Source organism: Phascolarctos cinereus, unplaced genomic scaffold, assembly GCF_003287225.1.
Source record: "Phascolarctos cinereus isolate Bilbo 61053 unplaced genomic scaffold, phaCin_HiC Scaffold_4;HRSCAF=312, whole genome shotgun sequence".
NCBI lineage: Eukaryota > Metazoa > Chordata > Mammalia > Diprotodontia > Phascolarctidae > Phascolarctos > Phascolarctos cinereus.
The window spans coordinates 343508678-343652856 of record NW_027555847.1 but is presented as its reverse complement, the minus strand read 5'-3'; positions in this window follow the sequence as shown (position 1 = coordinate 343652856).

Sequence of the window (144179 nt, the reverse complement as noted above, 5' to 3'; positions counted from 1 at the left end):
AGAAAAGAGGAAGCCATTGGAGTTTATTGAGTAGGTGAGTGTTGTGGCCAAACTTACTTTCAAAAAATCACTTCAGGAACTGTGTGAAGGATAAATGAGAAGAGGGAGATAAGGGAGTGATGGAGATCAATCAAGAGAGTTGTGATTTGTAATGAGTGGAGTAAGCTATAGTGGTAGCTATGTGAGAGGAGAAGATGGGACATATAGGAAAGATGGTATAGATCTAGAGACAGAAGATTTTGCAACTGACTGGATATATGCTCTGAGTGATGGTGAGGTTGAAGAAGACTGCATCTGATGACTGAAAGGATAGTGGCACCCTCAATGGTAATGCAGAAGTCCACAAAAGAAAAACTGGGGGGGGTTATATTTTAGATATATTGAGTTTGAGACACCTACAAGACATCTTTCATAAGGTTGATAATAATTGCAGTTCTTTTGAGAAATATTTGCTCATACTCGTTAGAAAACTGATCTTAGTCTTATATATTTGTTTTAATTCCCAATACATTTCAGGCATTTGATGCTTTATTTGATGTAAAATTCAGGGGGAATTGTTCCACAGTATTTGCAATTCTACTATGTTATTAAATATTGTGAAAGTGATAACAATTATTTGGCCCTCTCCTGGGGACACCTAAGCTGATGAGTCATTGGGAAGATGAAATGATGATGTGAGCCAAAGTTCAAAAGAAAGGAGTGGTAGGGCTTTGCTTAGGAAGCAGGTCACACAATTGATCAATTCTATGTGTCACATTATTTCAAAATCATCAATGTTTCTCAGTTTGACACTAGGTGTTTACAGTTTTTTCTGTGAGAAGGTAATCTTCTTTGCCTTTCTAATAATTCTTCATAATGACATTTAGTAACAGAGGTCGTATTGGATAATGGGATGAATGACTGGTTGAAATCAGAATTAATTGTGTTTAAGAACAGCCTGCAACCCATGGGCAAGTCACTTAATAGCTTAATGCTCTTGTTAACTATCGAAGACAAGTTGCCAATCTTTGTTGGTGGAGAATTTCTCTGCTTAGAGTTCCTTATACTAATGAAAGCCTAGGTCTGGACCAATCTCAGATCCTGCCACCTTTAGACTGCTATCATCATTAGAACGATAAGCTGTATCTTTATAGTGCCTTAAGATTTATAAAATGTGAAGATGATGGGTTGTAAGCTATGACTATCTCAGAGGAAGAACATTTTAGAGTTAAAAATAGATATTTCCATGATGTTATCAGCCCAACAGACTGCTTTGGTCAAAAAGGGTTAACAACATTCTGAACATTTGTAGAAAGAGTATTAGAAACAAAACAGAATATTATATTTAAACCTTGAAGAAAACCATACTGCATCCAAATTTGGACTATTTACTATTAGATGCAATTCGAGGTCAACATAAAATAAGTAGAAAACATTTAGAGGACAGTGAAAACTTTGAACTTACAGAAATAGGATTTCCTCTATAGGTTTATGACAATCCAATTTCCAACAGATTCTTATTACAGAAAGGCAGAGATGTTATTCTATTTTCATCACAAACGCACAAATTCTTATTGCTACTAAATAGACATTCAAGTTTCTAAAAGAACAAGAAGGTAAAAATGTGGTCAATTGAGAGACTTCACCTAAATACCATTTAGAGAGTTGATCTCAGTCCAAGAGAGAAACACTAAAAAAAAAATGCAGTGCCAATCTATTTAAATTTCCATTCATGTTAACCTATTTTAAGGAATGGTAATAGATATTTAATACACCAAATTTTATTTTATCTTTATTTTGTATTTTTAAGGTCATCTGTTTCATTTGGCTAGAGCTTTATTAAGACATAGTATCACTTCAGGAGCTAAGAATTCCATGTTCAGTGAAGGATTTTGTTTTCACTAATACTCTCTCCTGAAGGGTTTGTTTCTTCACATGTGCCTTATCTGAGCAAGGTTACAAATTAGTGTTGGGCAGATTATGTAGTAAACAAAAATAGATTTCATGAAAATAAATGGGAGGTGTTACAGTTTTTACATAGTCAGACTTAGTACTATTAATAGTGATGCTTTTTGTGAAATAATGAATTAATGGATTAGCATGCAGTGTAAAAGAATAATTGGCAATTCAGCATCACTTTATATGACCATAAGAATATAAAAATATTCTTACCAGACCAGACTAGCATAGATCTGACAGAGTATACTCTGCCAGTTGTACGTGGATCTGTTTTGTTTTTGGTTTGTTGGTTATTTTGTATATCTATATGTGTTTAAATATTGGTTTTATTGCTGAATCACGTGAAATTTGTGCTCCTTATAACTTTCTAATAAATTAAAAGCATATCAGATCCAGATCCATCTCAAGTGACATCTGGCTCTTTAAGTTACTCCCCTACTTTTTTTTTTTTTGGCTAGGCAATGGGGTTAAGTGACTAGCCCAGGGTCACACACCTAGTAAGTGTTATGTGTCTGAGGCTGGATTTGAACTCACGTACTCCTGAATTCAGGGCCGGTGCTCTATCCACTGCACCACCTAACTGCCCTCCCCCACTTTTTAAATTTTTGACAAATACCAAATAAAACGGACACTTCCATGTACGTAGTTGAATAGAAAGATGGTTGTATATGAAACTACAAATCTTTATCTTATAGAGCTTGCCTTTCATTTAAAATAGATAATTAGTTGAACCTATAGTTTTCAAAGCTATCCTGCTTATCTAGGCTTCTTTTTGGCTTTCCTTTTGTTCTCTTCTCTGCTTTTGAAAAAAAAAAGGTACTTCCATGATCCTATCTCACCTTGCCTTGCCTTGCCTTTTCTTCCATTCCCTTCTCATTCCCCACTCACTGGAAGGAGGAAAAATAAAGAAAAAAGAAAAATAAAACCCTTTTAACAAATATTCGTGGTGAAGTAAAACTAATACTCAAGAATATTTTGTGGGAATGCTTTCAGTGATACTGAATTAAAAAAAATCTAATGCTTGACCCCTCAAACCTCTCTACTACCATCTCAAACCAAGAGAAGATAGTATTCCATCTGTGACTATGGAAGAGAGTTTGGTGCTATTCTGACTACAGCTAAAAGGCAGAAATTGGGGGGACTTTATTACAGAATGACAGAACAACCACTTTGCACCTAAAAGATGAAAAAATCCACAAAATTTTGAATGTTGGAAAGACTGGAAGTTAAAGAGCTGATATTTTAAGTCTTGCTCTGCCATGGAGATTATTGACTGATTCACTAACACAGCTAATATTTATTGGGCATCTACTATGTGCAAATGCTATGCTAATCACATAAACATGACAATGACTTTATCTTCAAGATGACTTCAAATTAGTACAGAAGAGAAGACAAGTATACAATTAGTTATAATTCAATGTCATATGTCAAAGAAGAGATTTGAACAGAGTGTTATGGAAATTCAGAGGAAGGAGAGATATCTTCTGACTCTAAAGATAAAGAAGGCTTCATGTAAATGTGACTTGGATATTGAAGGAAGAATATTAGTTCAAAAGGCGGAAATGGTGGAAATTCCAGGCAAAGGGAATGGAATATGCAATGGCACAGAGGTTAGAGAATGGTTTAAATTACCTTTCTGCAGATTAATTTCAGTATTTATGAAACTGAGATATTTATCATTGAAATATTTCCCTGTAGCATTAAATAGTAGGTTTCTTTACTTGACTTGTGATTTGAGCTAATCAGTATTGGGGATTTCCAATGAGGAAATACCTATCAGTGTAATTCAGCAGTTGCTCTGCAAATTAGAGTCTTCAAATTGCTTCAGAGCACTGAGAGGTTAGTTAATTGTGCAGGGTCACATAGCCAGGTGTGTGTCAGAGATGAGGCTTAAAAAGTAGCTTACTCAATGTCGTGAACAGTTCTTTATCAACTAAACTGCTTCCACTCACTGCCAATTGTAAATAAAGTATATAATACATAAAAACTCTGTAAAATCAAATAGATTATGTTTCTTTTGATTCTAATGCAAGTGGATAGAAATCCAAAACCATAGAAACATACAATATGATAACAATAATAATTATAGCTTATTGTTATATTGAGCTTTAAGGTTTATATGAGAATTTGGTATACATTCATTTTGGGGGGTTTTCCCAAATGTACTTGCTGTAAAGTGAATGAAATCTTATGAAAAGATATACTGATAGTGTTCAGTTCCATAGTAGCTAGACATACCTTCATGTTCATAATAGTTATCATATGTTCACTTCAATAATAATGTAATTGTCCATTTCAATTCAGTGGAGAACTCACAGGCAATAAAAAACAGCTTTGATTACTCTGTTAATAGTTGCTTAGTGATTTTGAGATTTTAGGAAAGAAACGAGCATGGTAATATAAAAATGGAACAAATTCCCCTTTTAACTTTAAGTGTGCATCAGAGATGAGTGAACCTCCCACTGTTCGGTACATATCTGTGAACAGTGGGAGAAAAATGAATACTCTAAAGATTCTCTTCTAGATGAATTCTTTCGAGTTCTCCTGTATTACTCTATGTACAAAGCAATCAGAGGGTAAAGAAAGTACCCTTTTCTTTTTCAAAGAAATACAATAGATTTCATATTTTTGGAGACCTCCTTCTAAAGTTCTTTATTTTAAATGTCTAGAGATTTTCCTTAGATATTTGGGACCCTCAACTGACCTTTTGCAGTTACTTAGAGATTTTTCTTGCTTCTGAGAATAGAAACTGGTGATAATTATGTTATTCTCATAGCTGTCTGCCTGGTTATCAGTTACAGAATTCTGCTGCTACTGGTAAGTAATTGCTCAATTAGTATGACTGTCACAGGGGGAAAAAAAACCCAACAGCCAAAAAGTACCCACTGGCAAAAAAAAATGTTTTATCGATTATTGCGTAGATGTTACATGCAAAGTATAAGTAGTCTAATATACAAACCACATAAATGAATAATGTACCTGTTGACTGATCTACTATCAAAGGGAATAATTTTGTTAAGGCCTTATGATTAGAAGAGTCAAGGTACAAATATTGACTAAGTCTGGATCCCCTATATAAATTACAAGACATGTGGATATGTAAATTCATTTTTTTCCTTTTCATATCTCCAGTTATCACATGGGGCATTAATCATAAAATTATATCATTTTGGAACTGGCAAGTATCTTTAAAATCATATAGTCTAACCCTTTTAATTTTATTGATGACAACAGTGGCAATCCTTTACTAAAGGCTTATTCTTCTAATGCATCATCATGGCATAAAGACAATCTTGGATTCACAAAAGGTTGGCTGCCAGAGCTAAAGCTTTCATCATTATTAGCAAGCTAGAAAGGTTTAAAGTAAGGATCTGGTGACATTGCATGTAGTTCACCTGAGGTAGCAAGATTTCATTAATTACCTACCCTTTTTCTTACTAAAATTGAAGGCTGTGTGATGGACTTTCAAGAGTCCAACTTTCTGGTTTCTTATTTTTACAATTCACCTGGGAATCAGCTGAACTAAATTCATAGAGGTTCATCATCACATTGGACAGATTCAATTTTCAAATACTCAATGAGATCTAATAGTTTGGAAAGATTCTTCTGGTCATGCAGATTGCAATTCTTCCACTCCTGTGTGACTCTTGTCTATGTCCTCCCCAAATTTAACCTATTTACTAAAAGCCACAAAAATTTCTAAACACCAATTACTAAGTTGCAGAGGAACTGTCCTCTGTTTGGGTGGGGAAACTAATCTCACCAGTGAAATCACAGGTCCTTGATGTATTGAAGTAATTAAGGCGGAACTTCATCCTTAAATAAAATTATCATTGATAAGTGAAGCATGAATAGAAAGGCAGTGAGTTTGCTAAATCATTTTCCCTGTTATGAATATTAGCCAGGTTTTGCTTTTTAATTGCTAAAAAATATGTATGTATATATATATATATATATACTAAATAGACAAATATCTATGTATTTTTCTTCCTGTATTATATTCATGCACACATAAATTATACACACCCATATGTACATGTATGCATTTGCAGTTATGTACACATATACATACGCAGATGTGTACTTATATACACATTTAAACAAGACCCATGGTTTCATTATCATAGCAGCTCTGGGTAAGGAAATTTCTTTAACCAATTTAAATCACCACTTGCTCTTCAACTTACCACTTTGGAATTTTAGATATTCTTTACAACGCCAATGATTCTTTAAGTAACTTTTGGAATGATTGTAAAGGTTTGAAGTAAAAATTCACTGACAGTTTGTATCTATAGTTTACCAACCGTAATTTGACTGCCAAAATAATTTCAGATAATTTGAGACCAGGATTTTACTTTTTTGAATCTGATCCTCAATTCTGTAAACTATATGCTTCTCTATTTGATCCTTTCTTTAGAAAAAATATATATAAATACCATAGTTAGCATAAGCCTGTTTTTTTATATATCATTTGTTATCTTGCCAAGTATAAGGTATTACTACCCAAAATCGAAAATTAGAGGTGTATAGAAGTGAAGTGTAAGAAATTATACATATATTACAGCTTTCCTTTTTAAAACAAAAAAAGTATCATTTTATGGAAATAGTTTGATTTCTTTTTCTTTACAACTAGAATTGTAGAAGACCAGTGGAAAGTTTTGAAAAGGAAAAAAAAAAGCAAGAGGGAAAATTTAGGTATAGAAATTTGATACGGAATAAAATAAGCTACAAATCCACCTTCTATAGCTATCTCCTTCCTACCCCTCTTGGATTAAATGTAGGTGAATAGGGAGGAAACTTTAGTGAGCATTTGCTATTGACTCTGAAGAGTAAAGAAAGCAAGAATTGAAACAAAATTTTTGGATCAGCTATTCAGGAACTTGAAACCACAGGATACTGTAGTCCCATGGGACTTTAAGTATTCAGGCATCTGTTAAGTAGCGAATATGGCTAAGTACAGACCATCAAAGGAATTCCTAGATTATGGAGAGGACAACTTTATAATCCATAAAGTAGAAAATCAGCCACTGGGGAAGTTATCCTGGAACAATGTTACTATTTGAAATTAACATAGTAAGTAACATGGCCACAGAAAACAGTAATGCCAGGAATTTTTTTTTTAAGGGTAAGTAGTAGGGGATCAAAAAATTTTGTGGTGAGAATAAAGAAAGCTAGGGTTTCTTTGGGGAATAAAAACACTAGTGTGCATTGTTGTGAGTAAAAATGTGACCATTCTGCAATGTGCCCTAATTTCAGTTACATACAATAGTGAAATTATGACTATATTTTGTAAATACCTATGATGACTATATCTTTAGCAATTTCCAAAGCTGGTTTCTTCCTCAACTTTGCTCTGACTCCCATATGGCAGAGCAGCAAACTGAAACAGGTACAAACCAAATGTTGACTAATCTCACAAAGTCAGGCTTTAAATAAACAGAAAAGAGAATTTGGATCCACTTGAGTCCTAATCTATGATCACATTTGGTCCCTGTCTCACAAGGACCTCAAGCCCTCAATGTATCATTAGTTAAGTCAGTATTACAAATCACAGATAAGAGTAGGGGATTGAGCCTATGAAGACCAGATCCATTGGAGCAAAACACTCTGGGAGAGGTGTGCTGGGAAGACCTCTTCCCAGTCCCACCTCCCAAAAGGGGCATGTCTGCATAGATTCAAGGGTGTGGCACTGCATGGGCCAGGTCCTGCCTTAGCAAAATTCCTTTTTAGGATCCAAAGGTGTTTTTCACCCTGCCATTGTTGTTCTTATCACCTGGCAATCAAATAAACTGTTTACTGGTGATAACAACAAATGCTCAGGGGAATAGATTATAAGTTTTTTGTAATAAAAAAAGGCTGTGTGTGTGTGTGTGTGTGTGTGTAAAAATGACCATGCTGTTCAGAATATTGGTTATTAGGTAGCAGAGTCACTGACTAGAGTCCTAGAACTACTTTGAAGACAACGAAAAGAGAATCTCCTTACCCTGTTCCAGCCACAGTGACAGGGTATTTCTTTGTGGGAGTTAAGGGTGTTAATGCTGGAGATGGAAAAAGGTAGGCTTACAGTAGGGACCTTTGCAAAATATTTCTTTACAATTTAAACTGATACCTCTATGTGGCATTTTCCCAACAGTATATATAAGACCAGTAGCAGCAGTTTCTACTGAATCCCTATGGACAATATTGTCATGAATACTCTGTTAACTCATTGGAATTTCTAGATTGTAATATTTGCTTTACATGTATTATCTCATTTAATCCTTGCTTCAACCCTAAAAGATAGGCGCTATTATTTTTATCTATTTTACAGATTTAAAAGTAAAAACTGTGACTGAGAGAGATTATCTGATTTGTCCAGGGTCATAAAGCTAGTGAGTGAATCTTGAGCACATCAAAGAAGTGATTTGCCAAAAAGCCCTAATTGCCATCCCTTATACAGTTGACACAAAGTAGGTCCTTTCATTTTATTTTCAATTGAATTAAAAAGCATTTATTAAGTGCCCGCAGTACCTTAAAGTACTATATAAATGATAGTTTTTATGATCATCACCATCATCATCATTACTTTATCATTTTTAGTGCTAAGCCATTTAAAAGTTCTGTCAGTCCCACTGTGTTCCCCATCATTATTTGATCACAGAGATTTGAATTTTTCAGGCTTTTTGGTTTTATTTTTTTGAAATGGTTACTGGACCTTCAGATCGTTTCACTGATAATAGCACTTTTTAAAGAGGATATTCAACTAGTCAATTTCACTTTGAAGCTGTTTTGGGGATCTGTGCGTGGGGCAGACATTGAAAGCACTAACTGATATAGTCTTGGAAGGGCTCTGTGAGCTCAGTCTTCCCCATGACTATGGATAAAAGAGAGGAACCTGGACTTGGGGCTCTGTAACAAGCTGAAGCAAGGGGAAAGTCATTAAAGTTTCTGCCCTCTTATGCAACCTTCCCTGGGACCTTTTAATGGTTTAGGCAGAGTCTCACTGTATAACTCAAATGGAGATTTTATATTTATTTTTACAGCTCACCTCTTCGAGGGAGAACATTAAAAATGGAAAACAGCAGTGAGAGTTAGAGAACTTCGAAAGGAAACAGTTAGTGTGGTAGTAAAATTTGGCAAAGTAGAATTTTTTCTATCATTAGGTCTCAATCATTTTTAGTAATATGACTTATCCAAAGCAGACTAGTGTTGAACCAGAGCTCTCAGTTTTTCAAAGATTGGAACATGTTTATCTAAGCCCCATTTGAAGTGGACTAACATGGGCCCCTGTAGTCTTGGCTCTGGACCTCAATGATTCTTTTATAAACATTTTCAAAATAAAAGTTGCAGTAGAAAAATGCTTGAATTGTGTAGTCAGCCAGTTCCTCTAAAGATTTATTGATCTCAAATTTTTAAAAATCTCTTTTATAGCACCTTAGGTGCAAAAGCATGAGCCATTATGTTTATTTTAATAAGCACAATCACTAGATAATAATAAGAAGAATAATTTTCTTCTAAAATACAGTGATATGCTATGATGATTGTGCAGCTGCTTTCCTGAATTTCGGTGAGTTTCATTCAAAGCTGTAGAAACTTCATGCTGGATGGTCAGACAGATGTGGGTTGATCCAATTTGTCATTTTAAAAATAATCAGGGAAAATCCTTTCCCTTGTTCTTTATGACTTTATGATCTTTATTTTCTAGCTTTTATCTTAAATATTAGTGGAGTATGAAATGATTTTTTTTTCTTTTCAAATGTCAGCTGTTCCTTTCTCTGTTCCTGGTTCAAAGCCAGCATTGTCAGAAGGGAGACAAGTTGGCAATTTGCCTAAATGCCAGTGGGAATACATTGTCTCTACTGGACTTTTTTCTTAAATACTACCTTAAAAAAATCTGTTGATAATTACTGCAACAATCTTGAAAATATTAATTAAGAAGAGAGTTAATAATTGCTATGCTTGCAATGGAAAGTGATATAATTATACATAAACTGTGAGGTTTTTTTTCCCATTTGGAATTGATTAAGACTTTCAATGAATTACTTGGCAAAGAAAGATCCCTATTTCTTTTAATACATCTTTACCAGAAAATAGCAATATAAACAAGACCACATGCTTATTTACTTTTGCATATCATTGTCTTATCCCGCCCCATTCTAATTAAATAGAGGCAGAATGGGACTAGGGCACTACATTAACTTTAGACTGAGTATTATAAAAAGCTCTGGCCAAACCTGTAGCAAATTGCTTCTCTTTCTTTTAAGTTCTCTGTGTATAGTTCGATAGTCACCTCCAACTTTAGAACATTTTGAGTGTAGTCCAAGTATTGCTTTCAGTGTGAAACTGTATTCAAAGTTCTAATTTGGACCCCCCTTTCTCTTCCTCAATCTAGCTACCTACTTGATTTCAAAATTAAATGATGTTTACTAGGGTGTCAAAGAAGGGAGCCCAAGATGAGGGTGGGAATAAACTTTCTCTGAATGATGATGATTCAAAAAACACTCAGGCAGTCCTGGAGATAGCACAAGGGTTTTGACTGCCTCACTCATGATGAATGCTTCTGTAGCCTCCAATATTCCTCTGAAATATCAGCCCCAGCTCCATCTGAAGAGAGCCTAACCACATCAGTCTTCACTGCTTGTACCTGGGAGGTCATTGGGTTTACTTCACTTTTTAGTCCTATATAACCAAGCTGAATTTCAGAGCTCTTTCATCTTTGCCTCCTCACAAATTATTGCTGTGCAGTGCAGTGATATATTTGAGGACAATTTAAGGAAATCATACAGTTGAATATTTATCTTAAAGACAAACAAACAAACCGATTGGTTTTCCTAGGTAATGGATGCATATAACCCAAACTGAGCACAGATGAACAAAGAAGATAAGTGGCTTCTCCAGAATAAACACTAAGCACTCTAGGTTAAAAGGGTAAATGACAGGACACAAAAAGGGCAAGAATGAGAAGGCAGAGCAAGTGAAGAATGAGAAGAAATTTCCTTTGGCATGAAATAGTTATTGAAAAAAGTGAAAGGAGAAGAATGACCCTAAGAAGAATGGCATTGTGAGAATCATTAATGAATAATACATTTCAACACTTTAAAAGTTGTGTGGCTGAAGTAAGATCTTGATTTGTACCCGGACCATATCCTTTTTCTCCTTTTATAAGATGGCTGCCTAAAATATTCTAGAGACTGAATTCTGGATTTGAACACATAAATGTAGTATTTAATTAACATACAATATAATATTTGGATATATATTGGTCTGTCCTCATTGACATGCCTTTGGGCATGCTTCTCTTTTTTCCATGCCTACTTCATATACCATGAGATCTTTGCTGATTTCCCCACCCAAAATCAATTCTGACTTCATCATCTTTTTAAAAGCTAATTGTCTGGATTGCTTTTGGGACTTTACTACATTGTACCTTGCGCAGAATTTATTTATGTTTTATTTTTTGAAAATCCCTCTTCCTTCTTTATAGAGGGAAAGTCTTATACATTCTCATCTTTGTATTGGTCTTTGTTTCACTTTTGTGCATAGTAGGCATGTAATAAATGCTTTTCAAAAATGGAATTATATTTAATCAAGGGAGAGAATAATTGATCAATGGGGAGTTTGAGTCTTTAATGGACCTGTGATTTCATTAGTAGTGGGGTATCTTAATCTGAGGTGATTTCTCTATGATGTAGATTTAGCATATTCTTGGGACTATAGTCTTAAAGAGTTGTCTGAAATAATGAGAGGTTAAGTAATTTCATGAAGGTCACACAGTCAAGATGTGGGGCTTAAACCCAGTTTTTCCTGACCCTGGGTTTAATTCTCTATTCATCACATCACATTGCCAATTAGCAGGGTGTTATTCAATCCACATTCTAAAATGTGAAAACTTCTAAACCATCTCAAATTCCAAAAGGAATCTTTCATCCTTAGCAATTTGCCAAATAGCAATTTTAGAAAAACATTATATCTCATAGGTTAACACTTGCTTTGGACAGATAATCATTAAAATGTCAAAAATTGATTTGGTGACATCATGTTCTTACAACATAATATGTTCTAGCCAAGATTTTCAAATTGTAAACAAGTTCAGATGTGGGGATTGAAGGTTCCAGTTCCATCATGCTCCTTGTGTTTCATTTCCCCATAAGCATTTGGGCATAGGAAAGGTAATACAAAGCTTCCTCTGGCTAACACTTCTGTGCCAAACCTCACTTACCTGATACATATTGGATTTAATTCTAGTCTGGGTGGGGCTGGTTAGGTAAAAAGGAGAGGCATTGGAGAGGTCAACAAAAGAATGTGAACTTAAATAAATGACCTCTTCATGATACTGATGCATATATTTTCACAGAAACCTGTTTTACTCTGAAAAGCAACTATTGATAATGAGCTGAACTTCCCCCCCCACTTAATAGTATTTTTTTCCCAATTACGTACAAACATAGTTTTCAACATTAACTTTTATAAGATTTTGAGTTCCAAATTTTTCTCCTTTCCTCTTCTTCCTGCCCTCTCCCCAAGACAGCAAGCAATCTGATATAGCCCATACATGTATGATCATGTTAAACATAATTCCACATTTTTAATGTTGTGAAAGAAGAATCAGAACAAAGGGGAAAAACCATGAGAAAGAAAAAACAAAGAAAAAATGAAAATAGTATGCTTTGATCTGCATTCAGACTCCATAGTTCTTTCTCTGGATGTGGATAGCATTTCCCTTCATGAGGCTTTTGGAATTGCCTTGAATCATTGCATTACTGAGAACTGCATCAATCATAGTTGATCATTGTACAATGTTGCTGCTACTTTGTACAATTTTCTCCTGATTCTACTCACTTCACTCAGCCTCGGTTCCCATAAGTCTTTCAAGGTTTTTCTGAAATCCACTTGTTCATCATTTCTTATAGCACAATAGTATTCCATTACATTCATATACCACAACTTGTTTAGCCATTCTGAACTTGATGGGCGTCCCCTCAATTTCCAATTCTTTGCCACCACAAAAAGAGCTGCTATAAATATTTTTGTATATGTGGTCCCTTTTCTCTTTTTTTTATGATCTTTTGGGGATACAGACTTAGTAGTGGTATTGCTGGATCAAAGATTATGCACAGTTTGATTGCCCTTTGGGCATAGTTCCAAATTGCTCTCCAGAATGGTTGGATCAGTTCACAACTCCACCAACAATGTATTAGTGTTCTGATTTCCCCATATCTTCTCCAACATTTATCATTTTCTTTTTCTATCATATTAGCTTATCTGGTAGGTGTGAGGTGGTCGCTCAGAGTTGTTTTAATTAGCATTTCTCTAATCAAGAATAATTTAGAGCATTTTTTTTCATATTAGTATAGATAGCTTTAATTTCTTCCTCTAAAAACTGCCTGTTCATATCCTTTGACCATTTATCAATTGGGGAATAACCTGTATTCTTATAAATTTGAATCAGTTCTCTACGGACTTGAGAAATGAGGTCTTTATCAGAAACACTGGCTGTAAAAAATGTTTCTCAGCGTTCTGCTTATCTTCTAATCTTTGTTGTGTTGGTTTTGTTTGTACAAAAACTTTTTAATTTAATGTAGTTAAAGTTATCCATTTTTCATTTCATACTGTTCTCTATCTCTTATTTGATCATAAATACTTCCTTTCTCCATAGATCTGACAGATAAACTATGCCCTACTTTTTTAATTTCCTTGTGGTATAACCCTTTATGTCTAAATCATGTATGCATTTTGACCTTATCTTGTTTTATAGTGTGAGATGTTGGTCTATACTTAGTTTCTGCCATACTATTTTCCAGTTTTCCTAGCAGTTTTGGTCAAATAGTAAGTTCTTATTCCAGAAGGTGGAGTCTTTGGGTTTATCAAACAGTAGATTACTATAGTACATGTCTTGTGTACCTAACCTATTCTATTCATCTACTACTCTATTTCTTTGCCAGTACCAAATGGTTTTGATGATTGTTGCTATATAACACAGTTTTAGATCTGGTATGGCTAGGCCACCTTCCTTTGCATTTAAAAAAATAATTATATTGATATTCTTGACCTTTTATTCTTCCACATGAATTGTGTTATTCTTTTTTCTAGCTCTATAAAATAATTTTTTTGTAGTTTGATTTGTATGAAACTGAATAAGTACATCAATTTAGGTAGAACTGTCATTTTTGTACTTGACCTATCCACGGGCAATTGATGTTTTTGCCAATTGTTTAGATCTGACTTTATTCATGTGAAAAGTTTTTTGTAATTGTGTTCATATACTTCCTGGGTTTGTCTTGTCAAGTAGATTCCCAAATATTTTATATTGTCTACAGTTATTTTAAATGGAATTTCTCTTTCTATCTCTTGTTGCTGAGCTTTCTTGGTAATATATAGAAATGCTGATTATTTATGTGGGTTTATTTTATATCTTGCAACTTTGCTAAAGTTGTTAATTATTACAAGTAATTTTTTTTTGTTTATTCTCTAGGATTCTCTAAGAATACCATCGTATCATCTGCAAAGAACGATAGTTTTGTTTCTTCCTTGCCTTTCTAATTCCTTCAATTTCTCTTTCTTTTCTTATTGCTAAAGCTACCATTTCTAGTACAGAATTGAATAATAGTTGTGATAATGGTCATCCTTGTTTCACCCTTGAGCTTATTGGGAAAGTTTCTAGCTTATCCCTATTACATATGATGCTTGATGATGGTTTTAAAAATATTTTATTTTAAAGAAGACTCCATTTATTCCTATGTTCTCTAAAGCTTTTAATAGGAATGGGTGCTGTATTTTGTCAAAAGCCTTTTTTTTTTGCATCTACTGAGATAATCATATGATATGTTAGCTTTGTTATTGATATAGTCAATTATGCTGATAATTTTCCTAATATTGAACCAGCCCTGCATTCCTGGTATAAATCCCACCTGATCATAGTGTATTATCCTGTTGATAAATTGTAATCTCTTTGCTAATTTTTTATTTAACATTTTTGCTTTTGTTAGGGAAATTGGTATATAGTTTTCTTTCTGTTTTGGCTCTTCTGGTTTAGGTATCAGCACCAGATTTGTGTAATAAAAGGAATTTGAGAGGACTCCTTCACCTATTTTTTCCAAATAGTTTATATAGGGATTAATTGTTCTTTAAATGTTTGGTAGAATTCACTTGTAAATCCATCTGGCAATGGAGATTTTTTCTTAGGGAGTTCATTGATAGCTTGTTCAATTTCTTTTTATAAAATGAGGTTGTTTAAGTATTTCTGTTAATCTGGGTATTTATATTTTTGTCAATATTCATCCATTTCACTTAGATTGTCAGATTTATTGGTATACAGTCGGGCAAAATAGCTCCTAATTATTGGTTTTTAATCCACTATTATCTGCTTCTGTTTTATGGGAAAGTTCATCACATTCACATTCACAGTTATGATTACTAACTGTGTATTTCCCTTTATCTTCCCCATCCCATTTATACTTCTCTCTCCTTTCATGTTGTCCCTCCTCAGCAGTTTTGCTTCTGATCACCACCTCCCTCAACCTGCCCTCCCTTTTCTTTCTCCTTTCTCTTTTCCCCCTCCTACTTCTCTATAGGGTAAAATGAACTTCTCTACCCAGCTGAGTGTGTTTGCTATTCCGTCTTTGAGCTAAATCCAATGAGAGTAAGGTTCAAACAATATTCACCGTGTTCTTTCTTTCCCTCTACTGTAACAGGTCTTTTGCACATCTTCACATGATATAATTTGCCTTATTCTACCTCTCTCTCTCCACTTCTCCCAGTACAATCCTTTTTTTTCACTCTAAATTTTTTATATCATCACATCAAAGTCAACTCACACCCAAACCTGTCTGTGCATACTTCCTCTAACTGCCCTAATACAGATACAGTTCCCAAGAGTTACAAATGTCATATTCCCATGTAGGGATGTAAACAGTTTAATCTTATTGAATAACATTATTTTTTCTTTCCTTTTTACCTTTTTATGCTTCTCTCAATCTTGTATTCGAAGATTGAACTTTCTGTTCAGCTATGATCTTTTTTATAAGAAAAGTTTGAAAATCACTTAATTCATTGAATATCCATTTTTTCCCTGGAAAGATTATGCTCAATTTTGCTAGGTAGCTGATTCTTGGTTGTAATCCAAGCTCCTTTGCCTTCTGGAATATCATATTTCAAGCCTTCCAAATCTTCAGTGTAGAAGCTGCTAAGTCCTGTGTAATTCTGACTGTAGCTCTTTGATATCTGAATTGTTTCTTTCTGACTGCTTGCAGCATTTTCTTCTTAACCTGATAATTCTGGAATTTGACTACAATATTCCTTGCAGTTTTCATTTTGGGATCTCTTTTAGGAAGTGATTGGTGGATCCATTCAATGACTATTTTGTCCTCTGGCTCTAGGATATCAGGGCAGTTTTCCCTGATAATTTCTTGAAAGATGCTGTCTGGGCTCTTTTTTTGATCATGACTTTTAGATAGTCCAATAACTCTTAAGTTATCTCTCCTAGATATATTTTCTATTTTTTTTCCAATGAGGTAATTTACATGTTTTTCTTTTTTTTCTTTTGATTTTGTTTTACTGATTTTTGATATCTTGTAGAGCCATTAGCTTCCACTTGCCCAATTTTAATTTTTAAGGAATTATTTTTTTTTCCATAATTTCTGTACATCTTTTTCCTCTTGGATTTTTTCCCCATTTGGCCAACTGTATTTTTTAATGAACTGTTTTCTTCAGACAATTTTTGTTCTTCCTTTTTCAAGCTGTTGACTCTCTCTTGCATAACTCTCATTTATTTCCCCAATTTTTCTTCTACTTCTCTTATTTGGTTTTTAAAAACTTTTTTGAGCTCTTCCAAGAAAACTTTTTGGGTTTTTGACTAATTCATATTTTCCTTTGAGGCTTGCATGTAGGCATTTTGACATTGTTGTCCTCTTCTGAGTTTATGTTTTGATCTTCCCTGTACTATAGTAGCTTTCTATGATCAGGGCTCTTTTCTGTTTTTGTTTTTGTTTTTTTGTTTTGTTTTGTTTTGCTCACTTTTTAGTCTCTTTTGTGACTTTTAAAGTTAAGTTTTGTTCCTGGGGTACAGGGGGCAGTGTCCTAAACTTCTTGTGCTGGGGGCCAGTGGCCTGGTCACAGGCTGTCTGCTATGTTGGGCTGGCCTGGCCTAGTTATGCCTATTGTCTTGGGTATTATGGGGCTGGCAGTTTGCCTTCTGTACTGGGACTGGAAGCCTCCCAGCTGGCCTGCTGTGCCACTGGACTGCTGAGCCAGGACTAAGGGGCCTCAGTTGCTGATCTGTGCTGTGGCTAAGAGCCTCTCACTAGCTTGCTTGGACACCATCTGAGCTGGGCTGTACTCCCCTTTTTTTCCAAGTGAGACAGACCTTTCCTGAAGTCTTTCTAAATTATCTTAAGCTAGAAAATTGCTTCACTCTATCTTTTTGTAGGTTTTGTTGCTGCAGAATCTGTGTAGTGGCTTTATATAATGTTGTTTCTGAGGGAAACTGGGTAGAATTCAGAGAGCTTCCTAGCCTTTCTCTGCCATCTTGGCTCTTTCTCTGATCTGAACTTTCTGAACATGTACTTCAATACTTCCATACAGCCATAATGTCAATGACGTGATCCGCTTAATCACTAAATATTGCAATGCATTTGACTTCTCACACCTTGCTATTATTGTCCATGTCTACTTTGCAGAATCTACTGAATACATTTAAAGAGCTTCTTCAATGTCTTCTATCATTCTCTGTGTGTAGCATGTACTTGAATCATTTGTGTTCCATTGGTCTCACTCTATGAATGGTCCTTTTCTGATCATATGCTGTGTTTAGAGCACCAAAGTGGACTCAGGCTTCTCCCATAAACAAAAACCCGTCTTTATTCATAATTACTCTACCGGTGTTATTATTTGACTATGGGGCATGAGACACAACAGTCACTGAAGAACTGAAAATGAGTCTCACACAGAGACCAATAGAGAGGTGTGTGATGGGTATAAACTTGTTGAAATTTTATACACACATACACACACACACACACATATGTATTATATACATGTATGTATATATGTTTATATATATGTATGTATATACACACATATATAAAAGGAATATTGAAGAAGTGCAGCAAGGGATGTCATCAGAGAGATATATGTTTGAAAACGAAAGTTGGCTCACTATGTGGCCTAAATGAAGTATAAAAAGTGGACAGACAGCTCAAGTACTTCACTGGAATACTTTTGCTGTCACGAGCAACAAAGAAAGATCCTTAATTTACCTGATGGACCTTTGTGGAAAACTTATTGAAGAAATAGAAAAGTTGGGTGGGGGGGGGAGTGGAGGCAAGAAGGCAGAGTAAAAGCAGTGATTTGCTTGAGCTCTCCCCCAAACCCCTCCAAATACCTGTAAAAATTGCTCTAAACAAATTCTAGAATCCACAAAAAGACAGAGGGAAACAAATCTCCAGCCCAAGACAACCTGGATGGCTGATTGCAAAGGTCTATTGCTGTAGGCTGGGAGAGGAGCACAGTTCAGCGTGGACCATGCAGTCAAAGACCAGGCATCAGTGAACCTGGAGCAGGCCTCAGGGGATTTAATCAAGGGAAGCTGTGGCAATTTCTGGACTTCTCAACTCACAAATACCAAAGATAACTTACAAGGTCAGTAGGAAAAATTTGTGACCCCAGTGAGAGACAAACTCAGTCCGGCCCCAGTCCTGGTGCAGCCCCAGGGCAGCAGATGTTTCCAGAGCTCTCAGCCCACAGACTGAGGGGGAATCAAATGGCTGATCAGAGGGAGATTGCAAGGATGTTTTTGCTGGTGCTGAGGCAGGATTTTTTTGCTTTGCCAGTGCTTAGATCTGGGTCACCATTCTGAGTGGTGGTCCTGGGGCAGGGAAAAGCACAGGTGTGGTGGAGTTTGTGGTAGTGGTGCAGAGAAAATCCTCCTCACAGATCCAAGGCAGAAAAGACTGTTTGTGGTCACTCATAAACCATAGCCCAGGCCAAGAAAGGAGTAAACACCTCACCCTTGATTGTACCACCTTAGAAGAACTGAAAATGTATACGTCCCTAGAAGTATCTCTGCAAACAGCTGCACAAACCCCCCAAAACTTGGGACAGTACATTCTCCACACAGGAAGCAGATCCCTACCTTAACAAATAGTTTAAAACTTACATAATTGTCTGGGATCATAAGCAAACAGTGCAAAAAAAAGTCAGATCATAGAATCTTACTTTGGTGACAAAGAAGATCAAAACATATAACTAGAAGAAGACAACAAAGTCAAAGCTCCTACATGCAAAGCCTCCAAGAAAAATATGAATCAGTCCCAGGCCATAGAAGAGCTCAGAAAGGAATTTGAGAAGAAAGGAAGAGAAGTAGAGGAAAAACTGGAAAGAGAAATGAGAATGATGCAAGAAAATAATGAAAAACAAGTCAACAGATTGCTACAGGAGACCAAAAAAAAATGCTGAAGAAAATAACACCTTAAAAAAATAGACTGACCCAAATGGCAAAAGAAGTCCAAAAAGCCAAAAAGGAGAAGAATGCTTTCAAAAGCAGAATTGGCCAAATGGAAAAGAAAGTCCAAATGCTCATCAAAGAAAATACTTCCTTAAAAATTAGAATGGAGCAAATAGAAGCTAACGACTTCAAGAGAAATTAAGCACAGTAGAACAAAACCAAAAGAATGAAAAAAATAGAGGATAATGTGAAATTTCTCATTGGAAAATCAACTGACCTGGAAAAAAGATCCAATTTAAAAATTATTGGACTATCTGAAAGCCATGATGAAAAAAAGAGTCTAGATACCATCTTTCAAGAAATTATCAAGGTAAACAGCCCTGATATTCTAGAAGCAGAGGTTAAATTAGAAATGGAAAGAATCCACCGATCACCTCTTGAAAGAGATCCCCAAAGGAAAACTCTTAGAAATATTGTAGCCAAATTCCAGAGTTCCCAGGTCAAGGAGAAAATATTGCAAGCAGCCGGAAAGAAACAATTCAAGTACTGTGGAAATGCAATCAGGATAACACAAGATTTAGCAGCTTCTACACTAAGGGACTGGAGGGCTTGGGTTATGATATTCCAGAGGTCAAAGGAGATAGGATTACAACCAATAATCACCTATCCAGCAAACTGAGTATAATCCTTCAGGGGGAAAAATGCTTATTCAGTGAAATAGAGGACTTTCAAGCATTCTTGAAGAAAAGACCAGAGGTGAATAGAAAATTTGACTTTCAAATACACGACTCAAGAAAAGCATGAAAAGGCAAACAGGGAAGAGAAATCATAAGGGAGTTATTAAGGTTGAACGTGGAAAGATGATATTTGTAACTCATGAAACCTTTCTCATTTTTAGGGTAGTTGGAGGGAAAAATATATGTGTGTGTCTGCCTGTAGAAGGAAAAAGGGAGAGGTTGAATGGGGTAAATTATCTCACAGAAAACACAGAAAAGAAGGTTTTTACAGTGGAGGGAAAGTGGGGGAAGGTGAGAAGGAATGAATGAATCATTCTCATTAGATTTGGCTTAAGGAGGTAGTAACATACACTGTCAATTGGGCATGGAAATAAATCTATCTTACCCTATAGGAAAATAGGGGGGAAAGGAATAAGAGAGTGAGGGGATGATAGAAGGGAGGACAGATTGGGGGAGGGGGTAATCAGAAGCAAACACTTCTGAGGAGGGACAGGGTCAAAAGAGACAATAGAATAAATGGGGGGCAGGATAAGATTAAAGGAAATACACTTAGTTTTTCACAACATGACTACTATGGAAGTGTTTTGCATGATTACACATGTATAACCTGTATCGAGTTGCTTGCCTTCTCAATGAGGCTGGGTGGGGAGGGAGGAAGGGAGAAAATTTGGAACCCAAAGTTTTAAAAACAAAGTAAAAATTGTTTTTACATGCAACTGGGAAATAAGATATACAGGGAATGGGGTATAGAAATCTATTCTGCTCTACAGGAAAATAGAAGGGGAAGGGGATAAGAGAAGGGGGGCTGATAGAAGAGAGGGCAGATTAGGGGAATGGGTATTCAGAATTTACACTGTCTTGGGGTTGTGGGGAGAAGTGAGATGGGGAGAAAATTTGGAACTCAAAATCTTGTGGAAGTGAATGTTAGAAACTAAAAGCAAATAAATTAAGAATTAGAAAAAAAAAAGAGATAGAAAATTGTCATAGGCAACTAGGTCATAAAGTAAATAGAGAGCTGAGCCTGGATTCAGAAAGACCTGTAATCATAGCCAGCCTGACACTAGCTGTGTGACCCTAAGCAAGTCCCTTAACCACCATCTGCCTTAGTTTTCTCAACTATAAAATTGTGAGAGCAATAGCACCTACATCTCCAGGTTTTGGTGAGGATCAAATGAGATATTTTTAAAAGCACTTAGCATCATGCCTAGTACAGAGTAGATACTTAGTAAATCCTTCCTCCTTCCCTCCCTCCCTCTTTCTCTTTTCTTCCTTCTTTCCTTCCTTTAATCAGATAGGATAGGCAGATATGGAGAGATTCCAATTTTCTTTGTTTGAAGGAACTACCAAATCAATATTGTCATAGATCCACTTGATTATTTGAGTAATACAGGACAATCTATTTATGATATTTATGAGGCAGTATAGTAAAGTGGAAAGAAGACTGAATTTAAGGTTGGAAAATTTGATTTCAAATCTTAACTTTATTATTTTTGTAACATTGGGCAAGTCATGTACCTTCTCTGGGCCTCAGTTTCCTCATTTATTAAATGCAGGGGTTATACTAGAGGAACTCTGAGGTCTCTTCCACCTTTAAATCTGTGACCTTTTGCTTATACATCTCTTTGTTCTTTGGGCCATTTTATATTTTGATTCTTCAGGTTGATAGAATTTCATTACTGACAGTTATTTAGCAAAGCCAAGAAAATATTAAATTATTATATTTCATTTTAAAAGATGGATTTTTAAAAATCAAAGTGTCCTTTGGGATTGTGGAATATATACAATCTCTCAAATTCTATTCAGTCTGCTTTATTCTTCTTGTTTACTTCTGTGCCTGGCTCATTGTCCATCTGCAATGACTGAGATATATACACTGATGGATTAATTTAATGGCCATCACATCTAATTACATGTCTTAGTCTCGACAACAGTCATTTTTCATTCATTTCTTTGTTTTTTCCTGTGTGGATTGTGTAGTTGATCCCTTTTGAAAAAAAAATACAAAGCTCATCAAAGAGCCCCCCACTGCATTCTGAGGCTGGTTATAATGATTACAGTATCATCCACAGACAAGAGCTCCTGGAGGATATCACCATCTATGGGGATCTTCTCTCTCTCTCTCTCTCTCTCTCTCTCTCTCTCTCTCTCTCTCTCTCTCTCTCTCTCTCTCTCTCTTTCTGGCAATTGAAGTTAAGTGACTTGCACAGGGTCACATAGCTAGTAAGTGTCAAGTAGTGTGTAGTCTAAGACCAGATTTGAACTCAGGACCTTCTGACTCCAGAGCAGATGCTTTATCCACTGTACCACCTAGCTGCTCCTGGAATCTTCTCTTTTATTTGAACTCTGTGCACAGTGACCTCAGAGGCAAAGGCAAATACCTTGGCAAACTTTCTTTCTCTTTGTTTTATTTTTCATTCAATAAGTAGAGCATCATTGAGCAAAGTGATCTTTTCTGTGACATTTTTATCAGGAACCATGGGATCTTAACACATGCATAGGAGGTTCCTTGTTGGAAGAGAACCTATAAGGCTGTGCTTTCTCTACTGAGACAAGAGCTTTTTAATGTAATGAACAGCAAAAAAAAATTATAATGTTATCTTGTTTTTCTCCATTGTATCTTAATATTTTCCAGAAACAGGCTAATTTATATTTATTTAGCTTTTAGATCAACACTGCAATTGAATGATTCTGAATATTGTTAGGTTAACGCAAAATGACATTAAGTTGACAAATTTCTGGCAAATTTGGATAATATTAGAGAACCAAACTGGGAGTTGGGGAAGGAATAAGGAGGAAATTCTGCCTTTCCATTATGTAGATATATCAAATAAAAGTGTTAAATTGGGGATGTTATTCAAGTCTGACTTACTTAGATAATTTTTTTTTTATTATGGATCTGTCATTAGAAGATTTTTTTTAATAAGCAACTTTAAAAAATCTTGTTGATTTAAAATGTTTTACATATTTATCTTTTTGAGAATACTAGTAAATCTTATTAGATATTGATTAGATCTGGATATTCTTATGATGACTAATGAATCTGAAAAAAGCAGATGAAATCTTTCTTAAACCCTATTGAACTAGAAATTAAAATGAAGGATACTTGGGCAAGTTTCCAATTTTTAGAGAATTTTGTTGATGGAAACCTTTCCTTGCATTTCAATAAAGACCACAAGATGTAAAGATTATTCTTTTGGTTACACTGACTCTGGTTGTCATTTTTTGTGACAAGTCTTAGAATATAAACATCAGAAGTGGTTCAGAACTGATTTTATAACATAATTTTAGCCAGTATTTGTAATGTTATCTGTAGGAATAATACCAAAGAATTTTTACTTGTTTTAATTAGGTATTTGTGACATTGAAAATATAAAAAATGAATTTTGTTTATCGATCTCATATCCATCTCTGAAGCTTTAAACTCCATTAACTTTTTTCCAGTATCCAGCAAATGGAAGCAGTAACTCCTCCAGGAAATGTCTGAAAGAATATTGCACATTTCTTGCCTAGCACGTGTGATGGACTACTTAGATATAAAATAACTGCAATCATGAAGTCAGGTGTCGAGTCTGAGCCAAAATGAATACTATCATATTTATGATTGTCAATATCGGATTGAGAGTAGAGTTAGACCTCAGAACCACTGGTCAAACTAGGAGAAGATGATCTAATTCTCTGCCCTTCTCCATATTTCTACCCTTCTCCCCTGGGCTCAGTGGTCCAACAGAGTGCCAGGAGGCCAGCTGCAGCCATGGTCAGTGAGGAGTCTCCTTTATCTGCGGCTACTAGCCCCTGAATCTTGGAATTGTGAAGGCAATCACTATTTTGAGCTAAGAAAATTCCATTAGTTTCCTACATTTTCTTAATAAAGGCAGTACTTGAGGGCATTGTTTGTCAGGTCTTACCTCAAGAGATGGTTGAAAATATTCTGCAAAAGTGTGTCATAGATGAGATTCTTTTTTGTCTTTATAATTAAATTGAGGAGAACTTAATTTGTAACTTAAATGGGACTTAACTTAGTAACAAATTAAACAGGAACTTACTGTCTCAAGTGAGATTTAAGTGTAACATGGAACTTAAATCTAACGTTACGTTGTTAGTCTTGGGAAGAGGTGGGGCTCTGATCCTTGAGAAGCATTTTGAGAGCAGTAAAGTTGTTGAAGGCTGTGGGCTGAGAAAGATACAGAATTAATGTCATTTTGAATCGTAAGGCATTTTTCTACTCCACTTGGCCAATAAGAGAGAAGATGACTCAGGCCATTTAGTTCTATAGGATTAGAATTAGATAAACTTCTTAGTCTGGTCAGAAAAGTCCATGCAATAGGTGGTTTGGGAAAAGCTGGATCAAGGGAAGGATTTGGGAAAATCAGATTTTTTTTTTGCCTTTGCTAAAATATTATTTTAATATTTGTTAGTGAAAACAATGTGCCTAAATATATTTATTATTTTTTAAATCTTGATTTAGCACTGTGATACAGCAATTTGATGATCTAGTTCTAAGTTCAGTTTATTTATATACTTGTCATTAGTGGATGTCATAGCTGAAAAAGATCCCTCACAAATATACATTGCTAAATTGTGAACAATCTCAAACCCATCCACAAATCATGTACAAGGATTTTGTGGAAATTTAGCTAGGAAATGTCTATCTCCTCTAAAGTCAGTCAGATGTTGTTTCAAACTAGTTGGAATGTTTTGCATTTTCATAATTTTAACAAATCAGTTCAAAGTCCACTGAAATTGTTCATTTAGAAGATTTTTAAATATGTTAGAAAAATATGTTTCTAAGTTTTTTAAGAGTAAAGAAAATAATTTTTAGGTAATGAATTATTATTATTTTTTGCTAAACAAAACCTTAGTTTTTAAACATCTTGCTAATCACAATAACTTCATGCTCCCATTTGCTCATATCTGAAGGAATGAATCCCAAAAGTGTTTGTTAAATGTTTACTATTTACCCACATTGTACTCATCTATGATCTCAAGGAACTTATATTCTAATCAGGAAAGATAACACGTTTAAGGTAGTAGTGGTTAGGGAAGGGAGTTTTGGCCTGGGAAATCTTCTCTCCAACTCTTCCTTCTCCTCCTCTCCCCTCCCCTCCTATTTTGATAATATAGACACTTTGGCTTTATCAAATCATTAAGTATAAACTATTTTAAGCAAGTAGTAAAAGTGATAAGAAAGCCACTGACTACTAATTTTTAATTAAATTAATTTTTTAAATTAAAGCATCATTTTGAACTTTCAAGATTAGAATAGTAACATATTTACATTGCACTTTATGATTTCAAAGTACTTTACACACATTGTCTTATCTTATCCAATGGTACAACCCAAAGAGGTAGGCATTTTTAAAGTGACGATTTGTGAGCATTCAAGAAGAAAAGTGGAGATCACTTAATGCTGACATGGTTTCAGAGAAATATAATTTCTTTTTGTGACAGGTTTATTCTATTGGTAAATATAGCCTTAATTACAAGAAAGCATTTGAAAGAGTTCTTCAAGCTCTTCTCATGGATAGGAAGGAAAGACATGGGTTAGAATAGATAATAGTACATTTAGGCAGATAGAGAACTGATCAAATGACTGGACCAAAAGAGCAGTTATTTGGTCAGTTTCAATTTGCAGAAAATTTTCTGGCGGAGTACCCTGGAGCCCTTGGTGCTGTGCCTTTTATATTTAAAATAATTATTTATATTAATGTATAGATTTAATGCCTATCAAATTTTAAGATGACATAAGCATAGGATGGATAATTAACATAATGGATGAGTGAGTCAAGTCCAAAAAGATATCAATAAGCACAAAAAAAGAAAAAAAAGGATGGGTCAAATCTAAAAAAAGATGAAACAATAGAAACAAATATAAGGTCATATTTCTAGGTTCAAAAAATCAATTTCATAAATAAAAATACTTAGCCTAACATTAAGAGAAGATGTGTGTGTGTGTGTGTGTGTGTGTGTGTGTGTGTGTGCGTAAGCTACAAAAAAAAAAATAGAAATCCCCAAAGTATAGTTATAAGGATATTGGGTACATTTAGTGTAGAAGGAAAGATCCCTGCTTGTGACACTATCCCTGAGAAAGTTATTGTATTTCTGGCCAGCATCTTGACTAGTTACAAAAAGTGCAATGAATCTCCAAGAAAGCATTATGTTACTCTTTGGCACTCTAAGTGCAAGAAGTAAGGAAAGAATGAAATGCATTTAAAAAAAAAAGCTATGTAGAAAATTTTTTTTTAAATGTTGCTTCAGTTATGTGAAAAATATTTTTTGTGGAATACCACTCCTTCCCACAAAAACACTAATTATATAAGATATTACTATGCTAACATATAAATGTACAATTCACTCACATGATAAATGAATGCCATATAGAATAAATATCATGAAAATAAATAAATAAAATATTAAAGCCCTGAGGATTTTAGTTTATTTATATGCTTCCTTTGACACAAGAGATATGCTTATTCAATTTGTGTAATCAGATGGGCTCTAATATTTTACAGATTTGCTGGAATGAGAGTATGTTATGATGAAGCTAACTCCCAAGATAATTGATTTGGATTTTTAAAAATTAAATTCTTATGTTTTCAAAATATTAACTGTGCATCTTCATTACCTTCAATATCAGCAATGTCCTTTGCTAGCTATTCTTTATAGTAACTGCTCATTTTTCCTATTTCAACATGATCAAAGCAAATATAATTTATCAAGATTAATAAAATAAAAAGGATATGTACAGATAATAATGATACTGCATTTCTGAAGCAACAGTTTGGAAGATATGTCTTGTGAGCAATGCTATGCTGACAGCAAGCTGGTTTGGCCCATCAAGGCATTTGAGTTAAGCAGCTATAGAAAAAAGTTTATTCTGTCACAGCTGAAATAGAAGAAGGTGTGAAGGTGTTTAGTGTACAAATGGAAGATTGTAATCTAACCATTGGCAAATGGTTGCTAAAGCATCTTAGTTTGAAGAGATGGGCATGCACAGCTCTAATTGCTATTTTCAATCTACTAGACAAGCTAAAGGAGGAAGAAACAGAGCCTGGCCAGAAGGAAATGAAGTAAGGGATTTAGGGCAATGGAAGTTATGGTCTTTGAATAGGAGATATTATGCAAAAAGAACTAAAACCATATAGGGAAGAAAGTTAGGGGGAAAATCATGCACAAAAGAGATCCATAAGTGACAGGGTCCCCCTTTTTTGCCAGTTCAACTCTTGTATTATAATCAAATTATCAATCCCTTTCCACTTTCTAGAGAAAACCATAAAGCCTCAAATAGTTATATTTTAACTTATTTTTCATATTTTCTTCAGACTCACTCATTGTAACTGATAAATTCCTGAGGATATTGTCTTTGAGAATAAGTTCTATTATATTTTTGTTTAGGCTTCAAAAAGTCACAAAACCTTTCTGGAACTGGAGAAGTAGAGTGTATTCTCCAGAGACCACTCTGTAATCTCAAAAGTAAATGATTCCCATCTTTTAGGATTTTCAGTTTTACACAAGCTAGATTTTTCTCTGCTGGAAATGTGTTCCCTTTTGCTTAAAATACACCCCCTAAGACTGTGGCAAAATGTTTCTTTTCTGTCAGTAGCAAAATCATACCCTAAATGCTTCAAGAATCTTTGATTTTGTGAGTATAGGCTCTTCTGCCAACCTGTGATCATTCTTTTAATTTTATTAGGTGCTCTTTGTGAGTTACTGTGGCCAGCCTAATGAGAAGCCTTTCCAAACATAGGTAGGCTAGTCCTAATATGAATGATATTCTATGCCCAGACCCATAATTAAAGCCTTTCCAGCTTAACAGGACCATAGTGGCATCTTGGACTGCACCTTAATGTCAGAAGAAGATATTTGAGTAGGATTTTAGTGGATCATTAAAGAGTAGACTGCTGTGGTGTGTTTGGCTAGAGCACAGTGAATGATCTGTTTATCTCATATCTTAGCCACTTTGAGGAAAACGTATGGCTCAGTGCAGAAGAACTTTTCCTTCTGATATGATGCAGCAGAACATTGTTCATCCTTTATTCATTTTCCCATCTCTTGACGGTAAAAGGGGGGATAGTTTGCTAAGTCAGTAAAGGATAAATATTTCCTAGCTCATTCTCCTCCTCCTGACTGCTGAAAAAAAGTGACTCATTCTCTTGGGCTTTTTCTGAAGGGTAGGAGAGGGTCAGTACACTTTCTCTCCCTCTTCCCCCCATCCCTAGCATCATAGAAGCAATGGGATCATTGCAGCCAAAATAAGAGCTCAAATTGTTCAGGTGATCTATATACTTGGGCTCTTGACTATCTTTTCTATTCTCTGATGCTTTCCCATAGATGATCAAACAATGACTAGGAGATAAATGTTTCCAGCCTTGGAGATAGTCTCATGAGTTTGAGATACAAATATTCCTGAGTTCCTCATTCTGAGCTATGCCAGCAGGAGGAGTTTCCACATTGTATGTGAGGAGCACCAGTAGAAGGACAACCTAACTACTTGACCTGATGATCATCCAGTTAGAAATTAGAAGAATCTGCTGATTATCTCACACACACACACACACACACACACACACACACACACACACACACACCCCTTTACATATGCATTCATTTAAGCTTCTTAACTTCACATAATTATTTCTTGGAAAATTAATCTGGTGCCTACTATAAACTGGAAGTTTTATATTTTTTCCAGTTTGTAGTAGGCACCAGATTAATTTTTTTGTCTCTTAAAATCAACATTTTGTCATTTTTAACCCTTTATCATATTGAAGCTTTTAAAAAATATCTAAAGTTTAATACATGTATTTAAATAATAAAACACAAATCAATATGATTATATTTTAATTTTTATGATGTACCAAGATACATATTTTACTGCTTTGATGACATAATGTGACTTTAATTCTGAATTGGTATCAATATACTGATAATATTCCTACTGTTTTAATTAACTTTAATATATATATATATATATTAATATTGTCTTTGCCACTATATTTAGGGAAAAAAGGAAAGATATCTAGACTTTTTTTTTCATTCCTTAAGCAGGTGATAATGTGCTATATTCATACCCCTTCTAATACTCCCTTTTCAAATGTGTACCACAGACATAATAGAGAGAGGGCAGTTTTGCAATCAGAAACCAGAACCCAGAAACTGGGTTCAGGTCCCACCTATGACATATGCTGGCTCTGTGACCATGTTTAAGTCACATAATATCTCAATGCTAATGGACAGTTCTCCACTTAGAGTTCCTTGTACTGGTAAGATCATAAATCCAGATCAGCTGTATACCTCACTTGCCCTAAAAAATACAATAACTAAAAAAGGATACCAATGGGTAAAGAATGTTAATAAAATGCAGATGGCCAGAACTTGCTCTGAAAACAGCAGCACCAAAAGGCCTGAAGTTTAGCATATTGTGTCCCTAACCCCAGGTAAGCAGAGCCTAACTTTAACATAAAATTCAACGTCAACAAATAGATTGGGAAAATAAAAAATAACAAAACGAAACCAACCCCCCCCCCCGAATTTGACCATAAACATCTACTGTAGTGGTATGGAATACCAAGACAAACACTCAGAAAAAGACAAAAATGTAGAAACAGCTACAAACAAAGCCTCAAAGAAAAAAAATACTGTTTGGACTGAAACCTCCCAAAAAATTTCTTGGAAGAGTTAAAGAAAGAGATAAAAGTGGAAGAGGAAAATTGGGGAAAGAAAGGAGAGTGATGCAAGAAAAATATGAAAAGACAATTAACTCTTTGGTTTAAAAACTTACAAAATACTGAAGAAAATAACAATGAAAAACCAGAACTGGTCTAATGGCAAAACTCCCTGAAGAAAATAAATTCATAGAAAACAGAATAGATTAAATAGAAAAGGAGGTACAAAAATTTACTGAAGAAAAGAACTCCTTAAAAAACAGAATTGGCCAAATGGGAAAAAAGAGGTTCAAAAATGCAGCAAAGAAAAATATATTCTTAAAAATTAGAATCAGGAAAGTGGAAGCTAATGACTCCATAAGACATCAAGAGAGAATAAAACAAAATCAAAAGAATGAAATATAGAAGAAAATGTGAAATATCACATCAGGAAACAAAAAACAACCAACTGACTTGGAAAATAGATTGAGTAGAGACAATTTAAGAATTATTGGATTACCTGAAAGCCGTGATCAAATAAAAACCCTAGATAATGTATTTCAAGAAATTGTCAAGGAAAACTGTCTGAATATCTTAGATCCAGAGTGTAAAATAGAAATAGAAAGAATCCACTGATCACCTCTTGAGAGAGATAACAAAATGAAAACTCCTAGGAACATTATAGCCAAAACCCAGAACTCATAGGTGAAAGAGAAAATACTTCAAGCAGTCAGAAACATTCAAAGATTGAGGAGCTACAGTCAGGATAATACAAAATTTAGCAGCTTCTATGTTAAAGGAGTAGAGAATATGATATTCCAGAAAGCAAAGGAGGTAAAATTACAATCAAGAATAACCAACTCAGCAAAACTTATTATAACTATTTTTTTGGGGGGGGGATGGATATTTAATGAAATAGAGCACTTTTAAGCATTTCTGATGAATACACGAGAGCTGAATAGAAAATTTGACATTCAAACACAAGACTTAAGAAAAATATAGAAAAGTAAAATGGAAGAGTAATCATAAGGCACTCAAAGTTAAACTGTTTAGATTCTTATATGGAAAGATAATACATGTAACTCCTAAGAACTTCATCATTAGGGCAGTTAAAAGGAATTTACATAGAGAGAGGACTTGTGTGTAAATCACTTATGTTGGGATGATCTCCAAAAATAAATGAAGTATTGAGAAAGAGGGATGTACTGGGAGAAGGGGGAAGGGAGAGGTAGAATGGAGAAAATTTTCTCACATAAAAGTGGAACACAAGGAAGAGCCTTAAATCTTATTCTCATCAGAATTGGTTCAAAGAGGGAAGGATATACATACACACACACATACATACACACACACATATATACATACACACATATGTATATGCAGACTTAGATGTGTATAGAAACTTACATAATAGACATAGGAGGGAAAGGGAATAAGAGAAAAGGGATAATTAGAGAGGTTGTCAATTAAAGGAGGAAGGGGTTAGAAGTAAAATAGACTTTTGAGGTAGGACAGGATGAAAAGAGAGAGAGAAGAAGAAACAGAGGAAAATGGAATGGATGGAATTGCACAGTTAGAAATCATAACTATGAATGTGAATGATATAAGCACAATCATAAAGCAGAAGTGAATAACAGAATGGATTAAAAACCAGAATCCAACAATATATTGTTTACAAGAGACACACTTGAAACAGAAAGAGACACAGTTAAAATAAAGGGCTGGAGCAGAATCTAATATGCTTCAGCTAAACTAAAAAAAGCAGGGTAGCAATTGTGATCTCAGAAAAAGCAAAAGGAAGAATAAATGTAATTAAAAGGGATAACCAGAGAAAACACATTTTTTTCTAAAAGGTACCATAGACAATTATGTAATATCAACAAAATTGCAGTATTTCCCTGATAAAGGCATCATTTCTCAAATATTATGAATATAGAACTGAGCTAAATTTATAAAATAAAAAAGAGCCATTCCCCAACTGATAAATGGTCAAAGAACATGAACAAGCAGTTTTTTGAAGAAGAAATCAAAGCTCTCTCTATATAGTCATATAAAATGTTCTAAATCACTATTGATTAGAAAAAGGCAAATTAAAAGAACTCTGAGATATCACTTCACACCTATCAGAAATGACAAATGCTTGGGGAAGGGATAAGGGAAAAATAGGCACACTAATGAACTGTTAGTGCAGTAGTGAACTGGTCCAACCTTTCTGGAGAACATTTTGGAGCTGTGACCAAAGGCTACAAAACTGTGCATACATTTTGACCCAGCAGTACCACTACTAGGTCTGTATCCCAAGAAGAAGAAAGACCTGCATGTACAAAAAGTATTTATAGCAGCTCTGTTTTTGTGGTGGCAAAGAATTAGAAATCAAAGAGATGCTTATCAATTGGGGCAAATGGCAGAACAAGTTGTGGCATATGACTGTGATGGAGTATTATTGCACTATAAAAAATTATAAGGGAGTGGTTTCAGAAAAAACCACCAACAACAACGTACTGACACCCACATGAACTGATGCAAAGTGAACGTGAGAAGGACTGGGAGATCATGGTGCATTGTAACAGCAATGTTGTATGATGATCAACTGTGAAAGACTTGGCTACTCTGATCAATGCAATTCCAAAGGACTCACAATGAAAAAATGCCATCCAACTTCAGAGAGTGAACTGATGAGTTAGGTTTATTTCTACAACAAAATGCGTATGTATGAACCCAACCCTTCTTTGTCCATTTCAGATGAAAATTAAATTCATCTAACGTCATCTTCCCCATCCCTTCCTCTATTTTAGTATATTCCTTTTTATCCATGTGTTCCAATTATGAGAAATGCCAAGATTCACACATCCTCCATCCTAGATGAATGCATTAATTTAACTCTCCTTTAGTCCCCCCCTTAAAACCTTTAGAATAGAACCAATCCACCCCAACTCCAGGACCTCTCTCTTTTTTATTTGGCTCAATACATTTTGAAGGTATGAAAATACAAAATGAATACCTGCTTCTTCTCTCCATATGAAGATGAAAGCCACTACATTAACATAAAACTCCTTCAAATTGCTAAAATAAATTTACCATTCTGGGTTTATCTGGACTCTAGTATTTTTATTTCAAACTTCCCACTCAATTCTGGCATTTCATATTAAATTCTTAATACTCCTCTACTTTGTTAAAGACATTTTTTTTAATCTGAAGGATTATGCTCAACTTTGCAATCAACAGAGAGAAGACACTAGAATTAAGAAGACTGAGAAAGGCTTCTCATTGAAGATGGAATTTTAGATTGGACTTGAAGGAGCTAGGGAAGCCAGGAGGCATAGATGAAGAGGTAGGGATGAAAAGCATTCTAGGCATTGGGGACAGCCAGTAAAAATGCTTAGATTTGGGAGATTGAATATCCTGTTGGAGGAACAGCAAGGAGGCTCAAGTCTTTGGATCACAGAATGTGTGGAGATTGGGCCTGAAGCAGGTTATGAAGACCTTTGAATGCCAAGTAGATGATTGTCTTAATTCTGGCATTAATATTCAGCCACTTGAGTTTATTGAGCAAGGCTGACTTGGTAAGACCTGTACTTCAGGAATATCACTTCGAGAGCTTAGTAGAAGATGGTCTAGAGTTGGGAGAAGTTCATGTCAGAAAGACCAACCAGTAAGCTATTGCAATAGTCTAGACATGAGGTGATGAATGCTGGTACCAGGTTGGGGATAATATCAGAACAGAAAAGGGGGCCATATAAAAAGTACTATGAAGATAAAATTCACAGGACTTGATTTCAGATTGGATATGAGAGGGGAGAGAGAGAGAGTAAGGAGTTGAGGGTGATACCTAGTTTGCAAGCCTAGGTGACTGAGAAGATGGTGGTACCCTAATACATTATATCTTTTATTTTTTGAGGTATTCCTGTATGCAATTATTTTATATTTATATTTGTGTTTATACTCGCATCTTCTGTGTTTGAAGATTTTGTTATTGAAATGGGGCATTGTGCAAGGACCATGCACTGCTTCATTTTTAGGTAAGGTAGTCTTGCCCTGGATTACCTGTATTTCCTCACTTATCTTCATTTTCTTGAGTTAAGACTCCTTGAAACTTTGATGTTCAAAGTTTTGGATCTTTGGGGCCCTCTGTGGTGCAGAGTTCTAAGAGATTGAGAGCAACTATGCCTAGGTTACTGAATTCTGAGTATTTTCTTTTCCAGGCTTGTTGCTGCTTCTAACTGGGACTTTCCACATCCTTGCTGTGTGATTACAACTCCCCTAGGGTCATTTTGGGGAGTTCTTTGCTTTTGCTGTCTCTGAATATGGAGCTTTGCAGGCTATACCTTTCTCTGGGCATGATGGGAGATTACCAGCTTATTTTCCTTTCCTGGCTTTGATTCCGTTCCCCCTTTCCTGTCAGCTTTAGTATTCTGGCTAATGTGTGTGTGTGTGTGTATATGTGTGTGTGTGTGTGTGTGTGTGTGTGTGTGTGTGTGTGTGTGTGTGTGTGTGTAAGTTGAAATCATTTATGATAGCTTCCTGTTAGATTTTTGATCATTTTTTAGCATGGTATGAATTTTAGGTTTTTTGCTAGAGGAGGTCTATGGGAACTGGGTGGTTTATTTCCATTCAAGCAGTCTTCCATCTTGGCTAGAAATCCTTTCCACTATTTAGTGTGGTGATCCTCCTCACCATCATCTCCCATCCTCTTCTGACAAGTTTTTTAAGTAAGCTTGTACTCAAGCCTGGTATTGCTCTTGGATGTCATGTTTCTGCTTGGCAAGGAAATGAAGTGTTTACCACTTGACAGAGTTTCTAGGCTCTTTATGCCTCTTTAGTTTGGCAAATATTTAATGGTAAAATTTCTACAGTAGTGATAGTCAAAATCAATGTTTTTCTTTTTGTTCCCTCTCCCCTCTTTTTTTTTTCCTCTCAAGTCAACAGTATGTTTAAATAAGATTGGGTGGGGGAGTTGCTATAGTCTCATACAGTGCCTTTTTTGAAACCGTGTATTTTAATTTGCTATTTATTGTGGCCTTTGTTCCAGTCAATTAATCTGACTATATAGATATATGATTCTCAAATTATTTCATCATTATTCCTTATATGTTGAGAAGTAATTTAGAATTTTTATGTGATGTTTTTCAGGGTCTGACTCATTCAGTGCCTTGAAAGCATTCATGATACACAGTTGTGAGGCTTCTGAGTAGACAAAAATTCAAAACTTTTATGGAATAGTAATAGTTGAAATGGTATTAATATTAATTATGAAGTATTTGTTACTCTGGGATTCTTAAACCTTAAGCCCCCAAGCTCCAAATCCCTGTGAACCATTAACCCTACCCTGAAAGTTATAAAAGCCAATATCCAATGACATGCTGAACCTTAATCTTTTTTAAACTCTGAGAACCAAGAGGAGTGAGATAAGGGATAGTGGCTAAGTTGAACTTCTAGTGTATGGGAAACTTCCTTGGCAATAACGGAAGGCCCATCAATGGGAAGGCAAGCATGTAAGTGTGTGCATGTGTGTATTTGTGTTGTGTGTGTGTGTGTAAACATATTATGGCTGTCCCTTAGTAATGACTAAGGAAGATACAGGGAATATTATAACTTAGGAATAAGGCTTATGATTATCAATGGGAGACTTCAATGAAGCCAATGGATCATAAGTAAGTGGGCATCAATGGTAGGGGACAGATATTGAAAAAGGGAGCATCAAAGGTTAAGTGTATGTTTGGCAACATGGAGGAAGTATTATATAAGCTTTTTGCTGTTGTTGTTCAGCTGTTTTTTAGCTGTGTCCAACTTTTCATGACCCTATTTGAAATTTTCTTGGCAAAGTTATTAAAGTAATTTGCGTTTTGCTTCTCCAGCTGATTTTGCAGATGGAGAAACTGAGGCAAACCTGGTTGTAATTTGCCCAGGGTCACACAGCTAGTAAGTGTCTTCAGGTAGATATGAATCAGGAAGATGAGTCTGCCCATAACCTTTTCTTATGGATTGGTAATACATAAATGCTTATAATTTAGGTACTCCTGGAGTATTGAAACATAACTAAATTTTCCAACTTCACTGTAATCAAGTCAATGTCACCTACAGTCTTGAAAGATCATTAATATTTACTCCCAATCTACTTTGCCACATATACTCTCTCTGAAGCCGATAGAGAGCCATGACTGCACAGAATGAACAATTTTATTTAATTATCACCATTTAGTATTTGAACACTCATATAGGGCCAGTATTAGATGCTATATGAATTTAATTTTAAAAAAAATGTGTTCCTTGTATTCTAGAAAACTACTGTTAAAACGAAACCAAAAGGTTAATCTAAACATCATGGTGGATCATCAAGAGTCTGAAATGACTGAATAATAACTTATTGAACTAGCAAGGTGTTGCCATAATGCATAGAGCTCCAGGCCTGGAGTTAAAAATATCCGAGTTCAAATCTGGCCTCAGACTCTTACTAGCTATGTGACCCTGAGCAAGTCACTTCACCCTGTTTACCTCAGTTTCCTCATTTGTAAAATGAACTGGAGAAGCAAATGACAAACCACTTTAGTATCTTTGCCAAGAAAACCCCAAATTGGGTCACATAGAGTGAGACATGACTGAAACAATTGATCAAGAAGAAGACATCATAATCAGACCAACATGATAAAAATGCTTTTACTACATGTACAAGACATTCTTTTTCAAAATGACTATTTCTGAGAAATTGTAAACTATCCCTTTTTCCTTTTTTTTCCAAAATACAAATAGAGTATTTCCTGAATCCTGGGTTTGATTTTCTAGTTCCAGAAATGCCAGTAGGTGGCCTATCTCCTTGACAGAGTAATTCAGACTCTTGTGCCTCAATTTCATCATTGGTAAAATGGAAAACTTCCCATGCCAATGACTTAAAAGTCTTTGGGACTATTAGTATGATAAGATTAAACTCTATGGGAGCAGACAAATAATAGCTATGATTGTTGATAGCACGAGACCAGACCTCTAACCAGAGCTGGATGTGTGGGAGGGAAATTAAGTGGAATGATTTCTGCTTCCCTCCCCTTTAACCTTTTTTGCAAGTGTTAAAAACAACAATGCAAGTCATAAAAATTTTGCTTTCACACCTCCTTTAACTTTGACCCTATCCCCTAGCCTTTGTGGAGAGAAGAGGATATGGCAGGAGGAGGAAGGAGAGGTGGGATGGATTTTTGAAACGTGAGTAATTAGAATTAATGACACCAAGAACTAGAAAGCCACTGCCCCTCATCCTTTCTGTCCTATGCTTCCAAGGCTGATTCTTCCACAAGACCTTGATATTTACATCTCAAGCATAGAAAGATAATTTTTAGGGTGAGGAGGAAAGATGGAAAATCCTTTATCTGATAGAAACTACAGAAATGCTTGCAAGAGAAACAAATATACTTGTTTAAATTGAAATTTGTCCACAAAGAGCTAGCATCTGACTAGATATCCTCCCCCACCCCAGCTATCACCTTTTAAATAAAGAAATGAGTAGTTTTTTTTAAAAGGTTTAAGTGAGAATCAATATCAGGATCATTATTTCATAGCTCATGTAGATGTAAACAATGTTAAAATGAATACTGAAATAATATTTTAGCTCTGCAGGAAGTATCAGATTTTTGAGAGACAGAAGATTAAGACTCAATGGAATTTGAATTTCCTTAAGTCAAGGAGCAAAAAACCATTTAGGAGCTGTTAAATGTGATCATGTAATTTAATTACATATTTTCAGAATCTAATTATGATGTTTATATAGCAAATGCTAAGTGTGGCCTTGCAATTGCCTAAGAACTATTGAGTACTTGAATTTCAGTTTATTTGTGCCCAATTTACTCTTTGGATCATTAATATTTTTTAAAGCAAGTTATCTTCACATAAAGCATTATTTGGAGGAACAGATCCAATAATTTACTTGAAAATTTATTTTAAAAATAATTTATTTAGGATGTTTATTTAATTCTAATTTATGAGTCCCCCAACCTGTTATTTTCCTTATTATATCATTAAAAGTTATATACCTATTATAACCTGAAGCTATGAAAGAAAGCCAGAATTGTAAATAGCCTTTGACAGTAATCTAGCCATTGAATAAAGCACTTGAACCACATAACTTGTCGTCGTTTGAAAGCACAGTTTTGTCAGGAATTTTTTTTTTTAGTGTTGCTGAGAAATTTTGTTAAATTCAGCTTGAATTTTATATTTTGTGTTAGAAATATAATAGCTGTCTTTTGGAGAAAAAGTTCACTATCAAGTGCCTATAATAACCGATTAATTCACTATTACCTTAAAATGAACATGATTGAACAAGTCACAGTTTGCATTTCCATTTTTAAATGAAATTTGTGGAATCTGCAGTAAATCTTAACACCAATGATTTCTATCTGATATAACCTAAAATCCTTATTGACACGTGGAAAGCTAATAGTTTGTTTCCAAGTAGAAAGCTGGCATTATACGTTCTGTTGAAAGCAGATTGTCACAGCTTTTTCCCCTTCTAGCCAGAACAAGTTTTTGAACTTGATTTACCTACCACTTGTTTTCTATCAACCAGAGCATGAAAAGATGCGTTACCCTGAATCAGACCCTTGGTCTCTTTCTAAGGCTAGCTCTCCAAATAAAACTTGGAAACACTCATTTGCTAGAGAGAAAACATCTTTGCTGATAGGCTGTCATTTTGAAACAGAAACATTGCTTTGATTGCCAACTTTCTGAAATGGAAAAGTAGCATAAGAGGAAAGAGTACAGTAAATGAAGGACATGATAATTTTATGCCAAAGTAAACTAGACAATAAGGACCAGCAGACGAGAATTAAAGGACCTATGAGAATAGTTTTCTCCACCAGTATATTCTTTAATTCCATGATTTTTTACTTATTTCAACAGATACTTTGTATAATTACTTTACCTGTGCCTTTGCCTCCTCTCCCCTCCCCCCTTTCTCCTTTCTTCCCTCCCCCTTCTCCCTCCCTCCCTCTCCCTCTCTCTCTCTCATCTTTCTCTTTCTTTCTCTTGTCAAACATTTTTATTTTTTTTTCAAGCTATACCCATGAGCTTCTGAAAGAATATTACTTTAGTCCTGGCTTTTCCTATAACTTTATTCAGTAAAGAAACTGACTTGAACAAAAGCAGTACTGTACCTGCTCCTGGCAGTCAGAAACAATGACGAGCTTCTTGATAAGATTAGATGTAATTTTAAATGCAACTGGGACACAGAATCCCTTCTACTACCTCTCCCCCTCCCCAACCCTCTACTGTAATTCCACCATGGTAAGCAGTTGAAAAATTACTGACAAGAGCCAGACTGCTTGGTAAGCACCACCTAACAGACATAGAAACATGATATGCATCATTTTTAGGCTTGGCAGACATTTTGGGCTTTTTTTTTTTAAATAGAAATCTTTCAAACCAGACACACACTCTCTCAATCTCTCTCTCTCTCTCTCTCTCTCTGTCACACACACACAACACACACACACACACACACACACACACACACACAAACTTGAGACCTTCCCCATTTTATTCTTTTAGGGAAAGTTTGAATACAAACTATTGAAAAATAAGCATGCTGACAATGTTTCTAAAATCTAATCATTTATCAAGGTTTTGTTTCTGAGTAGCCAGTGATTCCTGATCTTAAAGTTAAATTATTCTGTTCTTGATCCATGACCACAGATTAAAATATAAATCTAGACTTACTGGCATGGGACTATACACCTGAGGTTCTCCAGAAACTCAGATCTGGTGTGGTTTTTTCCACATAAAATTTTACCCACAAAATCTGGGGAAATAACTCAAGAGGGTGATTGCAGCCCCATGGGTATTTTAAAAAAAATTCTTTGTATAAGAACCTTCAACTATTAAACTTATTAGCCTTTATGATCCACAAAACATATTTGACTATGTCTAGAGACAGTCAAGTAATCAAATGAACTGTCCATCAAATATGTGGATACCTGTGTGTTTACATATTTGTGATGTTGTACAAAAATATGAATGCTTTTCCATTTAATATGCAGTAGTTTTTATCCTCTCCCAGATCTGCCCCTTCCCCTTGTAAATTCAATGTATGATCTAGAGTTGCAAGGAACTGTATAGATAGATCATCCAGCCCAACCCTCTCATTTTACAGATAAGGAAATGAAGGACTAGAAGGTTAAAAGGCTTGTTCTGTTCCACAAAGGTAGGAATCAGTAGATTTTGAATTCAAACTTTGATACACTGAATTGAAATCCAATGTTTTTTTTGCCCTTCATTGAGCTGGCTAGATGCCAAGAGAAGAATGTATCAAACAGAGGACAAACAAAATATTTTTTCTCTATTTTTAATAATACAGGTATCTCTCTTTGAATACATGTATTTTCATTGTTTTTTTTTTTTTGCAGTCCAAATAGAACCTTGAAGGAAATGAACCATTTGCCAAAGAAATAATAAGTCCACCAGTAAATATGTTTTATATCTTTTTTTATATATTGAATTTCCTTAAAGAAGGACATTTCTACATAAAAGGACATATTCTACATAAAAATGTTTCTGAGGCTAAAACTAAAAAAAATGAATGGGAAAGATATTTTCTCAATTCATGATCAGTTTTAGAAGTTGTGATTCCATTGATTTATGATTCTGTAGGTATTCCTCTATGATATAAACTGAGACCAATGTTTGAGCTTTAATTGATATTTTAAAGTATGCTTTTTAAAATTAGAATTCTGAAAATGGTGCCTAAAGATTAACTTAATAAATACACTACGTATTTATAATGGTATTGTCATCATTCTTTATTATGAAATGACAGAAGCCAGAGAAAACATGAAAAATCTTAATCTTCATTCCTTTTTACCCTAAATTATACTGTTTTTATTTTCATGGGAGGAGAGGATACTATTTTAGTAGTAATTTTCACAGCATTTCATTTAACTGAACAATACTGAGATGTCTGCTACCTTTGAAAAGAGCCAAACAAACAGGCCTGTGTGGATTTTTACCTGCAAAAGCTTTTGTTGCTGTTGTTGTTGTTTTTGTTGTTGGAATGATGATGATCCCTGGCACCCATGTCACTGACGGTCTTAGAGAACTGTCTAGGGATACTGAGAGGTGAAGTGATTTGTCTAGATCATAGAACTAGCATGTATCAGACACAGGACTCAAACCAATCTTTAAAATTGTCGCTCAACATCCAGAGCTTATATCCAGGCAAAGGAGCAGGACAGTGACTCTGAACCATATTTAAAGAATAATGTGGTTGTAAGTAGCATACATATATATCCTCATCAAAAAAAAAATAGGTCACATTTATTTTTGTATCTTTCTTCCTTGTACCCTGTTCTTAGGAGCTGAGTGACATCATACCTTGGTTCCCAAGGCCATCTGACCCCCTGGGTAGTTTTTTTTATGCTTCCAATCTTCACTCCTTTTTTTTGTACATTCCCTTGAAGACTTTGCTGTTGAGAAATGGATAAACTAATGCAAAGATGGAAATGACGATAATAACTTAACTGTGTTGCTACTTTCTAGATAACATTTTCACGTTGATAGTTGCTTTCAATACCCACATAATATACTAATCCTTTTAGATACCAACTAAGAAGACAGTAATACAAAGTATTCTGTTGCAAGGTAAGGTCCTTAATTAATTATGTCATTGCTGTCACCTGTTTGAAATCAGCCAAATTAGTTTAATGATGGCTAGAGATGGTGAGCAGTAAATTAGAAGTTGTATTAGGCAGTGTTAGCTGAAAGGAGAAACAAAAGAAGTGAATGTTGATTCTAGTAGAATCCTTGTAACTAATCATGTGATAAATATGGAGCTATGCAAATATGCATTAAATTTATGCCACATATGAGAGGTCAATTCACAATTTGTGCTTTTCATAACTTAAACTATGTTGGAACTCCATTCAATTAGAGAATCTAGGTCAACATGCAAGACAGATTATTTTTTTCAAAGGCACTTAAAATGTTTAAATTCTATATCATCACAAGATCCTAATATTTAGTTATTTTAATTCGATTTCTAGTTTTTATAAAAAGACATATATGGATGAAGAAACTATTAAGAAAATCAGAAGGAGGACTTCCTTGCAATGGGAGATCCTTTGGAAGATTTATGGAGAGACATACACAAGAAAGCCTTCTTAGGTTGTGACCTACCCTGGGAGAGGGAGAATCCAAAAGAATGAGATCAGAAATCCCTGGAAGTGTCCAAGTATATACATGTACTATAAAGTATATTAATAATCAGAAATAACAGAACTAACATTCTGGCTTTTATGAAAGATTACAATGCCAGAAATTCAATACAATATGCCTTTATTCTCTATTATCTGTCATCTATGTAGTAGTGTTTTGAAGTACTATTGTTATACTTCTCTTTTTTCATAATTGTGGCTCTATAAAATGTGTGGATATAAATATATTTGTTGTTGTTCATTCATGACTCTTCATGACCCCAGTTGGGGTTTTCTTGGCAAAGATTATAGAGTGATTTGCCATTTCCTTCTACACTTCATTTTATAGATGAGGAAATTAAGACAAACAGGGTTAAGTGACTTGCCCAGGATCACATAGCAGTAAGTGTCTGAGGCCAGAGTTGCTCTCATGAAGATGAGTCTTCTTGACTCTAGGTCTGGCACTCTTATCCACCACCTACCTGCCCAAGTATATATATGTCTGTCTGTCTATCTATCTATCTTTCTTGCTTTCTATCTATCTTTCTTGCTTTCTATCTATCTATCTATCTATCTATCTATCTATCTATCTATCTATCTGTCTGTCTATCTCTATATGAATATATCATAAGATCACAGATTTAGACCTGGAAAGGACTTTAGAATACATATTAGCATTCTTGGCTTCCTTCAAACCTCAGGTCAAATGCCACCTTCTGTCAAATGGCTTTCCTGGTCTCCTTAGCTCTTAGAATTTTGATACACTCTCATATGTTTCTTTCATGTATCTGCTTATCTGAATATTGTCTCTCCCATTAGAATGTAAGCTCCTTGAGGTAGGGACTGTTTTTGCCTTTTCATTGTATTCCTAGCACTTAGAATAGTGTAGCATATTGTAAGAGCTTAATAAATGTTTGTTGTTGGACCAAGTGCCTGATATCGATCTACAGATGAGGAAACTGAGACTCAGGTTAAGTGACTTGCCTAAACTCATGCAGTAAGCAGTCCAGCCAGGATTCAATTGTAGGTCTTCTGACTCAAAATCCAGTATTTTTTTTTCACTGTATCAAGGGCTTAAATTAATAATTCACTTTGGGACCTTGAATTTTTCTTAGCAAATATAGAATATTCCAATTTGTAAAAAATGAATTCTAATTTTTTCTCAAAGTAGAATACAAAGTTTTCTCACTTTGACCAGAAGTTGAGGCCTCTTCTGGTCATTTGTATCAATGTCATCAAACTCAAATAGAAATGAGGGTCATGAAAACATACATAAGGGTCACTGCAGGTTGCATATTGACTTAGAAAACCACACATTTTTATGTTCCTTTCTTATTAATTAATTTATTTCAAAAGATATCTCCCGATTATATTTTAATTTGGTTTGGGCCACCCTCGGAGGTATTGTGGGCTGCATGTAGCCAGTAGGATGTATTTTTATTATGAATTTATTTATTTTTAGTTTTCAACATTCACTTCCACAAAATTTTGAATTCCAAATTTTCTCCCCATCTTGCCCCACCCCCACCCCAAGACAGCGAGCATTCTGAATACCCCTTCCCTAATCTACCCTCCCTTCTATTACCTCCCTCTTCTTTTATCCCTTCCTCCTTCTATTTTCCTGTAGGGCAGGATAGATTTCTATACCCCATTGCCTGTATATCTTGAGGTTTAAAGGCTTATGGGTGCTGGGACTCCAAAATCACAACACATGGATCCTGCCCAAAAGAATTTGACCCAAGCCTTCTTTCAGCCAAAGACAAGGTTTATTAGAACATCCATCATATTGGGCAGACTCTTAAGGAATCTGAACAAGAGTGAGCTATTAGCTAGGTTTTAAGAATCTGAGCCCATGGCTAGATTATAAGAATTTGAGCCACCTCTATATCTTATTTCCCAGTTGCATGTGAAAATGATATTTGACATTTGGTTTGGAAACTTTGGGTTCCAATTTCTCTCCCTTCCTCCCTCCCCCAACCCTTATTGAGAAGGCAAGCAACTTGATATAGGTTATACATGTGTAGTCATGCAAAACACTTCCATAGTAGTCATGTTGTGAAAAACTAACTATATTTCCCTTCATCCTATCCTGCCCCCCTCTTTCTTTTGATCCTGTCCCTCCTCAGGAGTGTTTGCTTCTGATTACTCCCTCCCCAAAATTGTCCTCCCTTCCACCATCCCCTCACTCTCTTATTCCCTTCCCCCTATTTTCCTGTAGGGTAAGATAGATTTCCATACTCAAATGATTGTGTATGTTATTCCCTCCTTAAGCCAAATCAAATGAAAATAAGATTCACTCATTCCCTCTCACCTTCCCCTCCTTCCCCTCCACTGTAAAAGCTTTTCTTGTCTGTTTTATCTGAGATAATTTGCCCCATTCCACCTCTCCCTTTTCCCTTCTCCCAGTATAATCCTCTCTCACCCCTTAATTTTATTTTTTAGATATCACCCCTTCATCATCAACTCACCCTGTGCCCTCTCCCTGTTAATTAATCAATCAATCTATCCATCCATATATTTTTTCCCCCTCCAACTACCCCAGTACTCACAAAGGTCTCATGAGTTATGAATATCTTTCCACGTAGGAACATAAACAGTTTAACTTTAATAAATCCCTTGTGATCTCTGTGTCCTGTTTACCTTTTCATGCTTTTCTTGAGTCATGTATTTGAAAGTCAAATTTTCTATTCAACTCTGGTCTTTTCATCAAAAATGTCTGAAAGTCCTTTCACTGAATATCCATTTTTCTCCTGAAGGATTATACTCAGTTTTGCTGGGTAGGTGATTCTTAGTTGTAATCTTATCTCTTATGACTTCTGGAATATTATGTTCCAAGGTCTCCAGTCCCTTAGGGTAGAAGCTGCTAAATCTTGTGTTATCCTAATTGTGTCTCCACAGTACTTGAATTATTTCTTTCTGGCTGCTTGCAATATTTTCTCCTTGACTTGGGAATTCTAGAATTTGGCTACAATATTCCTAGGAGTTTTCCTTTGAGGATCTCTTTCAGGAGGAGATCTGTGGATTTTTTCCATTTCTATTTTACCCTCTGGTTCTAGAATATCAGAGCAATTTTCCTTGACAATTTCTTGAAAGATGATGTGTAGGCTCTCTTTGTGATCATGGCTTTCAGGTAGTCCAATAATTTTTAAATTGTGTCTCCTGCATCTATTATCCAGGTCAGTTGTTTTTCCAATGAAATAGTTCACTTTGTCTGCTTTTTTTTTCATTCTTTTGTTTTATTTTACAATTTCTTTCTTTCTCATAAAGTCACTAGCCTCCATTTGCTCCATTCTAAGTTATAAGGAAATATTTTCTTCAGTGAGCTTTTGGACTTCCTTTTCCATTTGGCCAGTTCTGCTTTTGAAGGCATTCTTCTCCTCATTGGCTTTTTGGACCTTTTATTTTTGACTTTTGGGTTAGACTATTGTTTAAGGTATTATTTACTTCAGTATTTTTTGGGGTCTCCTTTAGCAAGCTGTTGACTTGTTTTTCATGATTTTCTTGCATCTCTCTCATTTCTCTTCCCAGTTTTTCTTCTACTTCTCTTACTCGCTTCTCAAAATTTTTTTAAGCTCTTCCATGGCCTGGGACTGACTCATTTTTTTCTTAGAGGCTTTGGATGTAAGAGCTTTGACTTTGTTGTCTTCTTCTGGTTGTATGTTTTGATCTTCTTTGTCACCAAAGTAAGATTCTATGGTTTGAGTTTTTTTTTTCACTCTTTGCTCATGTTCCCAGACAATTACTTGAGTTTTAAACTTTTTGTTAAGGTAGGGGTCTGACTCCAGTGTGGAGAATGTACAGTCCAAAGCATTGGGGGTTTTGTGAAGCTGTTTTCAGAGATTCCTCTAGGTACGTGTAAATGTTCAGTTCTTCCAAGGTGATATGATTAAGGGTGAGGTGTTTACTCCTTTTCTGGCCTGGGCTGTGGCCTTTGAATGATGACAAGCAATCTTTTCTACCCTGGAACTATGAGGAGGATTCTCTCTTCACTGCCAGTACAAGCTCCACAATGCCAGTGCTCTTCCTCCCCCCAGGACCTCCACCCAGAACTGTGACCCAGACCTAAACACTGGCAAAGCAAAAGAATCCTGCCTCAGCACCAGCAAAGATATCCCTGCAATCCCCCTCTGATCAGCCACTTGAATCTCCTTCAGTCTGTGGTTTGGCTCCACCCCCTAAGATGCATTTTTGACACCTCTGATTCATATGAAATTGCCCCAAACCTTCTCTGACCATCAGGAAGCTCACTTGCAGCAGGATGTGTCTGCTTTGAATGTTGGACAATTTCTCCACTTCTTGCCCAACACCTCTGCTATTGGTATTCTTTAGAGATTCTGATTCACTAGCCAGTCTCTAGCATGTCCTTGCCTGTGACATTAGATGTGCAAAACCAAACATATATACTGGGTAGAGATCCTGTCTTCTCCACGTGAACTTTAGCTATCTCTGTGAGATGCTTTATTCTGAAGGTGATTATAATTCAAACATACTACTTGCAGATTTTGAGGAGTGTCTGAGAGCTTGGCAGAGTTTGGGAGGAGCTGAGTGTGGTTCTTCCAGGGAACTTTGGTGATACCCTTCCTACTCCTTCTGTAGCTTGAAAGGCATTACAGCACGAAGATCAAGACCAAGTTGTATTCTATGTCTTAAGCCCTTATACCTTACTATCTCTGTTCACCCATGTGCCTGACCTTGGGTGTTCTGTTTTAGGTGTTGGGCCTGCCTTGGTATGATTTAAAACATTTCTCATCTCATGGAATTATTGAGTTCTGTTTGGTGCATTATGTGTTTAAGATGGCTCACTACTAGTATAACCTTGTCTGCCTTCTGTTCCAAGTTATTTTCTTAACCTTGTATTTCCTCACAAGAGATACTCTGCCTCCTCATTCTGTCCATTTTCATGAGCTGTTCTCTCATAGTTCTCCCCTCCTTCTCTCTGTCTCCTGGTTTCCTTGGCTTCCTTCAAGGTGAGATAAAATTCTATCTTCAGCAAGAAGGCTTTCCTGATCCTCCTTAATGTTCTTGCCATCAGTCTATTCTTTATCTCCTATTTATCTGTATATATCTTGTTCATATGTAATTGTTTTCAGGTTGTCTCTCCAATTGGACTGCTGTCTTTTTTTTTGCCTTTCTCTGCATTTCTAGTACTTAGTGCAGTGTCTGACACATAGTAGGCCACAGTAAGTTGCTTGTTGATGATTTGCCTTCTATTTTTGTCCTCAAGAGCTATGATTTCATTTCTAATTTTATGTATTTTTTCCCTTCATTTCTTCCAGATACTTATGGAGTAGTTGTGGCTAAGGTATCCTTTTACCTGAGGCTTTACTTGTACTTGCTGTGAATTTACTCTCTTCTGGGTTTGCTTCCTGGGCTTCTCTTAATCTATCATTTTTTCATTGGGTTTAGAGTTTTATTTTGCTTATTCATGTCTGCAATCTTTTTCTGGATTTGAATTTGGTGCCAGGGCAAGGCTCTGTCCCTTCCTACTACTTTGATGGGGTGGGAAGACACTGTTTGTTCCTGTCCCCTCTGTAGTCTGGATGTGGGCCAATGTGATTTTCATATGCCTCTGTGGAAAGACTTCTGACTTCATTTGTGCTGACTAATCTGCAGCCTCAGGTGAGAAGAGGAGCAACCTTACATCTGACTATACGTCCTCCATCTTCTGCTGTGTATATGCCCTGAGAAAAGGCTGCTATGGGGTGAATGAGAGTTTTATCTGTGCCAGTGCAAATGCAAATTTGACCTCCTGAATTACTTGTCTGATTTTGTACCTCCTGTGAAGAGGAGAGTCTCTGGTTTAAAGAGAAATAATCTTTCCTCTGGCCCTGCTGTGCCTATCCCATGAGGGAAGAGGACTAGGAAACCAGGCAGGAGCAGGGTTTGCATTTCCTTCTGTGCCCTTTCCTGCCTAATCTTCAGTCTTTAGAGAGAAAAGAAGTGAAGACAGGACATTCTATTTATCCATTTGTGCCATCTCCTTTGGCATGACCCCTCTTATAATGCTTACATACTTCTTGCCATCTTCTATCAACCTGAGAGTGGATGAAGAAACGTAATGGCATTTTTCTCTGGTCTTCTTGATCACAGTTCCATTCTCATTGACCTTTCAGATCTCTATTGATGTGTTTATAGGCAATCTGGTCTCCTCCAAGACATTTTACATACTACTTTAACCAGAAGCCCAATTTTATGTTTATACAAGGCATTCATAGCTCATATCAATAAAAATCAATAAAGGTAAGACCAAATAATTTTGGGGAGTGAGAAATAAAAAGACCAGAGCCACTTATTAAATCAATAATTATTGCACAAGTCTTATGAAAGTGCTGCAATATTTATCATACCTTTACGGATTATCTTAAAGCCTTTTGCAGTTATGGCTTATTCATGTACTATAATTATGTAAAACAGATCTCAGTTCAGTGAAAATGTTATAGTACTTGCTATTCATCCCCAAAATTATTTTACATTAAAAACTCCACTGATGAAATAATATTAATAAAATTGTTTTAAAATGTCACTTTTTCAGGGAGATAGTTTAAACATATTATGGTTCTGACTTCCTTATTCTATTATCATAATTTCTAAATAAAAACATGTCTTCCAAATCAAAAAAGTTGAAACAAAACATAAGATAACAATTTGTTACACATAAATAATCATTAAGCTATATAGTTTCACTGAAGAACACAAACATCTCATTCATCTTGTGAAATCTTTCTCTAATAATTTCAAAATGTCATTTGGACGCTGCAAGAACACTTTTTTTAGAAGTTAAGGGAGGGACTTTTAGAAGGGCATGTAGATTGAGATTTAGGAGGGTGGTGGGAGAGGATAAGGGAGGGACTCTTAGAGGGATGGGTTGAATAATGAATAGCAGGGTAAGGGGAAAGTATAAGATAATAGGGATAGGATAAAAAGAGAGGCTGAGGAGGACAATAATGGGTAAAAATAAGAGGGAGGGAAATTCACAAATAATAATTTGAATGTGAATGGGATGAACTGACCCATAAAATGGAAGCAGATAAGAGAATGGATTAAAAACTGGCATCCAACAATATGTTGTTTACAAGAATCTCCTTTAAGAATGAGAGATATACACAGAGTTAAAATGGAGGGTGGAATAGAATTTATTATGTTTCAGCTGATGCAAAAAAAAAGCAAGGTAGCAATCCTGTTCTCAGACAAAGTTAAGGCTAAAATAGATTTAGTCAAAAGAGAGAAACAAGATAAATATATTTTGATAAAAGGTACAGTAAATAATGAAGTAGTATTAATACTGAACCTATATGCACCAAATATTATAGCATCTAAATTTTTAAAAGAAAAAGTAAGTGAATTACAGGTGAAGATAAATAGTAGTACTATAATTATGAGGGAATTTAATCTTCACCTCTCAGAACCAGATAAATCTAAAAAAAATAAATAAGAAAGACGTCAAGAAAGTGAATAGAATTTCAGATAAGCTGGATATACCAAATATCTGGAGAAGACTTAATAGGAATAGAAATGAATATACTTGTTTTCCCCCCAGTAGTTTATGGTATCTTTACAAAGACTAACCATATATTAGGACATGAAAATTTTGTAGTTGAAAGCAGGGATATTAAATGTATCCTTCTTAGATCACAATGCAATAAAAATTATATATAGTAAGGGGCCATGGAAACATTAAAAACTAATTGAAGATTAAACAACCTAATTTTAAAGAATGAGTGGGTTAAAAAAGAAATCATAGAAATAATCAGTTTCATTAAAGAGAATGACAATAATGAGACAACATATCAAAACCTATGGGATACAGAAAAACCAGTGATCAGACAAAAAAAATATATCTCTAAGTGCTTACATCAATAAAATAGAGTAAGAGCAGACTAATGACTTGGATATGCCAAAAAAAAAAAAAAAGAACCTAGGGAAAGAACCAACTAAAATCCTTAATTAACCCCAAATTGGAAATCCTAAAAATTAAAGGTAAGATTAGTGAAGTTGAGTGTAAAAAAACTCAATGAATTAATAAATAAAACTAGGAGTTATTTTTATGGAAAAAACTAATAAAATAGAAAAATCATTGGTTAATTTGACTTTTAATAAGAGAGAAAATGAAAAAGGTGAATATACTACAAATGAAGATGAAACCAAAGCAATTATAAGGAGCTATTTTGCCCAATTATATGACAATAAATTTAACAATTTAATGAAATGAAAGAATATTTATAAAATATGAATTGCATAGATTAGTAGAAGAGGAAATAGAATATTAAGTTAGACCTGTTTTAGAAAAAAAAATAATTGAAGAGGGTATAAATGATCTTTCTAAGAAAAAGGCACCAGGACCAGAAGGATTTACAAGTGAATTTTATAAAACATTTAAAGATCAACTAATTCCAATATTAAATAACTTATTTTGAATAACAAGCAAAGAAGGGATCCTCCCAAACTCTTTTTATAAAACTAATGTGACATCAATACCTAAACCAGGATGAGTAAAAACAGAGAATGAAAATTATAGACCAATATCATGAATGAATACGGATGCAAAAATTCTAAATAAAATAGTAGCTAAAAGTTTACAACAACATATTACAAAGATTATACATTATGATCAAGTGGAATTTACACCAGGAATGCAGGGTTTGTTTTAACATAAGGAAAACTATTAACATAATTGTTCATATCACTAAGAAAGTTAAAAATCATATGATTATATCAATAGGTGCAGAAAAAGATTGTAATAAAGTACAACACTCATTTCTATTAAAAAAACAATTGAAAGCATCTGTATAAATTGATTTTTCCTTAAATTGATAAAAAAGCATTATCTAAAATCACTAGCAAGCATTGTTTGTAATGAGGATAAGCTAGAAGTCTTCACAGTAAGATTAGGTGTGAAACAAGGATACCCATTATTACCAGCATTATTCAATACTGTATTGGAAATCTTAGTGGTAGCAGTAAGAGAAGAAAAAGAAATAGGCAGAATCTGAATAAGAAATGAGATAATAAAACTATCTCTTTTGCAGACAGTATGATGATATACTTGGAAAATCCCCAAGACTTAACTAGAGTTGAAACAATTAATAATTTTAGCAAAGTAGCAGAATATATAGTATATTCACATAAATCATCACCATTCCTATATGTCACCAAAAAACCCTGCAAGAAGAGATAGTAAGAGATACCCCATTTAAAAATAACCTGACAGTATAAAATATCTGTGAGTATACCTGCCAAAACAAACCCAAGACCTATTTGAATGACATTATTATTTTAAAAAAAACTTTGTATACAAATAAAATTGGATTTAAATAATTTGAGAAATATTGTTCATGGATAGACAGGGCCAATGTAATAAAATAACAATTTTATCCAAACTAATTTATATATTAAATTCCATACCAATTATATTACCAAAAATATTTTACTGAATTAGAAAAAAAACCCAATAACAAAGTTCATTTGGAGGAATAAAAAGTCAAGAATATCAAAGGAAATAATGAAAAATTATAAAGCAGAAGGTTTAGCAGAACTAGATCTTAAGGCTACAATTACCAAAACTGTCTGGTATTGGCTAAGAAATAGAAAGGGAGATCAGTGGAACAGAATAGACATGCAATTTACAGCCACCAAATAAATATAGTAACTTTGCATTTGATAAGTGTAAAAATGTAAGTTTTTGTGATAAGAGTTCATTATTTGGTAAAAAAAAAAAATTGTTGAGAAAATTGGAAAGCAGTCCAGCAGAAATTGGGCATAGATTCATATCTTACACCATTTAGCAAGATAAGATCAAAATGTATACATGACCTAGATATAAAGACAGATATCATTAAAATTTGAAGAACATGCAATACATTACTTATCAGAATTATGGATAGATAAACAATTTATGAATAAACAAGAGATAGAAAGAGGTGTGAGGTGTCAAATAGGTAATTTTCATTACAGTTAATTAAAAAGTTTTTGTACAAATAAAACAAATCAAATCAGAAGGACAGCAGACAATTGGGGGAAATTTTATAGACAGACTGTCTGGCAAAAGTGTCATATCTCAAATATAAAAAGAACTTTGTCAAATCTTTAAGAATATGAATCATTCCTCAAATGATAGTGGTCAAAGGACATGAACAGGAAGTTTTCTGATGAAGAAATCAAAGCAACTTACAGTCATATGTAAAAAAAAGATTTAATTCATTATTAATTGGATAAATGCAAATTAAAACAACCTTAAGATATTATTTTATATCTATCAGACTGGCTAAAATAATTCAAGGGGAAAGTTGGAAGGGATGTGGAAAAATTGGGACACTAATTCACTATTGGTGAATCTATGAACTGATCCAACTATTTTGGAGAGTAATCTAGAATTCTGCCCAAAGAGTTATTAAAATGCTTATACCCTTTGACACAGGGATACCATTATTAGATCTGTTTCCCAAAATGATTAGGGAAAAAAGGAACAGAATATATATATGTTTTAAAACATTTATAACAGCTTTTTTGTGGTGGCAAAAAAAACCTGGAAATTGTTGAGATGCCTGTTAATTAGTGAATGGTTGAACAAGTTGAGGTATATGATTGTGATGAAATATTGCTGTGCTATAATGAACTTGATCTTAGAAAAAAAGCATGGATAGACTTGAAATAAATATTGAAGAGCAAAATGAGCAGAATGAAGAGAGCACCATATACAGTAACAACAACATTGTTTTAAAAACAACTTTGAATGACTAAATCATTTGACTATTATAAATTCCCAAATTAACAACAAAGGGCATGTAAAGAAAGATACTATCTGCATCCAGAGAAAAAAGATGTATAGAATGGTTTTATACACACACACAAACACACACACACACACCACACACACACACACACACACACACATGCATACATGCATATTTGTGTCTGATGGTAGCCATCCCTAGGGTGGGCTGGGGAGGGAAGAAATAAAGGGGGAAAAAGAAAGTTACATTATAACTTTATTATAAACTTAAAAGGAATAAAAAATAAAAAGTTGTACATAACTGATTTGCAATTTCATGTACAATCATCTTTTTTTCTTCCTATTCTACTATGTCACAGAAAAGCTAGTTTTGTTTCTTAAGTTCAGAATAAAATAAATAAAACTTAAAAAGGAATACAATTTTTAATACATAACAAAGAAACATAGACACTCAATGCTTTGAGGTGAACCAGAGGTTACATCAAACAAATAGATGAAAGTAATACTTACAAATATTTGGTCCCTTCCAGGAAAGACACATTGATTATTAAGTGAATAAGGTGAAAGCTGTGGTTGAATACATAAGAGACCTGCTAACATCCTGAAATTAAAGCTCAATTGCAAGTTTAAATTTTAAGCAATTAATACCTATGAAGTACTAGTATTAATGTACATTTTTGGAATTGGAAAATGTATTAAAACAGATTTGGAAAGTATTTAATAAAAGCCTATACAATGCTAATGAAACACAGGGCCCATCATACTAAGGAGCATATAGAAAAACAGCCATTTCCTTGCCAAAAAGGAGAAAGAGGGTTTATAGATATTTTCAGAGCACATAATAAGTAAATAATCTACATAAATATTTTTGCAACAAGGATATATCATTTCACTCAGTAATAGCCAAAGCTGATAGCAAGTAGTTGCCAATGGATTTGTGGAATGTAACCAAAATTGATGTATGTCTAGTTGGAATCTATGGTACCCAAGGGTGAAATGAAAAGTCCTTCTATGAGCAACATCCATGTGAACTCAACCAGTAATGTGTCAACAAAGAAGTATTAAAGAAATGTACGAATCATGCAGATTTGTTTATGAAAATGGATAGGTTTATGATTGCAATTCAGAACCAGCTCATCATTACCAGAAATGAAAGATATATTATCTCTAACAAAATTGGACTAAGTGATCAATGAAGATTATGCCAGGAAATGATAGAAACTGTGCAACATATCACTGTAGGATATAATTCACTTATAAGTCATCAACTGAAAGTTAAAAATTATTCATTAGATGCACACTATCTTCATGGACTGACAAATGATGAATCCCCATTCTACCAAAAAAAAATCACTCAAAATATCCTAGAGAATTCAAACAATAAAATGGAAAAAAAATGTATTGTGGCCTACAAACATTGATGCAACATTGATCTGTAAAAAATTAATGAAGAAATACTTAACAGCTATCACTATACCAAATACTCATACAGGCAGCTTGGTAGCACAATGGATACAATGGTGGGCCTGGATTCAAGAAGATAGGAATTCAAATCTGACCTTAGGCACTATGTGTGTGACATTGGGCAAGTTACCTAACCTCTGTCTTCCTGAGTTTCCAAAACTGTAAATGGGGACAGTAGCACCTACTTCCTACAGTTGTTGTGAGGATTAAATGAGATAATAGCTGACAAGTGCTTTGCACCACATGCACGGCGGCATTTAATGAATGCTTATTCCCTCTTGCTACATCCCATCTTCAAGCTGCATGGCATGAAAAAGCCTTCAAATTATCGAGGCCTAGCTAAGCATGTGGAAATAAGATGCCATGCATATCATTGCTGGTCATCATGTTTGCTCCTAGATTTATGTGAAAGATTCTTTTAGTGAAACTATGGAGGATCTTATTCTATTATAAAATTATTTGTGCATAAAATATTAAATATAAAATAATAATAGTAATATGGTAACTTGTCCTAAAACTATTTGTATCTGAACCCCATCAAACAAAATGGGAATGATTAACAACAACAATAATTGAAGTATATCACTTCAAGTTTGTCATGCATTATACTATTTGATTCCTCAACAACCCTACAACAAAAGTTCTACAAGTCTTAAATTTTTTTATTGATGCTTTTGCTTTTTACACTAATTATGATGACAGGCATTGTTATACTTATTTTATAGCTGATAAATCTGCCTGAGGCTCAGAAAAGTGAGTGTTACTTACTGGGCACACAACCAGTAAGTATCAGAAAAAGGATGTAAACCCAAGTCTTTCATTATTCCGGATCTAGTACTCTTTTAATTATGCTTCATTGTCATAACAACAGTTTACATCTGTAAAGGCTTCATAAAGAAGTAAGATGGTGTAGTGGATAGAGAACCAAACTTGAAGCCAGGAAGAACAAAATCCAAGTCCTTACCTGTTGTACTGGCTTAGTAGTATGGGGCAAGTCAGTTAATCTCTCAGTGCTTCAGGCAACTCTCTATGAATCTATGCTATGGAGAAGGTATTATCCTGTCTTAGCAGTGAGGGTTTCCTTACCTAAGAATTCCTTATGCCAATGAAATCATAGGTCCAATACCTAGCCCTACCATAGTTACAAAGGACTTTTTACATCATCTTACTTAAACCCAGAACAACCACACGAGGCAAACACTATAATCTCCATTTTACAGATTAGAATACTGAAGCCCACATACATTAATCACTAACTAAAGATTAAAAAAAACCCTCCAAATTCAAATCCAGTCTTCTGGATCCATTTTCCAAGTCTTCTGCACTTTCCATTATATCATGGTGTCTTTGCTCAGTAGTGTTTATGAAATCATAGGAAGAGAGAAATAAACCCATATGCCTAAGAATATTACTAAGTAGATAGATAAGTAGATAGAATCTTTTTTCTTCTTCTGAAAAATGATATCTTAGAACAATAAGGTTTTTAAATCTATGCAAGTAAGTAGAAGAGGTTATTGAAAACAGCAAACATTATTTTGCAATAGATTTTCCTTCTTTTTGAATTTGATAAAAACATATCATTTAAAGTTTTCTAACTTCTGAAAAAGCATGGAAAAACAGTCACTTTCCCTTTCCTCATTTCTAAGGGTGCTGGTTATATGGAAAGAAAGAATGTTGCCTTAATGCAATGCAATGTGACACCTTTCAAGGGAGAGGGATTATTTTACAAGATACCTACAGCATATATTCCCACAGGTGTGTAAGTTACCCATACTGGAGAGGGTCTGACACATATACTTATTAGGTACTGAAGGGTTTCAAGGGAGAAAACACTAAAAAAAAAAAAGACTTGCATACTTTTCTCAAGCCTGCAGGCAGCAGACATTTACATGGACAGGGATGAGTTATTTAGAACTAAGGCAGCCTTGCTCTTTTGCTCAGGAGAGACAGTAAATGTGCCTAGTAGGTAGTTACGATTATACTGCATTTAGTTTTGTTCCCATTTGGATGTAAACAGATCTTCATAAATTTGAAAATGAAGAAGGGCATTTCAATCCTGACACATGGGGTAAGATTTTCACTTTGATTGTTGGTACTTCTATGTCTCAAAGCTTTAGTCAGATTCTGGCTGGTGAGGCATGTAACCAGTGCATGTGTAAATGAAATGTGTTATTCCAAATCAGTCTTTGAAGTATAACTGGCTAATTTGTGATTTTGGAAATTAACTCAGTTGAATCGTATAATATATATCAAGTACTTTCACACTGTATAAAATCTGAATGGTTCTGTTTTTCTGCACATGATATCAAGATCCCCTGTGACATTTGAAATGGACACGTAAGTTAATGATACTGAATTTTCTTTTGGGAAAGTAAATACAACTCTTGTATATTTAGATACTATATGAAATAGAAGGCAATTGGAGTGGAACGAATTGCTATAGGTTTAATTGGATCATAAGATTAAAAAATCATTTAATATTTTATTTTCCCCAATTACATGCAAAAACAATCTTTAATTTTTTTTGTTTAAATTTTGAGTTCCAAATTCTTGCCATCCCTCCCTTCTCCCCCATTGAGAAGGCAAGTGATTTACTATAGGTTATACATACACCATCAAATCATAATATTTTAAAAGCTAAAATGAAAATTTGAGATTATCTAGTCTGACTTGCACATTTAATAGATCATAGAATCATAGATCGGGAGACCAAAAGGTCTTTAGTTTAGCCCCCACATTTTACAGTTGAGGAAATTGAAGCCCAGGAAGCTTAAATGACTTGTCCAATTGTCACTGGGTAGCATGGATTTAAATATGGGTCATCTGACTCTGAATCCATCACACTTTCCATGGTATCACTTGATTTTATTTTATAGCAAAATTAAAATTACTAGGATTAGGAAATTTAGAGACAGTTCTGACTCTGCATTTCACCTATGATGAGCTAGTCTCTGTACCTGTCTGTCTAAGCTTTATCATATATATGAAATGGAAATAGTAACCTTCCCTATTCTAATCACATGTTTTCATGAGGATTAGGAGAAATCCTGAATGTTCAAGTATTTCAGAAACTATGACACACTTTATATATGTTAACTATTATTATCTGTTTTTGGCAAGGTATTATGGTATAGTTGTTTGGCTGCTCATGTTACCCAGAAATAGATATGCCACGCTATTCATTTATTGAAGGAAACTAAAATCTCTCTCTCTCTCTCCCTCTCATCTACATATACATATAAATCATCTCTATCAGCAACTGTGTTATCTATTTTTATATCACCTATATTTTGATATTCCCCCCACCCCAAACTTAAATTTCCACTTTCCCTCTTTAATGCCTACACTGTTAAATGCTGGGCTATAAGTCAGCAGTCCTGGGTTTGGAATCCAAGTCCTATGTTTGAATCCTGGCTATGCCACTTTCTTCCGCTGTGATTTTTTGCAGGTTATTTAACCTTTCTGGATTTCAGTATAATCTGTAATTCAGCACAATCTAAAACTCAGTGTAATTTTATCTTTTAAGTAATGGGGTTTGGACAGAATGACTTCCATGGCGTCTTCTAGTTCTAAAGCTATGATAGTTGGTCTATTGGAAGCTGATTTGCATTGGCACTCAATGCCTGGCTAACAAACACTGTGATAGTAATTTTCTAAATATCACTACAGAGTCTTGATTGAGTTCATGATTCAGAAGATATTTGATATCACTGGGAACTAACTCAGGCACAGGGAAACTAGAACTTTTTAATTTTCAGTTTCCTAAAAGGGTTTTTAAAAATCATCTAGACAATAGACACAGTATCAAAAGTTTGTTTTTTAAATTAAATATTTATCCAGAACTAGAGTGCATGGAATAATTACAACTTCTCCTGGAAATTATCTGTACCAATTTCTTTTATTCTCTACTGATTTATGGATAGATTAGCTATTTTTAGTTTCTGATCTTTTAAGAATTAGTGTGTTTAAGTATTTACCTCTTACACAAATGAATAAAGCTACACACTAGTCTAAAATCATTTTTAGCTGTCATTTTATAGTAGCTTGTTTTACCCACTCATTCTTTACTCACTTTGCAGGAAATTTTACTGTATTTAACTTTTAGAGGAAATTGTAAGCGTTTGACATGTTTTCCCATTGTTAGCTGTGTGAGAGAACTCAGGGTAAAAGTGCTTTCTTATTTCCAATGAAAAATTCTTTGGTACAGTAAAATATCTCACATAGTAATGATGCTGCTCAAAACTCAAATGTTTCTATAATTTTTCCAGAAGCTGTGTAAATAGGTTGGTCAACTTTTCTATTTCAAACCCACATTGAAAGTCAAGTGACCACAGCAATGAAACAAATGAAAACCACAGCTAACCACCATTTTAAGAAGCAAATCAAAAGCTGTGACTTTTTATGGAAATTAAAATAAACACTCATTATGCACTTCTAAAGAATACATAAATGTGACTTAGACTTTGAATGACAGGTATTCTTGCATATAACTTTCAACCAAATAGAAAACAGGAATTACACACTTTTAGTATTTATTTGAAACAATTCAGTTATGGAAGTTATTTCAAAAGTGTAGGTACACTCACAATGATCTAGGTAATATATCTAAAGGTTAAAAAGTTAAAGTAGACTATGATTCCAATTCCACAAAAATATTTTTCCCCTTTACTATACATTATAGCATTAATATACTTCGAGTTGTTATTGATTACATTATTAATAAGCAGAAAGCAACTAATTATTGATGCAGTATTTATTTCTGAATTAGCTGTCTGTATAAAGTTAGATCATGTAAGATCCTTAATAATAGAGGTTGTTTCATTTTCCTCTTTCTATTCCCAGGTGCACAGTGAAAAAACAAAGCTTCCAATTTCATCTATTTAAATATATTATTGATGAAATAGAAAAAAGGACAGATGAACACATTTCAATTTCAATTCAACTTTGAAAACATTAATAAGTGCCTACTATGTGACAATCACTATGCTAAGCATTGGAGGAATAAATAGTAAAAAGAAAAAAATAGTCTCAGCCATCAAAGAGCTTTCAATCTAATGGGAAAAGACAGATTCCCATGGAGTCAACACCAAGCAGAAGCTAAAAGGGATGTTAGTTGTCATAAAGTCCAACCTCCTCATTTTACAGAGGAGGAAAATGAGACACAGAGAGGTGAGGGGGCTTGCATAGACTGGGATTTGAACTCAGGTCTTCCTGGCTAAGAAAGTCTAATATAATTTGATTGGCCACAGTGAAGTGGCCAAAAGAGCCTCATAGCTGCCTTAGGTAGGAAACATTGATTTCTTTGTTAAATGAAAAGATCTTGCAGCAAAGCTGCGATACCAGTTTAAGATATAAATTTGTCAGCTAAAGATATGAGGTTTATCATTAATTAAAAGAATAAGGAGTGTTTTCATAGGAAAAAAATAAGTTTTAAGAGAGTTTCATGAGACAATGCAGATCACTGCAAATACATTATGGATGAAACTGGAAGGGGAATAATAGAAAGACTTGGAATAGAAAGGTTAAATCTGCTAAGGCTTCTATAACAAACTTCCATTTTCTCCATCAATGACAATGAAATCATCACAATTGGAATCTAATGTGTTTTCCAATATGCTACACGAGAAAGTGGAAAGGCACTAAAGTTCACAAAGATAGGAAGACCAAACATACTAGATTCAGTATACATGGAGAAAGTCTGTGCTGAGGCAACCTAATTTTGAGGGCCAGTGAGCAGAGAATAACAAAGGACTGGGGAAGGCCACAGATGTTATTGCCAAAGAAAAAGGTGATAAAAAACCAGAGATATCTACCAACTCATATACATGTATTACCTTTTCTTCAAAATGTTTAATAAAAATAATCATCAGGATCAAATGAAATGACATTTGTAAAACACTCAGCATATAATCCTTTTCTTTCCTCTTTTTTCCTCCTCTTCCTCTGCTTCCTCTTCTATTTTTCTTCTTCCTTCCTCTCTCTGTTCCTTCTCTCCTCTGTCCCTCCCTTTCTGTTTCTGTTGATGTTATCATTTTATTTACAAAATTAACTGAAATGTGCAGAGCATACAAGTTCTCTCTGTCTTTATTTTTTATTGATTGTAAAAATATATTGCATTTGACTAAACAAAAGATGGTCTTAAAGACTCTTCTCGAAAAACAATGTTCCAACCAATAGTTTAAAATCATATGAGAGTAACTCAAAATGAAAAAAAAAGGACTTTGACAATTTTCTGATTATCAGTATTGGTCAAGACACAAAATAGGGAGATGTTTCCTGACCCAAAGCATTTTCCCACTGTCATGTAGGATATGCAATGCACAGTTCAAATGAAAGAGAGATTCCTACACATGATTCCTAAAATTTTATGAAAAGAAGTTACTGTTTGCAGATGACATTGTCCTGATTTTTTCCAGCCCTAGAATACCACAGAGCTTTCCAAATAAAGTCCATAATCACCCAAAAAGATTCATTCCAATTATGAAATCAATCAAGAGTCATTTATTAAGTGTCTACTATGTACTAAGCATCTTACTAGGCACCAGAGAGCCAAAGATAAAAGTGAAAAGGTTCTTGTTCTCCATCATAGGAAACATCATCTAAATATATAAGTATACACAAAGTATACGGGATATACAAAGTAGATTAAAGGCAACATTTTTTGGGAAGGTAATAGTGGGTAGTTGGGGGATCAGGAATGGCTTCAAGTAGAATAAAGCAGGGCTCAAGCCAAACTTTGAAAGAAACTAATGAATGCAAGAGGTGGCAATACATTCTCATTCCCTTCTGTGAACCATTCTCAAAGATCCAAAACAAAGTATAGATCTAGAAAGAGAAGCAACTGATCACACACCTTGCTTCACCAATCACTATGCTAGAATACTCAAGAAGGTGGGAATTAAAAAAACACGCACATCAAAAAGGGAAAGCTGGGAAGAAATCTTTTGAGATGCTATTCCACTGAAATCTGGAGAGTTGCATTACTAGCCTGGATCCACCTATTGATGCTCACAGCATCCCACTCCTGCTATTAGATGATAGTGAAGAATATGCTAAAATAAATCTCCTTTACACATGTTAAGTCTTGTGTGAAAGTTTCCTTTCCCCCTTCCCAGGATGGATACAAGGATATCACATAACCTCCTATTTGGAGATGCATCAGCCACCAAATTAAATAATTAAAATGAGTAGGGGAAACTGATCAAGCTTCCTCATAATTGTTTTTAAATTCTTCAATATAAGGGAGTCCTCATTCCCATGATTCAGTGAAAATCTCTATTTTTGCTCTAGAGGGAAAGTGAAGCCCCTGAACTTTGCTGAATATGGGAGTGACATAGACCAAAGCTTTCAGAATACCACATTAGGAGCTGTGTGGAAGATGAGCTGAAGAGGGAGGTACTTGGCAGAGCCACGATGGCAGAGTAAAAGCAGTGACTTGCTTGAGCTCTCCCCCAAACCCCTCCAAATACCTGTAAAAAATGGCTCTAAACAAATTTTAGTTCAGCAGAAGTCACAAAAAGAGTGAAACAAATTTCCAGTCCAAGACAACCTGGAAGTTCAGTAGGAAAGGCCTCTTGTGTTAGGCTGGGGGAGGAGCACAGTTCAGTGTGGGCCACACAGTCAAAGGCCAAGCCTCAGTGATCCTGGAACAGGCCTCAGGAGATTGAATCACGGGAAGCTGTGACAGTTCCCAGACTTCTCAATCCACAGATGCTAAAGACAACTTAGAAGGTCAGTAGGAAAGTTCTGTCAGAATGTGGTGAGAGAAGAGTTTGGTCCCAATCCCAGTCCTGATGCAGACCCAGGGCAGCAGCTACTTCTAGAGCTCTCAGAGAACAGACTGAGGGGAAATCAAGTGACTGAGCTGAGAGGGATTGCAGGGATATCTTTGTTGTTGCTGAGGCAGGATTCTTTTGCTTTGCCTGTGCTTTGATTTGGGTCACAGTTCTGGGTGGAGGTCCTGGGGTGAGAAAGAGCACTAACATGGTGGAGCTTGTAGTGGCAGTACAAAAGGAATCCTTTGCACAGTTTCAAGGCAGAAAAGAGTGCTTGTAGTCACTTGTAGATCAGAGCCCAGGCCAGAAAAGGAGTAAACACCTCACCTTTGATCGTGCCACCTTGGAAGAACTGAACATTTATAGGTCCTTAGAAGTACCTTGGAAACAGCTGCACAACACCCCCAAAGCTTGGGACAATACATTCTCCACACTGGAAGCAGGCCCCTACCTTAACAAAGAATTTAAAACTCAAGTAATTGGCTAGGAAAATGAGCAAAGTGCAAAAAAAGTCAGACCATAGAATATTACTTTGGTGACAAAGAATATCAAAACATACAATGAGAAGAAGACAACAAAGTCAAAGCTTCTACATCCAAAGCCTCTAAGAAAAATATGAATTGGTCACAGGCCATGGAAGAGCTCAAAAAGGAATTTGAGAAGCAATGAAGAGAAGTAGAGGAAAAACTGGGAAGAGAAATGACAGTGATGCAAGAAAACCATGAAAAACAAGTCAACAGCTTGCTAAAGGAGACCCCAAAAAATACTGAAGTAAATAATACCTTAAACAATAGTCTAACCCAAAAGTCAAAAATAAAAGGTCCAAAAAGCCAATGAGGAGAAGAATGCCTTCAAAAGCAGAACTGGCCAAATGGAAAAGGAAGTCCAAAAGCTCACTGAAGAAAATATTTCCTTATAACTTAGAATGGAGCAAATGGAGGCTAGTGACTTTATGAGAAATAAAGAAATTGTAAAATAAAACAAAAGAATGAAAAAAAAAGAAGACAAAGTGAACTATTTCACTGGAAAAACAACTGACCTGGATAATAGATGCAGGAGACACAATTTAAAAATTATTGGACTACCTGAAAGCCATGATCACAAAGAGAGCCTACACATCATCTTTCAAGAAATTGTCAAGGAAAATTGCTCTGATATTCTAGAAGCAGAGGGTAAAATAGAAATGGAAAGAATCCACCAATCACCTCCTGAAAGAGATCCTCAAAGGAAAATTCCTAAGAATGTTGTAGCCAAATTCCAGAGTTCCCAGGTGAAGGAGAAAATATTGCAAGCAGCCAGAAAGAAACAATTCAAGTACTGTGGAAACACAATTAGGATAACACAAGATTTAGCAGCTTCTACCTTAAGGGACTGGAGGGCTTGGAATATGATATTCCAGAGGTTGAAGGAGATAGGATTACAACCAAGAATCATCTACCCAGCAAAACTGAGTATAATCCTCCAGGGGAAAAAAAGGAAATTCAGTGAAATAGAGGACCTTAAAGCAGAATAAAAAATTTGACTTTCAAATACATGACTCAAGAAAAGCATGAAGAGGCAAACAGGGAAGAGAAATCACAAGGGAGTTATTAAGGTTGAGCTGTTTACATTCTTGCATGGAAAGATGATATTTGTAACTCATGGGACCTTTGTCAATACTAGGGTAGTTGGAGGGGAAAATATATGTATAGATAGATAGATAGATTGATTGATTGAATGATTGATAGAGGGCACAGGGTGAATTGAAGATGAAGGGGTGATATCTAAAAAATTAAATTAGGGAGTAAGAGAGGATTATACTGGGAGAAGGAGAGAGAAAGAGGTAGAATGGGGTAAATTATCTCACATAAAACAGACAAGAAAAAGCTTTTACAGCAGAGGGGAAGTGGGGGAAGATGAGAGGGAATAAGTGAATCTTATTCTCATTGGATTTGACTTGAGGAAGGAATAATATACATACTCAATTGGGTATGGAAATCTATCCTACCCTACAGGAAAATTGGGGGGGGGAAGGGGATAAGAGGGGGCATAATACAAGGGAGGGCTGATTAGGGGAAGGAGTAATCAGAAGCAATCACTTCTGAGGAGAGACAGGGTCAAAATAGAGAATAGAACAAATGGGGTGGGATAGGATGAAGGGAAATACAGCTAGTTTTTCACAACATGACTGCTATGGAAGTGTTTTCCATGATTACACATGTGTAAACTGTATTGAGTTGCTTGCCTTCTCAGTGAGGGTTGGTAGGGAGGGAGGAAAAGAGAGAATTTGGAACCCAAAGTTTTAGAACCAAATGTTAAAAATAGTTTTACATGCAACTGGGAAATAAGATATACAGGCAATGGGGTATAGAAATCTATCCTGCCCTACAGGAAAATAGAAGGAGAAGAACATAAGAGAAGAGGTAGGTGATAGAAGGGAGGGCAGATTAGGGAAGGAATATTCAGAATGCATTCTGTCTTGGGGTAGGGGGGAGTGAGATGGGGAGAAAATTTGGAACTCAGAATCTTGTGGAAGTGAATGTTGAAAATTAAAAATAAATATTTAAACTAAAAAAGGTAAAAAAATGAAAAATATAAAATAAAAAAAGAGGAGACATACTTGAGGTATAGAAATTCAATAGGAAGCTTTTGTAACAGTTCAGGCAAAAGGTGGTGAGTTTGAATTAGAGTGGTGGCTATGATTACAGAGACTAATGCAAGATATATTGTGGAGGTAAAATTTATAACATTAGGCCATTGATTAGATATGTGGGGTGAAGGAGAGTGAATACTGAAAAATGACTCCAAAATTACAATTTGTGTGCCAGAAGGACAGACATAAAAAAGTTTGTCAGGATGGGGAGAAGATTTTGGTCAAAGGATGATGAGTTTTATTTTGGACAGGATGAATTTCAGATATGTATATCTTAGGAAGGAGACTAGAATTCAGTTTGTACATCTGACAGTTATTTGGGTTGAGATGTTATATAAACACATGTAAGCCGATAAGGTCATTAAGTGGCATATCCTTTGACTATAGGAGCAAGTCATTGGTTTTAAGGAGATTGAGTGACCAGTAGGGAATATCAACATGCTTGAAAATTTTAGAGCTGGACAGGATTTTAGAGGTCATCTAATCTAATCCCTTCATTTTCCTGATGAGGAAACAGAGAGATAAAGAGGCTAAGTGACCAGACCAAAGTCATATTGATACCAAGTGGTGAAATGGGATTTGAACCTGGAATGTATGATGAGAATAAATTAGTTTTGTTACTATCTATACCAGTCTCAGTGGAAAGCAATGCTGTTGAGTTGTAAGTCAGGTACTAAATTCCTTTAAAAAGGAGGGAAAGTATGAGGTCAATAGATAGATAACTGCCACCAGAATCTGAAGTAGGTGATGTATTTCAGTACAGTGAACTTCAAATAAGAAGTAGTTACATGCTAATGGTGTCAGAAGAAGAGTTTGGAGGTGACAATTGGGAGGAAGGAGTATTCTAGCTTCCCCTGAAAAACCAATGTTTTTGGAGAAGGGAAATACGAGTAATGGTATCGCCAATGCTAGAGAAAATGGCCAAGGATGCGATATTTTGTGCCAGTCCTCCAGGGTGGTCAAGATATAGAAGAAGCATGAGAGTAAGACATATAAAGTGAAAAGAATTTTGATAATCCGTAGTGGTTGAAATGCTGGAGTTGGAAGCAAAACAAACAAACAAAAAACCCTAACAACAAACAACAACAAATCTGAGTTTAAATTATGACTTTGACACTTAGTAGTTCTATGACCATGGGCAAATCACTTTATCTTTCTGAATATAATTTTTCTAATCTTAAAAGTGGAATTGGATTAGATGGATGAATTAAAAGGAATTGGATTAGTTGGCCTCTGATTTTCCTTCTAGCTCTAAATCTATTTGTAGCTAGATCGTGCAATGTATAGAACAATGGGTCTGAAGCACAGAAGACCAGAGTTCAAATCTGACCTTGGAGATTTATTAGCTTTGTGATTCTCAATAAGTCACCTAACCTCTATGTGCCTCAGTTTTCTCAAATGTAAAAAGGAGATCATGATAGCACTAACCTCACAGGACTGTTGAGAGAATTAAATGAAATAATATTTGTAAAATACTTGGCATAGTGCCTGGGAAATGACTGTCCCTTTCTCTTTCTTTTACTTTGCTTCTCTTCTCTTCCTTAGTAAGATTACAAGTATAAAATGAAAATTCCAGTGGGTATAATGAAAAGGGTGGGCTGAGTTGGAATGTATCATGGGAGAAGTGGTATGATAAGAGGATAGAATATAGATAAGAGGACAGAAAATGGGGGTTACAGAAAGGACTGATTACTCCTGGGTAGCTGGGGATTCAGTATCACAAGCAATAGGAAGGTTAAAAGTGGTTATTTTTTTTTGTCATAATAGATGAGACCCAGCAGAGTGTATCCTCAGCCTACCTAGTGGTAGCGTAGGAAAAACATTGGGGAATTTCTATTTCCCAGACCATGGTAGGGGATCAGAATGTCTGGCCACAGAATGCTTCATTATAATCTCTAAACATTTTGACCCGATGCTGAATATGGACAATAAAATGGGCCCAGAATATTAACATGAAGGGGGCAGATTATATTGCATTTTGGAAATTTGTACAGTACTTTGAATTACCTAACCCTGTAACAAAGACTCACCTTTTAAAATAACCATCTGGTGATTTTATGTCTGTGAAGCACAGACATATGGACATATGCAGAATAGGCATAAATAGACTATAGGGTGTTATCGGTGAAAAATTAACTAGGAGTGGCAGTATAAAGGGCATGATTAGAGAGATCAATGACCAACTGGTGATCCAGTTATGGGACAAGAGCAAGGTATAGCTAGGTTAACCCTTGTGGGTATACATTGATATCCATGCAGTCAGTATCTAGTGATAGAGAGGGAACCTCCATGGATAATTTACAGGAATATACACACAAGAGTCACACAGGATATGAAGAGATGGATGGGTTGTGATTTGTACCACTGGAGAGAAAGATCACAGACTTGTTAAAGTATGGATCTGTGTGTACTTTATTTCATCTTCTATGCAGAAAATATCACTATAATTTTAACGTAGCTTGATTTTGAGGGGCTTTTCCTAATTCATAAAATGACTCTCAGAAAAGGCAGATTTAGCATTAGTCTGAGATCCTGGCCAAAAATTTTTAAAAACGGGGATGTAGAAGAATTGATATATTCCCCTCATTTATCTTTGTGGGCATGAAATAGAGAGAGCTTTGTTTCTATCTTTATTTCTCAAGGGTCTTAGGCTAGGGGGAAAGGAATAATCTGGTTTACCATTTGTTTGTGAATATCTTTACATCAGCATTCAAATAGTGGAAATGTCTCCAGACTGCAAGGTGGGTACTTTGACAAGTCAGGGCATTTCTGTGGAGTATGTAACTCTTGTAAAGGAATGAATACATTTCCTAGAGCACCCAGTTTATCAATAGTGGATTGTGATTTACCAATAAAATTTTTGCCTTATGATATTGATATTTGGGATTAAGAAGTTAAACATGTATTAAAAAGAATGGATATAAAATCTTTTCAAATAGTGATATTTCTTTTAAACGTGCAGCTAGGTTTTTACTAGGACAAAAATATCCCCCAGGAAGTATCATTAAAAAAAACCTCGCTGAATATTTTCATTGGGCTGGAACTAATGACTATATTCTAACATTAATATAACTTCAAATAGCGTGAATTTGAATATATGCCACCACTTCAGGGAATTCCTTATTTATATGAATCAGGACCTGACTATAATATGTTTTAACATGAATTCTAGTTTTATGGAAGTGACTGATTAAGATTTAAATGATCCTAAATTTTTAAGTAATTTGAATTGTCTTTGAGAGTCCTAATTTATTAATAAAAGGAAAAAGAATACTATCATGTCTTATCTACAAAACACTGATATGACATATCTTTTACAAAACAGGGAAAATAACTCTTACATTGCCTACTTTGCAGGATTTTTTTTTGAGAAAATATGTTTGTAAAACGTAATAGGCATTATAAATATAGGTGGTTGCTATTATTATCATCAGCATTATTATTTTACAAGTAAGCCAAAAGATGAGAGACAGTTTGATATAATGAGTATGGAATTGGCCTTGAAACAAAGACCACCTGAGATCTAGTTCTACCTTTGACACATACTTGCTATATGGCCCTGGGCAAGTTCCTTGACCTCTGAATGCTTTAGTTACTTTCTAAGACTATAAATACAAAGAAGGTGCTGAGTTGCTTTGGTAGAGTAAATTCCTTCCTGGGAGCTTCCAACATCAGTGAAATCATAACTATAGTCTCTATTCCTACATCTAAGTAAGCCATTGAAAGAACAATTGTTTTCAGCAATTCTTAGAATAAAATATTAATTATTTGGCATTTAAGGCCCTTAAAAACCTGACCTTTTCCTGTCTTTCCAGTCTTCTTACACTATTCCCCTTCAAACATTTTATCATCCAGTTATACTGGCCTGCTCTTCTCTCCCTCCACCCCAAATAGGACACCCCATATCCCATCTCCCTGCCTTTGCAATAGCTGCTCCCTATTGCTTGGAATGCTCTCTCTTCTCATCTCCTTCTTTTAGTTTCCCCAGCATCCTTTAAGACTCACCTCAAGTTTCATCTTTTGCAGGATATTTGTCCAGCCCTCACCGGACCTCACTATTTCCTAACCGCTAGTATGTTACCTACTTAGATTGTGTTCCATCTACTCTGTATATATCTTGTATCTACTTTTTTACATGTTGTCTCCCCCATAAGAATGTGGGCTTCTCAAGGGCAGGGGCTATTTTTTGCCTTTCTTTTTATCCCCCTCTCTTAATATAGCATTTGACACAGAGTAAATGCTTGCTAAACGCTTCTTGACTGATTGCCTGATCTTTTGCTGCAATTTCTGTTTTGACAAAGAGACCTTGATCTTGATCCATATCATTAAGCAATTAGATTTTACTATAACTATTTTAATATTTAAATACATTTGGAATTTTTTGCTGTAAATAAGATATAATATGCATCCAAAGAAGTATCTGGTAGAGGAAATGAAAACATTTTATTATGAAAAAATTTTATGATATTTCAGAACCCAATCAGGTATTAGGTGGATGATGTTATAAATCATATGTGTGGACCAACAGCCCCAGAACCCTGGATGAAATTCCAGCTATCTAGAACAACGTATATGAAAGCATTCCTCTTCATAATTTGTTTAAAAAAATAAGTGTGTGGATATCAACTATAGAGTACCTATCTTACATAAATGTTCCTAGAAGAAGTTAAATACTTGGTCTTGATGTTAATGATCTATAGTCACTTCTAACTATAAAATTCAATTACCCCAATTCCACTTCTCAATTCTATTTTCAGTAACAACTGTAACTGTTTAGTTTCTCCAAAATTAAAAGTAATTCATCTCTTGAAGGTGTGTAGTGGTCACTAATGCCTTTTGTATGCTTTCCAAACTAATTTAACTGATTTATAGACTTTTGATGTGAGGAAGTAATGTTAGGTGATGTCTATACCCACAAAGTGTAATGGAGAAGTAAGATGAATTTTTGTAGAATTCAAGCAAAACTAATTTTTCTTCATTTCCTGAATATTTTAAGGCAAAATATTTTTTTAAAGGATTAAATTATGTGATTGGATCATTTGTTGTGTTAGATTTATCGAAGCCACTGGCTGTTCAAGGAATAATTGTCATCTAGAAGCAAGGTGGATACCACCAACTCTTTCTAAGAAGGCCACTGGATGGCTATTTGAGGATAAATGACTTTTAAGTCTCAACTTGGCAACCTGAATTAAACTCATGATTTAGAGAAGAAATGCTTCATATCTAATTATGAACTCTCTGGGCTAATTATATTTTCAATTCCATTGAGATATTAACTTTAATAAATACTGAACAATACATTACTGAGTTTCTCACTAAGGCAACACATTCCCCATCCCCACCCCCACCCCCCTTTAGATCTGCCTTCATATTGTACTGGTCCTTACTGATAAACTTGTCCTGTGCCTATGTGAAATCCATACTGCCACATTTGAAGAGTTAAAATGAACAGAAGAATTAACAGTGCTGATAGTACTAAGTTAGGCATTTAAAAGTGACATCTTTGTCCTCCGCTATCTTTCTCAACAAGGTTATCATTGAAACTTCTTCCATTCTAGAGAATTGTATTACTAAAGTGGCCCACAGTAGTGTGAGCTGATGCGCTGGTTTTTACCCCCCTTTACTTTTTTTTTCAGTTCTCTTAAAAGATTTGAGTTGTCTGTCATCAGCCACAAGCTTAGGTTCTTCTGAGCCAAAGCAGCTTGGAATGTGTTGATGAAGAGGACACTCCAGACGTTACAATATGCTTGTCTGCAGAGCTGGAGCGTGAAAAAGAATGCTAAGAGGTTGTAGCAATATTGCTTTCCCTGGTGTAAGTTCTAAAAGGAGAGTGGAACTACTAGAAATGAATCCTGGTGCTGAAAGGGTGCACTTCAACCTCTCAGTTTGTACACAACTGCAGAGGAATGGCATTATCTGGCAATTGGCCTTCTCTTTATGCCTGATTTTCAGTCCACAAGTAGGAGTTAGGTCATTGAGGATATCCTCACCATTGGAGTTATTCACTTTGCATAAAGACCCTACTTAGCACTTTAGAGTAGGAAACACTGATTTCTAAAGTGTTGATTTGTTCCCTAGTCATTGTGTACTTTTCAAATAAGTAGTCCAGCCAGAGCTGAACTTTTATTTAAGATAAACTAAAAGTTAAAGCAATGGGGCCAGAAGTGAGATCTCTTGGGTTAAAAAAAGTCTCTGTCATCACAAAAGTGCTAATTTCCACCACAGCTATGCTCCAATAAACATAATGTGCTGTTCCTGATGCTCATAATACAATCACTCCTTAAAAATGATGAACAAACTTGCCTCTTGCCACCAAGGCCAGTGTTGTTTCCTTTACACCACACACTTCTCTGCTGCTCAACTTTAGCTGCCCCATAAATCACAAATTGTCATTATAATTAGTCTTATAATATAATTACTAAAAAAAAAGCCGTCTCAAAAATATAAATTATTAAAATTTTCATAAAAAATACTTCAATATCTCAATGTAAATTAAGTTTATCTTGTTTTTTTGGGTAACAAACTAAATAATATTTGTGTGTGAAAGGAGTTGAATTTTGAACAGAGAAATTGATAATAAATATGCATTAGAAATACCAACTCTGAGCAAAATGACCTTTTATTCTTTAAAAAAACTAATTATATTTATGTAATGATTTTTTTTAAAGGCAAAAACATGAAAGATCATGGTTCACACCTAAGTCAACTCATTTTATAGGTGAGTAATTAATGTCAATTGCCAGGCAACAGGAATAGATGACTATAAAGCAGAAAGTCCTGGGAATGAGAAAATCTGAGTTCTAATCTTATCTCTGTCACTAACTAGCCATGTGCTTTTGAACAAGTTGCTTAACCCTCTTTCCTCTAGGCACCTCATCTGTGAAATTGGGAAAATATCTTATTTGTTGGAAGACAGAGAGGTGGATCTTGTAATTTCCTAAGGTCCCTTCTTATTCTCAAATTTTACAAACTTTTGTTTTTGTCAGTCTTATTTTCAGTTTCTTGAAAAAAATATGTAGTGGAAGTATACCACAGAGCCCTTTCAAAGTCAAAGACTCTTTCCCTCCAGTAGGTAAGTCAAGAGGGCCTTTTCTATAATATAATTAGTTAGTGAAATCCATATGCTTTTAAAAGATATAACACATTATTTTTTGGTTAAAATTCTTAGGTTTTAATAAACATTTTCAATGTTTTGTGTCTCCTACAACTAGCACATATAAATGCAATATTTTGGATTAACATTGGGATAATTCCTTTAGAGAGCTCTTAATAAAAGACAAACCAAGTATCAAAAGTTCTTTAACTTTTAAGGCAGTTTCTCCAATGTTTTCATATATTAACTCCAAGAGGACACCTTGGATTATGTCAGATACCATCAAGGTTCTATAATATGCCCAGTTCTACCCACCATCTATCAGTACTCTTCCATGCATCACCTATCACTATCTTACATGCAATAATCCCATTGTTCATGTGAAGTCTGAGAGAAGCAAATAAAATACAGTTTAATGTTTTGTTATCATTTCCAAAGTTATCTGAATATATAAGTTATTTGCCACACCTTAACATACAACCAACGCTACCTTGTAAGAGTTAGAAAGTCAGAGTTAAACATGTTCTTTGCTGGGAAGAACATAAATGTGTTTATTTAGTTATATTACATTACTATCTGCTGTGTTGCAATCCATAATGCAGGGAAAAATTTGCCCTTTCTCAATCCCTTTTCTTTGCAGGGACCCTGGGTTGGGACTCTTGTCTTGTCTCTCCCAACCTCTGAATCTAGTGTGACTGGGCTACAGTGGGCTCTTCTTTCATGGACTTGGAGGACAGTTTGATCCTGGACACCATATGCATTTTGTCTCAGTGCAGAATATATCACAATTACTTTAACAAATACCTTTCCTTGGTTGTTTTGTTCCCTCAATTTCCAATTTTCTTTCTTCATCTAATTCTGTATATGAGAATCTAATGTTAAAACAAAAACATGAATAAATTGTTTCATTCTCCTCCTGAGATTTTTATGCTTCATCATACAAGAAAAAGATATTTTCTGAATGGGCGTACAAGAAATTCTTCTGCTTGCTTGATGAATTGGCACCTAAAAACTTGATGATTAACAGCTGGCATTTATATAATTCTTTAATGCTCATAAAATACTTGCACATACTGTACAATTACTTTATTTATGCCTTATAACTCTGTGGGATAAGTAATGAAAATATTATTACTCCTACTTTACAAATTAGAAAGCTGAGACTCAGCTGAGTGAAGTGATTTTTCCAATATTCATGCAGCTAGTAAGGGTCCAGCAGACTTCAAAATCTAAGACTTACTCTAGATCTAGCATGCTACTGGCATGCTAGTTGATGAGGTATCTTTTAATTTCCCCTGATACTTGCCGTGCCAAAAGTATCAAACCTGCCCTCTACCCTTAAGACTTTCCATCCATCCTGCAGCTGAACTTTTGGTTAAAATGTGTTTTCTCCTCCAATCAGAGTGTAAATTGCTTGGCATCACAGTCTCTCTTATTTTTCTATTTGTATGCCTATTGTTTAGCACAGGGCTTGGCACATAGTAGACACTTAATAAATTTATTTCTATCCATCTTTTCATCATCAACACTGGCTTGTTTATAGTTGGCATTTAACAAATGTTTGTTGGATTAAATCAATCAGAATTGTTTGTGCATGTGCATGTTTAAGTATAGAACACTGAACAAAGGCCCATGGAAGGTAAAGGGGATTATAAAACATGGCTCCTTATCTTCAGGAATTCAATTCAATTTAAAACAAACATCAATATTAGGCCTTGAATATTCAACAAAAAATTGGAAACCAATCTTCAGGAATTTACATTTGACTTCAGGGATGCAGTGGGTACCCAGATAGGTAAAGATAAGATCATTTGAAGAGACATACACTAGTCACAGCTAGGAAATAGTAGGAAAATCTTCCCATTGGAAATGGCACCTAAGATGAGCTTCAGATTGTATTTTCATAAAAGACTGGTGTTACCTTGGTAGTTTGAGTATAGGATTCTGGATGACGTTTTCTCATTTGGGGTGTTTATGCAAGTTGGAGATCTCATCCCACCTCTGACTGTCACATACCTTACTGTGTAGTTTTAGGAAGAGTCATTTAAACATGATTGGTCCCATGGCACTGTGTCTAAGGAACAAAACAGAAACTTAAGATTGTAAGTTCAAATGTTAATTAGGTACACGGAGATTTTGTGATATCAATTAATTCAGAATTTCCTTGTACCTTAGTTTCTTTAAGTGAAGGAAAGATAGTTTGGTCTTCCACACAGAGCTATCTTCAGGAATGATGAATAAAAATATTTGAAAAGTGTTTTAGAAATTAGAATTGCACATTCTTAATAACACATAATGTATACCCCTCTGTCAATTAACTCATATTGATGAATAAGTTAACATTGCTGAACTTCTGTAGTTGTGCTTTCATAAAGTAACATGATTACAACGTTCATAACTATTAAAGGCTATAAGTAGCAGTCATATGTTCATAATATTTACCTCTAGTGTGGGATGGGGAAAAAGCAAAAAACACATGCGAATTGAAGAACAGCTTAATTCTGTTGGAGAAAACATTAATATTAGCTTAATTAACTTCCATATATGTGGCAAGTTTGAATTCAGTTATGTATGAATAATAATTTATCCTTTGTAGTGACTAATTACATAGGAAAGTTCTATCACTAATTTAAGGTATGATGTGAAGGAAAATCTATCAAAATCAAATAGATATTCTGTAAGGAAATCATCTTCTATTAGTCAAGATCTGTACTCTCAAATTCTCCAAGTAGGTTATGAAGATAATGGAAATCACAAATTTTGTTCATTACCCAGGGAAACATATATTCCTGACACACAGCAAACACCTCAGACTGAATAAAAAACATTCAGTTCTTGGGGAGAAAAAAAGCAATTGTTTCTTTGTGCTGTCATCATTTGTAAAGCCTTTAATAGAAGTTGACATCATATGCCATTTATGTGTCAGGCTGGTTCATGGAATCTTTTGATCGGAAGACTTATTTGTCAGGTAACACATTCCCTGTTCTCTTTTTCCCTTTAAGCAGATACATCTGCTTTGGGTCAAAAATATCAGAAACATGAACTTACTACAAGTCTTGTCATTTGAATTTTGTTTTGCTCTTCCCTATGCCCTTCTAATTAAACAAAAACCAAAACAAAACAAAATCTAAACCTGTTATTTTAGCACCTGTAGTAGAGCAGCAGCCAGGAAGCAGGACGAATGAGAAATGATATTACTGGCCAACTTTTGACTTCTAAGGGAGTTAATCTCAATTTTATCTGCTCCTACACAACTTACTTTCACTGTACAATGTAATTATCATTAAAACATGTTGATTCACTCTAAAATGTGTCACGAGAAGCCTTCAGAATTCTGTCTGAAGTCACATATATGTGACTTCAAGTCAATAGACTTGACGACTTCATTGTTTGAACTTTGGTGTTAAAGGAATAAATAATGCCCAAGTTAATCTATGCTTTCTAGCTATCCCAGCACTTTCCCTTAATTGTAATTTCATTATCCAGACAGATTTTATGTTCTAGCAGTTTTTCAAAAGCTTACTATATCTTTAATGAATCTGAGTAAATTTATACTAATGGGGGTTATATAATATCCTGGATTTTCCTTTGCTTCTGAACATAATAATACTTCCAGGTACAGCTTTTTATTTTTCAGCATTACTAGTGAGTCTTCTTCCAAAATAGATCTTCTAGGACTTTGAATACTAAAACATATTTCATTTTCTATAACAAACATTTGTTTTTGGATTTGGATGTCCATTTAAATTGTTAAGTCACTGAATTTGGGGTTCTATTATCTAAAGTTATGGATGCCACTTCACAAGAGGAGTGCCAAGCCAGAAGGCAAATCTTTTTTTTTTTTTCAGGATATCCTCTACTTTCTTTGGTGCAAGGAACTTATTTCAAAATACCTGGATCTCCAATGTGCTAAGTACTGTGGTATCTCCTTGGGAAGTGATATGTCTTCAACTGATATTCACATGGAGTAACATTCATGGTTTTATAAAATAAAATTCCATTATGATGCTAAAAGAATCCAAGTGAAGCTTGGAAATGATTAAGGAAAATTGTTTTGTTTTTTGTTTTTTGTTTTTTTTTTTACAATGAATACTACAGATTATTAATTTCATTATATATTAAATATTACATGCTTTAATGTTGGTCAGGCATCACAATGAATTTGAAATCTATGAAATGAGAATGAATCAACAAAATAAAATATGTCCCACATATTTATAGGGATAAAGACTAGACCTGTGATTTTTATTGGTGATACCTTATGGGTAATCCTGGCAAGGAAGTTACCTTTATCAATGTAGGTCAGTATATTCTCTGCAATTTATTAAAAGATTATAGTTGCATAGAGCAAGGAGAGGTTAAGTGATTGCCCAAGGTCACATAAAAAGTTTTTGTCAGAGACAGAGTTTGAGTCTAGTTTTTCCTGGCTTCAAGGACAATCTGTCCCCACTTTAACCAATGGTGTCAAATACAAATAGAAATAGATCCTTAACAGCGACATATTGACTTAAAACCACAAATTAACATTATCTATATCCTATTGCATTTTTATTTACTTTGTTAAACATTTCCTAATTACATTTTTATCTAGTTCCTGCAGCACTGAGGGAATTTTGTGGGCTACTGATGGCCAGCTATTGATACCAAGTTATATCTTCATATCCACACCTACCTATATACCGCTAAAGCTTCTAAAATTCCACGTTAAGGTTAATCTGAACAGCTCTAATATTAAAAAGAAAGAAAACTGGAATATATTTGTATACATAGGCACACATATACACACCCGTAAATGATATTATTGCAATTAAAGCAATGCCATACCTGCCTTTATGAGTCTGCTGATTAAAAAAAAAAAGTGAACCCTTTTCCATCTTTGCCCTATAAGGGAATTTTTGCAAACTGGCAAGTACAGGGTTACTAAATTGGAGAAGTTCAGAGACAGATTAGTGTTTCCCAGAGGCACATATCTCTAGCAGTAAGTGTGGAAGCCAACTCGGAAGAAACACGTTTGAAGTGGCAGAACTAATCATGCAGAAGCAATTTGCTATTTTCTCTCTCTCAGCCTAGATAAAGCAGAGCATTATGACATTGGCTGCATGGTGCAAGGTCAATTTACTGTGAAAAGGCAGCTATAGACTCCAACTTCAAATAGACTTTCATCCTGCATAGCTAAAAACAGGATTTACCCTATTGCTTACATCTCAGAATAGGCAAAATGAAGTGGACAATTCAATTAGGATGCACCTCTATTGGTCATTTTTTTTTTTTACTGTTTCAGATAATCAGCTTGTAACTGGATTCCATGCTACTTCTCTACACCCCTGTCCCATAAAGTGGACATGCTTGGTTGCTAATGTAATTAGATTAAATTTTACCTCACAACCCCCTGCACCTGTGTTTTAAATTTAGAAGAAACCTGACAATGAAACTTGGGTGCTATAACAAATGTTCACATTTAATCTAGACAGATATTTTATCAGCTGAATCTGAAATGCTTCCCATCTGAAATATCCAGAATATTCTCTCTTAAATATAGCAGACATAAACTTTACAACTTCCCCCCCCAATGTACAATGTTTTTTGTTGTGAAAGTGATATTTTAAACTTTTATGAAGTAGGAGAAATACGTAATATGGGAAGTATCCCATTAAGGTAAATTATGTTGTTGTATTAGTTGTGAATTGATCTTTTCAATTTTTCTCTCTTTTAAAGAAACTTAGATAATTAGATTATGGGGAAAATCAGTGAATAAACAATCTATTCCTCAAATACTTGGGGGGAAAAAAACTCTTACCTTCTTTGGCTGATGCCCAACATAGATTTTTCTTGTGAAAAATGAAACAAGGTTATACTTTAATAACTTGTTCAAGGATTGAAGCAGATGGGATAGCCATATTTTAATACATTTAAGCTTATTAGGTACATTCAATCACTTTTTTGCTACAATTTGTACTGGTAATAATAGCAATAACTAGTTACATTCAGCATTTTATGTATGTGTGATGGGAACTACTCTAAAAGTATAGCTTGGAAGTAATTGAAGATATGATTAAATATCATTATTGTTATAATTCATATTAAATATATTTGCTGTCAGTTCAAGGGCACAATAGCTCATTGAATTAATAGGTAGTCTGATAATCTTTCTGTTCTGGCATTTTGGGGTTCAGTTTGAGTTCTAGTGAGCAGTAGACCTCTATAATTTGACAGTTACTCTTGGACATGGTTTCCATTGGTTTTACCATACACTGAGGTTGTGCAAAGTTTGTTGACAAAATTCCCAGGATAGTTCCTCTGATTTTGCTCAGCCACTCATTGGCAGAAATATACCAGTGTTAAAATTCGTAGTCATAGTAAGAAATAGAGGCCAAAATCTGACCCAGGTCACAAAAGAAAAAAGCTGTAGAAGTGAAAGTGATTAAGATGTGCCTGCATAAATAGAATCATTAAAAAAGTAGTTGCCAGCATTGCTATTCCTAAACTCAGAGATTGTAATGGGGATTCTTGACTTATATTTCATAGTCATGGATGCATTCATATTTCAGAAATCAAGACTTTAAGTTAGTAATAATTGGTTTTGAAAAATCTATAAAAAACACCCATCTTAAAAACTTGTTACAATGATTTCATGACTTTAACTTTCATTTTTAAAAAATTTATTGGATATTGCTGGGGTTCAGTGTTTTTGTTTTGAATCATATTTTTCCCCTGTAGCTGATCCTCAGTAGGAAATGCATGGATGAAGTTTAACTTAAATATATTTTCTTATGCATCTTTGAATCATTTTCCATTGAAGAATCATATTCAAAGTTAGGTTTTCCTAAATAGGTCTAGCTTTACCATAGCATTTGAATGATAAAATCTTCTTTTGTTCCATTTCTGCAAATGCAACATGATCTGTTTAGGGTTTTCTTTTGAAATGGATCACTTGTGACAGCTTTAGCAGACACACAAACAGCCTGTCAAGTCAAACTTGTTTGTCTCAGGTACCTGTCTCTAATTTGGGACTCTCAGTGGATTTTTAATAGATAGTTTGGGTGGATTCTAGTATTTGTATGTTAGCACTGTTTGAATGCATTCTGTAGGACATAAGACTAGCTAATCAATGGATTATATTCTGTACATATTCATATATATATATATATATAGTATAGATTTGTCTCTATATGTATACACACATACTACATATAGGAAGAGAGATAGAGAAACAGACAGAGACAGAGAGAGAGAGAAAGAGGAAGAAGAAAGAAGAGAGAAGGAGGGAGAGTAGAGGGGAGGAGAAATGAAGGGGGAGAGACAGAAAACAGTATGTAATTTGCATAAATGTTGAATAGAGGCCAGTCTTGAAGTCAGGAAGATATGCAATCAAGTCAATTGAAAGACTTGACTCTGGATCCCACAGCCAGTACTTGTCAGAAGCAAGACTTGGACCCATTTCTTCCCATCTCTGAGGGTGGTTTTCCATCCACCAAGCCAAGCTGCTTCTCTGAACTTATAGATTTTATTTGTAATTATAGGTGTTACCCATCTCAGTAAATAACATTGAGTTGTTTGCTATAAACCATATCACACCTTTGACTGATGTTTTTCCACAGACTATAACAGGCATTTTGGCCTCATGTAGATTTAGTTGCATTTGAACAAGGTTAGCGATTATTGAGCTAATTCAAATTTTAAAAAACTCTAACTTCAAAATATTGGAGTCAATTATTAAGGTTTTACAGGTCCAATGTGCTTTTGCTTGAATTGCCCAGAAAATTGCTTCAATCTTCCACTTCATTTTGTCTACATGTACATGGTCGGCATTTGAGTGTTTTACAAATGACAAAAATTTATTTTATTATATTGAATTGACTATTTTTTTTCTGTAAGAGATTTCAGTGTATTGTAGGACTCTTTTCTATAGGGACTTTAGAAAGGTGGCAGAAATACAACTTCCAAAATTGTTTTTGATTTCATTATAAGAGACAAGTTTTTTTTTAACTTTATAACATATTGTGTAGCAAATGCAATATTAGTTGCGAAAGTTCTTTGAAAAGATGAAAGTACAGATGTTGATGAGTTTGCTGAGCCATTGCTCTTTTTTCTTTTAAAACTTTTATTACAAGGTTTGACTCTTTAAGTTGGAAAGGAAGAAGGGAGATATTAAAAATAAATGCAATTAAAATAAAACATTAATATAAATAAGAAAATATTTTGTGTTATGCAAATGTGTAGTATCAGCCTGAACCAATCAGTGCATATCAACAAGTTCTCATATTCAAATGTTTTCATGAACAGACAGACATGACCATTTTCTGTCTACCTGAGCAATTTAACAATTATTCTCATGTAATTGTTTAGGTATGCATCTGATTGTGTCATTTAGTACCTTTGGTCTAGTTTCTAATAAGACAGATCTCCTGGATTTCTAATTCTCAGATGAGTTAGGGAATTATTTTACTTTCCAACTTAGTATGGCCACAGATAGCTATGTTGTACAATACAATATTAATTATTCTTAAAATAGTACATAGCCCACAAAGAAATTAACTATGAAAGAAGCAGTTTCAAAACCAAACTTTTTTTTGTCTTCAAACTCTTAAAAAAATGTTCTTATCAGTCCTTTTTAAGGCAAAGCATTCATTTCTTGTTATCTGTAGTTAACATTCATTTTGAAATTTTCAAATGAGTAAATGCAATGAACGGTTACAAATTTAAAAGTATGAATAAAACAATAATTCCTCCATCTACCATAGCATCTACCTCCTAAAAAGTCCAAAAAACTATTAATTTCCTTTGTAATTTTGTCTCACTGTGGTAAAGTAGAATTCACCAAGGAAAACCCACCCGCAGCCCTCTCAACTTTCCCCATTATCATTTCTTCCTTCAGTTCAGAGGATACGGTTCATAAATTTTATCAGCTTACATGTAACTTAGCATGGAAAACATATGACTAATCATCTCTAAGGCAACTTCCAGCTCCAAAAGTCTGAGATTTAGCCCAACATGGCATAACCAAATTCACATTATTGCTAGTAGCTTTATAATACAATTTCATAGTAAAACAAAATGAGTGAGGTGAATTTTTTTTGTTTGAATTTCAAGACCTAAAACACAATGAAGTCAACTTAGTTGGAAAACAGTGAAAGAAAATGGTTTAACTTCTTTTAGTTGTTTTTCCCAAAGGTACTATAGCAGGATAACAGGGAATTTTCTTTGGTTGTCCAGATTCTATTTCCTAATTTTTCCTAGAATCCTTTGGAAATGAACAAGTTTGTTTGTACTAAAGGGAGTAGGTAGAGAAAAAAGATGATGATTATAAATATCAGTGAATGAATAAATGGTAGCACATTTATTGAAATATATATATCAAATAAAATGAATGAGAAAGTCTATATATGGTAACACATGGTCAAGGAGAGCTAAAAAATATGTATTTATATATATATATATACATACATACATATATATATACATATATATATATATATATTGAATAAGTTATACATTTTATAATAGCATAGTTTTGCTTCACTGCATTACTTCATAAGGAATTGGGGGGTGGGATGGGGGGATTGGTCATGGCACTGTGATTTTATTCCTTTGAGGAACCAGTGTGGAAACCCTTCAACCGAGGCAGATCAGCAGCTACCTTAGAGAGTTGCCTGTAGCATTGAGAGGTTAAGTAACTTGACCTGAGTTCAAGGCCAATGCTCTCTATCACTCAATGCTGCATCTCAGGACTAAATCTGTCTGTCTGTCTGTCTGTCTATCTATCTATCTATCTATCTATCTATCTATCTATCTATCTATCTATCTACCCATCAATAGTTTCCTGCCCAAACACCACTCAATAGCTATTTTTTGGGCACTCCTAGCTCAGAGTGAATGCAGATAGCAATGTTTCTCTTTTGGCCAAGAACACTGGGGGTCTTCGCATCCCAGTTGGATTTTTTTTTTTAAAGGGCCATCCCTTGACTCACTTCTTAAATATTCTTATTCACAGAATGGGCATTGTCTTACTCAAAGTGAGAACTTGAAACGACCTTAGCTTAAAAAGGTCACTGTCTCCCCCTGTACCCTTGGCCATCTCCAGTCATCCTGATCTATATCTAGCCACTGGACCGAGATGGCTCTGGAGGAGAAAGTGAAGCTTGTGCCTTTGCATAGCCCTCCCTCCCTCAAATCCAACTCAGTCGAAAGTCATGTTGTCATTTCTCTGATGTCATGGTGTATGTGTATGTATGTATGTATGTATGTATGTATATATGTTGCCCCCTCCCCCGGGCTACATCTCCAATTCCCGTTTACATTGGCAGCTTCCAGAGGGACAATTGCTTCTCTTCTCAGAATTTTGGGATAACTTTGAGCAGACATGCATTTCTAATGAACTCCTGTCCTAAGCCCCACTATTGTACAGTCCTTTTACAGTCATTTCAGTAGTAATTAATTAGGGATTGGGGTTAAGTGACTTGCCCAAGGTCACACAGCTAGTAACTGTTAAGTGTCTGAGGCCAGATTTGAACTCAGGTACTCCTGACTCCAGGGCCAGTACTCTATCCACTGCACCACCTAGCTGCCCATTATTAGCAAGTATTAAAAGAACATTTGGAAAACCATCAAACAAACAAAAACCCACAACCCCCTGCCACCTAGAATGCACTCTCCCACAAATGCACACAGACTTCATGGGGAATCTGATCACTAACTTAAAATACAGTGGCAATGAGGTACATGTTTAGAGAATACATGTTGCAAAGGGCCATCTCCCATTTCTGTTCCTCTGTTTGTGGACTTCTAATGCAATTCCTTAGATGTACCTTTCTGCTGTGCAGAACTCCCAGCTCTACTCCTAGAATCTGTGTGTTTGTTAGTCCATAGCTCACTTCTCTCTATTGCAAGGGTCGTGCTTCCTAAAGTTGCTACTTTCCTTGGATGACTATTACCTCATCTGCATGAGGCTTTCTCTGTGGTCGACCATATACACTCTAGCAGTCACTGCTACATCTTCTGGTGGGGCCTTTGGACCTTCCATATCCATCTGGGAACTTGGCTACTTCATTTCAGAACTCATTTGCCTAAGATAAGGAAAGAATAAACACAAAGAAACTGGGGCAGCATGTGCACATAGATGCCTTGGCCAGGCAAAAGAGAAAGCTGGTAGTCTTATCCCATCATATTCTTGGGGAAGGCAGCTCAAAGTCATCCTGCTTACTCATAGTCACAAAGGAAGAAAACAGAGATAGATAGGTTTCTCTTGTTGGTTGCACAGTTTCAGCCCAACAATTCCGGGGGCATCAGTTCTGGCTCCTCAGTCAATTAGAACACTTCATCATGCAGTATCAACTCTTGCCTGAGACATCATGGTGAAAAACTAGTCGCCCCATGTTTCCACAAAGGAGCTAAGTTACCAATCTGTTCACTTTTTCTCAATCCTCAAGTGCTTTTTTTTTTTTAATAACTATAGCATTTAACACTGTTGACAGCCCTGTTCTCTTGGATACTCTGTCTTCTCAGAGATCCAGACAGAAATGAAGTAGGGTATAGCTGTGTATTCTCAAAAGACTAACCTCTCCATTGGGCATTCCAGCCCATTACAGAAACTTTCAAATGAGGGATTGGATTCAGGAGTCAGTATAATGTGTAAAGACCTATACTAGTTCTGTCTACCAATCCCTTCTGTGTGTTCACCTTTGATTTCTTAGACGATCTTATGTTTTAAAAATGTAATACATTTTAGCGTTCCAACTTTTATTTGCTGAAATATTCAACTCTACCACATGAGTGGTCCAGTAAAATGAGCTATTTTTATACATAGTGATCCCTGGAGATTGAAGGCAAAACATTTTGATTCACAAATTTTTTTTACAAAAAAAATAAAATAATCCTTGCTGCTTACTAAAACAGGACATGCAATCTTTTTTTTCCACCTTCTCTTACTTATAATTCACATAGTTTCCTGCTAACTTTAGCAAAGAACATCCATTAGAATATGCCAGTATAAAAGCGTTTTAATTATAGATAATACTGGATGTAATTAGATTTGATGCTGATCCTATTGACTAAGTATTATATTTCTGCAGCAGAATCTCCTATATTGTGAAATATTCTGCTTAAAAGGAGTGATTGCATTTCAGAATTTGACTAATAAAGACACATGGACTATTCTGTTGTTTGGAGGAAGGAACTGTTAATATGATATTATCTACTTTAATACAGTAATGTAAATGATTCCTTCATTTTATGCTTTGAAAGAAAAAGGTCATCTTTGGAATGGGGAAAACCTGAGTTCAAATTCTGTGTCTGACCATAATGGTTGTGGGAGCTTAGGAGAGTCATGTAACTTCTCAGTGTTTCAGGCAACTCTCTAAGACTAGGTTACTGAGTTATCAATTCACAATACTTGAAGGAGTTTCCACATTAGCATATTCCCAAGTCACAAAATAATAATAGAATCATAAATTCAGTCCAATCTTTTCATTTTACAAATAAGGAGATTGAGGCCTAGAGAGGTTAAATCCCAAGGTCATACAAATGGCTTTCAACTCATCTTCTCATTTGCAATCTAGCACCTGAGTGTACTATGTTCCTTCACATGATATCTCTGTACAATGTACAATAATAGTGACTCATCACTGACACTTGGCAAATGGACCTGTATTGTGGTGAAAAAAACATTAGTCCCCATCATGAAAAATCCTTCATGACAATTCACACTACATTTAATACCTATAATGACAGATATAAAACACTCTGAAAGTATTCTCTTTTAAATTTTGAAAGTACACAATTTTCTTTAGATTTCATCACTGCTGAGGATACAACTTAGAGACAAATGGAATTTGCATTCTCTTTATGATTTCTAAATATGGAATTTGGGAAAACATTCCCAGGAACATGCTGTTTATTTATTGATATACTGAGCATGTGTGTATACAAAGTTAAGCATGCTTCAATTAAGTCAATTTAGTAAGGAAAAAAAGATAACACCCCCAGCATTTTAACTGGTCAGATGTTTGGAGACAATACAACTGGATGAATGTTTGCAATTTTCTCTTTGCAATTTGTTCTGCTGGCTGTTAATGTAGTCACAGTTATCAATTTCAGCTTTATAAGGAATTCACTGTAAGCTTCATCATCTCTACTGTCTTGGCTACAATATGGCTCCAGTGTTTTAGTTTCTTTCTATATTGATTACTTCATTTTTGAGTTGTTATGAAAATAATAAAGCAACTCGTAAAAGAGTTGAACTGACTGTATTTGATTTTTCAACCCTTACAATCATGAAAATGTTGGTATCTTCTCATAACCTAAATAGATATTAAAAATATGGTCAGTCCCAGACCTTTTAAAATGCTTTATTACTGTGAATTTCTTCTTAACAAAGATTAAAGACAGTAATAGAAGACAGTTAAAATTACAGGTTAGTTGACTTAAAAAATCAGGTGTCTATGTAGAAGAGAGTGTGTAATTGCTGCATGATGGTAATCCCAATGGCATGTATAACTGAAACATACCGAAGGCTTCAGGGAATTTGTGAGAAGGCCTCAACCTTTAGGCTAAGAAGGCAGGATAAGCTTATGCTATACATTGCCACCCATGAGTCAAAGAACATCCATCCTTTCCAATGACAGGTTTTCTAGTTTAAACAATACCCATAAAAAAAAGAACATGCCATTCACTGATTCATTATTGCTACATTGGTTTAACTTCTTAACCCCATTCCTGTTGAAGTTCACCTCACATCTGAAAAAGTATTACTGTTCCAATCACTAATTAAATTGGAAGTAACTTGAAAAAAATTCTACCCTGATTCGTGTCATCCTCTTCCTTGTTTCTTCTATGGGGAGAAAGTATTTTCTGACAATTGATGTAATTGACAACATTAAAACAGTCAAAATATGATTCAATCTTTAGCAAATGTGGTATGATTTAAAAGATCACTAAACTTGGGGTCACAATCCTCAGGTTGAAGTCTTACTTGTCTCAGTAGCTGTGTGTCCTTAAGCAAATTATAATACCTTTGAATCTATTTTTTAATGTAAAATAAGGATTTTATTATGGGAAAATTAGATAAATTTTTTTACTTTGAAGCACTGAGTAATGAAAATTTTTACTAGATTACTTTTAATAAGACTAAATTAATACATATTCAAAATAATAAAAAAAATCCTTTTAACTGGCATTTATTACCCTGAAAATGTACATTATGGTCATCAATGATTTGATATCTCCATTCCCTACTGAGTAGAATTACTTTCTTTAAAATCCTGGCCTTATAATTAAGTTTTAATGATTTTAAAAATAATTTAAAAAATAATTGGTTAAATATCATACTGGACTTCTTGATTGCTCCTATCACTCTCAATGTCCCATGAGTAATAGTCAATGGTCAGTGAGTAACGGCCATTTTCACTTTCCTGTGTTTATATGCATTTTTTGACCATTGCTATTCTATTCTTGTGTGGTTGCATGTGGGGAACCTCTACATGCAAAAGCAAATCCTTTTACTGAAAAGATTATGGTGCTTCGTTTCATGGCTGCCAAGTGTTACAAGCAATGGGAATAAAGAAGCATTGTTCTCGATGACTTACACAATAATCTTCATGCAAATCAAACCCTCAGATTGTTTAAGTCAGATTAGTTCTGCTTCTGTGTATGCATGTTCTTTATTTGTCTATGTAGATGTATATGTAATTTTACTTCTATGTATTTATTTCTGATTAGCAGGAGCAATATAATGTAGAGATTAGCCAGTTAATCTCTAACAAGTGACTAAAGACAAATCAAAATCACTTCGCTACAATAATGGTGACCAGTATAACTGGGGTAGTGGGTAAGAGATCACCTATTTTAAATGAGAATAAATTGTGTCTATTGTAAGAAAAACAAAGTGCTCTGGTAGTATAAACAATAATGATGTCCTCCTTGTCCTTAGAGAGAAAGATTCGTTCCTAATACAGAATGAGCAGGTTATTTTGTGTAAGACATTGAAAGATACTTAAAAGACTGCTGAACCAATTCTGAAAATAGATAGATGATAGATTTTTCCCCCACTGACCTACTAAATCACTGGACACATTTTCTATGATAAACATTTTTACTTTGGCCTTTGATTATGGCTATTGTTGAGATCAGCTGTGGTTAGAACAGGGGTGGAGAACCTGTGGGCTCAAGGCCACATGATGCCCTCTAAGTCCTCAAGTGAAGTTTGTTTTCAGTCAGAGGGCCACACGTGAGGACTTAGAGGGTCACATATGCCCTTGAGGCCACAGGTTCCCCACCTCTGGTAGAAAATTAGTTGTAACGTACTATATATTAGCTGTAAAGGCTAAATTTTTTTGCTCTATCTTGTCCATTATTATTGTGAGAAATTCCTTAAGGATGATGGAGCATTATGTGTTTATGATGATAACAATGTTGATGCTGATGTAGATGGCATATAATACACTTAAAGTCATCAGTCTTTTAATTGACAGGTGACAGCTACTTTTTCCAATATATATTTTTTTACTTTATTTCCATTGTAAATGACTTACTTACTCTCCATAGATAACTTTATTTATAAACTTTCTTCATAATTAAATATGACTGGTCATCTGGAATTTTTTTAATAGCACAAGTTTTCAATAACATGCTTAACATTAACAAAAAAAATATTTAATAGATTCTTCAGTGCAACTTAGTAAACCAAAAAAACTTAAAGCAAAGAATTTAGAAAAAGAAATATTTCTGAGAATTAAAGTCACCCACAAATTAGGACAGCTTTAATTTTCATTGTTGTTAAGTCTTTGTTTTAGTCATGTCCAACTCTTAGTGATGCCATTTGGGGGTTTCTTGGCAGAGATTCTAGAGTGGTTTGCAATTTCTTTGTAGGGCAGCAAGGTGGCACAGTGTATAGAATTCCAGGCCTGGAGTCTGGAAGACTCATCTTCCTGAGTTCAAATGTGGCCTCAGACACTTACTATCTGTGTGATTCTGGGCAAGTCAGTTAACCCTGTTGGCCTCAGTTCTTTTCTTTTCTTTTCTTTTCTTTTTTTTTTTATTAATTTATTTTGATTTAAAAACAATCACTTCCATATGCTTTTGAGTTGAAAATTTTTCTCCCCCTTCTTCCCCCCCCTCCCCAAGACAGTGCACTATCTGATATAGGCTTTACAATTACACACCCATTAAACATATTTTCACATTGTGAAAGTTGTGAGTGAAGTTGTAAGTAAAAATTAAAACCAATAGGAGGAACCATCAGAAAGATGAAACAAAATTCAACATAAGGTAAAAATAAGTGATAGTGATTCGACTTCCATAGTTCTTTCTTTGGATGTGGACAGCATTTTCCATCCCGAGGCCTCTGGAGATGTCTTAGATCCTTGTAATGCTGAGAAAGGTTCAGTTTAACAATCTTAGTCATTGCATAACGTGGCTGTTATTGTGTACAAAGTCCTCTTGGTTGTGCTCACTTCACTCAGCATCAGACCATATAAGTGTTCCCAGGTTTTTCTGAAGTCAGCCTGTTCATCCTTTCTTATAGAACAATAGTATTCATGTACCACAACTTGCTCAGTCATTTCCCAATTGATGGGCATCCTCTCAATTTCCAATTCTTAGCCACCACAAAAAGAGCTGCTATGAATATTTTTGTATGTGTGGGCCCTTTTCCCATTTGTTTGATCTCTTTGGGATATAGCCCTACTGAAGTGCTATTGCTGGATCAAAGGGTATGCACATTTTTGTAGCCCTTTGGGCATAGTTCCAAATTGTTCTCCAAAATGGTTGGATCATTTCACAACTCCACCAACAATGTATTAGTGTTCCAATTTTCCCACATCTTCTCCAACATTTATAATTTTCCTGTTTTGTCATGTTGGCCCATCTGATAGGTGTGATGTGGTACCTCAGAGTTCTTTTGATTTGCATTTCTTTAATCAATAACGATTTAGAGCATTTTTTCATCTGACTATAGATGGCTTTAATTTCTTCATCTGAGAACTGTCTGTTCATATCCTTTGACCATTTATCAATTGGGGAATGGCTTGTGTTCCTATCAATTTGTCTTAATTCTCTATATATTTTAGAAATTCACCTCAGTTCTTCAACTGTAAAATGAACTGGAGAAAGAAATAGCAAACCACACCAATGTCTCTGCCAAGAAATCCCCAAATGGGGTTACAAAGAGTCGGACCTGAACGAAACTGTGTTTTTTTTCCCCTCCAGTTTATTTTACTGATGAGACAAACAGATTAACTAACTTGCCCAAGGTCACACAACTAGTAAGTGTCTGAAGCCATATTTGAACTCAAGAAAATGAGTCTTCCTGACCCCAGGTCCAGCACCCTATTCACTGTGTCCCCTAGCTATTGTGGCCTCATTAACATGAAGAAATACTTGTTGGATCAAATCAAATCAAACCGATACCTTTTTCCACATAACCACTCTTTCCATATCTGTTCTAGAGCTTTTAAGGTTCTTAATTTCCTTATTTTAAACCTATTCTTCAGGAAGGCTGCAGGGCCTTTTTCATATGTACAGCAAGTGAAGAGTTGTAATTAAAGCCACCAACTTTTTGTCCACACTGGGAAATTAATTCAGTTCCATTCCACATAAGGCATTTCTAAAGTATTTTCTAAATCCTTGCTCTTGGCTTATCAAAAATCAGGCCTATTGGTTATTAACATCATACATCACAGCAGATAAACTCTCAATTGATTGGTTGGATCAAAAGTTACGTTTTGAATTTTCAGTTTTCAGAATCATTCTATTGTCATGTGTGTGGACATTAGACAGTCTATTTCATTCTAACCATATTTATCTTTTAGTGACAACTACTCATGAGAAAAGTAGTATTCCCAGTAGCATGATCTTTTAGATTGTTGGGAAATAATTGTAGGTGATCATGTTTAGGACAAGAAAAATGAATAGTTCATTTTGACCTGTCAGACCAATTTCTTAACCCACTAGAAAATTTGGGCTGGGAGACAGTCCCTTTTCATCAAAGACTAAGCATTCTGAATGTGTTTTTTTCCCTTAACTTTTTTTGCATTATATGTAAAACTTTATGCCTTTTTCTATATTTAGATAAATATTATGTCATATTTCTGATGATTATAATAAGTATTTTCATTTCCTAATTCAGGATCAGGTCACCCAGGTATAAAACAGGATAGACGTTTTAAATAGTGAAGTACTTCTGAATAGACAAAAGGAAAATTCAGAAATTATATTAGTCTATGGAGTTTCAATTGAAGCATATAAACAAGGATCCCTAAGGTTATTGTTGATGCCATGGAGTCTGAAATACAGAGAATACAAGTAGAAGAATTTAACTCACAAGCTTCCACTGACCAGCAATGTTGTTGAAATCATGACAGTTCAAAAGACAGAAATAAAATACTTGAAGTGGACAATGAGTTCAGAACAGTCCTGAACATTTCAGTCCATGACAATAGCCATGACCACAAAGTCCCAACAGGCTAGCTAGATTAAAGAAGCAATAGAAACTGAGGCAGAAGCCCAAGGGAAATAAGTTCCTATCAAAAGCAGATACAATTTCTCCTTCCTTATGATATATTTAGACAGCATGTCATCTAGACACTCTCAATGTCATCCTTCAACCCACCTTCAAAACTTCATGTTCCCAAGCATTTGTATGACATCAGGGACACCTAATCATGATCACCTGTATTATTTTTATTTTAAGATAATTATATTGTATTTTTGGTCAACCTCCATTATACTCAATTTATCTCTATCTCTTAGCTGTAGCTATAATTCTTGTTATCACATTTCCCTAAAACTTTCTTATTTGATGCCACATAATAACCTCTTCACCAAGCTGATATGCTTGGGTCTCAAATGACCAGTGATTAGATTGATGACATGCTTCCTATCAAGAAATCTTTGTAGACAGAGTAAGAGATTACTTCTTATAGCTTCCCTTAAACTACTAGGTATGTTATTAGATTTTACATGCTTAGAGTAGTCATTTTTTCCATGTCCAATTTTTTTTTTTTGCCCCAGCCCTATAGACAATTTAAACAAAGCCTCCAAAATACTCATCAAGGTTAAGGTTCTCCAAACTCTTCTTCACTGATGATTCACTGTACTAATTGCACTTAGTTTTGGAACATGGCAGTGCCTGTCAATGAAAGCCATCATTATTCAAATTGATTTATCCATTCATGGTAGACAAAACACCATGAAGAAAAAATTCACATGACAAGGATCATGACATGCAGCTATGTATGTAGAATTACTCTACAATTTTCTATGTATGTATGTATGTATGTATGTATGTATGTATGTATCTACTTGCCTAATATGGACAGATGCCATAGATAGATGATAAATTAGTCCAAAGTCAAGTACACTCAGAGGTGGGGCATTGTAGCAATCGACAAATTATATATGACTTTTTAATGATCCTAACCTGCTTGTTGGCACAAATACTCATCTCTTTAATGACAATATTCTCCCAAGGAAGAATTGTGAAGATAATGAAACACCATGACCTTAGAAGAATTAGAATTGTCTCTGACTCACAGGAAAGTCTGATGGTGGGTGAAAACATACTGTCATCACTGGTGTCATAAGCACCAGAATAAAACGTGTATCTTACAGTGGAAGGCGTGCCATATGTTGCATCATAAAACCTGGGTTCATAGCCAGGTTCTGCCATTTAGTACAATTTCACATTTGGTAGGTCATTCTAGGCCTTAACTACATCATTTGCAAAAATGTGGGGATTAGACTAGATGATGTTTGGTCTAACTCTAAAATCTATGATCTTGTGTATGGCTAGAAAAGGAAGACTATAGATGAACTGTTGGAATCTGGTACAGCAATGTTGGTAGTGAGAAAATTTATTAAATTACATTTTAAAATAATTTACAAAATCTTTGAAATGTCCCCTTGAATGAAGTATATATTGAATTGGAAATGCTACTCAAATGGCTACACTATGGTAAGAAACATATTTTTTATTACCACATACTATTATGCTATCAATAGTCACATGAAATCCTACTTAGGAGTCTAGCTCTAGTGTATGTACCTAGTTTAAACACAACTTAAAAAAATTTATAGGCAAAGTCATTCGACAGGCAGTGCTAAGATGATAGAAAGAGTTTGAAGAATGGAAAAACAGCAGGTGTTTGTAATTAATTTTGGATATATTCTTACTTTTTATAAATAAAACCTGCAAATGTATATATATATATATATATATATATATATATATAGAGAGAGAGAGAGAGAGAGAGAGAGAGAGAGAGAGAGAGAGAGAGAGAAAGAGAAGCACCCCCCTCCCCTGTTTTTTCTTCAAAGAATAGAACTTTAATGATGAACACCAGGTCACATGGCTGACACTGAAAGTTTTTCTGACCCAGGATTATTCCCCTGTAATTTCAACAACACATATTGCACTGGTTTGATTTTACTACTTTCTCTCTCAGGAAGAGAGGGAGTTAAGAGAAAGCATTTTATTTTTTTAACTTAAAATTCAAGAGATTTAATTTTTCTTCTCTATTTAAGGATAAGGCAGGCATAATGTCCAGGAAAATTTTACACAACAATGATAGTTAACATTTATATAGCACCTACTATGTGCCAGGGCACTGGTCTAAGCACTTTAAAAGTAACTCAATTGTACCTCACAAAAACCCTTGGAGATGGGTACTGTTATAGTCCCATTTTACGTGTGAGGAAACTAAGTGACATGCCCAACGTCATATAGCTAGTAAATGCCTGAGGTTAAATTTGAACTCAGGTCGTCTTGATTCCAATGAGACCTTGTCTTAACATTTCATTTGCCATTGCTCTCGTGCCCTCAAATTTCTTTGTATTTATTTCATATATAGGTATTTTGTTTCTACTTATCAGTATATATATTGCATCATCACAATGATCATGACAATGCAAGTTTTTTGAAGGCTGGGTCTCTTTTGTTTTTGTCTTTCAATCTTTAAGCCCTATTAGAGTTCTCTTCCACTGCAGTAGGTATTTGAGAAATGTCTATTAAATTAAAAGGTATATGAGGTACTTGAACATAATAACTTAGTGACTAAGACAAGACTTAGATTTGTGTGTGCATGTGTGTGTATACACACATACATATACATGTATATATATAAATAATCTCATACAAACATTTTACTAGCACACTTATGTGTAGAGATATAAAGATATGAAAATTAATTAAATTAACTTTATTGCCAACGGTGTCAGAGCAAATGACTGCTTTTTTAAACTGATTAAAATTATTAATAGTTGACACTCATGTGGTGTTATAATGGTAATGTGTTTTACATGCATTTACATCATTGAAGCTTCACAACAATTCTTTGAGGTAGTTGCAACTGTCCCATTTTACAGATGAGGAAACCATAGCTCATGATCACACAGGTACCAAGCTTCTGAGGCAATCTTTGGATACAAGTAAGATTTCTGAAATCTAGGTCTGTCGCTCTTTAAAATACAACAGTAAGATCCATAAGAATTAACCTTAATGAGTTCCATTAACTTTTCCTTCCAAATTTAGCTAATACCTTCAAATGTGGGGAAAAAAGGGAGGATCAGAGTGGACTCCCCAGCAGCATGTTAGATGACAAATAGTCAGATATTGGAGTCATGGAGCTATCAGCAATGGAAGTCATATTCTATCTGTCCTACTTAGATGTAAATATAGAGAAAAGAAAAATATTTTTCAAAGTAAAATAAAGATAATGAGTCATCTGCTTATTTCCTACTCTGTGCCCAGTATTAGCCTATAACTTCAAAAGAGACAAATACTGCCAGGAGCTCCTGCGTCCCTGGCTGTGGTCTGATGCCAGCAGAGTGTGAAGAGAGAAAGAACCCTGGGCCAGGTGAGAGCAGTGAAGAACAAACTTTGTTTATTGATCTGAGGGCTCAGGCTTATATAGTACTGGATCAAGCAATAGTAATGTTGTTATTCATGAAAAGTACAAACCTAATTAAGTGATTTCCTTACTTCCTTGTACCTTGTCTGTCACATTCTTTCCTGCGTCCTGTCCTGTACCCCATCCGTTTCCTCCCTTCTTGCATCCTGTTCTCAAGAGACAGAACAGGGGGGTGGTGAGCCGACATCCTGAGTTTCACAGCTGTCAGGCTTAGTACAACCTGCAGGTAAGACCTGGGCTGGCCTAAGCCCTCCAACTCCCTAAAGCTGGCCCTCTACAAAATACTAATTAATTGCTAATACAGAATACCTCCAATTTTCTATATGAAAGTCATTCTGCTTTTTATAGGTTGGGAGTATTTCTGCATTAAATTAAGAGAAAATGCAGCCTACTGGGCTGCTGTGATGAGAATTTATAAGACAACATTTCGTATTAATTTCAAATGGAAGACCAAGTTTTACTTTAATACTTGGATAAATATGTGATCCCATCAATGAGGTTCTTCATCTTCAGTGATGTTGATCTTGACCTTATCCATTTCTTCTCAGCTTATTAACTATTGTCCATGTGTGAATGGATGTCCTCCTAGAAATCCACAGAAGGAGGAGTACCCAAAATGCTGATGACCTTCCTCTGGTTCCCCTGATATTGTATGCATACCAATGGACATAGACTCTATATCTCACTCTTGCTACAGGACCAGGTCACCTTCTTTTTGAGTCATATATCTCTCCAAAGAAGGCCTCTATAATACTTCTCTTACGCAATTCTTGGTTAATAAAGTGTTGCACCCTATTAACACTGACCATATGCCATTTTATTGCCTTTTGGACAACTTTGAACGTTAAATCTTTAGAAATTACAGTGTAGCATGAGTCCTAGCCATAACAGTATCACTGAAAATATATATTTTATTTAAAAAAAAGAAAAAGTGGACCTATGTGTCAGGGAGAAGCCTGAAGTTGTTAAAAAAAAAAGCACTTTGACATTTCCCAAAGGTTATTCAGGCTGCTCCCTTATTTTCTCTTAAAGTTTTGGGCTCAGCTTATTTGTCATATCCTGTATCTGTCCAATACACATGTACACACACACATACACATGCACACACACACACATAGAGTATATCTATATATAGGGCTATGTATATACTCAAACATGTTTCTATGTATATACACACACACATATATACATACTGATAGATCACTTATAGGATTGTCTGTACAATGGTGAATTATAGGTTCAACAAGATATTTTGGGATCATATATATCCCTGTTTTATTTCTCATTTCATAATAATAATCAGACACTCACCAAAGATTTATTGCCACATCTTTCAAGGAATCTTGAATGATTTTTGATATAGGAAGAGAAGATACTTTCTTAGAAGAGACCCTTTAAGGGAGTATTTTGTTTTATTGAATCAAATGGTATTTTATTATTGACAAACAATTAGCAATGCTATCTTGTATTTTCTACACTTTTCAATCAAAAGTGTCACTATAAAGATGTGGTCTACTAGAGAATACCATGTGTGAAAGCCTGTCTAGTCTCTCCAAACATTATCAAGGTTACCCTAGGTATGTGTGTAGCATATTTTTATAAAAATTTGGAAAACATAGTACAGCGAGAATGTGGGCTCAGTAATTATGAGAGGAAGTGTGGCATAATGGATAGTGGGCAGGCCTCCAAAGCAGCAAGATCTAGCTTCACGTATGATCTCTGATACTTGTGTGACTCTGGACGCATCACTTGTTAATGCCTTAGGAAAAGCTCTATGAATCTAATTTGTTAAAAAAAAAAAAGAAAGAAAAAAAAAGTGCTGACCTGCATCAGTAGATTTTTTTTTTTTTTTGCCTAGGAGATCCTAATATGAATGCAAAGCAATCACAGATTTCAATCCTCACTCTGTCCTTTCAGTATCTACCCCCACCCTACCCAATTTGGATAACGATATAGTTGGAGATCTTTCCCAAGCTTTTTTGTATCCTCTCATTTAAAAGCTTGAGAATAGATCTTTCACTGCCTGAAAATTGCATCACCTCCAGTGTTGACCTCCTGAGTGTGCATACTTGATCCAAATTTTGTTTTCCATCTTTGTATTTTTAAGTGATATTTCTATTTCTTCATGAAATACAGTGGAATTTGTGATATCAAAGCCCAAAATATAGTGGATCCACTGCTATTAATGGAGAATAGAATTGGTGATGCAAATATTCACATATATTTTGCATTTTAGAGCCCTTTCAGTTTCATCCTTAGGTACCAGAAGGAGCTGAAAGAAGATGAGAGTTTTAAAAGTAGGGAAAGTGTGTCAGAACAAGATGGTGGCTATTGAACAAAAATTTGATTATTTTTCCCCCTAGGGTTGTGGAGGGAGTGGGAAAGAAATAAGCATTTGTTGGTACTTACTTTGTGCCAGGTACTGTGCTAAACACTTTACACGTATTATCTCATTTTATTAGCTTTATTTTCAATAGTTGCCTCAAGTTCAATGCTTTTTAATATTTTACCTCATAGATCATTCACTGCATTTACTGTAGAGATATTATTTTGTGTATCTATCATTGTTTTAGGTATCCTTTGGGGAGGTGAAGGCTTATAAGACTTGCTTCTTGACCTCAAGAATCATAGGATTTAATGTTGGAAGGTAATTTAAACATCATTTGATTTCTCTCTCTCCCCTACTCTGCATATTAAAGGTTAGGAAATTTAAGTCCAGATAAAGTGACTTACCAAAATCAGTCGCACAGATAGTAACTAGTAGATCAGTTCCTCAAAATCAGGTTCTCTTTCTGTTACACTGCATAGCCCCTGGCTATACTGCATAGCCCTCCTTGCTGTGTAGCTAGGGAAACGGTGAAATTTTAAAATAAAAATGGGAGGCAATATATGATTAAGCATTAAATTACTAGAAGTTCTATAGGTTTTTAGGGAAGGTAGAGACAGCTAGGATTGTGAAATTAGGGACAGCTTCTTAGAGAAGAAAGTATACTTTGAAGTTAGTCTTCAAAGATTGGTAGTATTTAGATCCCTAGGGAAGAATGGGGAAAACATTGTTGAAATGATCTAATCAAAGGGGCAAAGGTTTAACTGTGTATATCTTTTTTAGAGGATATTGGTTGAACTTGACTGGAATGGAGGGCTCATTTTGGAGCATAAAAAGAGTAAGCATTTTCTAGATATGCTGGACCTGGATTGTGGAGGATTTTGAAAGTTTGGGGAACTATTTTTTTTTTTTAATTTTCCCATCAGCAATGAGGAGCTACTGAGAATTTTTTAAAGCAATGCAGTGAATAAGGAAAACAATGTTTTAGTAAATAAAATAATCTAACAGTGGTGCACATGATAAGTTGGTAAGGAGAGAGACTAGAAGTAGAGGAAAAAGAAAGACACTATTCCCATCATCTAGACATGAGATGATATGATTAGTATCTTAAATGTTGCATTGTAAAAAGATCTAGAATTAGGATCCAGAAGGTCTGAGTTAGAGTTTAGAATCTGCTGATAATCAGCTGTGTGTCTTTGGATAATTAATTCTCCGGTCCTTGGATTTCAATATGTAAACTGAAGAGTTTAAACTGGATGATCTAACATCTTTTCCAGTTCTAAAATTACAAGAGACTATGATTCAGATATTAATACTTCCACTCTAGCCTCTGGGTCATCAGGCAAGAAAAGTAACTATCATGGCTAACTAAGGATAGGGGAAGCAATGATAGACTGAAGAGACTAAGGCATTTTCTTCATGACACTAAAGCATCCAGTTAATCCAATTAGTTTATTAAAAAGTAGTCATCCAGGTAAAGGAGCGCAGTGAGGCATGGGCATGCAGGCCACAGTGAACCTGGAGCAGGCCTCAGAGGAATGAATCACAGGCAGCTGTGGTGGTTTCCAGACTCCTCAATCCATGAACACCGAAGACAGTTAACTTAGAAGATCAGTGGGAAAAGTCTGTTTTTGTGGTGAGAGAGGAACTAAGTCAGAGCCAGTTCCAGAGTACAAAGCCCAGAGCCCAGAGCACAGAGCAGGAGCTCTGGGGCAGTGGCTGCATCCTGAACTTCCGGCCCACAGACTGAGGGGAAATCCAGTGGCTGATCAGAGTGGGGCTGCAAGGATGTCTTTGCTGGTGCTGAAGCAAGAATCTCTTGCTTTGACCATGGTTGGATCTGGGTCACAGTTCTGGGGTGAGGAGGAGCACTGGCATGGTGGAGCTTGTAGTGGCAGTGAAAAGGAAACCCTCCTCACAGTTCCAAGAGAGAAAAGACTATTTGTGGCCAGTCACTCAAAGACCAAAGCACAGGCCAGGAAAAGAGTAAACACCTCGACCCTTATGATAATACCACCTTGGAAGAACTGAAAATTTACAGGTCCCTAGAAGTACCTCTGAAAACTGCTGCACAAACTCCCAAAGCTTGGGACAGTACATTCTCCACATTGGAAGCAGAGTGTTACCTTAACAAAGAGTTTAAAACTCATGTAGTTGGCTGGGATCATGAGCAAGCAGCGCAAAAAGAGTCAGACTATATTATCTTACTTTGGTGACAAAGAAGATCAAAACATACAATCAGAAGAAGACAGAAAAGTCAAAACTCCTACATCCAAAGCCTCCAAGAAAAATATGAATCTGTTCCAGGCCTTGGAAGAGCTCAAAAGGGATTTTGAGAAGCAAGTAAAAGAAGTAGAGGAAAAACTGGGAAGAGAAATGAAAGTGATGCAAGAAAATCATGAAAAACAAGTCAACAGCTTGCTAAAGGAGACCCAAAAAAATACTGAAGAAAATAACACCTTAAAAAATAGCCTAACCCAAATAGCAAAAGAGGTCCAAAAAGCCAATGAGGAGAGGAATGCTCTAAAAAGCAAAATTGGCCAAATGGAAAAGGAAGTCCAAAAGACTACTGAAGAAAATACTTCCTTAAAAATTAGAATAGAGCAATTGGAAGATAGTGACTTTATGAGAAATCAAGACACAGTAGAACAAATCCAAAAGAATGAAAAATTAGAAAACAATGTGAAATATCTCATTGGAAAAACAACTGACCTGGAAAATAGATCCAGGAGAGAGAATTTAAAAATTATTGGACTATCTGAAAGCCGTGATCAAAAAAAAGCCTAGACATCATCTTTCAAGAAATTATCAAGGAAAACTGCCCTGATATTTTAGAACCAGAGCAAAATAGAAATTGAAAGAATCCACGATCTCCCCTGAAAGAGATCCCCAAAGGAAAACTCCTAGGAATATTGTAGCCAAATTCCAGAGTTCCCAGGTCAAGGAGAAAATACTGCAAGCAGCCAGAAAAAACAATTCAAGTATGGTGGAAACACAATCAGGATAACACAAGATTTAGCAGCTTCTACATTAAGGGACAGCAGGGCATGGAATATAATATTCCAGAGGGCAAAGGAGATAGGATTACAACCAAGAATCACCTACCCAGCAAAACTGAGTATAATCCTTCAGGGGAAAAAGGTCATTCAGTGAAATAGAGGACTTTCAAGAATTCTTGATGAAAAGACCAGAGCTGAATAGAAAATTTGACTTTCAAATACAAGACTCAAGTAGAACATGAAGAGGTAAACAGGAAAGAGAAATCATAAGAGACTTATTAAAGCTGAACTGTTTACATTCCTGCATGGAAAGATGATATTTATAACTCATGAGACCTTTGTCATATTAGGGTAGTGGGAGGGGAAAAAAGCATATGTATATATGGATAGATAGATAGATAGATAGATAGATAGATAGATAGATAGATAGAGGGCCCAAAGTGAGTTGAAGATGAAGGGGTGATATCTGGAGAATAAAATTAAGGGTGAGAGAGGATTATACTAGGAGAAGGAGAAAGGGAGAGGGAGAATGGGGTGCATTATCTCACACAAAACAGACAAGAAAAGGTTCTTAAAGTGGAAGGGAAACAGGGGAAGGTGAGAGGAAATGAGGGAATCTTATTCTCATAGGATTTGGCTTAAGGAGGGAATAACATACACACTCAATTGGATATGGAAATCTGTCCTACCCTACAGGAAAATAGGGGAGAAAGGGGACAAGAGAGCAGGGGGATGACAGAGAGAAGGGCAGATTGGGAAAGGGGTAATCAGAAGGAAGTACTTCTGAGGACAGGGTCAAAAGAAAGAATAGAATAAATGGGGGGGCAGGATAGGATTAAGGGAAATAGAGTTAGTTTTTCACAACATGTCTAGTATGGAAGTGTTTTGCATAACTGCACACGTATGGCCTGTATTTAGTTGCTTGCCTTTTCAATGAGGGTGGGTGGGATGGGAGGAAGGGAGAAAATTTGGAACCCAAAGTTTTAAAAATACATGTAAAAAATGTTTCCACATGCAGCTGGGAAATAAGAAATACAGGAAATGAGGTACAAAAATCTATCCTGCCCTACAGGAAAATAGAAGGGGAAGGGGATAAGAGAAGGGGGTGGGGAGAGATAGAAGGGAGGGCAGACTAGGGGAAGAGGTATTCAGAATGCATGCCATCTTGGGTTAGGGGGAGGGGCAAGATGGGGTGAAAATTTGGAATTCAAAATCTTGTGGAAGTAAATGTTGAAAACTAAAAATATAAATTTATATATATAAAAAGTAGTCATCCAGATAGTCTACATAGTACCAAGAAACAAATTTTGGCTAAATTGACCAGATGCTTTAGCATCATATGGGCAGAGCCTTATCACCTTATGGATTAAATTCAAGAAAATACTTTTATTAGGTGTTGACTTAGACCATTGCTCCAAATATTTCCTTTTGGTAATGATCTTTAATTACGTTCAGATTTCTTTTATATACTCATATTGATCAGATAACGAAAAATAAATGGAGCTGAAAAATCCAAGTCTTTGGAGTAGGATAGTGACAAAAATGAAGTTTTATCTAAAATCCTAATGTGAGACATATTCCTCTTCCTCCACTGTCATCTGGGTGGTCTATGCAATTAAGAAGCAAATAAATACAGTAGAGAACAATAACTATGTTTTCCTGGAAACTAATGCAAATGAGATATATTACCAAAGAAAATGCTTGTAGAGAGGAGAGATGTTACATTAAGCTAATTTTTATTCCCCTCCCTTGTATCACTTGTCCCTTCCCTTCATATCATGCTTATTACATTTTCCATTTAAACCACAAGAAATATTTCCATAATGAAAACATAAATCAATTTTTGAAGACCTTTTAAAAATTAAAATGCAACCAACCAGTGAAAGGCAGGATGACACAGGTTTCCAGGAGCAACTGGGAAGTTCCAGGAAATACTGCAGATTTTGGGCAGAAGTTTCAGGTCATGCGTCATCAGAAAGAAAAGGGATTTGTAAAGAGAAACATGCCAAGTGAGTTTAATCTTTTGCTTATTTACCTCTGATCTCCTACGAGCTCTGCTTATCAAGTAAGTATAATAAAGTTTGTAGATTTACTGACACTGACTATGTAGGAAAGGGAAGTGGCCAAAGCAATAAACATTTATTAATTGCCTACTATATGCCAAGCATTGTGCTAAGCACTTTACAAATATTATCTGATTTGATTCTCACAATAACCTTGGTAGGAAGATGCTATTATTATCCCCATTTTACAGCTGAAGAAACTGAGGTGGAGAGAGATTAAGTGATCTGTCCAGTATCACACAAGTGGTAAGTATCTTGAGTTTGAACTCAAATCTTCCTGACTCTTGATTTTGCCTGACCATGCTGTATACACTTCACCACCTAGTTGCCCTCTAAATAAAGATGGAATATAAAACTGGGTACATAAGGAAAAGTGAAATTGGTTATGAATGAGAGAAAGAAGAACTATAGACTATAGACTTACTTGAGATTTCCAAATGTACAAGGTGGTAGGATATAAGGAAGTTCAAATTGGAAAACTGGGAGAGAAAGAAAAGGAAAGTTCATAGGTTCATAGATTTAAATCTGGGAGGAATTTTAGAGTTCACTTTTCTCAGTTTTACACATGAGGAAATTGAGGCATAGAGTTTAAGTTCACATAGTTGATAACTATCTGAGGTAGCACTTGAGCTGTAGTTTTCTTTTCCAACTCTGGTTCTATATCCACTTTGCTACTGAGCAAGGAATCTAAATGGATGCTTGAGTTTTCCCCATTACTTTGCATATTAAGACAAAAAGAAATTAAATAAATGCCTTCTTTAAACAACTATTAAATTTTAGATTATGCATCTAACTTTGAGGAATTACTGTTGGGCCATTAGGGGCCAAAGGATTGTACTCAGTTCCTCTCCCAAATGAGCCCATCTACTCTGGACCCACGCATACCTTGTTGGGCTGGTTCAGCATTGAGAGAGTCTCTTTTCTGATGAGAAGAGTGTTAGGCAATCTTTTCTTACTGGTTTTTTCTCTTTGTCTTATTCTCTACCTCAGTGCCTCAGGCACAAATAATTTAAAATTTAGGTTTAAACTCACCTCCCCAAAGGGAAGTGGAGCATAAGAAGGTATTCAATGCACAGTATGAATCAAATATGGTTCAGGTATTTATTTCTTACAAACAAAAGAAATGCTAACACAAACAAGTGTTCACATTAACAATAAGACTTATACAGGATGGAATATTTTATTATTACAGTTTCATTATTTTTAAAAGTTGATATTTAAATCTGATAAAAACACAAAATAATTTGTACTCCTGTTGGTTAAGCAGTTTACATTTCACCCGGATTTTGCACTGTTCAGCTAATGCCTGTATATGTCTGCTGGTAAAATCAGCCTGGCTTGGGCCTATCTACCCTCTTGATGATAGTAGCATCCTCCAAGAGCAATGGAGTACTTTCCCTGAGCTGCCAGTAAACACATGTCAAAAGGACCCAAGATCTCTGGAGTGCTCAATCTCACAAAGTCACCCCAATCTGGAGACATCCATCCGTCTTCCATATGACAGGTCTTAAAGTACTTGATCGCAACTATCATGTTTCTCGTTTTTAAAAAGTTTTGAAAACAAAATCTTTTGTTTTCACCCCAGCTACATTTTTTACATGTTTTATTCTAACATCCACTCTCAGAGAGCTATTCTTTATAGCATTTTTAAAATAAGAGAAAATCAACAAAATCAATAAACTCATCAAAATACTCTAATATTCTATTCAATATTCAATACCCATGAACCCTCAACTCTGCAAAAGAGTGTGTGGGGGGGGTTGTCTTCTTGTATCTTCTCTTTCTGGCCAAGCACAGTCTTTATAATTTCATGATTATGATTTTTTGTCATTGTTCTTTCCATTTACATTGTTATAATATTTATATGTACCTTTCCATAGGACAGGTGGGTGGAACAGTTGATAGAGTCAGGAAAATTAATCTTCCTGAGTTCAAATGTGGTCTCAGACACTTACTAGCTGTGTGATTTCCTGAGCAAATCGCTTAATCTATTTGTCTCAGTTTCCTCATCTGTAAAATGAGCTGAAGAAGGAAATGGCAACCCACTCCAGTATCTTTGTCAAGAAATCACCAGATAAGGTCATGAAGAGTTGGACACCATGGAAAAAGACCAAACAACTACAAAATAATGCTGTGCCATATCTGTCTTGCTTCTGTTCTTTTTCAAGGTGAACATCCTCAGTTCCTTTGACCAATCCTCACATGGCCAGAGCCTGAGGCTTTTTAGTATCCTGGTTGACAGCTCCAGGGTACTGCTGGATTTCACCTTGTCCTTCTTGAACTGAGGTATCCTGAACTGAATGCAATACTCCAGATGTGGTGTTGCCAGGGCAAAGTATAACTGGTCTATCACCTCCCTATTCCTGGAAGTTATACATCTCTCAATGAAGCCAAGATCCTATTACCTTTTTCTTTTGGCTGTCTTTCATAGTAATGTCTTATATGTAGTCCTAGTCCACTAACATAACCAGATTATTTTGAAACAAACTGCTATCTACCAATGTCTATTCCCATCTTGGACTTGTGAAATTATGTCTTAAAACTTAACAGTAATGCTTTATATGATCCCGTTAAGTTTATATTAGTTACAAAATATAAAAACAGTCACTTCTTCCTGCTTCTTCTTGTGAAACGCTAGCTTTGTTTCAGTATTATTTAATCCATTCCACACTACCCTGGATGTGATCAATCATTAGAACATTTGGAAAAATGTGATTTTCATTAAAAGTGCATTTAAATATATTTTAAAGATAACTCTATGGAAACATCTATTTTATATAGCAGAAATCAAACTGGTTCTAAAGCACAAAGTCAAAGTCTGCACAAACATCATCTTTTACAAATATTGATTGTGGCTGCCCACCTTGTGCATATACAAAAAGTAGAAATGATTGCTGTGCACTTTTTGGGGTTTTCAGCCACATTTGTAACCCAAATTATTAATACTGTAACGAGCATCAAAAACAATAGAGACTACGCTCAGTAATGAAATTGTGTTTGCTATATTCATTCATAGGCTTTTCTAAAATACAACTAGTCCACACCATTCTCCTTAATAATTCCCCGCTCAATCCCTTCTCATCTTTGGTTTCCCCAGTCTTTGGCCCATTGGACTGGTTATTATCTAAACTGTCCCAGGTATCTAGAGGAGCTCCAAAGGCAAAGGGGCCACTCCTTCTCAAACGTCATCACACCTTACTTCCCTATATCACCTCTTGGTGCCAGTGCATGTCCTTAAGCAGGCAAGTTCTGTGCTATAGTCAGTCAACACCACAGAAAGCATTTGTTCAATGTTTACTTTGTCCCCAAGCATTGGATAGAAAGGCAAAGGCTGCTGGCTCATCATTCATGTGACTCCATCACCTGTGGTTGTCACATGAGATTTTGTCCCTAGTTTTCTTCTCTTATCCCTCTATAATCCCTTGGAAGTCTCATCAGTTCCCATTAATTTAACTATTATTCTGTGCAGATGAATCTCAGTCTCTCTGTGTCTCTGTGCCTCTGTCACCAGTCCCATATTACAATTGCCTATTATATATTTCAAATTGGACATCCCAGATATATCTCAAGCAGTAGTCTCTCCTCTTTCTCCCACATTTTCCTCAACTTTTTTGGTAGAAATGAATCACTAGTACATGTAGGTATGTATGGGTTACAATTTTTTTTATGTTTCTCTGAAAACCTACCTCACTTTTGAACTTCCCTATTTCCTTTGAAAGCAACAAGATCCATCCAGTTTCCTATGTTCTCAATTTTCTCATTAGTTTTGTCTTTTTATTCTACTAAAATTGCTCCTTTTAAAGTTACCACTGGGGCAGCTAAGTGGCACAGTGGATGGAGCACCGGCCCTGAAGTCAGGAGGACCTGAGTTCAAATCTGGCCTCAGACCAAACATTTGACACTTACTAGCTGTGTGACTCTGGCCAAGTCACTTAACCCCAATTGTATGAAAAAACAAAAACTAAAAAATATAAACAAAATAAAGTTACCACTGATCTACTAACTGCCATATCTGGTGTCCTTTTCTCAGTCATCATTCTTCTGGCCTCTGTGCTGCATTTGACACTGATGATCACGCTCTCCTTTTAGATGTTCTCTACTTCATGGGTTATCCTGGCACTACTGCCTGGGTTCTCTTTCTACTTGGCTAAACATTTCTCACTTTCCTTTATCAGATTCTGATCCATATCCAGTTCACAACTTAGGACATTCTCAAGGCATCCAGCTGTGGCATTCTATCTGGTTCATCCTTTTCTCTGTAAACTTCCTTGCTTGGTGACATCAATTACCATAGGTTTGTCATCTTTATGCAGATAAAGTTACAGGTCTGGAACTGCATCCCTACTCTCCTTCCTGAATACCATTCCGACATCAACAATTGCTTAGTAGACAATTTGAATTTGATGAAGTAGGCATTTCAAACTCAACATATACAAAAGAGGACTGATTTTCTTTCTCTTCTAATTCACCCTTCTTCTAGAACTCTCTGCTTCTGCTTCTGCTTCTGCTGAGGGCTCCGCTATCTTTCCTGGGTTTACAATCATGGTGTTCATCTTGGCTCTTCAGTCTCCCAAGCCTTTCATGCCACAATCAGTTGCCAAATCTTGTCATTTCTACCTTCACATCATCTCACACATTGATCTCTTTCTCTCTACTTACACAACCACCATTCTAGTTCAGGCCTTTATCACCTCTCACCTAGATTATTGAAATAGCCTTCAAATTGCTCTCCCTGCTTGATGTCTTCAGTACTCCAGTGCTTTCCATATTGACTGACTATAGAAATAAATATTATTTCATCTTTCCTTTAAAAATTCTATCTTTGTAAGTTTTTAAAATATACATCATTATTATTAGTATAGTAGACATAAATTTTAATAAGGAAAAAAGAGGAGTAGAAAAAGGTAGTAAGTAGTATATGTACACGCATTCATGGAATGTGCTTAAGTCCGGCCAGAGTCTGGCTGACCTAGGTTCAAGATCTACCTCAGACACATACTGACTATGTAATCTTGGGAAAAATACTTAATTCAGGCAACTAAGAGTATAATTTGCAGAAGTGTTGTACATATGCATTAATAAAGGTGTTTCCTTACTGGCAATGAAAACATAGGTGCTGAACTGCACCAACCCAGGCTACCCCAATAACAACAACAAAAAATAAAGTTCTCCAAAGAACTTAAATTGTTCTTGTCTATTTAAATTCTAAGTCAAGTCAATCCTTAAGCATGAACTTTCATTACAAGAGTTGTCTCTTGCCTCTCTCCCATATTCTCTGACCTCATTTATCTTGTGAGCAGAGTTCTAACCATGGCCAGATGACTGGAACTTTGACATAGGTTCCACATTAACAGGGCATCAGATTTAGAGTGTGTTAATCACACTTGCAGCCCAGTAGCTTAGAAAGTACAGTGTTGCATGAAGTTGCAATAATAATTAAGCAAAAATAGAAAGATGCCAGATGACAGGATACAATGAGCTTGTTCTGTGCCACTCCTCATATCCTCTTTTGAACTGTGGGGTCATTGAGCTGACTTGGTTTGTGGTATTTGCCTCAGGTACAAACATTTCTAGTTCTAGGTCTGTCTGTAAGTAGTGACATTAGTCTAGTCTTTCCCCATTCATTTTTTTTTTCATTCATTCACTCAACAAACAAAGTATATAGTATGGTTTTACACTGATCAATAAAACACAATTTGGCCTCAAACTTTTGGTGTTTTTCAGTTTCAGGTTCCTCATCTATAAAATGAGAAGGCTGTACTGAGATCCTTCCAGTCAAGCAATTTATAAGCACTTATTAATTGCCTAATACATAGCAGATACAGTGTTAGGTTTTGGATATACAAATACAAATAACCTAGATGCTCGCTTCCAGCTACAAGTTCGTGATCCTAAGATAGTTTAAATAGCTTACAGCATAGTATAAAGTATCACCCTATATAAAAATATGGCACTTTTATAATTTTCCTAAAAAATCCTATCTTTAGAAAATCTCAATTTGCTATTGTCTTAGAAAACTGGTAGTAATTTAAAGTCAAGCAGTTTATGCATAAAATTATATCCCAAATATAGAGCAGCCACCATTCCATTTAACTAAACCATACATTATCTTCAGTGTTTTATTTGTGGATAAAAAAAAACAAACAAAATATTAAGCAATGTAGCTAAATGCTTTGCATAATAGATGCATTCCTGAAGAACTGTGTGTAAAGCAAATATTATTTAAATATGCTGAGAAAACTTACTCTTAAGGGTCTTTGAATCAAATCCTTTAGAAAATAATGATTTCAGGGCGGAGCCATGATGGCGGAGTGAGACTGAGCCAAGATGGTACACTGAAAGCAGTGACTTGCTTCAGTTCTCCCCCAAACCCCTCCAAATACCATAAAAAATGTCTAAACAAATTCTGAAGCAGCAGAACCCACAAAAAGACAGAGTGAAACAAATTTGCAGCCCAAGACAACCTGGATGATTGATCAGAAAGGTGTATCGCGCCGGGCTGGGAGCGCAGCGCAGCGTGGGAGTGCAGGCCGCAGCAAACCTGGAGTAGTCCTCAAAGGACTGAATCACGGGCAGCTGTGGAGGTTTCCAAACTCCTCAATCCATGAATGCCAAAGAGAACTTAGAAGGTCAGTGGGAAAAGTCTGTTTCTGTTGGTGCTGAAAAAGCAAGGTAGGGTCTCAGCTTCATTCCCCAAGAGTGTGGTTCTGGGCAGGGGGCAGCTGCTTCCCGAGCTTCTGGCCCACAGACTGAGGGGGAATCCAGTGGCTGATCAGAGAGGGATTGCAGGGATCTCTTTGCCAGTGCTGAGGCAGGAATCTCTCCCTTTGCCCACGTGTGGATCTGGACCACAGTTCCGGGCAGCGGTGCTGGGGTGAGGAGGAGTGCTGGCATGGTGGAGCTTGTAGTGGCTGTGGAGAGGAACCCCTTCTCACAGTTACAGGATAGAAAGGAATACTTGTGTTCACAGGCCAGGAAACGAGTAAACACCTCGCTTCTTATCATACCACCTTGGAAGAACTGAAAATTTACAGGTCCCTACAAGTATCTCTGAAAACAGCTGCACAAACCCCTGAAGCTTGGGACAGTACACTCTCCACATTGGAAGCAGACTCTTACCTTAACAAAGAGTTTAAAACTCAAGTAATTGGCTGGGATCATGAGCAAGCAGCGCAAAAAGAGTCAAATTATATTATCTTACTTTGGTGAAAAAGAAGATCAAAATATACAACCAGAAGAAGACAACAAAATCAAAGTTCCTACATCCAAAGCCTCCAAGAAAAATATGAATCAGTCCCAGGCCTTGGAAGAGCTCAAAAGGGATTTTGAGAAGCAAGTAAGGGAAGTAGAGGAAAAACTGGGAAGAGAAATGAGAGTGATATAAGAAAATCATGAAAAACAAGTCAACAGCTTGCTAAAGGAGACCAAAAAAAAACTGAAGAAAAAGAAAATAATGATTTCATAATATGAATAATTGCTTAATTTATTCATTTCATCCATCAATATTTTTGCATATTAGTATTTTTAAAGTGAGAATAACTACATATGGAAATTTAATAGCTTCTAAGTTCAGAGTTTCACATACTTTATTTTTTATATTTTATTAATTTATTTTGATTTATCAACAGTCACTTCCATATGCTTTTGAGTTGAAAATTTTTCTCCCCTTCCTCCCCCACCTCCCAAGATGGCACACATCTGATATAGGCTTTACATTTACATTCCTATTAAACATATTTTCACATTAGTGAAGTTGTAAGTAAAAATTAAAACCAATAGGAGGAACTATCAGAAAGATGAAACAAAACTCAACAAAAGGTAAAAATAAGTGACAGCAATTTGACTTCCATAGTTCTTTCTTTGGATGTGGACAGCATTTTCCATCCCGAGGCCTCTGGAGATGTCTTAGATCCTTGTAATGCTGAGAAGGGTTCAGTTTAATAATACTAGTCATTGCATAACGTGGCTGTTATTGTGTACAAAGTCCTCTTGGTTCTGCTCACTTCACTCAGCATCAGACCATATAAGTCTTTCCAGGTTTTTCTGAAGTCAGCCTGTTCATCATTTCTTATAGCACAATAGTATTCCATTATTTTGCTCAGCCATTCCCCAGTTGATGGGCATCCTCTCAGTTTCCAATTCTTTGCCACCACAAAAAGAGCTGCTATGAATATTTTTGTACATGTGGGTCCTTTTCCCATTTGTTTGATCTCTTTGGGATATAGCCCTAGAAGTGCTATTGCTGGATCAAAGGGTATGCACATTTTTGTAGCCCTTTGGGCATAGTTCCAAATTGTTCTCCAAAATGGTTGGATCATTTCACAACTCCACCAACAATGTATTAGTGTTCCAATTTTCCCACATCTTCTCCAACATTTATCATTTTCCTGTTTTGTCATGTTGGCCAATCTGATAGGTGTGATGTGGTACCTCAGAGTTGTTTTGATTTGCATTTCTCTAATCAATAACGATTTAGAGCATTTTTTCATATGACTATAGATGGCTTTAATTTCTTCATCTGAGAACTGTCTGTTCATATCCTTTGACCATTTATCAATTGGGGAATGGCTTGTGTTCTTATAAATTTGTCTTAATTCTCTATATATTTTAGAAATGAGGCCTTTATCAGAGAGACTGGTTGTAAAAATTCTTTCCCAATTTTCTACCTTCCTTCTAATCTTAGTTGCATTGGCTTTGTTTGTGCAAAAACTTTTCAATTTAATGTAATCAAAATTATCCATTTTGCTTTTCATAATGTTCTCTATCTCCTGTTTGGTCATGAATTCTTCTGTTCTCCATAGATCTGATAGGTAAACTATTCCTTGTTCTCCCAGTTTACTTATGGTATCAGCCTTTATATCTAAGTCATGAACCCATTTTGACTTTATTTTGGTATATGGTGTGAGATTTGGGTCTATGCCTAGTTTCTGCCATACTCTTTTCCAGTTTTCCCAGCAGTTTTTTTTCAAAGAGTGGGTTCTTATCCCAGAAGCTGGGGTCTTTGGGTTTATCAAATAATAGATTACTATAGTCATTGACTACTGTGTCTTGCATATTTAACCTATTCCACTGATCCACCTCCCTATTTCTTAGCCAGTACCAAGCAGTTTTGATGATTTGCTTTATAATACAATTTAAGATCTGGAATTGCTAGGCCACCTTCCCCTGCATTTCTTTTCATTAGTTCCTTTGATATTCTGGACCTTTTGTTTTTCCAAATGAATCTTGTTATTATTTTTTCTAACTCTATAAAATAATTTTTTGGTAGTTTGATTGGTATGGCACTGAATAAGTAAATTAGCTTAGGTAGGATTGTCATTTTTATTCTATTAGCTCGCCTACCTATGAGCAACTGATGTTTTTCCAATTATTTAGATCTGATTTTATTTGTGTGAAAAGTGTTTTGTAATTGTGTTCATAGAGTTCCTGGGTTTGTTTCGGGAGGTAGACTCCTAAATATTTTATAATGTCTACAGTAAGTTTAAATGGGATTTCTCTTTCTATCTCTTGCTGTTGGGCTTTGTTGGTAATATATAGAAATGCTGATGATTTATGTGGGTTTATTTTATAGCCTGCAACTTTGCTAAAGTTGTTTATTATTTCAAGTAGTTTTTTACTTGATTCTCTAGGATTCTCTAAGTATATCATCATGTCATCTGCAAAGTGATAGCTTTGTTTCTTCTTTGCCTATTCTAATGCCTTCAATTTCTTTTTCTTCTCTTATTGCTAAAGCTGACTTTTCCAGTGCAATATTGAATAACAGTGGTGATAATGGACATCCTTGTTTCACCCCCGATCTTATTGGAAATGCTTCTAGCCTGTCCCCATTACATATAATGCTTGCTGAAGGTTTTAGATATATGCTATTTATTATTTTAAGGAAGACTCCATTTATACCTATGCTTTCTAGTGTTTTTAATAGGAATGGGTGCTGTATTTTATCAAGAGCTTTTTCTGCATCTCTTGAGATGATCATGTGGTTTCTGTTGGTTTTGGTGTTGATATGCTCAATGATGCTAATAATTTTCCTGATATTGAACCAACCCTGCATTCCTGGTATAAATCCTACCTAGTCATAATGTATTATTCTTGTGATAAGTTGCTGCAATCTATTTGCTAGTAATTTGTTTAAAATTTTTGCATCTATATTCATTAGAGAAATTGGTCTATAATTTTCTTTCTCTATTTTGACTCTTCCTGGTTTAGGTATCAACACCATACTTGTATCATAAAAAGAATTTGGTAAGACTCCTTCTTCACCTATTTTCCCAAATAGTCTATATAGTATTGGAATTAATTGTTCTGGCCCTGGAGATTTTTTCCTAGGGAGTTCATTAATGGCTTGTTCAATTTCTTTTTCTGAGATGGGGTTGTTTAAGTATTTTACTTCCTCTTCAGTTAATCTGGGCAATTTATATTTTTGTAAATATGTATCCATTTCACTAAGATTGTCAAATTTGTGGGCATATAGTTGGGCAAAATAATTCCTAATTATTGTTTTAATTTCCTCTTCCTTGGTGGTAGCTTTGCCCTTTTCATTCTTGATACTAGTAATTTGGTTTTCTTCTTTCTTTTTTTAATTAAATTAACCAAAGGTTTATCTATTTTATTGATTTTTTCATAAAACCAGCTCTTAGTTTTTTTTTTATTAGTTCAATAGTTTTCTTAATTTCAATTTTATTAATTTTTCCTTTGGTTTCCAATATTTCTAATTTAGTGCTTAGTTAAGGATTTTTAATTTGTTCTTTTTCTAGTTTTTTTAGTTGTATGCCCAATTAATTAATCTCCTCTTTTTCTATTTTATTTAGGTAAGCATTTAGAGATATAAAACTTCCCCTAAGAACTGCTTTCTGCATCCCATAGTTTTGGTATGTTGTCTCATTATTGTCATTCTCTTGAATGAAATTATTAATTGTTTCTATGATTTGTTGTTTGACCCAATCATTTTTTAGGATTAGATTATTTAGTTTCCAATTATTTTTTAGTCTATCTTTCCATGGCCCTTTATTACATATAATTTTTATTGCATCATGATCTGAAAAGGATGCATTTAATATTTCTGCCTTTCTGCATTGGATTGTGAGGTTTTTATGCCCTAGTACATGGTCAATTTTTGTGTATGTGCCATGTACTGAGAAAAAAGTATATTCCTTTCTATCCCCATTCAGTTTTCTCCAGAGGTCTATCATACCTAACTTTTCTAATGTTCTATTCACCTCCTTAACTTCTTTCTTGTTTATTTTGTGGTTAGATTATCTAGTGCAGAGGGGGAGGTTCAGGTCCCCCACTAGTATAGTTTTTGTCTATTTCTTCCTGTAACTCCCTGAACTTCTCCTGTAAGAATTTGGATGCTATACCATTTGGTGCATATATGTTTAGTAATGATATTACTTCATTGTCTATGGTGCCTTTTAGCAGGATGTAGTTTCCTTCCTTATCTCTTTTGATTAGATCTATTTTTGCTTTTGCTTTGTCTGAGATCAGGATTGCTACCCCTGCTTTTTTTACTTCAGCTGAAGCATAATATATTCTGCTCCAGCCTTTTACCTTTACCCTGTATGTGTCACTCTTTTTCAAATGTGTTTCCTGTAAACAACATATTGTAGGATTATGGTTTTTAATCCATTCTGCAATCTGTTTCCGTTTTATGGGAGAGTTCATCCCATTCACATTCACAGTTATGATTACTATCTGTGTCTTTTTCTCCATCCTTTTCCCCCTATTTATGCTTTTCTTTCTCCTTTTTCCTTTCCCCTTCACTAGTGTTTTGCTTTTGACCACTGCCTCCTTCAGTCCCTCCCCTTTTATTATCCCTTTCCCTTTTCTTCCCCTTTACTCTTACTGCTTCTTCCCTCCCTTCTTTCCCCCCCTCTTTTCTTTCCCCCCTCCCTTTTCTTTCCCTTTTCCCTCCTACTGCCTATAGGGCAAGTTAGATTTCTATACCTAACTGATTATGTTATGCCCTTCTTGAGCCAAATCTGATGAGAGTAAGGTTCAAACAATGCTCCCCCCTTCTTTCCCTCTGCTGTAATAGGATTTTGTGTCTTTTCCTGTAATGTAATTTACCCTTGTCTGCCTCCTCCTTTCTCAGTACATTTTCTAAGATCAGATTGATCCACTTATTTGGATCCATTTAACCCACTTGATTAGATTTTTTTTCATTACATCAAAGTCAACTAATATCCACCCTCTTTATGTATACTCCTTTAACATGGTGTAATAACAATACAGTTCTCAAGGGTTGCAAGTGTCATATTCCCTTGTAGGGGTTTAAACAGCTCCCTCCCCCCTTATTAACAACATATTATCCCTTTTATCTTTTTATGTTCTTCTTGAGTCCTGTACTTGAAGGTCAAATTTTTTGTTGAGCTCTGGTCTTTTTATCAGGAAAGTTTGGAAGTCTCCTATTTTTGAATATCCACTCCTCCCTTGAAAAATGATGCTCATTTTTGCTGGGTAATTGATCTTGGCTGCATTCCAAACTTCTTTGCCTTATGGAATATCATGTTCCATGCCCTGCGGTCTTTTAATGTAGAAGTCCTGTGTAATCCTGACTGTGGTTCCATGATATTTAAATTGTTTCTTTCTGGCTGCTTGCAGCACCTTCTCTTTCATCTGGTAATTTTGGAATTTTGCTATTATATTCCTTGGCATTGTCAATTTGGGATCTCTTTCAGGTGGTGATCGTGTGGATTCTTTCTATGGTTATTTTCCCTTCTGGTTCTAGGACTTCTGGGCAGTTTTCCTTTATGATTTCCTGAAAGATACTGTCCAGGCTCTTTTTTTCATCATGATTTTCAGGTAGTCCAATAATTTTTAAATTGTCTCTCCTGAGTCGATTTTCCAGGTCGGTTGTTTTACTGATGAGGTATTTTACATTTTCATCTATTTTTTCATTTTTTTGTTTCTGTTTGACTGATTCTTGCTCTCTCATAGAGATATTAGTTTCCATTTGTCCAATTCTAGTTTTTAACAGATTGTTTTCTTCTGTTAGTTTTTGTACTTCCTTCTTCTGGCCAATTGTGTTTTTTAGGGACTTGTTTCTTCAGTGTACTCTTCTGTTTCCTTCTTCAATTGGCCAATTGTGTTTTTTAGGGACTTGTTTTCTTCAGTGTATTTTTTTTTCCAATTGGCCAATTGTATTTTTGAAGGACTCTTCTACCTCTCTCATTTGACTATTAAAATCCTTCTTGAGCTCTTCTAAGAAGGCTTTTTGGGCTTCAGACCAGTTCATATTCCCTTTTGTTGTTGCAGATGTGGGTTTGTTGACAATGTTGTCCTCTTCAGAATTTCTATCTTGATCTTCACTCTTCTCATAATATGAATCTATGGTATGTTTCTTTTTACTCATGGTGTTTCTTTATTCCCTGGCCTTTAAAGAGATTGAGCTCTCCTGCTGGGGAACAGAGGGCACTGACCCAAGCTTCTTGTGTTGGGAGCCCAGGTCTTGGTCACTGGCTTTGTGCACTGGGGCCTCTTATGTTGGCAATTGGAGGCTGTAGGTTTCTAGCAGCTTACCTTGTGTTGTCTCCCTCATTTCTGCTAATGCACTGGGAGATTCCTTTGCAGTAGAGTACAGAGGCACCTGGTGGTTTTCTGAGCTGGTTTCCACCAGTTCCCCCTGCCCTCAGTGAGACACTTGGAGGTCCAGGTGTTGGTGTTTGCCTGCTCTACCACTTGGGCTTCAGGATTTCTTCACAGTTGGAGGCTGCGGGGGTCCAACAGCTCACCTGGTGTTGGGCTGGAACCAGCAAGGCCGGGGCTTTAGGAAGCCTTTAGGTTGTTTTCTTTACTTCCTTTCAGATGAATTCCACAGGGTACTTATCAGCCTGGGCCCCCTTGTATTTCTGCCTCCCTTATTTTTGCTGAGGCACTGGGAGACCTGTTTGCTGGGCTGCTGCACTGCTGCTCCCTGTCTTTCTTCTAGTTCAGCTGTTCCAGGGTTTTTTTCTGGGGTGATATTTTCTGGGTTTTCAGAGGTTGATAGGGCAGAGTGAGAGTGACTACCTTTTCACTCCACCATCTTGGGTCCTGGAAGTGGAACTCCACATACTTTAAATAGAAAAAGATTCTGCCTTCCAGAAATACAATGACCAAGTCAGAAGAGAATCAAAATATAAAGTGGAATATGAATGAACATCTTTCATATGTTTTATATGCTAATCATTGCACTTAGGCCTGGGGATACAAATACAGAAAATGAGGCCACCTTGCTCTCAGGAAATTTCATCAATGGCCTGGGAAGAATATACAGGGAACAGTGGGGAAAGAGGAGTGACAGGAATGGTGAATTCATTCATGGGATAAATATTTTACAAATCCTTTCTAGAAAAAAATACACTGGTAGTATTGATTTGGTTGTTGCTCTTACAATAAGAGATGATGGTAGTGAAATGGGCAGGTTAAGGAGGGAATGGAGGGAAGAAAGGTATGAATACTGTGGGCAGATAAGAACCAAGACAGATGGGTGGTGAATTTAAGTATGATCTTGTTGGCTGGGTTAGAAGGCTAAAAAGTTTACATTCAACCAAATGGGTGGGTCCCTAGAGCAAGAGTTCCAGGGTAGAGTGAAATAACCTACCCAGATATAGGGACTTGGATTCTGGAGGTATTGGTATGGTTTGGGAAGAATGCAGCATTGGTGGCAGAGCAGATGGCAAGTAAAAAAAGATGTGTGTGTGGGTGAAGTACTATATTGTGGAATCTAGGCATTAACATATAAAAGCAGAGTGAGCAGCTACTGTGAAAATGAAAGATTTTAGAAATATATCCTTTTAGTGTGATTTTGTATGTTTTTTGGGGAAAAAAATCACCTTAGTCCTAAGCTGACAAGAGAACCAAACAAATGAATGATGATAAGAAACCGTGAAATTGTAAAGTGCTGTTGCTGTTGTTCAGTCATGTCCATCTTTTTGTGACCCTATGCACCATAGCATACCAATACTGTCCATCAGGTTTTCTTTGCAAAGATACTAGGGTGGTTTGCCATTTCATTTACATAGGAATTTTCTTCTCCAGTGAATTAAGGCAAACAGAGATTAAATGACTTGCCAAGGGTCACAAGCTAGTAAGTGCCTGCAGCCCAGGTTTGAACTAATTCTTGATTACAGGCCTGGTTCTTTATCCACTGAGTTATCTAGCTGCCTAGTAAAATACTGGTACTCTCTAAGTCTCAGAAGAACTAATAGTCTACTTGCCATCTAATCACCATCAATGTAAATAACATTTACATCATGGATAATTTTTAAAAATCATTTTCAAGGTATTTTTTTAATAAAACTGTGAAATATCGGCTCCAGTTTCATAAATGGTAGAGTAGGTTAAGTTACTTGCCAGGAGTCTTGTTAACGAAATAGTGGATTCAAGATTAGGTCTTTTGGTTCTAAACCCAGTGTCCTTTCCACTACACCACCCTTGGAGTACAATAGTAATTTATTATTCAAAAATTAAATTGTAGCAAATGTAAAATTATAATAATAAAGAAGCTACTAAAATAGCAGGTTTAATTTGTATAAAAAGATAATTAGGGGGGCAGCTAGGTGGTGCAATGGATAGAGCTCTGGCCTTAAAGTCAGGAGGACCTGAGTTCATATCTGGCCTCAGATACTTGACACTTACACTTAGTAGTTGTGTGACCTTAGGAAGGTCAATCAACCCCAATTGCCTCACCAAAAAAAGCAAAAAAAAAAAAAAGGTGATTAGGAGAAGAGAGACCCTAACAGAATCAGCAAGTCAATCAACAAATATTTAATAAGCAACTACTACATGTCAGGAATTAAGCTAGATATATGGAATACGGAACAACTCTTGTCTTCAAGGAGCTCACATTCTATCAGAAAAATTACATTTGGTAATTACAGAATTATTTACATCTGACATCTTAAGAGTATTTAAGCAAATTAAACTGTTGATGATATGCCTCATATGATGAAACCTAAGTTAAAACAATATACAAATAGTGATAGAACATATCAGGAGGTTCTTTGTTGTGGAGTAGGGAGAAGAAAAAAATGGAAATCAAGTGTACAAAGATTATGGTATTCTGTGCTCAATAATTCTATAGGACATTACAGTTAGAATGGGCCTCAGAGATCACTCTCCAAATAAGGAAATAGACCCAGAGGATGTAAGTTGCTGAAGTACACATAACTACTGTAATTAAGGAGGAAACTAGGATTAGTATTCAATTCTCTTGCCATTTAATTTAGTGTTATTTCCAAAGCACCAGAGACTCTCATTGATTTTTAATTGACTATGTAAAATTAGTTTTTTAAAATAGTTTCTGGCATTCCAAGGTGATCTAATTATTGAAAGGGGACAAATCTTAAAGGATCTCATAAATAAAAACAATTAATGATGTTGTTCTTAAATGAAGAATTTTTTTTCAAATTTATATGTGAACTTTTATGTAAATGTTACACGACCTAGTACAGAAGATAAGCACTGTATAGTGAGATGACCAATGAATTGTGAAACAAATCACCAGTTATTAAATCTCAGCTTTGCCACTTTGTAGCTTTATGACCATGGGAAAAAGTCATTTAAACTCTCTGGAAAATGAGGGGGTTCAATTAGATCACCTCCAAGATATCTTCAAGTTAAATCTATGACTTCACAAGATCATTGGATTTTTTTTCTTGTTATAGATTACATCCGCAAAGCATCTCATAAAATTTTAGTTAACTTGAATGTAATGTTCATGTCTCTAAATTAACACAGTGAGATTTATGAGGTCCAAGCTTTGCTGTTAAGTTCTACCCAATTCATAATCTTAAATAGAAGCACTGCCCCTTTTTTTGTGAGAGTAATCTTTGATATTGTTTGGATTAAAAAAAAAACCTAGACAGAAAGTAAAATATGGTGCCTTTTTCTTTTCATTTTCAAGTTGTTTATTGATGTTACTTTTTTCTGTTAATATTTAGGTTTCCACAATTTCTGTTTTATTTTGTGCCACTTATTCCATTTTGATCCAAACTAAGGCTGTTAGCCAGAAACATAAAACACTCTGAACAATGACAGCTAAGGGACCCATCAGATATGAAAGACATTCTTGGTACCTATTTTGAGAACAGTTTGAAGGCATGGATAGAACTTTTACAAATATCTGTCTTATGTGTCCCATAGCTATTTATGATATGCCTTGCTTATTTCCATTTTTATAAATGCATTTTGTAAAGCAAATGAAATCTTTTACTTTAATGTAGTAGTTGTTGCTATTGTGCTATCATTGACCAGTATTTGATCAATCAATTAATCAACCAACAAGTATTTATTGTCTATTATGTACTTGGAACTATACTAGATGCTAGGGGGAAATGAAATATTTTCTGCCCTTAGGGAGTTCACATTCAAATGTGCAGAGTTGAGGATGCATATATATACATATATATGTGTGTGTACATATATATATATATATATACACATATATATGTAACATATATATAAACACACACATACATATACACAGAATGATTACAATAACGTAAAGTTACATTGGATTTCAGCTTATATGCAACAGCCCACCTTGATTCTAGTACAGTCAATCAGTTTTTATTAAATGCCTGCTACATGCCAGTTATTGCTTGATGGACTAGGGATTTAAAATTAAAATGGAACTGATTAATGATATTATCAGCTTCCATTAAAACAATGAATGTCAGAAGAAAAATTAGACTCTAAGACACAAACATGCTGAATATTTTTTGATACACATGTACACACAATCATGTGAGCTTGCTTATACTTAGACACATTCAGGAAGGGGTTCCTGTTGAACTTGACGAGTTGGGGAGAATGCTGTTCTAGAAAGTGGCATTATTCTAGTACCTAACTACAAACAAGATGAAACAATGGGTTAGGGAAAAAAGGTTTAGGACCTCTCCTATATATCTCTGAAAATATCCATAGCTTTTTCTATGAGAAGATTGGGTTTATTAGGAACAGTCTGAGTAAAATTTCAGGGTTTAAGAGAATACCAATAAAGTGAAGATTGACATTAACCAGACCAGGCTATAAATACCACACAAAGAGACCAAACAAGTCCTCTACTGATGGAAGTGGCTGCCTCTCTGCTTCACAACTAACCTATAAGGAGCACTGGAAAGGAACCTGTTGTCCTTTTAGGGTCAACACAGTGGAATAAATTGCTTAGGATGCATTTGCTTACTGATGAGTTCTTATTTACAGATTTACTTAATTACGGAGTAAAGTTCACATGTGTAACAATTCAACGTAAGACTCCTGTCATAGTTATTTCTGACTTTATTATCACAACATTTCTATTAATGTAACAAAGAAATATTTATGTTTCGGGAAAAATAATTGTTGTCCATATTAAAAAGTAAAGAACAATCAAAATTTTCGAGTGGAAAGGAGACATAGCTATTATGATATCCTCTGTGTGCTCTGAAAATGATGCAGAGAGAGGCTCATAAAATTGATTCATGTATTTTGATTTTCACATATACAAGTGTGAAACATATGAGTCTTGCATTAAAATCGGAACCATAAACCAAATTAACAGTCTCCAAAATGTTTGCTTATCTGTGGATTATACATTATAAGTGCATAATAAATATTTTTAATTGAGTGATTAACTTCATTTTTTCTGTGTTTAAAAATGATAATTAAGAAAATCCCAACACTCAATGAATGTGTGTACATTTCATGAGTTAAACATTTATAAATAATTAATATTTGTCAATATTATATCTATATATGATTATTACTCTGTTCATATTTCTAGACCTGAACAGGATATTAGACATCACTTACCGTATTATAAATACTCTCACTTTACAAATGAAGAAACTGAGGCCCAATAATGTAAAATAATTTAAGTTCAAGTTAATGATTTAGAATCTACTGCTTTTTTTTAGTACACTATACATGAAATACTGGTAACAGTAATAAAATTTATTAGAAAATATTACATTTTTAATAAGGGAAAAGATATGTATGAGCACTGATATAGCTTCCCATGCTTCTAAATCAATATCAGTCAGTACTATATTTTTAATCTGTAAAGTGGGGAATAGTTTGATTCAATTTTCAAAGCTACAGCTCTCTTTACACAAAGGCAAATCTAGAACACATACCTCTTCTTAATAAGACTATAATCATAGATACCTCATTCTTCTAATCATTACCACTTTTATAAATTAACCTACCACATTTCCTCATCTTGAACTGAGTATATTTATAAAGCTTCAATTCTCATTCTCTAGCTCTCCCCATTTTCTTTGGCAAACATCAATATCTTTCTGTATCTCAATTTCTACCTAGGCGGAGGTGCTTATTTCAGATTTGCCTTTGTATAAAAAGATTTGCAGTTTTGACTATTGGATAAAGCTATTGTCCACTTTATGGATTACAAATGTACTACAGAAAGAGTGATATTGATTTGGAAACATGGAAAAGAATATTAATACTCACACATACGCATATGTATATATATATATGTATAATATATATGTACATATATATATATATATATATATAATGTACACATATATATTTGTAGTTGTTCTCTCTTTTTATAGTCATGTTGGACTCTTTGTGGACTGTTTTGGGGTTTTCTTGGCAAAGATACTTGAGTGATTTGCCATTTCCTTCTCCAGCTCATTTTACAGATGAAAAACTGAGGCAAACAAGATTAAGTGGCTTGCCCAGGGTCACACAGCTATTAAGTGCCTGAGGCCAAATTTGAACTCAGAAAGATGAGTCTTTCTGACTCTAGGCCTGGCACTCTGTCCACTGTGCCAACTGTTCTTTTAGATATAATTTTTCACTAATTAGACTGTAATATTTTATGATAAAAGTATTACTGTCACCAGGTAATTTTATAATAAAATGTATCACCTTCTATCTCTATCTTTAACTACTTCTACAGCTATATCTACATCTGTATTTATGCATCTATGCACATAACAAAACACTTATTGATTCTGCAATATTCTCTCTTTAGACAGAATTCAGGTAAGTTGAAGCAATGTTAATGTATTCATTTGCTCAGACTCATTTACTTCTTTTTGTACTAATGAGTTCCTCCTTTTCCACCTCTTTAGGACTTACACTATAATGGCACAGAAGTGAAATGGGGAGGGTATTTTTTTATTTTTTATTTTTAAGAACTCTGGTCTTTTCCTTAGTGGAAACTATGACACTCACATGAAGAGTGCACACAGGTAATGAATAAGGGGTGTTCTTATTGCTCTGCAAATGTCACTGAATCAAACCACAGTGTTGGTATCACCTTGTCAACCAAGAAAGTGTCTGTGACATCATGCTAGTCTGGCATTTTTCTTAATGTCTTTTCTTTCTGGAGCAGTGTAGTAGAAAAGGTATTGAACTGAGAGCCAGCAGACATGAGTTCCAATCCCAATTTTGCCATTTACTAGTTGCATAATCTTGCACGGAGTTTTTTTAATCTTTTAATCTTTCTGGGCCTCAGTTTCTTCATGCATATGATGAAGGGTGAGACATAATGTGATCTCTAAAGTTCTCTAACATTGTATTATGTATCGGTATCTGCAAAGCAGATTAGACAGTTCAAAACAATACCATAGTGTTCATTCTAGAACAGAGGGCTCTAACACACAGACAGTGAGCACGGCAACAGAACAGGATCAAAATGTAAGCAGGAAACATTTAAGAAAATAAATAAAAAGACAATAAAAGAAATCCATCACCCATGTAGCCCAGAGGGATCCTTATGTACAGATTAATAATCCACCCCCACTTTCTATTTACACACTGTTCTAAAGGATACCCAGGTAAGGCTTTTATAATTAATTCAGAAATTAACTACCCCAGGCATGAATTTAGAGAAACTTTGGGAAGGTCTGGACTCTTGTAATATCTTTAGTATTATCATGTTGGAATTCTAAGACAGGAGTAGATTAAGGTGACTTATTCCTCTGTGAGATAAACTAATATATCAGTTATATATACCAAGCACTCCAAAGATATTCAATCAATTAATCAAAACCATTTATAACACTGCAACCATGGGCCAAACATTGTACTAGGTTTGGCATACATAAGTGCAAAGAATGAAACAATCTTTGGATTCAAGGAGCTAATATTGTAATGTATGAGACAGCAATGACATAAATAAGTTTAAATAGAATAAACATGAAGAGAATAAATACAACATAGTTAAGTATAAGGTAGTTTGAGAGGGCAGGCAACAGCAGTTGAGGTAATCAGAAAAGGCTACACATAGAAGATTGAGTCTGAGGGGAAAAAGAGATTATTTCAGGAAGAGGTGAGGAGAGAGTACACTCCAGGCATGGGAGTCAGTTACTTCAAAGGTGCAAGAATGGGACGTGGAAGAAAAGGGAGAAGGGCAGTTTAGCTGGGTTGTAGTGTTTAAGGGAAATGGTCAGTGAGACTGGCAAGTTAAGTTGAAGCCAGGTAGCAAAAGGTTTTAAAAGCTGACTAGAAGAGTTTTAAATTTAATTCTAGAAGCAATAGGAAGGAGGGTTTTTTGTTTTTTGTTTTTTTTAGCAGTAGATTGGTATTGTCAGATTAATACTCAGGAAAAATCACTTTGGCAGCAATCTAGGGGATGGACTGAAATGGGGAAAGATGAGGCAGGGAACCAACTGGGGGGCACTGCCATAATCTAGTCAAGGGGTAATGAGCCCCTGAATTAAGGTAGTAGATATGTGAACAAAGAATAGTTGGATGAAAACTTGGGGAGTTAGAAATGGCCAGATTTAGTACCTGTTTAGATATGGCAGGGGAGGGATAATAAGGAGCTGTGGATGAGATGGTATTAGGAACTTGAGAAACTGGAAGAATGGAGGTGCCTTTAGCGAAATGAGGGAAATTTGGAAAAGCAGGAGATTTGGGGAAATGATGATGAATCATATTTTCAATGCATTGTATTTGTGCTGTTTGAAAGGTCCAAGAGGAAACTGGTGATGTGGCATGAAAGTTCATGAGAGACAGGACAATGCTGAAGATCAAAGATTATAACTTACAGTCATTGAAGGTTTTCAAGGCACTTTTCCTGTATTATCTCATTTGAGTTGCACAATAAGCCTGTGAGTGGGCTTTGAATGAGTTCACTTCTGAGTCAGAAAGATATGGGTTCATGTTCCACTGACTGTGTTATCCTGGGAAAGTCACTTAGATTCAATGCCACAGAAAGCTCTCTAAGACTATACATTACAGAATACTTGCTGGTCTGCATTGGTAAGGGATTTTCCTTATTGGGAGTTCGCTAGACAAATGAAATCACAGATGTGGACCTTTCCTTCCTGCTCAAACAGCAATAACCCTGTGAGGTAGGTGCTACTATGATCCCCATATTGCAGATGAGGAAATGGAGGCTGGTAGAATTTAAGTGACTGCCCAGGGTCACACCTTTAGTATTTGTCTGAGGTGAGATTTTAAACCCAAACTTCTTGATTCTAAGCCTAGCTAGGTTTCTGTACATGCTGCTCAGAGTTCATTCCAGGGACACTGACATGGCTGGCATGGCATGGACCATGACCATGAGCTGTTTGCATCTACAAAAGAAATCCTTATGAAATTTTGACTGAGTTTCTGTACAGGCAGGCACCTTTCTGTAGGCGCTCTCATTTTGTACTGATGTAGATTGCTCAAATCTCCAGGATATTCATTGGAAGGCTGGCAAAAGAGAGCTCAGATTGACTCTCTTTACCTTAGTGTAATCAAAAGAAAGCTGATCTCGAAGTCACGTGACTTGGGTCAGGTGACTCCTCGTTCTTCCTCCTCTCACATATCTAAACAATTGTTACATCTGGCCATTTCTAACTCCCCAAGTTTTTCACCCACCTGCTCTTTGTTCACATATATACTACTTTAATTTAAGGGCCCATTACCCCTTGACTAGGTTATGGCAGTGCCCGCCAGTTGGTTTCTCTGCCTCATCTTTCCTAGAGCTCCCAATTACTAGCTGTGTGAGCTTGAACAAGTCACTTTTGTTCTACAGGCCTCAGTTTCTTCCTTTAGTATAAAATGAGGGGTTGCAATAAATGGTTCTCTGAACTGGTACTCCCCCCCAGTTATTTTCTCAAGCTTTGGTCTAATAACCACTGATCATAATTATGATTTAACTATCTCATCTATGCATGGGTTTATATTGTTAAAACTGAAGTATGGAAAATTAAATTACTAACCCATGTTTAACAAAACACAATATATAGCATTAAAAATACCTCCCTGACTTTTTGCCGATCTTTTCACATAAAAACCAAAGGACATCTCCCCTCCCCCATCAGCAACAGACAAAAATGGATGACTAGTTTTACAAAAACTAAGTTGGTGACTGTTATCTTGGTAGTATATCAAATGTCAAAACTTCTCTCTTTGGAATAACAAAAATGACCTTTATGGTGCCACAAGTCCTTGGTGACCTTTTTAGTAGCCATAACAGTGGCAGAAAAACAATAACGACCTATCAAGCAAGAGCAACTCGTCATCATCAGAATAAACCTGGTATAAATCCCAGCATTGTCTGAAGCTTTGCTTTATATAATTTGCAAGTCAAAATTAATAATATAAAGGCTTTCTATGATGAACATAAACTTTGTGACTTTGAAGTGGTGATTTAAGTGTTTTGGTTAATGTAAAGTTTCCAGCCATGTGCGCTTCAGTGAAACAACCATTTTCAGAATATACTTTACTGAGTGACATAAAACCAATGCCTTGAAAGCTACAAATAATTTAAAGTAAATTGTCTGATCAAAAAAAATCAACATGAACCCAGCCAATATGGCTCACTAGGGCGTGGCTTTACATTTAATAGAAAATGATCATTTTTGTTTCATTTATTTTCCATTAATTAAGCCATGAACTTTAGCATGTCACAAGAGCACCCTTTTCTTTTCAAAGGCTTGGGAACTCTATACCAGCTGATGTTTGAAATCTTTTTTCTAAATGGTTTATCTATAGGGTAGCAATTGCACATCCATTATCTCCAAGCCTGTAGTTCCTAATTTTGTTTAGACCTCCAGTGAAGTATGGAATTGCAATTAAGAATTGGTGTAAACTAAAATACAATAGTTATAGAAGATGAACGATTTGAAGCATTTTAGTATAACCCAGGTTGCAAGTGGCTGTTCTGGTTACATTGAAGTTCTGGTACTGGTTAAGTTCTTTTGGTGGGGAAAAAATGTCCATAGGGTTTCATCTACAGGGTTTGGATCTGAACTAGGATCTCATGGGAATTTGGTCTCCATGAAAACTATAGAATCAGTCCCTAAAATATGGTTCCAGTATAATTCTGTTCATTTGTATGACATGATTTGTCTGCAGGTAGCCAGATGTGGAGATTTCTCTTTTAGGTTTTTTAATGTTATGTTTTGGTACTGTTCTTGTTAATTCTCAGGTCCTGTTCATTGTTATCCAATAGATCAATAGCAAAATAAGTTGCTTTTTATTTTCGGTGTAATTATTATTGCTTTTCACTTGAGTCCAACTCTTTATGAAACTGCATGGAGTTTTCTTGGCAAAGATATTAGAGTACTATCCCATTTCCTTCTCTAGTGAATTAAAGTGGTTAAGTGACCTGTCCCGTATTACACAGCTAGTTAATGTCTAAGGCCAGATTTGAATTCAGGTCTTTCTGACTCCAAGCCCAGTGCTCTATTCACTGAGCTGCCTCTTCAATGTAATTAAATACTCCTGACTGTGTGTGTGTGTGTTTATCTTTTTTTTTTTTTGCTAGGCAATGGGGTTAAGTGACTTCCCCAGGGTCACACAGCTAGTAAGTGTTATGTGTCTGAGGCCAAATTTGAACTCAGGTCCTCCTGAATCCAGAGCCGGTGCTGTATCTATTGTGCCACCTAGCTGCCCCTGTGTTTATCTTTAATATCAATTCACTTGTGTATTTTACAACATTTTTTTTTGGTTTTGTGCATGTGGGAAATTTCCTTATAAAACAGAGAATTGCAACAACATTAGAAAAATTCCTGGTCACAGCTGTCTTATTTCTTTCTTCAGCTTGCCACAAATTGGTTGACTAGGTAAATTAATTTTAAAACAAATCAAGTGGTAAGATAGGGTCAGTCAGATTGAATGTCTTAAAACTAATATTAACTGACATTTACATAGTGCTTTAAAGTTTGCAAAACACTTTTGCATTGATTATCTCATGTGAAATTCACAACTATCTTGTGAAATAGGTACTAAAGTTATCGTTATCCCCATTTTATAGATGGGAGAACCAAAGAGGAGTGAAATGAATTTTCAAAGGTCATACAACTTGTAGGCATTAAATCCCATTGTTGGTGTGATCTGAACCTAAGTCTTTTTGATTTCATGTCCAGCTCGCCATCTATTACACCATGTTGCCATTACATAAATAAAGAGTTAATCAATAGGATCAATAGAATTGTAGCTACATAGCCTTAAAACCTCATTGGCTTCAACATAGGCCTGAACCTTTGTTCATGCTGTTTCTCCTGCCAGAAATACTATCCTTGGAGTTATATGACATCCAAGTCCTATTTTTCCTCAAAGATCCCAAATATATCCTACTGCCTCTTTGAAGCATCCTCAGAGTGCAGTAGCCCTCTTTGATCAATATCTACCCTAAAAATTCTTAGACATTCAACCATGGAACGTTTTTTCTTTTGGGTTATTTTGTTGTTGTTGTTGTTGCCCTGCCTTCTATAATTTTATTCAACCAACCAACAGCAAAATAATTTTATTTTTTAATATGATTTTTCAGGCTAATTGAATAGTATTGGTACTTTTTGTTTTTGTGTATGGGGAACAGAAATGCTCCCTAAGGTAATTCCTCCATGTAAGCCATTGGGTATGATTTTTCCAACCATAACTCACTCCTCTTCCAGTGGACTTAACATTACCCTTCTCTTCATCCATCAGTCAATCAATTGGCATAACAATGCTGGACACTGGAGGTAGGAATACAGTGAATGAAACAATGACTACTCTCAAGAAGCTTAAACTTTAACCTACCAAGTGCATGCATAAGTATGTAAAGATTACCTATAAGGGGAAAAATACAAATAAATACAAGGCAGTTAGGAAGGCAGGCCATTAAGCAATTAGGGGAAATTATGAAAGGCTTAATATAGTAGTGCCTGAGGTTTGTGTTGAAGGAAGAGAAAGCATGTTGGAAAGCCATTGCAAAGACACTCTGACTGTAGTTAGAGTACTGTGTGTGAAGAAGTGAGAAGTGTCCCAGATAATGGGAGTATATATAGTCTACAATGAGCTGGAAAGAGAGGATGGGGCCAGGTTGGGAATGATTTTAAAGACCAAAGAAAGTAGTTTATGTTAGATCTTAGAGATAATGAGACACTGGAGCTTTTGAATAGGGGAACGGCATAGTCAGATCTATATTTAAAAGAAATAATTTTCACTGAAAAGTATTACTGAAGTCGTAAGAAACTTGGGAGAGGGAGACTAATTAGGAGGCTGTTGCAATAATTTGGGTAGTGATGAGGACCTGAACTAGAGTAGTAGCAGTATGAGCAGACAGAAAGGTCTGGATGCAAAATAACTTATTGGTAATGTGGTGTGGTGGGGGGGATGAGGAGAAATAGATCACAATAAGCTAATAAACCTGAGGGGCTGGAAAACTGGTGGTTGTTTTTAATAGAATTCCTTCTATCCCCCTAAATATTGTTAGTCTAAGGGAAATAACTTTTTATGATTAAGATGAGCTCTGGATCACAAAGATCACTATCCATCCCTTAACAAGGAAGGAGTGTTCCAAGCTAAATATCTACAGCTTTACTCTTCCAATCAAATGTCAGCTACATAAATATCACATATAGCAAATAGCAAAATACTAAACAAAAAATTTATTCCAGTCAACAGCAATTAGAAAAAAGAGAAGCTATGCAGATGAGAACATACTGCATAATACAAAGAGTGAATGAACTCTTCCACAGGGAGTGAATTAGCTCAACTCAGTCAGGGAGAAAATCCCAGATCTTATCTTACCCAAGGGGAAATTGGAGCCTTTACAGTGGTAAGCTAGAAAACTCCTCTATGTGCCAGTGTATTCCTAGAGTTTTGGTTTTTTTTTTTTCCCTCTTAGTCTGGAATTCTATTTCCTGTCTTGCAGCTGAAGATCAGAAGAATCAGGATCTCTCCTCTCCCAAGACTTTACCAATGCTGTCCCTTGTGCAGGTGTGGAGTATTAAGTAATCTAACTCTGCCAATGAAGGAAATCTTATGTAAATACTCCTTAAATCCCTCACATATAGCACTGGAAGAGTAAGAAGGAGCTAAGTTAAGAAGAGCTTTCAATGCCAAATAGTGGGGGGGAGGGCAAGAAGGACATGGTCAAAACTACACTTAAGAAAAAATACCTTGGCAGCTGAGTGAAGGATGGATTAAATTGGAAAGAGACTTGAGGCAGTTATAAGGCTATTGCAATAGTCTGGGTGAGATGTGATGACGACCTGACAAAAGGTAGTAGGTATATGAGGAAAGAGAAGGGATGATATTTGAGAAAGGTTAGGAAGGAAAAAATAACAAAGTTAAAACACATTCCCTTTCTTAGTCAGGTTACGAACTAGAAGTAGGTACTATACATACACACATATACACACCTATGTATGTATATGTATACACACATATATGTCATCTAATATATGCATATATGTATATATACATATATATATGTATATATACACATATATGTACTCTATCAATCCACAAAGTAAACTTGATAATCTCTTACTGTATGCTAGTCATTATATGATATAATGCAAATTAAAACATAAGGAATAGAAAAAGGGTATAAAGAGCTATGAGATCAGAAAGAAATCATGTTTTCACTACATTCTTACTATCCCATTTTGCTCATTCCATGCTGCTAAATATATAGACAACAATGCTTCAAATCTTCTTTATTCTAACCTCCTCATTCATGCACAGTAGGCATTTATTGAGTATCTACTGAATTAAACTGAAACATAGCTTCCACAGAATCTATCAAACTTGAGAACCGAGGGGCATGAACATCCTAAAAAACCTATAAGAATGAATACTAGAAGAGAGTTACATACTGTAGGAAATGTGCATGAATCCTTTCTTTTTTTGGCAAAGTTTTTTGTTGCATCATTTACTTATGTATGCTCAATATCTTTGATGATCTGATTTCCAGGAATGCATTGTTATAAAAGAGTACACATGTCTGTAGAAATAATGCCAATTATGCAGATGTTTTTGAGGTGTTTTTTTGTGTTTCATCAATATGGCTATAGAATTAATGCATAAATAAATTCATCAGTATAGCATTTGGTCTTAGTCATCCACATAAAAGATAAGATCAGTCCAGCTACTGTCTGAAAACAGAATGAAGATGGAAACTGAATGGAACTTCACAGTGAAGTTCATACTTTTTATAGTAGATCTTAAAAGATACACAAAAACCAGAACAGGAAGAAACTGGGCTTATTAAAAAACAGTGTTCAACAAAGCACTAAACAACTGAGGCATACACAGACTATAGAAAGAAACCTATCTCCCCTGTGGCCTAGCCAGAAACACACATAAAGCATTAAAGAATACAGATGAAGTAGGTTTTAAGAAACCAAATATCCCAGCTGGAGCTTTTTTGCTCTTGCAGTTACTTAGATTTAGTTAGTCTATATAAGTATAGTCTAGATTATCCTGTATTTACAGGTCTTGGGCAAATAGTTGAGGATAATACAGAATCCTTGAGAAAGTAAGACTGCATCATTGTCAACTAAGTAGCTGCACTCTTGGAAAAGAGGAAAGAGAATTCCCTCCCCTCTTCCTTTCTCTTTCTCCCTCCCTCCCTCCCTCCTTCTCTCTCCTTCTTCCTCTCTCTTTCTTCCCCTTTTCCTCTCCCCCCAGTAATCTCAGATAATAATATTGTCTCTCTCAAAATTCATGATTCATTGAGTCTACTATACCACATACAGATCTGATTATAAGTGGTCTTGTTTAATTTCACTGTACCAGGGCTTTTTAATCCCTTTGTGTGTTGTAGACCCCTTTACCAGTTTGGCCAGGCCTAAGGACTCCTTCCCAGAATAAAATTTTATTTTTTATTTCCATCTATCTATCTATCTATCTATTATCTATCTATCTATCTATCATCTGTTCTTTGTATTTGTTTGTTTATTTTTCATCTATATGTGTATTCATTTATTCATTCTTGAAACTGTCTCCCTAGCTCATGCAGACTGAAAGTACGGTGGCGGGGCATTCAAGGGATGACTCCACCTATGGTTGGCACAGAAGCTTTGAACAGCTTAGTTTCTGGCCTTGTTGGGTTTAACCCTCCTTAGGTAGCCTGGTGCCTCCCTTTACTCCTTCTCCTGAGGACTTATTAGGTTGATGCCAGTTTTAGGGTGGATACCTGAACAGCTTTAGCCCTAATGGAGTTCAGAAGTCCCAAATTCAAGTAATCTACCAGCTTCAGCCTCCCCATTAGAAGACAGTATAGGAGTATATCACTATATTTGGCTCAGAACAATTTTTTTATCTTTAAAATTTTATTTATTTATTTTATTTTTAATTTATGGAATAAAACAAGCATTTCCATAACACATTATAATAAAAAGATGATTGCACATGAAACTACAAATTTATTAGGTACAACTTTCTATTCCTTTTAAATATTTAATAAATTTATCATCTAAATGTTTTTTTCTTTTTTTATTCCCTCCTCCCTACCCTAGAGATGTCTACCATTAGACAAAAATATGTGTGTGTATATACACACACACATTATAAACAAACACACATGTAAAATTATTGTATATATACTTCTATAAGTTCTTTCTCTGGATGCAGATAGCATCTTTCTTTTTATGTCCTGTGTAGTTAAAAATAATATTTTATAATGCATAAAATAAACTAGATAAAAATGTTAATAATGCAGAGTAAACTTAAAAGTGTATTGTTCTTAAATTTGTTTTTCTTTTTCCAGAGATTTGGCTGTTAAATATTTGCCAGCAAACCACTGCTTATATGGCTGAATTCAATGTTTAGTCACAGTAGGTGGACAATGAGTCAGTTGTTGATAGGATTTTTACTAAGCACTGCATTTTGAATCTGAATCTAGTAAAAAGAAATCTCAGTTGTAGATCATTTGTGTTCAGGAGTTAATATAGCTCATACTTCATTTTGGGAACTTATTCATCCGTCCCTTCATTCAACAAACATTTTTTTTGAGTTCCAAGTCAACTACAATGGTGTTCCAACTTCTCGCTGCCCCAGTCCATCCACTCTTAACCCTAACGCAGCATTTTACCAATACTTCAGTAGTTCCTTGATCTCACAGACATGTGTGCTCCTCTAAAGATTCAGAGAACAGGCTATCCACGGCTATGTGACTCTTGTCCATATCCTCTTTTAAATACTTCATAGATAGTTCACCCACAGACAGTTCAGCTGGAGGCTTCATCCAATATTCTTGATATTGCATGGATCCTAGTGAAGCACATGCACAGCTTGCTCTTTGCCCCTTCATTTTGCTCTGAGTCATCCATCATTTTATTTATTTATTAATTGATCATACCTTCCCCTAAAGACATCTCTTATGACTGCTTTATGGTGTAATCCCTAGTTTATATTGTGCTTCAGCCTAATTATGTCCAACTTTATTCTTTCTAATACATCACTTGGATCATGGAATTTTCTTGCTTAGAAACCTTCAATGGATTACATTCTTCCCCTTCTGCTCACAGACTACAGAATGATATCCCAAACCTGGGTCCTTACATGCAAGGCTCTTCATAGTCTAGCAATAAACTACATTTCAAGGCAAGTCTTCAATTATACATCTTCCTTAACAGCATAGATTAGTAACTGGGTAAAAATAAAAGAAGGTATGTTTCAAATGCAGTACCTTTGGGAGGAACAATGGAAGATTTCAAACTGAAGAAGTGTATGAACTTTAATTTGCTGCCCCTTCTAAATCTAAGTATTTTGGGATCAATAGTAATGAGGGCATTCTCAAATTTCAGCAGCATAATTCAGTTTAAAAATTGTCCTCACAACAATCTTAGGAGGTAAGTAAAATAAGTGACATTCCATAGTATTGATGAAGCCAGTTATAAAAGATAAAATATTTTCATGTATTTTGAAATTATTTTCTTTGGCCATTATTGTTTTGTTTAAATATATAACCTTTGGGAATGGGGTATTTTTACTGTTCTTTTGTTTTATTTATTAACTATATATAAACCATTTTATCATCTAGGGCTCATTTGTACTCTATATGTCTGTCTCTTTCTCTGATTGTCTTTCTATGTCTCTGTCTCTGTCTCTTTCATGTGTGTATGGTCATGCACATGTGTATGTGTGTGTGGGTGTATACCACATATTTGAATTCTGAAAAATGATCTTGTTAATTACAGGAAAAAATTGACACTGACATTTGATATTTTATTTTTTGGCTAACTAGTTATTCAAATAGGAGCCCTATCAGTTCCATTTTTTACAGATAGGTAGTGAAAATACTAGTAATTGGTCTAGCTAAAAGATACATGAATTATGTTTTCATTGGTTGCAATATGGTAGTAAAAAATTCAATATGTGATCATCTTATTTTTGGAATTATTATCTTCTATGTTTTTCTGGGCTTCCTTTATAACCTATATATACTGGATATCCATTAAGTCAAGTGAAATGAAGGCAGAGCAGTTACTAAATGCTTACTATGTGTCAGGCACTATGCTAAATGATGAGGATACAAATAGAGACAAAAATAGTCCTTGACCTCAAGGAACTCACATTCTTTTTTTTATTTTTAATTAATTTATTTTGAATTATCAACAATCACTTCCAAAAGCTCCCCTCACCACCTCCCTCTCCAAGATGGCATGCAATCTGATATAGGCTATACATATATATTCCTGTTAAACATATTTTCACATTAGTGATGTTGTAAGTAAGAATTAGAAACAATAGGAGGAATCACCAGAAAGAGGAAACAAAACACAACAAAAGAAAAAAAAAGCAAATAGTGTACTTCAATCTGCATTCAAACTTCATAGTTCTTGTTTTGGATGTGGATAGCATTTTCCATCATGAGGTTTTTGGAGAGGTCTTAGATCCTTGTATTGCTGGGAAGGGTTAAGTCTATCAATATTAATCATCACACAATGTGGCTGTTACTGTGTACTATGTTCTACTGATTCTGCTGACTTCACTCAGCATCAGACCATACAAGTCTTTCCAGGCTTTTCTGAAGTCAGCCTGCTCATCATTTCTTATAGCACAATAGTATTTCATTACATTCATATACCACAACTTGTTCATCCATTTCCCCAATTGATGGGCATCCTCTCAATTTCCAATTCTTTGCCACCATGAAAAGAACTGCTATAAAAGTTTTGTACATCTAGGTCCTTTTCCCATTTGTATGATCTCTTTGGGATGCAGCCCTAGAAGTGCTGGGTGAAAGGGTATGCACATTTTTATAGCCCTTTCAGCATAGTTCCAAATTGCTCTCCAAAATGGTTAGATCCTTTCGCAACTCCACCAACAATGCGTTAGTGCTCCAATTTTCCTACATCTTCTCCAACATTTATCATTTTCCTGTTTTGTAATGTTGGCCCATCTGATAGGTGTGATGTGGTACCTCAGAGTAGTTTTGATTTGCATTTTTCCAATCAATAGTGATTTAGAGCAGTTTTTCATATGATTATAGATGGCTTTAATTTCTTCATCTGAGAACTGCCTGTTCATGTCCTTTGACCATTTATCAATTGGGGAATGACTTGTATTCTTATAAATTTGACTTAATTCTCTATGTATTTTAGAAATGAGGCCCTTAGAGAGAGACTGGTTGTAAAACTTCTTTCCCTATTTTCTACTTTCCTTCTAATCTTGGTTGCATTGGCTTTGTTTGTGCAAAAACTTTTCAATTTAATGTAATCAAAGTTATCCATTTTGCTTTTCATAATGTTCTCTGTCCTTTTTGGTCATGAATTCCTCTTTCTACACAAATCTGATAGGAAAACTATTCCTTGCTCTCCCAGTTTGCTTACAGTATCAGTCTTGATACATGAACTTGTTTTGACTTTATTTTGATATCTGGTGTGAGATTTGGGTCTATGCCTAGTTTCTGCCATACTCTTTTCCAGTTTTCCCAGCAGTTTTTTTTCAGAGTGGGTTCTTATCCCACAAGCTGGGGTCTTTGGGTTTATCAAATAATAGATTACTATAGTCATTGACTACTGTGTCTTGCATATTTAACGTATTCCACTGATACACTACTCTATTTCTTAGCCATTACCAAGAAGTTTTGATGATTGCTGCTTTATAATACAATTTAAGATCTGGAATGGTTAGGCCACCTTCCCCTGCATTTGTTTTCATTAGTTCCCTTTATATTCTGGATCTTTTATTCTTCCAAATGAATCTTGTTATTATTTTTTCTAACTCTATAAAATAATTTTTGGTAGTTTGCTTGGTATGGCACTGAATAAATAAATTACCTTAGGTAGAATTGTCGTTTTTGTTATGTGCGCTTGGCCTACCAATGAGCAACTGATGTTTTTCAAATTATTTAGATCTGACTTTATTTGTGTGAAAAGTGTTTTGTAATTGTGTTCATATAGTTCCAGTGTTTGTTTTGGGAGATGGACTCATAAATATTTTATAATATCTACAGTAACTTTAAATGAGATTTTTCTTTCCATCTCTTGCTGTTGGGCTTTGTTGGTAATATATAGAAATGCTGATATGTGGGTTTATTTTATAGCCTGCAACTTTGCTTAAAGTTGTTTATTATTTCAAGTAGTTTTTTACCTGATTCTCTAGGATTCTCTAAGTATATCATCATGTCATCTGCAAAGACTGATATTTTTGTTTCTTCTTTGCCTATTATAATGCCTTCAGTTTCTTTTTCTTCTCTTATTGCTAATGCTTACATTTCCAGTACGATATTGAACAACAGTGGTGACAATGGACATCCTTGTTTCACCCCTGATCTTATTGGAAATGCTTCTAGCTGTCCCATTACATATGATGCTTGCTGAAGGTTTTAGTAGATGCTATTTATTATTTTAAGGAAGACTCCATTTTCCTATGTCTCTATGTTTTTAATAGGAATGGTGTTGTATTTTGTCAAAAGCTTTTTCTGCATCTATTGAGATGATCATGTGGTTTCTGTTAGTTTTGTTGTTGATATGATCAATTATGCTGATAATTGAACTAGCTCTGCATTCCTGGTGTAAATCCTACCTGGTCATAGTGTATTATTCTTGTGATTATTTGCTGTAATCTATTTGCTAATATTTTATTTAAAATTTTTGTAAACATAGTCATTAGGGATATTGGTCTATAATTTTCTTTCTTTTGACTCTTCCTGGTTTGGGTATTAACACCACATTTGTATCATAAAAAGAATTTCATAAGACTCCTTCATCTATTTTTCCAAAAAGTCTATCTAGTATTGGAATTAATTTTTCTTTAAATGTTTGATAGAATTTACATGTTAATCCATCTGGCCCTGGAGATTTTTTTCCTAGGGAGTTCATCAATGGCTTGTTCAATTTCTTTTTCTGAGATGGGGTTATTAAGTATTAAGGAAATCACATTCTAATGGGAAAGACAACATACAAACAGCATCGTACATAAACTATATTTGGTAAATTGGAGGTAATCTCAGAGAGATGTGACTGAAAAATGGTTGAATAAGAGATAAAAAGGGTTGTACCAGGGTAGTGGCTATGTCAGAAAAGAGAAGATGATGTATACAAGAAAAGTTTTGAAGGAGGAATCAACAGATTATATATGGAGGTGGGGTAGGTGACAGAAAGTAAGGCATTAAGGAAGACACCTGGTTTACAAGTCTGGGTGGATGGTGATGCCCTTAATAGTAAACAAAATTCCAAACAATTATTGAGTATATTTCAGATCTCTGAAAACAGTAGGAACAAAATTGGCTTGGCTACCAATGTCCTATAATCATTAGGAAATAAAAAGAATTGCTTATCTTGTGTGACATGCAGAAATCTGAAATGGTTTTTCACAGAACTTCAACTTGTAACCTTGATTCATTATCTTCATCTATTTCAATGATAGTAGACATGCATGGACATTGAATCAGAGTACCATCAAATTAGAGAAAATATAGAATCTCAGAGCTTGAAGTGTCCTCAGACATCATTGAGAAAATGTTTTCAACAGTATAAATTCTGACCCTAGCACTCCTGATTAGAAACCAAGGTGGGTGGATTAGATAACTTCTATAGAGTATTCCAATTCTGATTCTATTATATGAGAGAATGTTCCTTTCCTTTCATGTGGCAAACTGACCAACTGATGCCCATCGGGTATAATCTTCATGTCTCTGGCTTTGAGCACCATAGGATTTACTATGGGATGGGGCATTAAAAACCTTTTATGTCAATTCAAAAGTTGTGGAAACCAAGCCCACAAGTTAAGTAACTTGTCTGACACCACAAAGGGATTGCTGGGAAGAGATACAATTCAGATGCAGATTTTCTGGCTCTAAATTCCAAGCTCTGTGCCTCCAGGTCACCTTTTGTCATCTTATTTTCCAAATCTTTGCCATTGAGCTGTACTACCCTACACAGAATTCAAGTTTTGTAGTTTTCTCTTCTGTACTTCCTCTCCTTATTCAAACCATTCATAAAATCTCTGGCTACTCTTTTAACTGCACCTTTTGTAATCACACTTTCATTGCTACAGAGTTTCCTTCATCTTGGATCTATTCCTCTTATATTCTTTCCACTATCTTGAATTAACTTTAACTCAAATTTAGAACTCAATTTAGAAATTAAGTGTATGCTTGCTGCACTCTCCAAGGATGGCTGCTCGCTCTGCTCATTTACAATACATGCATATCCTTTTGATAGTAGTCGGGAGGAAAGCAAATTTTTTATAAGGTATAAAGAAAAGGCAAATAAATAGTTTTACATGAGAAACTTCAAATTCTGTACAATATCTTCACCTTGCTGTCATCATTTATATAAACTCTTGCTTCTCTAATTTCTTTCACCTCTTTGGTAGCTTCTTTCCAAGTTTTGTCTATACATGGTTAAGTTCTACTGTACTAATACAGCCAAAGTCATCTTCACTAACCACTGGAATGCTTTTCTGATTCCTTTAGTGTAACTTTCATTTTTCTTGTCATCATTGTCTAAAATTCTGGAAAACCAGTTTGCCATCACCATCAATATCTACTTCATTAATCGTAAACTGTAATTCAACTCACATGGGGTTCTGCCTACATAACCTAATTAGGATCTCCAATTCATTTGTTCTTATAGTACCATCTCCAATCTTGTCAAAGGGTGAAATGACTTTTTTATATTCCACTGTCTGCTGATCATTCAGTTCATTAGCTATATTGCACCTGTGGGGTGGAGTACATAGATCCAATGTTGCTAGGTGGCAGAGTGGATGGAGTACTGGTTCTGAAGGAGGAAGTCCTGAGTTCCAATCTGGCCTCAGACACTTTATAGTTGTGTGACCCTAGACAAGTCACTTAATGTTTTGTGCCTCAGTTTCCTCAACTATAAATTAGGGATAATAATGGAACCTATCCCTCAGGATTGTTATGAGGATCAACTAAGATAACATTGTAAAGCACTTAGCACAGTATATAGGCATTTAATAAATGCTTATTTCTCTTCTTTGTTTCCAAGTTCATGGGATCATTGATTTTATACTGGAAAGAACCTCAAAAGCCATATAAAACAAACTCACTAATTTTGCAAGGAACTAAATGAGAAAGATGGTTGATGCCTTGGGAGAGGCATCAGACCAGCACAGCTCTTTTAGTGATTGGAGTTCTTTACTGAGTTCAGCTCAGTGGGATAGTCTGAGGAGTCTGAATGAATGCAAAAGTGGAAGAGAAGTGAGCAGGGAGCTTACCCTTCAGAAGCACTGAGCAGGTGGAGGGAAGGTAAGGTCTTCCTGGAAGACCTGGTTTATCAATCTCAAAGGATTCAGCTGGGACAGTCTGGCTGAAGTGATACACAGGGCTCTGCGGAATCTCTTTTAGGTGTGTAGATGGTGTTTGAGGACCTAGATGAGGACTTTTGGTGAAAAGAGAAGCCAATGAATTTTGGTGGTGGAAAATTTTGCCTAGCAATGGCTTAGGTAGGCTTTAGGTAACAATTTTTAGTTTAGCTGGTTCTTAGGGAGGGGTGGGGCCCAGCAGGCCAAGTGGACAAGAGGTTTCCTTGGGACCACTCTCTAGGGGTTTCTCTTAACTTTGTCATAAAAAAGTATCAAACTGTGCTCTTAACAATCTTTAGTACAACTGTCATTGACATAACCACTAATATCTATTTACCCAGTTATATTACTTCCATAATTTAAAAAATATCAATGTGTGCATATTGGTGAAATCCAGGATAGATCCCTGGACATATCCACATCAGATAACTTTCTCCATATTGATGTTAATTGATTGAACACTGCTTGTTTGGATCTTGATTTTCTAATTCCTGAAATAAATTTCTATGATTAAGAATCATGGATTTAGAGATTCAACAGAATAGAGAGATCATTTAGTTCCTCACCATCATTTTATTGATGAGGAAAGTGAAGCACCAAAAGATTAAGTGACTTGCCCAAGTTCTTATAGGTAGTAAATGACTATGTTAGTATTCAAACCCTGGTCCACTGACTCCACAACCAAATTATATGAATAAACTGGGTCCTACCCAGAGAAATTAAATAACTTGCCTAAGGTTACAGAAATAGTTGGCTCCAGAAGCAGGATTTGAACCCTCTGCATCAGTATTCTTTCCATTGCAACCATACTTCAGCTTATCAGATAATTTCCTTGTGCAATAAAAAAAAATGGATGATATTGGAATGACTTCAAAATTTAGAATGAGAATTACTTGAAAAATGATGGTGTCATTAAGGAGATAAAGAAGTTATGTTTGGGACATGTTGTGCTTGAGTTGACAGTGTGACATCTAAATGGAAATTTGCTGAGAGGTGCTGGAGATATTAAAATGGGCATTAGGTGAAAGAACTAGACTAGAGATGTCAATTTGTAAAATTGCACAAAAAGGTCCATTTATGGTTCTTTTGTTCTGTTTATAGTTGCTGAAATGAAAATAGATTATGGCTTTAGTGAGAATTTTAAATGGAGAGGAACAAGGGGTCAAATATATAGTTGTGGTAAATATAATAATTTTCGGCAAGGGCTTTCCTGGCCATAAATTCACCTGAGACTTTTAGTTTTACATAGGTTGGGCAGAAAGGAAACTAAGAAGATATTGACCCCTTTGTGGGTGGTGGAGGTTCATGCATAGTGATTACAAGAGGTCAGTGACTCTTTTTTTTTCTTTCTTATAAAAATTTACTTATAACATTTTAATTAAATTTTGAGTTACAAATTCTCTCTTTTACCTCTCCTCCATTCATTGAGAAGGCAAGAAATATGATATCAAGTAGACATGTGAAGTCATGCAAAATATTTTCCATATTAGCCATGTTGTCAAAAAACCCCACAGAAAGAAAGTAAAAAACAAACAAACAAAACAACTTTTTTCGATCTCCATTCAAAATTTATCAGTTCTTTTTGGAGGTGGGTAGCATTTTTCTTCATGGGTCCTGTGGAATTATCTTGGATTAGTATTTTGATCAGAGTAACTAACTCTTTCACAGTTGATCATCATTATAATATTGTTGTTACTGTTTACAATGTTGTCCTCGTTCTGCTCACTCCACCTTTCACCACTTCATATGAGCCTTCCCAGGTTTTTCTGACACTACCCTGCTCATCATATCTAATAGGACAAGAGTATTCTTTCATAACTAGATACAATTTCTTCAGCCTGTTCTCCAATTCATAGGCATTCCCTCAATTTCCAATTCTTTGCCACCATCAAAAGACCTGCTACAAATATTTTTCTACGAATAGGTTCTTTTCCCTAATTACATGTAAAACATTTTAACATTTTTTTAAATTTGAGTCCCAAATACTTGCCTCCCTCTCTTACCCTCCCACCCCTGATTGAGAAAAAACATTATTTATTTATTTATTTTAGTTTTCAACATTCACTTTTATAAGATTTTGAGTTCTAATTTTTTCCTCCCTCTCTCCTTCCCTTTCCTCATCCCCAAGATGGCAAGCACTCTGATATAGGCTATACATGTACAATCCTATAAATACGTTCCTGTGTTACTGATATAACTCAATTTCTTAGCCACTACCAAAGTGTTTTGATGATTACTGTGGTGTCATATAGTCTGAAATCTGGTACTGCTATGCCACCTTCCTTCACATTTTATTTTCATTGATTCAATTCCTTTCATATTCTTGACCTTTTCTTTTTCTTTTTTTAAAATTTTCTTTTTTTAAATTAATTCATTTTTAGTTTTCAACGTTCACTTTCATAAGTTTTTGAGTTTTAAATTTTCTCCCTCTCCCTTCTATCCTGCCTCCTCAAGATGGCATACAATCTGATATAGGCTCTACATATACATTCTTATTAAATATTTTCATATTAGTCATGTTGTAAAGAAGAATTAGAACCAGTAGGAGGAACCACAAGAAAGAAAGAAAAAACAGAAGTAAAAAAGAGCAAATAGTATGCTTCGATCTGTGTTCTGATTTTATAGTTTTTTCTCTCAGGATATGGACAGCATTTTCAATCATGAGACTTTTGAAGATGTCTTAGCCCTTGCATTGCTGAGAAGGCTAAGTCTATCAAAGTTACTCATAGCACAATGCAACTGTTACTGTATATAATGTTCTCCTGATTCTGCTCACTTCACTCAACATCACTCCATACAAGGCTTTCCAGATTTTTCTGAAGTCTGCTTGCTCATCATTTCTTATAGCACAATAGTATTCCATTACATTCATATACCACAATTTGTTCAGCCATTCTCCAACTGATAGGTATCCCTTCAATTTCCAATTCGTTGCCACCACAGAAAGAGCTGCTATATATATATTTGTATATATGGGTCCTTTTTCCATTTTTATGATCTCTTTGGGATGCAGCCCTAGAAGTGCTATTGCTGGGTCAAAGGGCATGCACATTTTTATAACCCTTTGGGCATAGTTCCAAATTGCTCTCCAAAATAGTTGGATCATTTCACAACTCCACCAACAATGCATTCATGTTCCAATTTTCCCACATCTTCTCCAACAGTTATCATTTTCCTGTTTTGTCATGTTAGCCAATCTGATAGGTGTGATGTGGTACCTCAGAGTTGTTTTGATTTGCATTTCTCTAAGTAATAGTGATTTAGAACATTTTTTCATATGACCATAGATAGCTTTAATTTTCTCTCACCTGATTTCTACAGACCCTTCCTGTTGAACTTCTAAGTTGTCTCTGGTATCTGTAAACTGAGAAGACTGGAAATCACCACCCTGTTGGTGATTCAGTCCCCCAAAGCCTGCTCTGGCTTTGCTTAGGTGGGGTCTGTGCTGTGCCCTGCATGCTGGATGCTCCTCAAGCCAGTTCAACAGATCTTTCCTGTCAACCTTCCAGGTTGTCTTGGGCTGGAAATGTGCCTCATTATGTCTCTTTATGGGTTTTGCCATTGTAAAATTCATTCAGAGTCACTTTTTAGAGGTATTTAAAGGGATTTGGAGAGGAGCTCAGGGGAGGCCCTGCTTTCACACCACCATCTTAGCTCAGCCTCTGACCTTTTGTTTTTCTAGATGAATTGTTTTTGTTTTTGTTTTCCCCCTAGCTCTGTAAAGTAATTCTCTGATAGTTAGATTGGTATGGCACTGAATTAATAAATTAAATTAGGTAGAATCATCATTTTTGTTATGTTGACTCAGTCTACCTATTAGCAATTAATTATGCTTCTAACATTTAGATCTGACTTTATTTGTATGAAATGTCTTGTAACTTTGTTCATATAGTTCCTGGATTTGTTTTGGCAGGTGGACTCCCAAGTATTTATATTGTCTGTAGTTATTTTAAATGGTATTTCCATCCCTTTCTGTTGGGTTTTGTGGGTAATATAAAAATACTTATGATTTCTGTAGGTTTATCCTGCGACTTTGCTCAAGTTGTTAATTATTTCAATTAGCTTTTAGTTGATTTTTAGGATTCTCTTATATATACCATCTTATAATCTACAAAGAATGATACTTTTGTTTCCTCATTGTTTTCTAGCATTTTTAATAAGAATGAGACTTCTATCTGGTCAAATGATTTTTCTGCATCTATTGTGATAATCTTATGACTTTTGTTGTTTTATTATTGACATAGACAATTGTGCTCATAGTTTCCCTAATATTGAACAAGCCCCACATTTCTGGTATAAATCCCACCTGGTCATAGGGTATAATCTTTATGATATGTTGCTATAATCTCTTTGCTAATATTTTATTTAAAATTTTTGCATTAATATTCATTAGGAAAATTGGTCTATAGTTTTCTTTCTTTGTTTTTCCTCTTCATGACTTAGGAATCAGCATTGTATTTATGTCATAAAACTCCTTCTTTACCTATTTTCATAATAGTTTATATAGTATTGGAAGTAATAGTTCTTAAATGTTGGTAGAATTGATTTGTGAATCCATCTGATTGATGGATTCTTTCAATTTCTATTTTACCTCCTGATTCTATGATTTTATTTCAGTTTTCCTTTATAATTTTTTAAAACATGATATCTAGGCTATTTATTTAATCATGGCTCTCAGGTGGTCCAATATTTTTTAAATTTTTCTTCTCAATCTCTTTTCCAGGTAAATTGTTATTCTGATGAGATATTTCACTTTTTTCCTATCTTTTTTTCACACTATTTTGAATTTGTTTATTGTTTCTTGATGTCTCATGGAATCACTAGTTTCCACTTGTGCAATTCCAAATTTTAAGGAATCATTTTCTTCTGTGAATTTTGTTTGTGTTTTCATCTCTGTGTACCCCTTTCTCTATTTGGACACTTCTTTTACTTTAAAATTTTTTTTTGTTTAATTTATTTATTTTTAATTTACGACATTTACTTCCACAACAATTTGAGTTTCAGATTTTCATCTCACCCCTCCCTCCACCCAAAGATGGCATGCATTCTGAATATCCTTTCCCCTAGTCTGCCCTCGCTTCTATCTCTTCCCCCTTCTATTATTCCCTTCCCCTTCTACTTTCCTGTAGGATAGGATAGATTTCCTGTATTTCTTATTTCCCAGTTGCATGTGAAAAATTTTTTTTAACATCTGTTTTTAAAACTTTGGGTTCGAAATTTTCTCTTTTCCTCCCTCCCCACCCACCCTCATTGAAAAGGCAAGCAACTCAATATAGGTTATACATGTGCAGTTATGCAAAACACTTCCATAGTAGTCATGTTGTGAAAAACTAATTCTATTTCCCTTAACCCTATCCCCATCATTTATTCTATTCTTTCTTTCAACCCTGTCCATCCTCAGAAGTGTTTGCTTCTGATTACCCCCTTTCCCAATCTGCCCTCCTCTCTATCATCCCTGCTCTTTGTCCTTCTCCCCCTATTTTCCTGTAGGGCAAGACAGATTTCCGTACCCATTTGAGTGTGCATGTTATTCCCTCCTTAAGCCAAATCCTATGAGAATAAGATTCACTTACTTCCTCTCACCTTCCCCTGTTTCCCCTCCACTGTAAGAACCTTTTCTTTTCTTTTTTTTGTGAGATAATTTACCCCATTCTACCTCTCCCTTTCTTCTTCTCCCAGTGTAATCTCTCACCCCTTAATTTTATTTCCAGATATGACCCCTTCATCTTCAATTCACCCTGTGTCCTCTATCTATCTATATCTGTCTATCTATCTATCTATCTATCTATCTATCTATCTACTATTATCTATATCATATACATACATAAATTTTTCCCTCCAACTACCCTAATACTGACAAAGGTCTCATGAGTTATAAAATATCATTTTCCATGCAGGAATGAGAGCAGTTCAACCTTAATATGTCTCTTATGATTTCTCTTTCCTGTTTGCCTCTTCATGCTTTTCTTGAGACATGTATTTGAAAGTCAAATTTTCTATTCAGCTCTGTTCTTTTCATCAAAAATGTTTGAAAGTCCTCTATTTAACTGAATGATCATTTTTTCCCCTGAAGGATTATACTCAGTTTTGCTGGGTAGGTGATTCTTGGTTGTAATCCTATCTCCTTTGCCCTCTGGAATATTATATTCCATGCCCTCGGTCCTTAATGTAGAAGCTGCTAAATCTTGTGTTATCCTGATTGTGTTTCCACAATACTTGAATTGTTTCTTTCTGGCTGCTTGTAATATTTTCTCCTTGACCTGGGAACTCTGAATTTGGCTACAATATTCCTAGGAGTTTTCCTTTGGGGATCTCTTTCAGGAGGATTGGTGGATTCTTTCAATTTCTATTTTGCCCTCTGGTT